This window comes from Vitis riparia, chromosome 7 (genome assembly GCF_004353265.1).
Source record: "Vitis riparia cultivar Riparia Gloire de Montpellier isolate 1030 chromosome 7, EGFV_Vit.rip_1.0, whole genome shotgun sequence".
Taxonomy (NCBI): Eukaryota; Viridiplantae; Streptophyta; class Magnoliopsida; order Vitales; family Vitaceae; genus Vitis; species Vitis riparia.
Window position 1 is genome coordinate 22,621,635 of NC_048437.1, and position 144,179 is coordinate 22,765,813.

Genomic DNA, 144,179 nt, shown 5'->3' on the forward strand with positions numbered 1-144,179 from the left:
GAATACAAACCCGAAGGTAAACTTGTGATAGTCTCAATCAGACTGAAAGTCTGAATTCGTCTACCTAAGAGGTAACAACGCATCACACTAATACACTAATATATAATCTCTTGTTCTCCAAAGATACCTGAGTATATATTTTATTGTCATTCAATGCTTTATACCCAAGTTGGACTGATATTTACACACCATCTATACAATAAAGCAAATATCTAATCTAGTACATAAAATTGCATACATATGACTATTCACTACTGATGCATAAAGTACTACCTTCATACAACATTTCTCCTCAGTTGTCTTAGGACAATGATCCTAAGAAAGAAGTACTCTATGCTTGAAAAGTTACATACCTTTCGTGGAGTCTTGTATCACATACTTATATTGCATTCCAATATTTTCTATTTAAAAAAAATATGAAATTTCTTTTATGTTTAACAATATTCATGATTAAAATATTTAAACTTCATAAATAATTTTTTTTATATTATATTATTCTACATATAAAAATAATTTTTATATATAACAATATATTTATTAATATTATTTTACAATATATTTTGTAAATAATTTTTTTAACAACACATTTAATTTTATAATAAAAAAGTTTTATTTTGCAAAATAAGTAATATTAAAAAATAAAAATCGATAAAAATAAATAAATTTATGATACATGTGATATGTATATATTACATCTTAACTTAGGATTAACATATCATATATAGACATAATATAAAAATAAGAGTGGACAATATATCCTATCATTTATCATATTTCATATTTGGTAGTACATATGATATGATAAGTGATTATATATATATATATATATATATATATATATATATATATATATATATATATATAATATTTTCAAGGAGATATGATGTCCTTGAATATCATATCCAATGCAATAAAATATGTTATATCATAGTTGTATTCGGTTTGTAACATGAATAAAAAGATAAAATGAAATACATATTATTTTTCAATTTTAGATATATATTTAAAATAAAAAGTATTTTGCATTTAAATATTTGAAATAAAAAAAAATATGAAATTTCTCTTACATTTAATGTTATTTAGAAATTGTTCAATAATTTAAAATTTAATAAATATTTTTTTAGATTTGCTAATAATATAATATTTAAAAATTATGAATAAAAAATTTATATCATGTTATTCAATATATAAAAATAATTTATATATTGCTATTATTTTACATTATATTTTATTAAAAAAATTAGAAATTTAATTTTTTAATTGATTTTTTTTATTTTGAAAAATAAGTAATACAAAAAATAATAATAAAGAACTGATAAAAATAAATAAATTTATATGGGATATCCTATAATTTAACTTATGATTAATCGTATTTTATGTTGAATGGATATGAAAAATAAGGTGAATTATATATTTCATAACTTATCTTATCTCATATTTTGTTGAACATAAAATATAATATGATAAGTGATCATTACAAGCCACATATAGGATATGATACGGTATCCCTTCTCGTATCATATCTCATACTCTATCTAATCAACTAAACAAGACTTAAGACTATATTTCATTATAAGGATAAGATATGAATATCATAACGTATTTCATTATATAAGAATGTACATGTTAAGATATAATTTTCAAGAGGATATGATATTTTAAGATAGTATTTTTTAATGTAATATGTTAGGTTATACTTATATTTAGTTTTTAAAATAAATAAAAAATAAAATAAAATGGAATATATAATATTATTCAATGTTTAAAATGAAAATTATATTGCAGTTCAATATTTTCTATTTTAAAAAAATGAAATTTCTTTTTTATTTAATAATATTCATGAATAAAATATTTAAACTTTGTAAACAATTTTATTATTATTATGTTATCCAATATATATATTAATATTATTTTATAAATATTTTTTGGTTGCTTTTTTTACTACAAATTTAATTTTATTTAATTTTATTTTTCAAAATAAGTAATATAAAAAAAATTCCATGGATAATATATCACATAATTTATTTTATCTTATGTTTGATTAAATCCATCACCAACCTATGTTTTCTCTTCTTTTTTTTTATCCTATCCTATAACGTATCCAACTGATCAAATATAGGTTAAGGGTATAAAAAATAATAAATTTTTTTCGAGAAAGAAACCAACACTGAGTCTAATAAATCAAAGCAAATAATAATTAGAAAACATAATAATTTAATGTTTGCTTTCATGTGAAACATTTTCAAGTACAAAAAGGTTATTATTGGGATTCTAGCATGACTTCAAAGATGGCAAGGAGGTGTCTTTGAGATGGTTTCCGAGCTACTCTTATAGTTTATTCAAAATAATTCTCATCCTCGTTTTATCATAAAAATTAAATTAGAAGGATATGAGAAATTTCTATACCCGTCTTAGCCCGTTTAACATTAAAATAAATATATTTTATAAATAATTAAATTATTATATTTTTATAACTTATTTTATTGAAAAATATTTTATTATTTTTATTATTATCTATATATTACAAATAAGAAAATAAAAATTAAATTAAATTAAATTAATTTTTTATATAATCAGAGTTGGACAAAACAATACTAAAATATATCCTGAATTTAAAAATTAAAAAAAAAAATCTCAAACACATTCTAAACCTATTTATTTAAATTTCAAATTTACTACGAATATCAAAAAAACGTTCAATTGTCATCCTTAATGACTATGAAATATATATATATATATATATATATATATATATATATATATATATATATATATATATATTATATCTAACTAAAAACTACAATAATGTTAAAAAAGATAATATCAATTAGATAATGTTATATATGTAATTCCTATCATATTATATTATACTCAAGTTTGATTCATTTATACGACTTAATTCATCTTATTATACTTCGATGTCATTAATAATCTCATTTGTTTGTAGTTGGTGCTATGTATTCATATTTTTATTGAATGACTTATATTTTATTTGTATATTTTGAATGGGTCGTATTGAAAGTTGCATTTGTACCAATTCAATGTATAGTATTTTTTCTTTTATTTTAACTTTTGCGTGGAGGCTTGGTGGGGAAGGTAAGGTTGAAAACAATAATGAAAACACTTCTCGAAAAAGGTGGCAAAAAGCATGTGGATGTGGGAAGTGGGAAGGATGTCCGCATTAACTGCCTACTTCAATGCTTTGCTCCACGGCCCTCCTTTGACTTTGCGCCAATCTCACCTTTGCCTCTCCTATAACCCAACCCTAATCTTACTCCATAATCTTTTCTTTTGTCAACTTAATAAAAAATTATGTTGGAGTGCCTATTTTTATTGAAGTGTTTTTAATAAAAGTGTTTTTTTTAAATAATATTTTTTTAGGAAAATCGATTAGTGTTTATGATTTTTTAATATTAAAAGCGATTTTTTAAATTTTTATAAATGTTTTCTAAGTTTTATTAAATATCTAATTTTATTTTCAAAAAATATTTTTTTGGGTTAAAAATGCTTCTTAAAATCATGCCAAATAAAATTTTAATAAAATTATCCAATTGCGCTAAAAAATTAATAAGTTATAATAATAAAAATGCTATTGATTAAGCATAAATTAACAAAAAAAATTAACGGGAGAGTAGGTTGCTAAGATCATCAATTATTTGGAAAAGAGTTACTCAGCCTCTATACTATAACTTTTTTTTTTTTTTTTCTAAAATAGTTTTTGATAATGACTTTTGATAATCATAATTTAATATTTTTTATAACAAAAGTCTATTTGGCAAGTTGAAATGTTTTTAACCCATTTTAAATACTTTTAAATATATTTTAAAAATAATTTTTATATTTAATACTTTATTTTTAATCATTTTATATATTTATATAATTATTTTATAAAATAATCCTAAGAAAATAAGTGAAAATAATAAAAAATAACTAAAAGATGTTATTTAAAAATAATTTATTTTATGTTTTTAATAATAAAAAATAGAAAACGAAGATGTTTTTTGTTTTTTTGTTTTTGTGTTATGAAAAACAAAAATATGCTCTCGAAAATAGTTACCAAATAAATACTTAATTAAAATGATAATTAAAAACTCAAATTTAAAAATCTTACCCTTCATTAATTTTAATCTCCATAAAAAAACAATTTTCTTCATTATATACAAATAATTAAAATGGTGAGGGATATTTATCAATTTTTGTCATAAATGGAGTTAAATTTATATATTTGAGAATTACTTATTATTTTTAAGCCATTAACTATTCGGAACACCACTATAAAGTAATTCAACGATCGAGATCGAGGAGACATACACATCAGACGCGTGGGACATTCCTGGCAGTGGACCCCACAGATTTAATGGTTGATAAGTGGCTATGTGGATTACGCTGCAAGCGTTGCATTGAATTTCAAAGTCAAAGCACTTTCTCGTTAATGGAAGTTATTTGTACTATATATTTTTATTTGGTTGCATTGAATATCATGAATACCCTCGACATTTTGCTTAATATCATTGACCCCCCTACTTTTTTATTTATTATTCTATCCTTCCAATTAAGGCTTTAATATTGTTTGGAAGTAATTCTATGGAATTATTTTTATTAGTAATTTTTTTATTAAAAACACTTTTAAAGAAAATCATTAGATGTTTGTTTATAAATCAAAAAAAGGGTTTTCGTAACGCTACAATTATATATTATATATTTTTCAAAGAATCACTTATCAAGTGTATTAGAGTTTAGTGACTCGAATTCTATTTGATCTAACCCGATAAGAATTCACGATATAACATATGTGGTAAAACTATAATTATGAAAAATGATGGTAGTGGAGAGATTAGGCCGATATGGGGTAGAATTTCGCCTCTATATATATGATGTATAATTTTAGATTTATGATGATTATACTTTTACAATAATCGTTTGCAACACTTTTATCTTGTACCAATATTTGATATAATAGATTTCCTTATCTTTTACCCATAATTTTTCCTGGTTTTTCATGTATATATATATATATATTTTTCTATTGTCTAGTTATTGTGTAACAAAGTGATTATCTATAAGTTATTTGAAATAATTGTTCAAATTTAAAAAAATTTCCAAATATCCAATTATTAAAAAAAAAACTTTTAAGTATTAGGAATTACCTTTAGTTATTTTCAAAATCAATACCAAATGAACTTAATTTTTTAAGAAAAATGAAAATTATTTTCTAGAAAATTAAAAATTAAAAATAGAATAAAATCCAACAAATTTTTTTTTTTTACAAGAATACTAAGATTATAGATATTTATATAAATAAAACATTATCTTTTAAATGGAAAGGTGCTTTGAAGGTATATATTGGTAATAGTGTATTAAAAATGAAAATGTTTTTCTGTTTTAGAAAATAGAAAAAATGTAAATATTTTATAACACCAAAAATTTCATATTTTAGAAATAAAAAATGAAAAATTACAGTATGGTGAGATGAACAAATAGGGCTCATAGTGAGAATTTTAAGATATGTATAGTAATTATTTTTGAAAATAGTTATAAAAAATTATAAAGATAGGTTTTAAAAATTGTTTAAAACAAAAATCTATTTTTAAATGTGTTTTTGAAATAGTTTTTATATTTAGTATTTTTTTTAATTATAGCACGTATTTGTACCATTATTTCTTAAACATTCATCTAAAAATAAGTGAAAAAAAATTAAAAGAAACACTCTATTTAAAAAAAAAAAAATTTAATTACCAAATATGTTTTCTATATTTTTTTTAGCGGTTAAATTACAATCTTAAAAAAAAAAAAAATTTAATTACCAAATATGTTTTTTATATATTTTTTTAGCGGTTAACTTACAATCTTATGTATTTGAGGTGAGGAGTAAATAGATATTTGAGAAACTACAGTTGGGTACAGTGACATTTACCATAATTGCCAGGGGGTTTTCTGATATTGAGCATTACTTCCATTGCCTTTTTTCCGTTTTTGTTTCAAGAAGGCATACTGTAGATTCATGTGCAACCTCTCCTCTCATCCCATCACCACCCTTCTATTTTTAGGACATTTCTCTGAAACCCTAGAATCCCAAACCAGGTACCTCTATTTCTCTTCTTCTCACATTCTTCTCATTTTGCTTTTGTTATCTTCATTTTTGTCCTTATAGTTTGCGTCTTCACATCCTTGTGATCATATTGATATGCCATTCACGATGTTTGTGCAATGCTTGGGTCTTAAATTTGATTTTTTTATTGGTTTATTGGGATTAATGGGGCGGTTACATTCAGTTTTGTTCCCGGGAAAAGAATGACGGGAAGGGAAAGAAAGGAAAATGTTGAATCTGTTCTTGTAAGCATTACTGTTGATGATCTTCTCCTCGTCCTCGTCGTTGTTGTTGCATTGTTTGAGGTTATATTGGAAAATTTAGCGTTTCTGAATATATATATATTTTTTGTTTTGTTTGCATTCAAGCAGGATGCATCTGAATTATGGATAGTTTTTAAGATGACTTGAATGCGGTTGAATTTCTTTAGGAAATGGGTACCTGCGCATTTTGAATGTCTTTGTGATTTGGGTATGGGTGGGATTGAGAATTGGCAATCATAATAAAGAAATTTAATTCGAGGTTTGTTTATGTGGGTAATTTAAATTTGGTTGATGTTTGGAGAATGAGCTGAAATTGGTTACATAGTGCAGATGTTAATCTGGTGTGGAATAGGAGTTCATGTTGTAAAATTTTGTGGAAGGTGTGATTAAATTGTGAATAAGCATGGAAGATGAGCTAAGGGTTGATAAAATGGAAAGAACAGAAGATGCTGGTGAGCTAAGTGGTGTTAAAATGGAAAGAAAAGACGATGCCAATGAACTACAGGGTGTTAAAATGAAAATAAAAGAAGATGCTGAAGCACCGGATGACCATTCATCATCAACATATCGGGTCTTGCAGCATATTTCAGAGGAAGCAGTTAGAGTGGCTGGTGGAGCAATATATAGTGTTTACCCAGGCAGTTCAAACATGCCGCCGCCAGCTTTGGGTCCGGGGCACAAACGAAGTCAAAGTGAAGTTGTGACTGGTAAGCACAGGCGAAGTAATAGTTTCCATAGATGGAAGTCTCATATGCAGAGGGCTTTGCGATGGGGTAGCAATCCACAAGATCAAGGTTCCCAGTCAACATTCAATCCTGAAATATTGGCTAACCAGAAGCGTCAGTGGTATCAGCTTCATTCTAAAACTCCGGTATGCTGTCTAACTTTTAATTGATTGCATTATTTATTTATGCTGGGTTTGTGAAAACTGTCAATTTATAGGGTGTTAGGTTAGAGAAACAATGATAAAATTTGCTGCATAATTTTGTCCTGTTGATGATATTTCTAGAACTGCTATTTTCATAAGCAAATACCAATATATGAAATATTCTTTACCAAAAGAAATGTCGGCCAAGTAGGAATTTTAGTGACTTTCCAACCATCTTCACCTTCACTCAAATTGCATTAAGTTAGTCTTTCATCTTATTGTGACAGACACCTCCACTATACACTTCTTCTCTGCACATACCTTTAGTTGTGTACACGATTTCTCTAATATGCCAATATCAAGGTAGTCAGTTCCATATTCATCAGAAATTTAGGTTTTAAGTTAAGGAATACAGAATGAGCATCCATTGTCTCTAATCCTATGTTCACGACACTTGATCTTTCAAATCCTTAATTCATGCCACTAGTTTCTTGTGCCTTACGGGCCCCCCTGGTGTGTCATCATTGCCTCATGTACCAAGGGCCCTCGTGCACCATGATCTCTCATGTGCCACAAATATTCCTTGTTTGCTTTCTAGTAGATCTCCATTGATTCAAACTTTCCATCTACTTTTACTGCTTCCACCTCACAGAATTCAGTAAATGTATGGGGGGATCACGCTTCTTCTAGATCCATTGGATACATTTCATGTATTAGATGCTTATTAGAGAACGAATGAATCAAGATGCAACTAATTTTTTTTTTCCAATCTTCTTGTGTATTTCAAATCTTCTATACTATCTCTATCTTCAACCTAAATATTTTCACTAGCTCTTCCAATAATCTTCACCTTATAATTAGTATTATTTAGAATTGAATTAGGATTAGTATTTATTAGAGCCAAATTAGGATTAACTAATTAGGTTATAAGACAATTATATTTAAAGTCATAATATGTTATTGGAATCCTAGTAGACTTTAGATTTCTTAGAGAAGTCTATAAATAAGGTCAATCAATGTAAATTAAAGCAATTGATTAATGATTAATAATATTATGTTATTTTGCATATTTTGCAAATTTCAATGGTGAGACTTCATTGATTTTCTTTTAAGTGAGACTCTTAGAAGGCTACAGTGAGAGTCTAAGGTTTTTATCTTTTCTTCTTCTTATCTTCTTTCTCTCTATTTTATTTTATTTTATTTTGCTACCATAAATTTTATCCTATGTTCCTCTCCTTAAACCTTGGAAAAAAAAAATCCTAGCCCACCTAATTGATTGTAGGCAACCATTCTGGGGTTGTCCTACATTAGTTTTGATATTAAAGTAAAATTTCTTAGCTTAAAGGCATATGTAATCGAAGAGCGGAGCAACTTATGCAAGCATGAGTTCTAACAATATTGCAAACAATCAAGATGCCGCTACAATACTCTTAGTGGAAATTTTAATCACACAACAATCCCATCAAGATGCTATAATACAACTAAGTAGCAAACTTGATGAGATCATGAAGTTATTAGAAAAGAGTCAAGAAAAACACCAATTGAAGATGAGATTGCAAACCATCAATTTAGACAATTGTCAAGTAGATCACGTGAAGACCAAGACAATTTTATGATGAGGAATAAAAAGGGGCAAACTCTTTGAATAAGATGATGATGTGAGAAAAAAGGTATGCCTTGAAGTTGCTGAATTTTATGGAAAATTAATCCAACAAATTTTCTTGATTGGATTATGTCAATGGAAAATAACATTGATTGGTATGCAATGCTTGAAAATAGAAAAGTTCATTTTGTGAAGACAAAGTTGAAAGGGGTAGCATGTCTATGGTGGCATGATATTGGGAATCAACTTTATAGAACTGACAACACCTGTAGAGACATGGGATGAGGTGGAGTTGAAGATGAAGGAGCACTTTCTCCCAAATGATTATGAAAAACTCATTTACACAAAATTGTTTTTCTTTGAACAAGTTACTAAGTCCGTTGAAGAATATATTAAAGAATTCCTTGAGTTGAGCATTTAGAGTCAAGTTCGGGAAAGTGATACTCAACTTGTAGTCCATTATAAAGCTGGAATTTGCATGAAGATTCAGCTTGAGATGATAGCTTCACACACTTATATAGTAGATAATGTCTATCAACTAGCCCTTAAAATAGAAGAAGGCCTCAAGTTTCGGGTTTCCGGACATCCAGGTTCCCAAATTGGGAGCACTTTCTCCAATTGGACAATAAGTAAACCTTTAAGCACAACAAGCTTTAGAATTTCTAATCATGCGAATGGTGGGGGCAACAATCAACATACTTTGAATGTGGCAAGTAGACATGGTAATAAAGGTAAAACTTTAATGAGTATTAGAGATAGAAAAGTAGATGTGACTCCTTTATGCTTTAAGTGTGGTGGGCATAGTCATTATACTATTGTGTGCCCAAGCAAAGGTTGAAGAAATTTGAGAGAGAAAAAAATGCTTCTCTTATTTTTCACTCAACTTCAAACTGATTCTTGCATCAATATTTATGCATGACTGACTAAGTTCATTTGCCTTAGGAAAAAAAAATCTAATCCTTGACTTTAGGAGAGTCTCTCATAAAATCAAGAAATAAAATTAGAATAGGAAACAATAGTATGCAATACAGTTGTGCGGTATAGCCGGTGGTACAATTGTGTGGTACAACCTTTTAGATTTCCACACTCCCCCTCAAGCTAGGTTATAGATGTTGATCATTCCTAGCTTGGATCTCAAGTCTTCAAGTTGGCTCTAGAAAGTGCCTTGGTAAGAATGTTTACTATCTAGAGAGTTGTTGGAGTGTAAACTAATGTAATTGTTCCTTCTTCTATCTTCTCCTTAATAAAATGACGGTCTGTTTTCACATCATTTATTCGATCATGATGAATCGGGTTCTTAGCGATACTTATGGAAGCTTGATTGTCACATAACATCTTCATATAATCTTTTACTAAAATTTTCAGCTCATTTACGAGTCTCTTTAGGCACACTCCTTCATAAATTCCATATGTCATAGCTTTAAATTCTGTTTTTGCATTGCTCTGAGCTACAATAGATTGTTTCTTGCTTCGCCAAGTAACCAGATTCCCCTATACATAGGTGCAATATCCTGAGGTTGATCTTCGGTTAATTATGAAGCCAACTTAGTCTGCATTTGAAAAAATTTCAATGGTTTATCTTCTATGTTCTTTTGAAGTAGAGTCCCTTTCCTGGAGTCATTTTAAGATACCTTAAAATATGATACACAACTTTCATAAGTTTCTCGGTTGGATTGTTCATGAATTGGCTAACCATGCTAACTGAAAAAACAATGTTTGGTCTTGTGTGAGAAAGATAGATGAGTTTCTCCACAAGTCTTTGACATCTCCCTTTATCCACTAGAGCACTTACTTTGACTATTCCTAGTTTAGTAGTGTAGTCCATATGTGTGTTTGCAGGTTTACGAACAAGTATCCCGGTCTTCTTTAGCAAGTCTAGGACGTACTTACGTTGGGAGACCGCAAGACGCTTTTTTCATCTAGCAATTTCCATCCCAAGAAAATATTTAAGATTCCTTGGATCTTTAATTTCGAACTCATGGGTAAGAAAACTCTTGAGCTTGCCTATTTCTTCATCATGATCTCTAATCAAGATTATGTCATTCACATAAACAATGATAATGACAATTCTTCCCTCAGCAGTGTGTTTTACAAATAGAGTGTGGTTAGACTGACACTTGAAGTAACCAAACCTCTTTACAACCTTGGTAAAATGATCAAACCAAGCTTGAGGAGATTGCTTGAGAGCATATAGGGATTTTTTTAGTCTGCAGAGTTTGTTGATGTTTGTCTCAATCTCAAGACTTGAAGGAATTTCTATGTAAACTTCTTCTTTGAAGTCATCATTGAGGAAGACGTTCTTGATGTCCAGTTGATGAAAAGGCCAATCTCGGTTAACAACTAACGACAACAGAACATGAATTATGTTTAATTTGGCAACTGGAACAAAGGTTCTCAGTAGTCAATTCCGTAGGACTACGTAAATCCTTTAGTAACTAGCTGAGCTTTGTATACGTCAACACTCCCATTTGCTTTGTATTTGACTGTGAAGATCCACTTACTTCCAACCGAATTCTTTTCTTTTGGAAGTTCAACAAGTTCCCATGTCCCATTCTTTTCAAGAGTTTGAATCCCTTTCTTAATGGTTGCCTTCCATTCAGGTATTTGTAGGGCTTCTTAGATATTGTTAGAAATCCAAATAACTGTAAGGCTGGTAACAAAAGCCTAATAACCTAGTGACAAACTCTTATAGGAGATAAAGTGATGTAGGACAACCCTATGATGGTTGCCCACACTCAAAAGTAGGTGGGCAATGGTTTTTATTTTTGGGGTGTAAGGAGAAGAATAAAAAATAAAGTTTATGGTAGAGAAAAAGTAAAATAAAATAAATAGAGAGAAAGAAGAAACGATGAAGAAAAGATGGAAACCTTAGGGTTTCACTAAGGCCTTTTAGGAGTCTTACTTAGAAGAAAATCGATGGAGTCTCACCATTGAGTACTGCAACATTTACAATAAAAAACATAATGTTATTAATATCAATCGATTCATCCTATTGATTTACATCAATTAACTTTATATATAGGCTTCTCTAAGAAATCCAAAGTCTACTAGGACTCTAATAACTTATTATGACTCTAATTCTAATTATTACATCCAAAGTCTATTAGGATTCTAATAACCTACTATGACTCAAATTCTAATTATATTAAACTGAACTAGCTAATCCTAATTTGACTCCAACAAATACTAATTCTAATTAATATTTATCCTACTTAAAGTTTATTTATGTCTTCCCTTTCCTCTTTGAATAGACTTTAAAGGAATTTCCCCCATCAATTCCCCCGGCTTGAAAGAACTCAGCTCCAACGAGTTAGATGCTTCATATAATTCATAGAGATTGGGACCTATCAAAAAAAAAAAAATAATAATTCATAGAGATTGGGGTTGAGCTTCTGAAAATTCTTTGGTGTAATTCATGTATTTTCAAAGTGTGGTTTGCCTTGGCATTTCACAAAAAAATTTTGGTATCCACCTTATTGAGTAGACACACGTTGATCATCAAGAACATGCTTGATCTCAAGATGTGGGCTAAGATTAGGTGGTAATTGAAGATTCAAATCTTCCACATTAAATATTGGATTAAAATGCAATTTTGAAGGAAGCTATAATAAATATGCATTTTCACCCAACTGCTTTAGTACCCAAAGTAGACCAATTTTCTTAGCTTGAAGCTTTTGATATGTGCTCGGATGAAATCTTTCTGGACGTAGATGAACCATTACTAGATCACCTTCCTGAAACTGGATATATCATTGATATGCATCTGTGGCCTTTTTTATAGTTCTCATTGTTGATTTTGATTTTTTCTCATACCCTTTCATGTATATCTCGTATGTGACATGCAAATACATCACCATCTTAGCTGGTGTGGATAGAAGTAGGTAATGGTATAAGTTCTACAAGTTGCTTAGGTTTCAACCCATATGCCACTTCAAAAGGTGAATACCCAGTAATGCGATTGGTGGAACTGTTGAAAGCAAACTTAACTCGTGGCAAGACATTGTCTTAATTTCTCAACTAATTTCTCACAATGCATCTCAAAAGATTACCAAGGTTACGATTGACAACTTCCGCTTATCCATCAGTTTGATGATGAAAAGGACTTGAAAATTTTAATTTAGTACCTAACTTGGCCCACAAGGTTTTCTAAAAATAGCTCATAAATTTGACATCATAATAAAAAACAATGGATTGTGGTAATCCATGCAACTGAACTACTTCTTTAAAAAACAAGGCAACAATATAAGGAGCATTCGAAACCTTCTTACGTGGGATAAAATGTGCCATTTTGAAAAATCTGTCAACCACAACAAATATAGAATCAAAGCCTCGTTGTGTCCTTGATAATCCAAGTACAAAATCCATGCTTAGGTTTTCTCAAGGTTTGGATGGAATTGGTAATGGTGTATATAACCCTATATTTTGCTTTGAACCTTTTCCTACTTGACATGCTTGACATTGCTTGATAACCTTCCAAACATCCTTCTTCAAACTAGGCTAAAGAAGGGATCTTTCACCAAAGAAATGGTCTTATCTCATCCAAAATGTCCACCCAATGCCTCCATGAAGTTCCCATATGACATGATCATGTAAGGACGTCCTTGGCAAGCATAAATGATTTTTATAGAATAGGTACCCTACTAAAATTTGGAAATCAACATGTGTTGCTTTTGAACCACTCAAAAGCGAGAAGTAAACATCTCCAAAATCAGCATCATTGCCATAGTAATGCTTTAATTCTTCAAATCCAATGGTAGTGGCTGACATGTTTACTAAGAGAAGGGCCTTCTTACTAAGGGCATCGACTACTTATCAAAATCCTCTAGAAGCTTTTACCCAACCTTTGGCTTTACCATTTACTAGAATTGCAAAAGAGATGGAGGATAAACAACCTCTCGTCCAAGTCCTCCATATAGGACTAAAACCCTTCCTTTCAAGTACATGGTCTAGAAAGCCTCAATCCATGTGATCATAAGCCTTTTAAAATCAATCTTGAAAACTACCCGTTTTGCTCAAGACCGTCTTTTCTCATCCACTATCTCATTGGCTATCAAAATAATGTCTAAAATTTTCCTTTCTTGAACAAAAGCTCCTTGTGTGATATGGATAGTTTCATCGAGAACACTTGTGTAACCGCCCTGATAAGACTGTGGCTATGACCTTATACAAACAAGTGACTAGGTTGATAGGTCTAAAATTAGACATCCTTTTGGTTTGACTCTTTTTAGGCACTAAGGCAATGAAGGTGGCATTCGTGCTCTGATTAACTACCCCACTTCTATGAAATTCTGAGAACACCCTCATTCAATCCTCCTTAATCTCATCCTAACACGGTTGAAAATAGCAACAACAAAGCCATCAAGGCTAGGAGCTTTAACCTTATCTAACTGAAATATGACTTGATGAATCTTTTCTTCAATAAAAGCATATTCCAACCTAGTTGCACTCTTTGTCGAAATGGGTGACCAATCTAACCCTTATAACTTCCAAGATTTTCTAGGGGACTCACATATAGCTTCTTAAAAAATTGCAAAATCTCCACTAAAATGCTATTAATGTTATCTAGAATTGCTCTTTCTTCATTTTCCAAGGTCTTTATATACTTCTTGTTACGCTTATCATTAGCCACCTATGGAAAAATTTAGAACTACAATACCCTTCTTTTACCTACATCACCCTAGATTTTTGCCTCCAATGTACCTCCTCCCTTAATAGTAGCTTCCCCAACTCCCCTTTTCAAATGGCTCTTCGCTCGGAAAGCTTTGACGAAAGATTCCCTTCTTGCTTTAAAGCATCAATATTAGCAATATTAGTAAGGATGTTTTTCTTCCTTTCTTTTAACTCTCCAAAAGTCACCTCATTCCATTCTGTCAATTTGGATTTAACAAATTGTAACTTTCTCATAAACTTATGCCCTTCCCACCCATCGCACTAGAATTCTCTCTGTACTAGTAAAATAACCTTTGAATTCTTGACGGAGCAAACACATGTTTTCAAATCTAAAAGGAGTTGGTCCCCACTTGAATGGGTTGGTGTCTAAGACAATTGGGCAATGGTCCGACGTTAATCTAGGAAAAGCTTTTTGTAAACTCTGCGGAGAATTTTACTCCTACTCATTTGAGAAAAGGAATCTATCCAATTTCTTACACATCGAGACTTCTTGCATATTTGACCAAGTAAAAGAAACATTCCTTAAAGGGGAATCACTTAACTCACATTCTCTTATGAAGTCATCAAAATGTCTCATACTAGGTGTTAACCTAGAGTCACCCAATTTCTTTGAACTTCTCCTTATGACATTAAAATTCCGCCACAAATACCAATTCGAGTAAGTCAAACAAAAAAGATCCAATAGCTCTTGCCAAAAGTCTCTCCTAAGAGTGGTGTTGTTTGGTCCATAAATAGAAGTAAGCGAAAAAGACCTTGCTTCATCTCTCAAGAACCTAATTGTAATTGAAAATAAGCCTAATACTACCTCTTCACCATTAAACTTTCTTGAATCCCAAACTATCAAAACCCCACTTGAAGCCCCACAAGCTGCAAGGAAGGCCTAAACCTTATTCCTAACTGACCAAACACTCCCCACAAACCTCCTATCACAAACCCCCTTTTTTGTTTTCTGAAGCATCACAATTTCCGGATTCTCTTTCCTAAAAAGAATCTATAATCACCCTTCTCTTATTTCTGGGACCCAAACCTCAAATATTCTAATTGATAATCCTCATAACAAGACTTCTTTATCCCCAACCTCCTAGTTACCAAGGAAGGCCTGTACTTTCACTTAACATACACCTTATCTGTCACTGTTGTTCTATTATTCCCTGAAGGTGTAATGTTTTGATGGCACTAAACTAACTTGACATTCATAGAGGACAGAATTGAGAGAGCCTTTGCCATTTTAATAAGGGAAAGGCCCTCTAAGAAAAAACCTTCTCTAGCTGGGCAGTCTGATTCTGGGATACGAGACTTATCAGGGACGTTAGTTGCAGTCTTAAAGAAGGCAGTACCCTCAGGCACTTGGTTTCATCAAGCTAAGTGGGACTCCACAACTTTAGGATTGGGATTGCCAACAACACACCCGTGTGACACTCCATCCCCATTTTTTCTTTAAATTCACAACAGGTGAGAGTGGGAGAACAAATAGAGGCTGAGAATGTTGCATTGAATTGGGTAGAGACTTGAGGATATAAGACAAATAAAGAGGATGTAAGAAAAGGGGGAAGGGACCAAAAACAAAGGAATGAGGGAAATGAGCCAAACCACAAACCCCGTTCGAAGTTAGCCCCTCTGCTTTGGAAAGTGACCTAGAAGAAGAGGCCAAGACAAAGGAACCATTTTGATAAGATCCTCCACTTCCCTCCACCTCACCTCTGTCTAAAGTGTTAGAATCAAGGCCAACATCCACCTTCCCTCCTTGTTTGATAACTTCCTTTGCTAAGGTCTTTCGCCGATTAGGACTTTAGCTCATACCCACGCATGGTTTGTTGACATTGCACCACCTTCTAAAAGAATCTGTGAAGCCCTGTGGTCAATTTCTTGGTGTGGAAAAGAGCCTTTAATCGTTTTAGGCAAGCTTCTACTTCTAAGCCCTTGTCGTCATCCATGCTTAGAAGGGTAAGTGCTCAATCCTTGATGTAGCACCTTCTTCAACTTGGAAAAAGGATCGTGGTCTTCAAGTAGAGATGGAGAAGTTCTTTCAAGGCTCAGAAAATGTATTGAGCCCAATTTGTCTTCAGGTAAGCTTTCAACCCGTTTAAGGTCCACATCAAGGGAAAAACCCCCTTTGGTTCCACCACTAATTTTAGCTTGGTCCAAACATGTGTCCACCACAACCTTGGAGTCAAGAACTAAGTTGGCCTGATCCTCCCTCCCAATCGTTCTAGCCCATGACCTTTCCTTAGAGCAGAATTGGGCCTTATCCCCTAATAGGCCTCTTGCATATGAACCCTCATGGACATGAGCCCAGTCTGTAACATCATTTGAATTCAAATTCAAAAGGGGAGAGTGTGGATAGCAATTGTTCTCCACACAACTCCTTTTGCCATGTGTCTCCTTCACTGCTTCCGTTTGCAGCATTTGTTCCCCTAGAAAACTGCCACGTGAGTCACTCTGAAGCGACTTGCTGCTAATAAGAAGCAACCTGCAGCTTGTACTTGAGGAAGACTTGTTCCTCTTCTGAGTCAACTCATCCCATCCAACCCGCTTTTCTGTGTCATCTTCAACTACTGCAACTAAAACAATAAACATCCACCCCCCATCCTCCACCTCAATCAATCCTGGCAAAACAATATGCACCTTCATTTCTACTCTAACCCTTGCCTTTAAGAGATCAAACAACTTCAATGTTCGCTAGTCTATCTCTACCACCGTTCCCCAAGACTCCAAAATTTTCTTCAAGTGCTCCTCGGACCACAAATGGAAAGGCAAACCCCATAACTTAACCCACCCTCTTCTGAATTTATCCAAAACCACTGAGTTTTCCCTCAGGAACCGTCTTCTAAGAGAAATTGAAGGTCCACCTTTTATCCTTAGTGCATCTAAATCATGTAAGAATGGAGCCTACTCAACTTTTTCAACAAAAAATAATCATTTCCTATTCGTGAAAGGAGATATGGACACCATACCTTTCTGGCCCAACAATCTAGCTATAGAATGCCTCACCTCAGCCCAATCAACAATAGAACAAGGGCATTCGCATATCACTTCTCTCGCCCATCTCCTAACTGGAACAACACCTTTTCTCCTTGGCCCTTCATTTTTTACTACGCTCACAAAGGATTGGTTCAAAGGGCCCACCTTGCTAAAAAAGGTAGAACAAAGTTACCTTTCTTTAATGCTTTAACTTCTTTGGTGGTACCTCCATTAAGGATAAGATCACCTATTTTAACTTATCCCAATCTTTGCCTCTTTCACCCTTAGGGATTATCAAGAAAGTCATCTTTCTGTGAGAAGCAAACTCCGAAATTATGAGAAATCTACCACAATTATTGAAACTCACTTCCAAAATATGAACCCTGGTCTTTCCTCTATATTTCTTATTGAAGCCCATGCAACATTCCAACTCAATATCTTTTCCTAGATGCTTGAGTAACCATCTAACCTCTTTGTTCTCAAAGCTTAAGGAAAAAATAGCACCTCTGCATAATTCTGACATCGAGATCCAAGTTCTTCCAAGCTCACATTCCAAATTTACCTAGAAGGATTTCCTTTCCACCCTACACAACCCTATTTTTATGGAGAATCTAGGTTTGCTTAGCTAATTTTTGTTCCGCCATCAATTTGTATTTAGTAATCAAAGCTATTACCATGGAATTCATCATTATAGAGATTATAAAGGCTAGAAAGCCTTTCTTGTGGCATATCATGCATGGTTGTAGCATTCCACCATGAAAATTCTAGGAAACCAATGAACCCATTTATCCACTCCCTTAAATTCTAATTAATTCATATTATTAACTTATCACACATTTAGTATACTTTTCAGGCAAGGGAATAGAAGGAATTAGAATCAGAATTAGGAATTCCATTGAAGTGTTTAGAAAACTATTATAAAACAGAATGAATATGATTCCCTTTGAACTGTTTACTACCCATGAAAGAAGCAAAAGAAACTATATAATTGCACCATACCGCTCTTGTATATATATATATATATATTTTTTTTTTTTTTTAGATTTATAATTGTAGAGAAAGAATATATTAAGTGGATGTGTAAAAGTATCAAACCCCTTTTGAACTTACTGTATTTTTCTTTTATAATTTTCTTTAATTAAATAGATTTTGGGTAAAAAGACTTCTCTACTTAATTTAAAATATGTAACTATTTGTGAAACTAAAGAAATTTAATTTATTTTCCCTTAATTATTAATAAAATATATTAAAAACCAAATATAAAAGTATATCCATTTTTATTAATAAAGAATAGAATTTTATTTAGGACACAAATCAACATAGGTTTAATTTTATTTTTTCTAGTGAGATCTTTTCTTTCCATTCTTTATTTTTTTTATTGGAAACGATGATTCATTGAAAGTGAATTAAAAGAAGAAACTAGGATGGGCAATATGTCATAGGAAAGTACTAAACAGAAAACACTAGGGAAAGAAAACGTTAAACTAACAAAAGCTATGGGGGCTTTGTTTTATATCTTTATTTAAACTCCATTTTGCACCCAAACGGAAATTGAATATTGTTTATATCAAGCATTCAACAACATGCCTGAATCACTAGATAGGGAACCAACCTGAATCTATTATGCGCTTGATGAAGAGGTATGGATCTTCTTAGGCTGTAGAGGGGTATCCACCTTTCTTAGTCTCTCTGACGATGGGAACGAGAGAGAACGGATTCTGTTCTTATTCAAAAGATGTGATCTCAAGAACAGACACTTAGCCTTATATTTATACCCTCTATGCCTTAGGGACCATACCCTTTGGACTATTGGGCCTTGCGAGTCTTAGTCCCATCATCTAAGACCCGTTATGGCTTTGGGCTCTACACATGAGGTGGCCCATACTCTAGATCAAATAGAAATCATATATATATATGGATAGCTAAATCCTAAACAATGGTTAATATGATGTGGTCCACATTTATTCTAACAGGCCTTACAAGGATCCTTAGAACATTTAAACTCAAAGAGGCATGAAATCCCCTAAGAAACTTCTACAAACAAGACACATTGGTTAGCCTACTAATTTGCTATTTGGTTAACCAATGGGGAATTCCATGTACTGATTTGAGTCTTGGTATTGAATTTTCTTATTATTGCAACTAGAATGGAAGAATAGATTGCTGGCTTTTTTCCCTATGCATGTGATCATATTCCTTGTAATGCTCTAATAGAGTTCCAAGTTATGTTTTATTCATGAATAAATTGCTTTAAAGCTTTTTTTATTATTAATGATTCAAAAAATTGATCATATATTCTTACCTTGTATGCTTCAATTCTCATTTAAAGTATACATATGAGTTGCTACTCATAAAAAAAAAACATAAATATGAGTTGCTATTTTTAAGTTTTAAAATTGATATTGCTTGTTCTTATCATGCTTTCTTCTAGTTATATTTTTTGGGCTTATTTTTTAGCTTTAAAATTGATATTTCTTGTTCTCATTATTCTTTTTTCTAATTATATTTTTTGGGCTTATTATTTGACTCAAATTATAAGAAAGATACCAAGCGATATATTTAATTTTGCTTATTCAAATAACTCATGTGAGAATCCTATTGTAGGATAATACAAACTATCAGGAGCCTACGTCACTTTTTGAGCACTTTATTATTGTGGGTCTTCATTCAGATGCTAACCTCAACATTGTGGAGGATGCATTTGCCAAAAGGAAGAAGTGGGAGTCAGATATGGCACAATCTGAAGTAGATTTGAAAGAGCAATGGGGGCCTTCAATTCCAACACTAGAGCCTCAGGTTGATTGCTTGATTAAGTGAATTCTTTTCTTGTATAGGTTGATGCTTTGATTCTTTCAAAGTCATCCTCATCTACTTTGATGCAAATATACATTAAGTTGGTTTTTTACTTTTTTAGAGTTTTCCTTATGGGTCTCCCTCATCTATTTGTTTGTTATTTCTCTTTAGAGTTTTCTTAATTAATATTTCAACAGATTTTAGTTTGCTTCCAAATCTCTTTTTAACTATAAAATTTATGGATGATTCACTTTTGATTGAAAATAAAGGCTCTACTATATTGTAGTATGGAAGGTTTTTCTTTCATATTTTTTTGTTCCAAATTTTAGTGATATTTTGACTTAGAGCATTGGTAGAGTGCTTGTGTGTTTGCTTCACTAGACTTGTGGATTATGCATCAATAGATTTACTTAAAGTTCCCTTGTTTTCTTGGTCGAGATTGATAATGTTATGAATATTTTTCTTCTTTTGTGGTCCTCTTTTATGTGGCTCCTACATTATTGTTATTGATTTTTTATTTATTTTTTGTTTCCTTTCTTTTTTCCCATCTACAGATACTTTTTAAATATCCTCCTGGGAAGAAGTTAGCTCTCCGTATGAAGGATTTAGCTGCCTTCTGTTTTCCTGGAGGCATCAAGGTTTAATGCTTCCACTTCCTTGTGATACTATGATCATTTACAATTCTAGATTACATTTATTGTGGTTTCTGTCGTATTCCTGTTACACAAATTAAAAATAAAATGGGAGCTTCTACTTCTTATGCACAATGTTTGAAAATTTTTGTTTTTTTCCTGAAATTTAAGTCAAAATTAGGATTTTGGCCACCTTGAAAAGGAGATTGTGGGAATTATTTTATTGTCAAATAATTGTTAAAATATTGGATAATATCGTCTAAACATCAACATTATATCAATGTCAAATTATAAACATGTGATTTCATCATTTTGTTGTGATATATTGCAGATATTTACGTAATTTTCCCTTGATTTTAATGATTTTTGTGTAATTTTCTCCTTAAAAATTGTTAGTTTTTGGGCTGAAAAATGGTGCGCATAAGTAGAGTCGAATCCATGCCTTTTACAAAATAAGAAGAGACTATGATACCATGCCAAATTTGAACTAATATATAATTTTTCCCTAAAATATATGATGAAAAACAATTTCCTGTATTCTTTACATTCTGTTTTACAATATATATATATACACAAAGAATGACTTACAAGATGCCTTAAATTAGGCTACCTATAAAAAGAGAATCCTTAAAATCAAGCAATCTGATTGCAAGAGTCCTATATGGAATTTACCCAAGGTTCCTATATGGAATTTACTTAGATTCTTGGTACAAGAATCATGGGTTAGATTTTACAATAAAGGAAAAATATGTAGGAGAAATTAGATATATATGGAAGAAAATTAATTATTAATTTCTTGGCCTATTCTTCTCACTCCCCCTCAAGATGATGAGAAAAAGTTTTGCATTCTCAACTTATCTAAGATTGTATAAAAAGTTGAACTTGGTAGGTCCTTAGTTAATATATTTGCCAACTGTTTAGAAGAGGGAGGGGACATATAGAATGCAAATCAATTCGTTGTTAAGTTTTTCTTTGATTAAATGCGGATCTATCTCCACATGCTTGGTTTGATCATGATGAACAAAGTTATGGGATATATTTATAGGAGTTTGGTTATCACAATATAACTTTATGGGTCCTTTCAAAGTGATGCCAAGGTTAGTGAGAATGATCTTTATTTGGAGTAGTTCACAAATCCCTTGAGCTATGGCCTTAAACTTAGCTTCTGCACTAGATCTAGCCTCCATTGGTTGCTTTTTGCTTCTCCAGGTAACTAGATTTTCTCTTAAGAAGGTTCAATATCTAGTAGTTAACCTTCCATCGACAATTGATTCAGTCTAATCAGCATCACTATAAGTTTCCAATTCCATATTTCCTATCTTCTAAAATAAGATTCACTTGCCTAGTGTAAACTTTAGGTAACATAGGATTCTATATATTGCCTCCATGTGAGATTCATGTAGTGAATGCATGAATGGGCTTACCATAGCTACAACATATGCAATGTTTGGTCAAGTGTGAGATAAATAAATTAATTTTCTTGCCAATATTTGATAGAGGTTGCGGTCTACCATGTTATCCTCTATTTTTCCTTTTAATTTATGATTTTGCTCAATCAGAGTCTCTACTAGTTTGCATCCAAACATTCGTGTTTCCCTTAGCAAATCAAGGATATATTTTTGTTGGGAAATAAATATTCCCCCTTTTGAACGAGCCACTTCAATCCTGAGGAAATATTGTAAACTCCTTAAACCCTTCATTTCAAATTCATTAGATAGATAAGTTTTTAGGCTTTGAATTTCCCCCTCATCATTTCCAATAATAATAATGTTATTCGCATAAACTATCAAAGGAATCAATTTACAAGAGGAGTTTTGTTTGATAAACAATGTGTGGTCCCCTTGGTTTTGATGGTAGTTTATTTTTATCATTGATTCTGTAAATCTCGCAAATCATGCTCTTGGAGATTGTTTAAGTCTATAAAGAGACTTCTTAAGTTTGTAGACTTTGTTCTTCTAAGCCTTGTCACCAAACCCTAGTGGAGTGTCCATGTATACCTCTTGTTCTAATTCACCATATAAGAAAGCATTCTTCACATCAAATTGCTGCAAGGGCCAATTAAGATTAGCGGCTAAAGATAATAGAATACAAATAGTGTTCATTTTTGCTTCTGGTGCAAAGGTCTCTTGGTAGTCAATACCCTAAGTTTGGATGAATCCCTTATCTACCAATCTAGACTTATACCTTCCTATTATCTCATCAGCCTTGTATTTAATTGTGAAAATCCACTTATAACCTACTATTTTCTTCCCTTTGTGATCTCAACCATATTCCAAGTCTCATTTTTTTTTCAAGGCTTGCATCTCCTCATTAATTGCTTTCCTCCAATTCTCATCTCTAAATGCCTCTTGGATTGTGTTTGGAATTTCAATGAAAGACATTTGGGTAGTAAAGGCTCGGTATGTAGATGATAAATGATGTAATAAGGTAAAATTTGAAATAGGATGCTGAGTGCATTTTCTAGTGCTTTTCCTCAATGCGGTGTGCCAATACAAATCATTATAAACACTAGAATGAGTATTTTCATTACCTAATTCAAGATTAGATGATGGGATATGAGAGGATACTATAGATTTTCCTTCCTTGCATACACTTTTAGTTTGGAGGTATTTGTTGGCAGCATGTGTTCCCTTTCTTTGAGCTGATTCTCAGGTTCATTGGCTGGAATTTCAGTGAGCAAATTTTCTACAATTAACTCTTCATTGGAAATCTATTGGAATTTCTTATGTTCACTAGCTGATTCATTAGAGGAATCCAAGGCTGGAACATTTGAAACAATAGGGAGTGTTGGTGCAAAATCTAAAAATTCTGGGGCTGAAACATCTTGGACAGTAGGGGAACTTGATGTGTTTGAGGTAGAGACATTTAACACATTAATCGGTTGTGGAAGGACACCCCTACCATTCTCATCATTCCTAGGAAAAATTCTTGACAGCTTATTTTCCATTCCTCCAATCTCTCCTTGAAGATAAGTGTGTGTGAAATATGGTTAACTCTCAAAGAAGGTAACATCCATGGTGATATATGACCTTTTTATGGGTGGCTGGTAGCATTTATATCCCTTTTGATTGGAAGAATATCCAGGGAAGACACGCCTAAGAGCTCTTGGGTCAAGTTTGTCTCTAGATTGCTTGGGAATGTGAATGAAAGATACAAGCCCAAATATTTTGGAAGGAGGTGTTCTAATACCCTTAAAGTTAGGAAAAGACTTTGAAAGTACATCAACAGGGTATTTAAAGTCTAAGACTTGAGAAGACATTCAATTTGTTAAAAATGTAGCATTCAAAACGGCTTCCCCCCAACATGTTTTTGAGACATTCATTTGAAAAAGTAAAGACCTAGTAACTTCCAAGAGATGTCCGTTTTTCCTCTTTGCTACCCCCTTTTTTTGTGGGGTGTCTACACATGAAGATTGATGTACAATACCTTAATTTTGGAGATAGGTGACAAGATTATGGTTAAGTATTCCCTCCCATTATCTGATCTTAAGGTATGAATTTTGGTTCCAAATTGAAAAATGGAATTAACTTCCGATTTGGATTTTAAAAGATAAACCCAAGTAGTATGAGTGCAGTCATCGACGAAGGTAACAAACCATCTAAAACCCAAAATGTTTGGAATTGTAGAGGGTCCCCAAACATCAGTATGCATTAAACTAAAAGGAGAGGTTGCCTTTTTATTTCTTATTGGAAATGGCACACGATGATGTTTTGTAAGCTCACAAACCTCATAATGAGGATCATGGGATTTAGTTTTACCAAAAAAATGTGGGAAACATTTTTTCCAAGATGAAGAAAGGTGGGTGTCCCAACTGTTAGCCATATTTGATAAACCTTTTAGGGATTGTAGGTGGTAATAAGAGCTTGTGGGATAGAATCACCAATCTTTCAATGTGTATTGAGGTAGTAGAGTCCACCTTTCTTCTCACCATGCCTAATCATCCTCCCCGTTATCTGGTCATGAAAAACACAATGGAAAGGGGTAAATGTTACAAAATAATTCAATCTTTAGTGATTTTACTGACAGAAAAAAGATTACACGACAAGTTTGGAACATGTAACACATTTTGCAAAGTCAAAGAAGTAGTGATAGAGGCTATCCCTTGACCAATTATGGAAGAAAAAGTGCCATCAACAACCTTTACTTTTGGCCTACTTGAAATATTGTATAATTGGGAAAAAAAAAATGGAGTGATTGGTCATATGGTTAGTAGCATCAGAATCATTGATCCAAATGCTTGATAAACAATCCTTGAAGGCACTTAAAGCTTTGATATTACCTGTTTGGACGAAAAAGCATGAGGCAGTTTTTGCAGTGGGAATTTCAACATGTGTGTTAAGTTGGTCAAGAAGTGTTTTCAGCTTTTCATGATGCTCCTTGCTGAGTAAAATAGGTTCTTGTTCAGTGGCAGGGATATTTTCAAGAGGGAGATCAATGGTGGCAACTTGATGCACCTGTCCAGATCTTGTGACAGGTTTTCCTCAACTGCTCCCCCCTTTACCTCCTAACTGAGGCTTGCCATGGAGTTTCCAGCAAGATTCACGTGTATGTTTTGGTTGTGACAATAATTACACCAAAGTGAATCTTTATCATCCGGTTTTCTTCCTTCTACTTCGGATCCCATCGACTTGAAATTTCCAGCAGTAGTTAGTGTTGAATTTCCTGGAGTATAGCCTCCTAGCATCATAACACGATGACTTTATTCTCCAATCACAAAGGCACAAACCTCCCAGAGGGGTGGAAGAGGTTCTTTCCCCAATGTTTGTACTCTTACTTGCTCTAATTCAAGATTAAGACCAACCAAGAATTGAAATACTCTCTCTTGCTCCATTATCTTCTTCAATCTAGTAGTGTCTTCAGCAATTACCATTTCTATGTGCTGGTAATGATCTAATTCCAGTCGTAGGCTTCACAATTTATTGTAATAGTTAGTCACAGACCAAGTGGGTATTTAGTAAACCAACTTAATAACTTAAAGTGATTTAACAACTTAATTTAAGTCATTAAGTAAATTAAATATGTTTGATAAAATAACTTAATGATACAACTTAAAGTAAAAAAACAACTTAAAGTAAAAAATAAAAACAATTAACTTATTTTTAAGTTCACATCTTCATTTTACCTTTTTACCTCCATTTGCCCTAGTTACTTCCATGATCTTCTTTGCTACTCCATAATCTTCGTTGTTACTTGTCCTCCTTTACCCTAGTTATAATTTATGAGGATAAATATGTCAATTTGATGATTTAGAAGAAGTTTTAAGTTAATTTTATCAAACAACCTTAATACTTAAAGTAAGAATTAAGTAATAAGTTTTAAGTCAACAACTTAAGTATAATTTAACTTAAAGTTAATTTAAGTCATTAAGTAATAAGTATTAAGTTTTACCAAACACCTTTCAACTCATATACTTGTGCTATTATTCCAATCTTGGAATAAGTTTGATTGATAGCATCCTAAATCTCTTTGGCGGTGGAGAGAAACAAGTATATTTGGCTAATCTTCGGCTGCATGGAGTGTAGTAGCGAAGACATCACCATGAAATTTTCCTCATCTCGTAACTTATATCATGGATCATTGGGATTAGGTTCTAATTTGACACCTATAATATAACCCATCCTCTCTTTACTTTCAATGAAAAGTTTGGCTGATTGGGACCATTGTAGGAATTTTTGACCATTGAGTTTTTGAGTGGTGATTTGGAGTGTAAGGCTGTCATTATGAGGGGTAGATAAATGTGGTAAGGTTTGGAGTGTAGAGGAGGGGTTAGAGGGTAAGGTTGTTTGAGAGGATGGTGTCTTTTCACTAGTTTCAGACATTTTAGGGAAAAGACAACAAGGTTTCTATTTTATTTTATTTTTTTTGTTGCAAACAAGAGATGAACTTAAGGGAATTATAATGGGAACTAAGGGACCAAAAATAAAGGCTAGTTAAAAAGAGGGAACAAACTACAATAATGAAAGTTGTATGTAATTGAGCAATGAAACATAGAGTGTAAAGAATACGAGAGATTTGTATGTAATTGAGCAATGAAAGCTCTATGGATCTTAGCAAAGTCAAACTTCCTGCTCTGATACCACGATGAAAAATAATCTCTCGTATTCTTTACATTCTATTTTACAATATAATATATGTATGTATGTATGTATGTATACATACACACAAAGAATGACTGATAAGATCCCTTAAATTAGGCTATCTATTAAAAAGAATCCCTAAAATTAAACAATCTGATTGCAAGAGTCCTATATGGAATTTATCCAAGGTTCTTGTATGGAATTTGCCTAAATTTTAGTATAAGAATCATGGGTAAGCTTTTACAAGAAAGGAAATATATATAGGAGAAATCAGATATATATGGAGGAAAATTAGTTATTGATTTCTTGACCTATTCTTCTAACAATTTATGTCAGATCATGAGAGCCTTTTTGATTTTACTAATGATTTCGGCAATGCATAAAAAATTAATTAAAAAAAATTTATACCATAAAAATAATAAATAAATAAATCTTAATCATCATGAATCTCCTCACTATAGCAATTAAGTTCAAGTGAAGTATAAAATTGTAAACAAAATCAAACATTTTTTAAAAATTTATTATGTTATAAAGGAAAAGAAAATAATACGTATATTATCATTTTTCTTATTTCCTAAATGATATTCAAATTACATAGACCATTAAACATAACATAATGTATTTTTAAATATTGAAATTCGACAATCTCCATATTTGTATTTGGTATTTATTTTCAAAATCATATTTGTTATTAGTACCTCATTCTTTTGTTGAAAAATATCACTGATTTCATCATACATATATATTCTCTTGAAAAAACTAGTTTGGTATATGCATTATTGCTTGTTTTGATCATTTCTCAAAGTTTCATCCAAATTTTTCTAATTTTTTTCAATTTCCATAATTTTTCTAATTTTTATGGAAATTTCCATCGATATTCCCGTAAATCTAGCCATTGATATTGATATTTTCAACATTGCCTATACATATATTCTTTTAGATTTAAAATTTTAGAAATTCCTAGTTTTTAAAGCTTGCTTATAACTACTAATTTTTCCTTGTTTTTAATATTCAAAACAAGTATTTTTGTGTTTTACATTTGCTTCTTTATTTATGCAACACTTTCCTTGTAAGTCTTTTCTTAACTATGCTAATGTTTTTCTCGTAAATTTTTTCCTTTCGTTTTTTTATTTTATTTTTATTTTATTTTTTATTTTTATGAGAAACGATAATATAATATATTAAATAAGCATTAAAAGGTACTAAGGAAGGACAAAAAATCCTCCCAAAACAAAGAACTAAACGGTTGGGCCTCCAAAATATTAATTAAAGCTATACACCGTAAGGAAAGTACATACAACAACCTCTCCTTGTAAGCCCACACCTTTGGACCTACACACCGACAAACAATCAAGTTTTCTTTACTATGCTTTGCAGGATAGCTCATTTGTTTTGTACCTTTTATTTCTTTTTATAATTCAGTTTAATGTTTGTTTCTTATAGAAAAAAGACAAATAAGCCCCCTTTAATTTAGATGGCACAAATAAATACATCAAATTCTAAGAATTGTAAAGAGAAGGTTTTTCCTTTTAGGTAGAGAAGTGGATGTAAAGTAGAAAGAAATATTTGAAATGTTTATTGCCCTTGCGATCTGGCTCAAGTGGTAAAGGGATGGGGTGGGTTTGTGGGAGGTTCTAGGTTCAAGTCCTAATGGGGACAAAAATTTACCTATAAAAAAAAAAAAAGTACTTTTAAGACCACAATGCAATAATTTTTTTTGAAAAAAATAAAAATTTCTTAAAAATGCACAACATAATCTTGGAGTGTAGATATCAATATTGTGTAAATATTATATATCTTAAATTGCATATGTGTTATATAATCAGATCTAAGAAATATAGGCAACATATATTGTTTTGTGTATACATTGCTACCATGATTATATCGTTGAGAGCTTGTGCTGTCCAATAATTCTTGGCAAGATGGGGTTAGGGCAAAAATGGATAAGTTGGATAAAATAGTGTATCTCTTTTTAGCCATTTTCTCTATTTTAAATAATGGCTTTTCTATAGGATTTTTTCAAAGCTAGAGGAGATTGAGACAAAGGGATCCTATCTCCCTCTTCTTATTTGTGATTGCTATGGAGGTTCTTAGTAGATTGCTCTTGGAAGCTCGGGATAATGGTTTTATTTTGAGGTTCAAGGTTGGGGGAAGAGGGGGTGGGGGTGAGGAGATCTCTCATCTCCTTTTTGTTGATGACACCAGTGTTTGTGAGGCCTCTAAGGAGCAAGTCACTTTCTTGTATTGGCTACTCATGTGGTTTGAAACCATGTTGGCATTGAAGATTAACTTGGAGAAGAGAGAGATGATTCTAGTTGGAGAGGTGGACAGTTTGGAAGAGTTGGCTTGTGAAATTGGGTGTAAGGTGGGAAAGTTGTCTTCTTCTTGCCTAGGGCTTCCCTTAGGGGTCTCATACAAGTCTATGGTAGTTTGGGATGGGGTAAAAGAACGGTTTCGTAAGAGGCTCTCTTTATGGAAGAGACAACACCTCTCAAATGGGAGAAGACTCACTTTACATCGTAGTACTCTAGCTAGTTTATAAATTTATTTTATGTCTTTGTTCACCATCCCAAAACTTGTAAGATTGACATTAAAGAAGATTCAAAGGGATTTTTTGCGGGGAGGAGGGGCCTTAGAGAATAAAATACACTTAGCCAAGTGGTCTTCCGTTTGTAAAGCAAAGTTGAAAAGGGGACTAGGTGTTCGTTCTCTTTCTTTGCTTAATAAGGCCCTTTTTTGCAAATTGTGTTATGGCTTCTCTAGTGAAAGAGATCTGTTGTGGAAGAAAATCACAAAGGGAAAGTTTGGAGAGAAAGAAGGGGGTTGGAGGTCAAAAGTGATGAGAGATTCTTGTAGGTCAGGATTTGGAAAGAGATTGGGAAGCAATGAGATTTTTTTAATAAAAATATTTTCTTTGCGGTGAGTAATAGGAGTAGAGTGAAGTTTTGAAAAGACAAGTGATGCAATGAGGAGCCCTTATATGAGACTTTCTCCTCCTTGTTTGCCCTTTCTGATTTGAAGGAGGCATGAGTAACTAATTTTTGGAAGCAACGTGGGGAAGGAGGAAATTGAAACTTTCATTTTGTTTAGGAATCTGAATGATTGGGAGTTGGGTGTCATGGAGCGGTTCTTTTCTAAGCTCCAAGGACAGACAATGAAGGAAGACAAAATAGTATGGAAGGAAGATAACAAAGGGGTATTCTTTGTAAGAGGGTTTTACTTTTTGTTAGAGATAGATTACACCACCCTTTTCGCTTTAAAGATAATATGGAACTCATAGATTCCTTTGAAGGTGGGTTTTTTCACTTAGGAGGCTTGCTGGGAAATGGTACCGACTTTGGATTAGCTTCAAAGGAGAGAGTGGATGTTGACTAATAGGTATGCATTGTGTAAAAGGGAGTTGGAGGCCATTGATCATATCCTCTTTCATTGTGACAGGGCAAGAATTTTATGGTAGTTGGTGTTCTCCATTTTTGGTATTTTGTGGGTTTTATTTGAGTCGATTAAGGAGACTCTCTTAGGGTGGCATGACTCTTTTGTATATAGAAGGTGTATTGCAGCTTGGAGAGTCGCTCCTCTTTATATTTTTTGGATGATCTAGTAAGAAAGAAATAGGAGATTCTTTGAATGTGAGGAATTGTTAGATTGAAGGCTAAAAAATATTCTCTTTAACAATTTCTCTATGTGGGTTAGGGTGTATATAGGTAGTGGATATACGCATACGGCTGATTTCTTAGATTAATTAGGGTTTTGATGAGGGAGGGAGTATTTTTTTGTGTATTTCCTCTTTCTTATTTTTTTTGTCTAGTGTCCCTTATATACGTCTTGTGTACTTTTGTGTGCTTTATGCATTTATTAATACATTCTCTTACTTGTTAAGAGAAAAAAAAATCTTATTGCAATTGTAGAATCCTACTGATAGTTTGTAGGATCACAGGCTGATTCGTTCCCAATTGGTGTCTCAGCTGATTCATGTCCAGCTGGTGTTCCTTGATTGTGGTCCTCAGAAGGGAGTAATCAACAAAATTGATAACCTATATCACCATGCATTAGGATAGCTTTAGCTAATATAGCATAATGGCTCTAGGATCGTTCACTAGGAAGGGTTTTCAACTTACAACTGATACCAATTCAAAGTTAAATTGGTGTTTTTTCATTTCAAGGTTAGCTTAAAAAGAAAACATAAAATTTGGTTGAAAAAGGTTTTGTTTTAAGCTAACTAAAAAGAAAGTAATGGAAATTACTTATGAAGAAAAACATTCCTTGGAGTTTTAGGTTCACAGGGGAGGCTCCTCATGCAAAAACAGAGCTCCGGTCACCTGGTTCTTTTCCTCGCATTAGAGAATTAACATATAGTTAATTCTCTAACCGGTGTTGTACAGATGCTTCCCTTTAATGGATTTCAGTACTAATTTTCTCTCACTGATGCAACTTGCAATGGCTCGTGCCTCTCACCTAGCATTTGCCATTCAAGGTGATCATTAACCTTGGACTTCCCTTCTCAAGCTCATAAGAGATAACTAATGGATGTCTCCTTCGAGTCCAAAAGCTTGCCAAGTGTTGGCAATTCTAGAAAATCCTACCTTCAAGTCACCTCCCAAAAGCTCGCAAGAGATAAACTAGTGCATCTCCATGGACGGAGATCACTTGCCTTACCAAGTGTTGGCACAGGTGAATTGAAGGTGTTTTAAGTTAACTAAAAACATAGAAATCATTAATGGGTCACACTTTCTCTTCATTAATGGCTGAAACAACAAAACTACCAATTCTTGCATTTGGGGCCTTACCCGGCAACCTTAGCTCCAAGGAACTAAAAGCCTAGCCACTCATTCTCTGAGGAAACATCCTCAGAGCTTGTTTGGATCGTAAGAAAAATTAAATAAATATATACAATCAAAACGAGAAGGTAAGGCAGAGTAAAGGCTCTGTAGTTTACTTCCTTGCAAAACTATACAAAGGATGTCTGAGAACAAGCTCCCCACCTCCCGTGTAATGGAAAATTACAAACAATATATATCAGAGGCTATTTACCCTTTGTTCTTGCTTAAAGACTAAGGAATTCTATGATAGGTGAATTACAAGGAGAGTTTGGGGATTTAGACATCAAATATCTAAAGCAAAAAATCTCAAAATGTCGGTCGCAAATATCGGGAAGCTTCAAGAGAATTTCACAGCCGTGCAAGATGGCTGCGAAATTTCGCAGCATGAAGGACACCATTTCGCAGCCAAAGGCTGATTTTGCAGCCCGCGAAATTGGCCTTCAGCTTTGTGTGATCGGCTTCCAATGGCTGTAACTCCTTCATTTCAACTCCGAATCGCGCACCGTTTGAAGCGTTGGATTGCTAACTTCCCGAGCTTCGAAACGACATACAGTATGCATAAATTGAGCTCCAGGAAGTGCTCCAAAAGTGGCTGACATTGACTGTCCTTTTGAATGCTTCATGGTGGATTTCTCTCTTTGCTTTCCCTCCTTGCATTCCGGATTTGCTTATGGCAAAGGACTATAAAGCTTCAAAGCTTTGGTTCTTCATGTTTCTGAGCTTCCCATTGCTTTGCCATGGATTCCAAAGAACTCTCCTCAATCTTGGATTGCTTTGGTGATCAAATTACTAACAAAAACACCAAAACTTACACAATTTGATTAGAAATGATTGCAAAGGTCCTTAATATGTTAATTGGGTTAAAAGGTAATAACTACTACTCAAAAGTGTTTAAAAGAGTTAATTACAAGGTACCAAATAACACTTTTTGAGTAGTAATCACAGCTTCAAGGCACATTAAGCAAGGGGTTTCAGATATTGCTTTTCTTTGTGAAAAATTGGCTATAGTAAATTTCTTGCAACCTAAGCTGGATATTTGGTTTCAGGTTTAAGTGTGATTTTTCACCATGAAGATATCTTTGAGATGGTTTTTTTAATGTTGGGACCCATTTTGACCGTGGGTGATCATTCCCAGCCTAATGGCGTTTTTATGATTTTTACAAGTTTGGACAATTTGGTTAGAAATTGGGGTTCACTTCAAATAGTGGAGAGAATTAAAATTGGGCTTATATGTAGTGTAACAAGGTTTTAGTATGATATTAACGTAAATAGCCATCTAAACATTGCATATTTTGTTTGAGCCTGCATATTTTTATTTATAGTAAACTCCTTATTTTTTATGATAGTGTTCTTACTCGATTTCCTATTGTTTGATAATATTTATTTTTTTGACCTACTTCTTTTACCTCCTCTATTTTGGGTGTGGAGATCTTATCTGTTAAACATTTATTTTTAATTATGGATTGTCTTAACTATAGCTTGTCTTTACTTGTAGGCACGTGTATTGGAGAGAACTCCCTCACTAAGTGATCTAAATGAACTTGTTTATGGACAGGTTTGCTAAACCAACTTTAACCTTGGTCCTAATGTTTTAATTCTCCCCTTTGTGATTTAGATAAGTTGTTTGTTGGAAGTATTTGTTTGTAGCTATTACTTTTTATAATTAGCAACGCTTACTGTTAGTGCAAGTAAATAGTGAAGGAAGACGAATTATTGATACTCATTTGATAGCATATCTTTTAATTGGTTACATAATAAATTCCATGTTTTGGCAACCTAAACCTAGTACTGTAGGCACCATAACCATCATAAAGGATTTTTTCGGTTAAAGGACATTTGTTCCTGGAAGGATTTGGAGCCTTTTGTTGCTAGTAGGGTTTAATGATTTAGAATATTTATATGAAAAGTAGGTTAAGCTTCAATTCATTGTAAAATAGCAAATAATTGTTCACACTTCCATTGCTGTGAACTTGTGAGGATGTATTGGTCATTTTTGGGGTTTCTTTCAGTTAGGTTTAAATTAGAGGTTAAGATTAGTTCGGATTGAGTGGCCCTTGAGGCCTGGCTCAAGTGGTAAAGGGATGGGGTTAAAGGTGATATATGGTTATTTTTTAATGGATGAAAATATTTAATTTTTTTTAAAAATATTTAATTTAAAAAATTTATTATAAAAAATTCTTTTTTTACTAGTTTTATTTAATATTTAATAGGTGTTTGGTAAACCAACTTAACAACTTAGAATGATTTAATAACTTAATTTGAGTAATTAAGTATGTTTGGTAAAATAACTTAATGATATGACTTAAAGTAAAAAATAACTTTAAGTAATAAATAAAAACAATTAACTTATTCTTAAATCCATATCTTCATTTTACCTTTTTATCTCTATTTAGCCCAATTATCTCTACGATCTTCTTTGCTACTCCACGAGCTTTTCTGTTGCTCGACCTTCTTTGTTTAGTTATAATTTATGAGGATAAATATGTGAATTTGAAGATTTAGAATAAGTTTTAAGTTAATCTTATTAAACAACCTTGATACTTAAAGTAAAAATTAAGTAATAAGTTTTAAGTCAACGACTTAACTATAATTTAACTTAAAGTCAACTTAAGTCATTAAGTAATAAGTATTAAGTTTTATCAAACACCCCTTTAGTGAGTGTTTGGTAAATCAACTTAATAATTTAAAGTGACTTAATAGCTTAATTTAAGTCATTAAGTAAATTAAGTATGTTTGGTAAAATAACGTAATAGTATGACTTAAAGTAAAAAACAACTTTAAGTAATAAGTAAAAACAATTAACTTATTCTTAAGTCCACATCTTCATTTTACCTGTTTACTCTTATTTGCCCTAGTTTTCTCCATGATCTCCTTTACTTCTCCACAATCTCCTTTGCTACTCCACGACCTCTATTATTACTTGACTTCCTTTGCCCTAATTATAATTTATGAGGATGAATATATCAATTTGATAATTTAGAATAAGTTTTAAGTTAATTTTTTCAAACAACCTTAATACTTAAAACAAGAATTAAGTAATAAGTTTTAAATCAACAACTGTAAGTATAATTTAACTTAAATTCAAATTAAGTTATTAAGTAATAAGAATTAAGTTTTACTAAATACTCCCTTAGTATGGGGTGATTAATAAAAAAGTTTTAAATCCATGCTTTTATCATTGTATGGATAATGTCCTTTATATATTTATTAGTTTTTTTAATCTTTGTGATTATATTTATTTTTATAATAATTTTAATAATTCTCTTAAAAATTTTGGAGTTCTTAAATGAACATATTTGCGTATCGATTGATACTGATCTAAGATATAGAGACTAATTTGCCTCGAGACCTTCTAAGTCAATGACCTCTGTGACTTTGAACCATGATTTTTACTCATTTTTTTGTTGCTGAATACCCTACAAAAACATATTTGAGAGTAGGTGGATTGAGTTTAAGGCAGTATTGAGCATGGATATGAACAAAGGACACACAACCAAACACTTTAGGAGGTAGTTTGCAAAATCCATGAAAGTTGGGAAAAAAACTTAGAGAAACCTGTCATTGGACTTTTGTGGTCTACGACCTTAGAGGGAAGTTGGTTTATTAAGTAGGCAGTAGGCAAAACTACCTCTCCCCAATATGACTTTGGAATATTTTTCTAAAACAACCGAGTGACTTCTAACTGGTGTCATTTTTTCTGTTTAGCAAAGTCATTTTGTTGTAGGATATCTGTGCAAGAGGACTAGTGAACAATGCCCTCATCTTAAAGGAATGGGATGGTATTTGATTGAAGTATTTCCTTCAATTATCAAACCTAATAGTTTAATTTGGACCCTAAATTGGTTGCTAATCATTTTGTGAAAAATGGGAAACACATTGCTCACATCATTTTTTATTTTCAGAAGAAAAAGCCAAGTCACTCTAGAACAATCATCAATAAAGGACACAAACCACTGTGCCCCTGAAATATTTGGAATTCGACAAGGCCCCCAAATATGAGTATGAATTAATGCAAAAGGGTAGAAGACTGTCTATTACATATAAGAAAGGACACATGATGGTGTTTGGCCAATTCACAAGTCTCACAATGAAAACTGTTAACATCCAAATGTGTAAATAATGAAGGAAACATTTTCTTTAATAAAGAACAAGGTAGATGCCCTAAAAATGGAAATGGTGAAGCCAAATTTGGTCTTTATTAGGTGAAGATGTCGCTAAAAGATGAGAAAGAGGTGATCGATCACCATTTCCACTTCTAGTTTCAAGGAAGTAGAGCCCCTCCCATTCCTTAGCATTTTTGATCATCCTCCCTGTAATTCGGTATTGAAAACACAATAGGAGGAAAAAATTTTACACTACAATTCAAGTCTGGTGTTATTTGATGAATAGACAATAGGCTTATTGAAAGTTTAGGAACATGTAATATAGATTTGAGTGTAAGAGAGGGTGTGAGATTAATGGTTCCTTGTCCAGCAGTGGCTGCAAGCGTGCTATCAGCAACCTTGATTTTTTGTTGTCTAGAACATGGGTTATATGTTGTGAAATGGGGTGGTGGAGTGGGTCATGTGGTCTATGGCACCTAAATCGATGATCCAAAGCTTAGAAAAACAATCTTTTGAGACATTAAGAGAATGAGAAATGAGATACTTACTTGACTGTCAATTTGTCTGAATGACCTTCACGTCTTTAGACCTTTTGTATATATATAAACTATACAACCAAATTTCACAGCGTTTCCGCTAATTACAATAGAGATTTTCTCCCAATCCCCTAGCTGTACATGCTATTCCTATATGGAAAACCCAACTGTACAAAATAAAGATAATAGAGATTTTCTCCCAATCCCCTAGCTGTACATGCTACTCCTATATGGAAAACTCAACTGTACAAAATAAAGATAATAAAAGACCTTTTTCAAAGAAAATCACATTTTAGGATACATGAAGTTTGTTAGCAGCAACATCATAACAAACAAAACCTTTTTGAGCATTACTATAGCCCATCAAAGCACATCGTGTGGATTGAGCAGTAAATTTGTGACGTTCAGTGGGTGGGAGCATGAAGGGACTGATACTTAGGATGATTACCAAACAAGCAGAGATAAGGAGAGTCATACAGCAAGGTCTGCATAGGCAAGTGATTAATCAAGTAGACAACATTAGACAAGGCTTCAACCCAAAATTTAGATGGACCAGAGGATTCAATTAACAAAGTGCGAACAACATCCAAGAGATGCCAATTCTTGCGCTCAGCCACCCTATGTTGCTGTAGGGTGTAGGGGCAAGAGCATTGGGAAAGGATCCCCTTCTGCTGTAAGTAGTTCTGAAAATTGTGAGACATACTCTCCCCCTGAATCAAAACGCAAGACCTTAATACAAGCTGAAAATTGTGTTTCAATTAGAGCAACAAAGGTTTGAGACACAGAGAACACATTTGCCTTAGATCGAAGAAAGTAGACCCAGGTGAAACGACTATAATCGTTGATGAAAGTTACAAAATACTTGTACTGAGCATGTGAAATAACCAGACTAACACCCCAAACATTAGAATGAATGATCTCAAAGCATTTTGTAGTTAGCGATCTCCAATTCCAATTGGAACCTTCTTGCATTGTTGTCTTGATTGTAGATACACCTTAGATACTCCCACATCTCTTTAGCAGTGGTGAAGCAATGAAGGTTATTCACCATGTGAAGCTCAATAGACACCAACAACCAAGAAACATTTCTTACGTCCTTGTTGTCCCATTGAGCAAGATCTGTTATGCCGGCAGGAACTTTGCTCTTGCCATCTATATGGCTCCATAACTCTTTCCCTTTCATAAACATCTTATATTGGAACTCCCATGCCAAGTAATTTTTTCCATTAAAACACACAATAGTGTTTTCTCCTGACATCATGCAAAAGTATTGACTTCTAATGGACAGAAACTCCAAAAACGAATTCAGGCAATCCGCAACACACTAAATTACCCTTTGCAGATCAAAAAGAAACCCAGAAAACTCCCAAGAACCTCCAGAAATCCTCCAAGAGAACACACCACCGAGACCCACAAGAATGATTAAAAAACCAAAGAGCCCGAAGGGCTAAACCAAGAGATTATGAGAGATTGAGACAACAAAGAGTTCTAGTTCAGAAAGTAGCTCTGATACCATGTCAATTTGTCTGAATGACCTTCACGTCTTTAGACCTTTCATATATGTAGGAACTATACAACAAGATTTCACAGCGTTTCCGCTACTTACAATAGAGATTTTCTCCCAATCCCTTAGTTGTACATGCTACTCTTATATGGAAACCCAACTGTACAAAATAAAGATAATAGAGATTTTCTCCCAATCCCCTAGTTGTACATGCTACTCCTATATGAAAAACTCAACTATACTAAATAAAGAAAATAAAGGCCTGCCGCATATAGAGAAAAATAGGTTGCCGCACATCCTATTAACATTTACTGTGTCAAAGAGTAGGAGGCACTCGACTTGCCTAGTGAAGAGAGAAGGGTTCAAAGTCTTTCAATCTGGTCCTTGTTGAAACAACCATTGTTAGAAGCAATTGAAGCTACATCATCATCACAATGAGCCATATTAGGTTGTCCTCCCTGTTAGCCACTTCGATTTCCAATGCCTCTGCCAAAGGATTGAGGTTTTTCATGAAGTTTCCAACAAGTTTCTTTAGTGTGACATGGCTTCTTGCAATAATTGCACCATAAGCTATCTTTCTTGCTGGATGGTCGAGGCCCCTCATTTTTACTAGAATCTACATTGCTGTTGTTGCCATTATTTTAAATTGGTAGCACACTAGAGGGAGCTGTTATAGCAAGGGTTGAACTTTTAGAAGTGGGATTATCAAGCATCACTGTTCACCGTCCTTCTTCAGCCATGTATGAGTGAGAAGACTTCATTCAAGGGTGGTAAAGATTCCTTGCTAAGAACACGTATACATGATCAAATTCCACAATAAGGCCAGCAAGGAAGTAAAAAATTCTCTCAAGTTCAACATATAATTGCAATAGGGCAGCATCTTTGCTACACTTCATCCTAAAATTCTGGTAGTTGTTTAATTCAACCAGTCCTTTCATGATATTATAATATTCAATCACAGATAAAGTACCTTATTCGGTGGTTGTAATCTTTGTTTTGATCTCATAAATTTGAGCTGCATCTCACACTTTGGAATATGTTTGTCAAACAACCTCCCATATCTCTCATGCAGTGATGAGCAACATATAAGGCCCTAGTGATCTCCGGTTGTATAGAGTTCCAAAGCCATGACATGATCATGAAATTTGCCTCATCACGTGCACCAAATCTAGGATCATCTTTGCTCATCTCTAGATAGATCAAGTGACTTAATTCCCTTTTCCTTTCAAGAATGTTTTCAATAGCTGTGACCAGGTTAAATAATTTCAACCATTCAATCAAAATGATGTTTAAAGATTTTGGTATTCTCGTGATGATGGAGATTGGGTGTTAACGTTTGAAACAAGGACTGTGGAGATTACTTATGATGTTTCAAACATGATTAGTGCTAGGAATGAGAAGAAAAGAAAAACATATGGAAACAAACAAAAGAAGGAACAACTGCTGATGGATAAACAAAAAACAAACTGGAATTTCATGGCAAAGAATGTCATGCAATCTCAGAAAAATGTTTAGTAGCAATGAAGGCCAAAAGTTTTCTTATAGCTCTGATAACATAATTACGAAGAAGAATAATTCATCTTATTTCAAAATGAACTAGTTCATGATATATATATATACATACACACACACATACACATATGTATGTATGTATGTATATGACTCCTCTACTCTTAACAAGGAAAAAATTACGATTCCCTAGTTGTACAACTCCTAAAATTCAGGGATAAGATTGCTTAGATTTACAATTAAGGAAAAGAGGATCACTATATCATAATCTAGCCTAAATTGAATGCAAAATATATATCTCATTCATAATTTGTATTATGTTGACTTTCCAACAAATGATGTTTACAAAATAGTCATTACATTTTGTAAAATAAAAAATGACAAATACTTTTTACATTTTTAACTATAACATGGTTAGAAAATAATGGTTATACTTCTGCAGAATAAAAAATGATGATATTTTTTTATAACTTTAATCATAATATGTGAAATTGTATATTAAACAAAGATTTTAACCACTACTTAAGCAATGTATTTTTATCTCCATGACTTCAATTTTCAAAGAATTTTATATTAGAAGTATAAAATTCACTTTGTAAAAATGGATTATTTTTGGACTTCAACTGTTTTCATTAGCAAACGATCAAATGAAATTCAATACTTTTACCTACGATAATACCAAACACTATATGTTTCTACCAATTCAGCATTTTTTGTGCTCTTTTTGGAGGGCTTCCTTTAAGTGCTCCTTGTATGCGTATTGTGTACGCTAGTGTACTTTGCTTCTCTTTCTAATTTATATATACATTCCTTTACCTATCAAAAAATCAATACTAATCCCCCCTTCCTTGAAATTTTAATTTTGAAAGTAAAGATTATTGACCATATATGGGTCATCTGCCTACAAATTAAAAAGAAAAAGAGAAAAAAAAAAGGGAAACTAACCATATATTGGCCATTGCAGATGATCTTTGCAAATTATGTTTGTTGGATTTCTTTTAAGTGATATTGTGCTTCATTGTTTTATCCTTTGTTAATGACTAACCAAAATTTTGTTTTGTTAAAGTTGTTTCCTCCTCTGTCAAAGAAATGACATTTTCATTATTTTGTTTTCATCAACAGGAGTATTTAGGCAGGGATGATTTATCATTTGTTTTTTCTCTCAAGGTGAGTCCTACTTCAGTTTCTATGGTATTATATCTACAAATTCTTATTACTATATTAGAATTCTATTTAAATAGATTTAAGTTGCATCCAAATGGGGTTTTGTCATTTACAGTTTTATGCTATGTGGAATTTATCATTTGAGGGACATCAATATTGATAAATTCTTTAATTTGATGCATAATATTCTTTATCATCCTTATGATAGTTTTTCTCTACCCATTCATTTCTCTCTACTTTGTTGTATCGTCAATGTTGTAGTTTAGTAAGTCCATAGTGGTTTCTTTCATGACTTGTAGTTACCTCTTCACCATGAAAGTTTCATGCAATTTATTTACTGTCTTGGAACAATATCCTATTTGCTTTTTGTTTAAATATAAAGAAACATTATTTGTTTCTTTGCTTCACTAAGGTGAAACTGCTGTTATTTGCATTTCTGGGCATGCATTTCTTGCTTCTAAAAGGATTGGGAAATCATAGTTACAGTGTTGGAGAATTGGTGCAATAATTTTTATTTTTCCTGTACAGTTCAGTTTTATTTATTTCCTATAGTTAGAGACTGATTTAGTAGCTGATTTATTTGCTATAATTAGTGATTGATCTATTGGAGTAATTCTAGGCATGAAATAGAGTAATTTACTTTTCTTTTTCCTATTATAAACATTACAAATAGACTGTAAACATATTCTGCAACTACATAAGTGTTATTTATAAATCATTCTATGTTTTCATGGTATTAGAGCCTTGTGCTTAGTAGGCCTTTTTTCTTCTGTTTATCAGCTTTAATTGCTGATGGTAATCTAATTTTTTCCGACCTTATTGCTAGAATTGTTTGTGTATTCTTTTGGCCTTCAATGCCAGTGTTGATTCAAGGGACTGTTTCAAAACCAATGTTTTTGTGTCTATTGTTTCCTGGTGTTTGCCTCCCAATTACAATAATCTCATCCTATCTTCAATCAACCCATGATGACAAAAAAATCTGATGCCTCTTCTATGTTCCTCTCTACATCAGAGGAAAGTTAGGAGGCTATTTGTTAGACTTATTCATTCAAAGTTTAGAGATGTCATTTAGATTTATGAACTAAAGATTAGAATTCATAATATCAAATAAGGTAATCTTTCGATCCTTGAATATTATAATGTTATACAAGAGTTGTGGCTCAAATTAGATCAATATTAGTATTTAAAAAATGGAGCGTGGCAAAGATGCGATGATGTGTCACAAATTTATTAAATGAGAGTTTTTTATTTCTTGGTTGGATTTCATAATGATTTTGATTAGATTAGAGTCCAAATTCTTGGTATAGAGACTCTTTTTAAAGAAAGCTTTTGCAACTGTTAGAGGTGAAGAAAGATGAAGAGGGGTTATGCTAGATCAGAACCCTATGAATGGCTCAATATTAGTCATTGTTTAACCATAAAACACTATTATCACCATTTGTGGCTAGATCACCAGCATTATTGTTTCCTTAGCCACACCCCTAGGAAGGAATGAAGTTAGAAGGTCAAGTTACAAGGATTCTCAATAGTGTACTTACTGTCGGAAGCCGAGATGTACCAAAGAGTCATATTGGCAACTCCATGGAAAACCTCCAAATGTTTTTTGGAAGGGGAAATGGAGGTTGAGGAGGAAATGAAGGTATTAATCTTAAGCTAATCTTGCTAACATGGTGAAAAACCCTTGAAAATAATGCTAGCTAAGAGAGAGAATTGCTTTAGCCCATACAATGCTTCCTTAACTTGCACACTTTATTCTTGTTAAAGCCGGTGGAGCTTCCATGTATACCTCTTCTTCTAAGTCATTGTGCAAAAATGCATTTTTAACATCAAATTACTACAGATACGAATCAAGGTTAACTGCTAAAGACAACAAAACATGCATGATATTCATTTTTGCCACAACGGCAAAGGTTTCTTGTAATCCACCCTGTAGATTTGAGTATAGCCCTTAACTACCAACCTAGCTTTTTTATCTCTCTAAGGACCCATCAGCTATATATTGAACTGTGAAATCATTTACACTCCATTTAGTCTTTTTCCTATTGGAAGATCAACAACTTCCCTTGTTTGGTTTTTATTTGGTACCTCCATCTTCTCACTCTTGCCTTTTTTCTGGTTCTTATCTCTAAGTGCCTCATGTAGTGTTTAGGGAATGTTAAGGGAGTTCAACCAAGTGAGACTTTGTGCGATGGTGACAATATGTCAAAGGAGACCAAGTTGGAAATAGGGTGTTGGGTGCATGTTTCGGTGCCATTTCTAATGGCAATAAGCAAATTTAGATCGTTAAGGACAAATTCATCCAGATGCTCTTCAACTAGTTGGCCAATGTGTGATGAATAAGGTGAATTAGTAGAGGGAAAGAGTTCAATACCTATTACGAGATCCAATGATTGGACCTATTGGTGGTCAAGTTGAGATAACCTCCTTCTTGAATTGAAAGAAGGTCATGAGTAAGTCAAGATCTGGTAGATCCAACACAATGAGAGATGTATCTTCTAACAAAGGCTTCCCCAAAAGATAAGTTTTTGGGTAGAAGGGTTGGTTTTCCATCAAAGTAATATCCATGGATGTGAAGAATATTTTGAAAGATAGGCGATAACATTTGTACCTTACTTTGTTAAAGAGAGTAGCCAGTAAAGATGTGCGTAAGGGCTTTAGGATCTAGCTTCTTGTGGATATACGAACATGTTAGATACACTTAAATCATGAGAGAACAATCATTGGAGATCAATGATCTAGGCCTTAGAAGGCTTTTTGTTTATCAAAGTCATTGCTATTAGAGCAACTTCCTCTTAGTCGGTCTAGGCACATTATTTTGGAATAGTAGGGCTCTTGTGACCCTTAACCAATACCTATTTTTCCTTTTTACAATCCCATTTTGTTATGAGGTTTTAATGCAAGAGGACTGGTGGATAATACTTTTTCCTTGAAATAAAGGTGATAGATTAAATTATTCTTTCCCATTATTTAGATTGATAACTTTTATTCTCACTCAAAACTGATTTTCAATCGTTAGTGAAATTTAGGGAATGCATTGCTCACATCAAACTAATATTTTAGCATATAAAACTATGTGATCCTAGTTGAAAACCATCAAGAACAAAAAATACTGGGAATTCTTGAAGGGGCCATACATCAATATAAATCAAAATAAATGGATGAAAAGCTTTTTTATTCTTCAATGGAAACAAGGTTTGATGGTGTTTAGCCAACTCATAGACTTCACAATGGAATGCACTAATATCTAAGTTTAGGACACATTTTTTTTTTTCAACAAAAGAAAGGGTGGATGCCCTGATCTTCGGGGACACTGTCAAATCTAGTCCTTATTGGATGAAAGTTTTTTAGAAAAGTAGGAGAATGGTACCTCTCATTGTTTCCACGACAAGCTTCAAGGGGTAGAATTCATCTTGTTGTTTAGCTTGCCCAACCATCTTCTTGGTCCTGAAATACACAATCAGTTGGGAAGAATGTTACATGGCATTTTAAATCTTTGGTGATTGAAAATAAAAGGTTAATAGATAATCTTGGGGCATGTAACACTGATTTTAATGATAGAGTGAGTAACAAATTTAGAATAACTTGAGTAATTTCCCAAAGAATGTATAGCTTTGATACCATGTGGGGAATAATGATAATTGTTATGTCAAAGAGAATAATTGGTACAACCTTTATATACAAAATAAATGGGCTAACTTAGGAAACTTTGACTATCCTATCAATCTCCATAAATTAGGAATTATTCTTTTTTGAACAGAAAACTACTCTATTTTAAATTTACAATTGTACATGTGAAAAGAGAGAAAAGGGAGAATCCCTAATTTTTGTTATTAAAAAACTATTAATAATACACATTGGACTTGGGTATATATATACATGCTAGTGGGACCCACAATACAATAAGGAAAAAAAAGAAAAAGTAAATAACTGAAATAATTGTACACTATCTAACACTCCTCCTCAAGCTGGAGCATATATGTTATATGCACCAAGCTTGTTACAAACATATTTAATTCTAGGACCTTTGAGAGATTTAGTAAAAATATCTGCTAGTTGATTATTTGAATTGACAAAACTAGTCGCCACACATCCTGATGCGATCTTCTCTTTAATGAAGTGACAGTCAACTTCAATGTGTTTGGTCCTTTTATGGAAGACTGGATTGGATGCAATATGCAAAGCGGCTTGGTTGTCACAAATGAGCTTCATATATTCATCCTCTCCAAATCTCAACTCCCAAAGAAGATGTTTCAGCCATATGAGTTCACATGTTGCTAGAACCATAGCTCGATACTCGGCTTCAACATTAGATTTGGCCACTACATCTTGTTTCTTACTCTTTCAGGATATTAGGTTACCTCCAATAAAAACACAATACCCTAAAGTGGAACGTCTATCTGTGGGTGAGCCAACCCAATCTACATCTGTGTCACCAACAACCTGGGTATGACCTCTGTTCTCGTACAACACACCTCGACCTGGTGTGCTTTTGATATATCGAAGAATGCGGATTATAGCATCCCAATGGCTATCACATGGTGATTGTAGGAATTGACTAACAACACTTACAAGAAAAGAAATGTTTTGACGAGTAATGGTGAGGTAGTTCAGTTTACCTACAAGTCGCCGATATCTCCCAGGATCTCCTAAAGGCTCCCCCTGTCTTGGTATAAGTTTGACATTTGGATCCATAGGAGTGTCTACTGGTTTACATCTAACATACCGGTTTCTTTCAAGATGTTTAAAGCATACTTCCTTTGGGAAAGAACCACACCGGAACTGGATTGAGCTATCTTAATCCCTAAGAAATACTTGAGTTTCCCCAAGTCTTTAGTCTGAAAGTGGGTGAAAATGTGTTACTTTAGTTTCTGAATACCATTCTGATCACTGCCTGTAATGACGATATCGCCCACATAAACTACCAGATAAATACACAGCCCTGAAGAGTTATGATGATAGAAAACAGAATGGTCTATTGTACTGCGAAACATGCCAAACTCCTGAACAACAGAACTAAAACAGCTAAACCATGCTCGAGGAGATTGTTTCAAACCATATAGAGAACGGCGTAACCTGCACACTAAACCAGCCTTCCCCTGAGCAACAAAACCAGGTGGTTGCTCCATATAAACTTCCTCAGCAAGATCCCTAGAAGGAAAGCATTTTTAATATCTAACTGATAAAGAGGCCAAGAACGCATAGCAGCCATGGAGAGCAATAGACAAACAGAAGTTATCTTGGCAACATGAGAGAAAGTGTCACCATAATTAGAACCATAAACCTGAGTATAGCCTTTAGCGACTAAGCGGGCCTTAAGGCGATCAACCTGACCATCAGGGCCAACCTTAACTGTGTAGATCCAACGACAACCAACTGTAGATTTACTAGAGGGTAAAACAACATGATCCCAAGTGCCATTGGAGTGTAAAACAACCATTTCATCTACCATTGCCTGTCGCCAGCCTGGATGGGAAGAGCCTCAGGGGTGCTTTTGGGAAGAGAAACAGAAGATATAACAGAAACAAATGCAGAATACGGTGAAGATAATCGATGGTAACTAAAAAAATTGTAAATGGAATGAGGATTACGAGTAGATCGATTACCTTTCCGAAGAGCAATGGGTAAGTCAGCAGAAGGAGGTAGAGCCGGGGTAGGAGAAGCTGAAGGGATAGGAAATGAGTCAGCAGGTACCTCGGCCAAAGAAGGAGGAACAACGACACGATGATGGCGATGATAAACCTGAAGTGGGCGAGTAAGGCACTGCATCAGGTGGGGAGATAATGGGAAGGGGTAAGACTTCAGAAACAGAAAGAGACTCAAAAGTGGAGAAGAATGGTGAGTCCTCAAAGAAGGTGACATCAGCGGAGAGAAAGTAGCGATGAGTCTCAGAGGAATAACAACGATAACCCTTTTGAAGTCTAGAGTATCCCAAAAAGATGCATTTTGTGGCTTTGGCAGAAAGTTTGTCCTGTCCAGGAGTGAGAATATGAACAAAGCAAGTACAACCACAAACACGAGGAGGAAGGAAATAAAGTGGTTGGTCAAGGAAAAGAAGGGAATGAGGAATCTGATTGTGTACGGTCTCAAGATCTGGACAGAGGCCAATAAGCGAAAGAACCATGAAGAACTTGTCAATCTGTGTTCGTTGATCCCCAACATTAGTAGTGAGAGGCATCACGATCAAGAATTCCTCCTTAAGAGAGGCAATTTGGCCAATATAAGTAGATAAATCCATGTCTTGTTGTCTGACATTGACAATAGAAGAAGCCACCTTATAAAGACGTTGGATATCATTTGTGTATAGCCCTTTCGCCTGATTCCAAAATTTAAAGCATGTTTTGTAGGCCCGAAGATGAAACAGAATCTTAGGATCAACTGATTGCCATAACACACTACATAACTGTGTATCTATATTCCTCTATTGTACGCTGTCAACCTCATGGATATCCGCCTCCTACGTAACAAGGTGATCCCCATAACCTTAACCCATAAACCAAAGCTCCACAGAGGCAGACCAGGACAAATAATTTTCACTGCCAACCAATTTCTTCGAAGTAATCATAGGAGATCCAGATATAACAGAGGAAAAAATGGAACTTTTAGTAGTCATATCTACTTATTTGGAGAACGAAATATGTTTGGATCGAAGAGAGCCCTAATATGGCTTCAAATTGCGGCTGAAAGAAGAAAAACCGAGGATCCGCTACTGTGAGAGACCAAATAGTAAAGAAAAACAAATGTGGCACTATTGGAAGGGTAGAAGAACACTTCCTAAGACACGTGCAAGGCTCGGGGTGACACAAGCACAGATGGAGAGTGGCTAGACGGCGTCAAGCGAGGCTGGAGGTGGAAGCGCGTTGCCGGAAAGTGCTCCACGTGCCCTCATGCGCCGGCGCATGAGGTTCAGGCCGCCGGAAAGAAACGCGCGTGGCCGGTGCGTGACTGAGATTCTTCCTCCCGTGCTTTGACAAAACTTGAAGATCTCCTCCTTGGGCACCTGATGGTATGGTCGGTGTCGGAAAAGGACTTCGCCGGAAAGAGTCGCTGGTGGTGAGGGTTTTCTGACGGCAATGAGAGTTTTCTGACGGCGATACGGTTGATCGAAAAACTTTAGGAGATGGGGAAGGTGACTGGAATGAAACACGATCACTGAAAGGTTTCCCAGAATTGATTCACGGATAAACCGGAAATAATTATGTTTTTTTTCTACCTAGGCTCTAATACTATGTGAAAAGAAAGAAAATGGAGAATCTCTAATTTTTGTTATTAAAAAACTATTAATAATACACATTGGACTTGGGTATATATATACATGCTAGTGGGACCCACAATACAATAAGGAAAAAAAAGAAAAAGTAAATAACTGAAATAACTGTACACTATCTAATAGTACACAAATTTCCTAAGATTCAGAAAATCGTAGATTTTCCAACAAAGAGAATCAAAATGAGAAATAATAGGCTGTAAGAAAGATATCAGCAACACTATGAGGAATGGATGCTATGTCCAGTCTCGAAATGGGAACCTCATCCCCAATAACATCCTTTGCCTTCTTTATAGGAGATACAACAATGCACTCATCCAGACCTTCCTCCTGCCAAATAGAGCCAACTCACTCAATTGAAGCCCCATTACCCACATCCTTGACCCTTCCCCATTGGGCTTTCAAACTCAGCTTCACTTGATCTAGTTAGGAGACCATGTTACTAACCTTCCAATGGAACAACAAACTAACATTGTGGCAAACCTGAAGGATGATTCAACATAAAATCAGTGATAAGTGTGAAAGAATGAAATAAGGAAAGTTGCGATTTTAAAGAGAGAATTAGGCAATCCCGTGATTAGAGGGATTTTGTTGTAATTGAGTTAGGAAAGTCTCTAATTTGGGTCTTAGGATTTTTGCATATATATATATATATATATATATATGTACGAGTCTCTGTACAGAAAAAAAAAAATAAAATAAAATAAAATTCAGAAGAAGAATTTTCTACCTTTTATTCTTCAATTTCTCTTCTACATGGTATTAGAGCCTTAGGCATGTAAATCTGGGAAGAAAAATTTTCTTTTCTAGCCTTCATTGCCGAGTTGAAGACCAAAATTGACCTTCATTGTTAACCTAAAGTTTCTTCTTGTCAAGCCATTGTAGCAAACAAAATTGTGATCGGAGTAGTTGTTGCATCACGCCCTCTCTAGATCGCGAACTCACCATGAAATAGAAGATCGTGCCCTTGTCTTCATCTTCAGCAAGCTCTTCATGAAAACTATAGAGGATCGTGTCCTTTGCCCTTCATCATTCATTGTTGAGGACTTCATATTGTTGGCCACTGCTGCAAATAAAGACCACACCACTGCTGCGAAAAAGGATTGCCTCTCATCGTCACTCTCTCTTAACCACGCCATAGACGGCTCCTCGTGTCCTTTTCTCACATAGTTGTCATGCCATTATTGGAAATGTTGCATCGCCATCTTCATTGAGATCTCCTTAGCTGAAGCCAGAGACCGTCGTCGCATTGCTACCCTCACACTATCACAACAAACACGTCGTCATAGCAAACAACCTCACAGTGTGACCATCACCGTTGGATCTCGCCGTTACCGTCATCTTTGCCTCTCGTCAACCCTTTTGATGGCCAACGATGGCTCTTATTATTATTATTTTTTTAAGTCAAGTTTTTAAGTTTGGCTATTTAAGTCTTTAAAAAACAAAAACAAAATCAAAAACAAAAAAATAAACTAAAATGTTCAAGGTATCACAAACTACTACCTTCACCAATCCTTCTGAAGGAGTGATTACCACTCATAACACAGAAGAATTGCAGAATATTCAAGCGGCATATAGACTTAATGAGAAGAATTATCTAAAATGGTCACAACTTGTTTGTTTACTTTCTAAAGAGAAAAGTAAAATTAAGTCACCTCCTAGTAACTAGACCAAGAAGAAACGACCCTCAGTTTAGTGCCTGGGATGAACAATACTCAATGATTATGGCATGGTTGTGGAACTCCATGATGCTTGAAATTAGTGACATTTGTATGTTCTTGACAATTGCTAAAGACTTCTGGGATACAATTCATCAGACATACTCAAAGACACTAGGTGTAGTCTAAGTGTATGAAATAAAAGCGAAGACCAGAGCCGCTAAACAGGGAAACAATAAGATAGTTGTTGAGTTGTAAATAGAATAGGAGAATTATTTTCCTATTTTTGTAAATAGATAGTTTTATCAGTTTCTGACACGAAATATGGGATGAAAAATAATAAGTTTTTTTTGTTTTTAGATTGACTATATACACAGTTTATATAGGAGATTACAAGAGAAGAAATAGGAAACTAACTTATTCCTAAACTAACTTATTCCTAAATTATAAAACTATTTATTTATAGAAATAGGAAACTAATATAATAGGAAAATAATTCTCCTATTCTATTTACAGCTCAACACTCCCCCTTAAGCTGAGTGCTTAATGAAGAGAGTGTGGTCACCTTGGCTTTGTTTGTACCTAGACTCTTTCATGACTTTTGCAAATCTCCCAAACCAAGCCCTAGGAGATTGTTTTAGCCCATAAAGGGCCTTTTTCAGCTTGCACACCTTGTTACATGTGTTTCCCTCAAATCCCGGTGGGATGTTCATGTAAACCTCTTCATCTAAATCACCATGAAGAAATGCATTCTTAACATTATATTGTAGGAGTTGCCAATTGTAGTGGGTAGCCAATGACAACAGAATTCTTACAGTATTCATTTTTGCAACTAGAGCAAAAGTCTCCTGATAATCAACTCCATAAGTTTGAGTATATCTTCTGGCTACCAATCTTGCTTTATGTCTCTCAAGAGATCCATCAACCTTATATTTCAGTGTGAAAATCCACTTGCACTCAACAATATTTTTCCCTTTCGGTCTTTCAACAATCTCCCATGTTTTATGAGCTAAAACATGTAATAAGGTGTGCAAGCTGAAAAAGACCCTTTATGGGCTAAAACAATCTCCTAGGGCTTGGTTTGGGAGATTTGCAAAAGTCATGAAAGAGTCTAGGTACAAACAAAGCCAAGGTGACCACACTCTCTTCATTAAGCACTTGGTTGTAGGGGGAGTAACTGCTCTTCTAGTCTAGTTGACGACATCATAGTGACTGGAAATGATGAGAGAGAAAAGCATGAAGTGAAGCAGAAATTAGCAACAGAGTTTGAGATAAAGGAACTAGGGAAACTGAAGTACTTCCTCGATATTGAGGTGACATATTCCACACGAGGGATCTTCATCTCTCAACAAAAGTATGTGACTGATTTATTAGCAGAAACAAGGAAGATTGGGTGTAAACCAGTCTCTACTCCAATGGATCCAAACCACAAGTTGGGAGAAATTGAAGAAGAACCAGTGGTGGATAAAAGAATATACCAGAGGCTGGTTGGTAGACTCATATACCTTGCTCACACTCGGCCAGACGTCGCCTACTCGGTGAACATGATCAATCAATTCATGCATGATTCAAGAGAACCTCATCTTCAAACTACTTACAGGGTGCTGCATTACTTGAAAGGCAACCCCGGGAAAGGAATTTTATTCAAGAAGACCAATACTTTTGCTCTAGAAGCATACACCGACGCTGACTATGGAGGTTCCCTAGTGGATCGAAGATCAACTACAGGGTATTGTACTTTTCTTGGAGGTAATCTTGTAACATGGAGAAGTAAAAAGCAAAATGTGGTAGCAAGGTCGTTTGCAGAATCAGAGTTTAGGGTCATTGCTCAAGGGTTATGTGAACTACTTTGGCTGAAGATTATTCTAGATGATTTGAGAATCAAGTGGGATGGTCCTATGAAGCTCTATTGTGACAACAAGTCAGTTATCAATATTGCTCGTAACCCTATACAACACGATAGGACAAAACATATTGAGATTGATAGGCATTTCATCAAAGAAAAATTGGAGGAAGGAGTAGTGTGTATGTCCTATGTTCCATTAAAACATCAATTAACTGATATCCAAACAAAAGGGCTGAACAATTCAATGTTTCACGATCTTGTATTCAAGTTGGGAATGGAATACATCTATTTCTCAGCTTGAGGGGGAGTATTGAGCTGTAAATAGAATAGGAGAATTGTGTGTATAGTCAATCTAATAGACAAAACTTATTATTTTTCATCCCATATTTCATGTCAATAGTCACAAAGTATGCTAATATGTTGAAAAACCTATGGTAAGAACTTGATCACTATTGTTGTATTGAGACAGAATGCCCTAAGGATCCAGCAATCTTGAAGAACTACATTGAAAAAGATTGAGTCTATGATTTCTTAGTTGGTCTCAATGCTAAGTTTGACCAAGTTCGAGTTTAAATTCTTAGTAAAGAGCTTTTAACTTTGAATGAGACTCTCCATAATTCGAGCAGAAGAAAACAGGAGAAGTGTCATGCTTAAACCTCAGAATATCGAAGGCTCAGCTATGGTTGCTAACAAAGGCAATGATCGGAAGGCTAGCACTATTGATAACAAAATGATTGATCGGTTCAATGCTTTAAACCGTGATAACAGGGATAACTTATGATGCACTCACTATTAGAAACCTAGACATACATGGGAAAAATGCTAGTAAGCCAACTACATCTAGCAAAGAGTGAGGTTATAATGAAGGACAATAGAGGAATAATGGGTAAGCAAACTTGTCCTCTACTCAGCCAATTGAAGAACAATCCTTGGAATAGGGCAGATTCAATCAGGAGGAGATTGAAAAAATAAGAGCTTTATTGGGAACTCTTGAGAAACCTTCAGGTACTTGCTCACTGGCGCTTTCAGGTAAGTTTCCCATTTCCATTGGATTAAAAGTCTCGGATGAAACATTTGTCAAATCATGGGTTATAGACTCGAATGCCACAAATCACATTACCCATTCGTCACTCCAATTTAAAAACTATAACCCTTGTCTAAGCAGTGGGAAAATTGTTATAGCAGATGGTTCCTTAACCACTGTCGTGGGTGTAAGAGGTGTCCAAATTAGTCCTACACTCACACTCAGAAATGTGCTCCATGTTCCAAAGTTGTCCACTAATCTTGTTTCTATACAAAAGCTTACACAAGATTTAAGTTGCATTGTGACCTTTTTCCTTACTTATTGTGTATTTCAGGACTAGGACTTAGGAAAGATAATTGGACTTGCTAAGGAATGGAACAAGCTATACTACCTTGAGACACTAAGTGAGTCATCCGTATCTCTTCTTTTAGAGCACCATATTTGAAATAAAGAAAAAATTTGGCTTCATCATCGTAGGCTTGCGCATCCATCATTTCAAACTTTTTAAGTTTTTGTTCCCTTCTCTATTTAGTAAATTAGATGTTGAGAGCTTCCACTGTGATGTGTGTGAACTTGCTAAATACAAGTGTTCTCCATTTCCCATCAATAATAAAAGAAGTTCAAAACCTTTTCATTTAATTCATAGTGATATTTGGGGCCCTTTCCCCGTCCCTAATATATCCGGGGCGCATTGGTCCGTGTCTTTTATCGATGATTGTACTAGGATCTCTTGGATTTTTTTTACTTAAACACAAATCTGATGTGAGTTTTGTTCTTCCAAATTTTCATAACATGGTAAAAAACTAGTTTGATGTCATTATCAAGAGGTTTCAGTCTGATAATGCTAGAGACTATTTCAATCAAATCTTAACTCCATACTTTCAATATGAGGGAATAATTCATGAATCATCATTTGTCAACATTCCTCAACAAAATCGAGTTGCTGAGAGAAAAAATGGCCACCTACTTGATACAACTCAAGCTTTTTTGTTCCAAAATCATGTGCTTAAATCTTATTAGGAGGAAACCGTCACACATCTCATAAACCGATTACCTTATAGAGTCCTCAGTTTCAAAAGTCCCATGGAAGTTCTCTCATCCTTCTATCCTAATATGAGAACTACAAACCATCTCATTCCTAAGATATTTAGGTGTGTATCTTTTGTGCATTTTCACAGTCCAAGCAGGGGAAAATTGGATCTAAGAGCAGTCAAATGTATTTTTGTGGGATACAACTCAAAAGGGATATAAGTGTTACCATCCACCATCTAATTTTATTTTTATTTTTATTTTTTTATTTGTATTTTTTTATTTTTTATCTCAATGGATGTTACTTTGAAGGAAAGTGAGTCTTATTTTCTCACTCTTTATCTTCAAGGGGAGAATTCCTTCAAGGAAGACAAGGATTATGGTTTCTATTTCGTTGATCCCTTTCTCATTGACCCTCTTAAAGTCATTGTTCTAGTGCCTGTACACTTTGCCTTTGAGTCTACCTCTGAACCCGTCTTTGAACTTGTCCTTGAACCTAAGTCGTCACCCACTGAGCCTGCTGGGAATTGAATGACTGACAAAGTATACTCAAGGAAGAAAGTTGCAGTCTCTAGACTTAAACAAGTCTAAGAATCTGAACCGCCTTCTAGAAATGAGGTAACAGTTTCTCCTCCTCCCTTACAAACCGAGTCTAAACTTATGATTGTCATTAGGAAGGGAATGAGGGAATATACTAAACATCCTTTGTATCCATTTTCCCATGTTGTGTCATTCAAAAAGTTGTCTTAGTCCTATAGGAGTTTTCTTACAAGTTTGAACAATATCCATATTCTTACCACTCTATCCGAGAGTTTATCTTATGAAAATTGGAAACAAGCCATGATTGCAAAAATGGAGGCCTTGGAGAAAAATAAAACTTGGGAGTTGGTAGATTTGCTTGTAGGAAAAAGACCAGTGGGATGCAAATGGGTTTATACTATTAAGTATAAAACAGATGGATCATTAGAGAGATATAAGGTGAGATTGGTGGCCAAGGGATACACTCAGACATATGGTGTGGATTATTTAGAGACCTTTGCCCCGATTGCAAAGATGAACATTGTAAGAGTTTTGTTATCATTGGCAGCTAACTACAACTGGGATCTACAATAGTTCGATGTCAAAAATGCATTTTTGCATGGAGACTTGGAAGAAGAAATTTTCATGAAAATTCTTCCTGGATTTGGTAGTAACCTAGCCGTTAAAAAGGTATGTAAACTAAAGAAAACTCTATACGAGCTAAAACAATCTCTAAGGGCGTGGTTTGAAAGATTTGAAAAAGTAATGAAAAACATGGGATACAAACAAAGTCACGGAAATCGTACATTGTTCATCAAACATTCAGATGTAGGGGGAGTTACAACTCTTTTGGTATATGTAGACGATATTATCATGATGAGAAATGATGAACTAAAGAAGCAGACTTTGAGACAATGCTTGACCAAGGAATTTGAAATCAAAGAGTTAGGAAAGTTGAAATACTTCTTAGGAATTAAGGTTGCACATAAGTAAGAGATTTTTATTTCTTAGCAGAAATATGTAACAGACCTTCTCAGAGAAACAAGGAAGTTGGCGTGTAAACTAGTAAACACACCAATAGATACTAATCATAAACTTAGAGAGGTTGAGGAAGACACTAAGGTAGATGGAGAGATATATCAATGTCTAGAAGGAAGATTCATTTCTCTCTCTCACACAAGACCGAATATAGCATATGTTGTGAGTGTGATTAGCCACTTCATGCATAGTCCAAAAGAGGTCCATTTGCAAGCTGCTAACCGAGTACTACAGTACCTTAAGAGGATTCTAGGAAAGGGCATCCTATTTAAATGAAGTTTGGGACTAGTACAAGCATACACAGATGCAAATTATATTGGATCAATGGTTGCTAGAAGATCAACTACGGGGTATTGCACCTTTCTTGGTGGGAATTTGGTGACATGGGGAAGCAAGAAACAAAGTTTGGTAGTAAGGTCCAGTGTAGAAGCAAAATTTTGAGCAATGACCCAAGGATTTTGTGAACTACTATGGTTGAAGATTACTTTGGAAGATTTGAAGATCAAATGGTATAGGCCAATGAGACTTTACTGTGATAATAAATCTGGAATCGGTATTGTACATAATCCAGTGCAACACAATTGAACGAAACACATAGAAATTGACAAACATTTTATCAAAGAGAAACTAGATAGTGAATTGATCTATACCCTTTATGTATCTATTGACTGCCAACTTGTAGATACACTCACAAAATATTTAAGCAGTACAAAGTTTCAAACAAGCATATCCATGCTAGGAATGGAAAATATCTATTCACCAACTTAAGGGAGAGTATAAAAGAATGAAATAAGGAGAGTTGTGATTTTGAAGAGAGAATTAGGCAATCCCGTGATTAAAGGGATTTTGTTGTAATTAAGTTAGGAAAGTCCCTAATTTGGGTCCTAGGATTTTTTGTATATATATATATATATATATATATATATATATACGTACAAGTCTGTATAGAAAAAATAAAATAAAATAAAATAAAATAAAAAAATTAAGAAGAAGAATTTTCCACCTTTTATTCTTCAATTTCTTTTCTACAATAAGCACAACAAGATTGTTCTTGGGTTGTTATCCTCCTTAGCAAGACCCCAAAAAACTTGATCAGCCTTACTACCGGTTGGAGCAAGCATCTCCAACTTAGGAAACCTAAGGTGCAACCTCTTCCATAACAGAATTGCAAAGCTTATATCCTACTCTGGTCGGCATCTCTGCAGGCACCTCTCTGCTATTCAATTTGACCTAAATCCTTGTCCATCTCAAGTGGCTCTTTGAGGCGAATGTTTTCTCTTAACTTCTATTAAGCTTCAACACATATCTCCCAACATATTAAATAGATCCATACACCACAGCTGGACTGACAAGCCAATTGGCCTAACCCCACCATTCTTTCATCTGAACCAAAACAGCCAGCTGTCAGATCCTAAATATTGAGAAACAACAGCTTTACATTGAAGATTCTGAGCCCATCTTTTCTTTCTTGAGGATCATCTACCCCTTGAGATTTTTGGGTTGTGGTTTGTTTAGGAGCTTTGCGTGGAGTGGTCTAGATCATCTTTTTGATGTCACACTTCTTTTATTTATTTTTGTCTCTTCTTGTATAGTTACTTTTTTGCAGGATCTCTAATCCTTCTCTCTCTATTATTCTTTTGTTTCTTATAAATAAATAAATAAAATTTCAAAACTCTGTTAGGCTAAGCATCTTGCTCTTAGGAATGAAATCCTCAGCCTTTCCCACCTTCCCACCAAGCTATTTTTCAGCTGCCGCATCCTTTTCATATATAGGAGACTTCCAAGAAAATCTGCTCTCTAAACCATTCTGCCTATCATATGCAGGAGACTCCTTCCTCCCCTCTTCACCACATCAACAAATCTAAGAGAGGAGTGAACCTGGGTTCCAGCACCAGCGTCATCTTTTTATCCATGTACCTTGATCTCAAGATCTACAATTGCAAATCTTAAAATACATTGCTAGAATTTTTGTAGTCATGGTTCTCTTTAATCAAACAATTAAATATCAAATAAGGAGGATTTTTCATTCCATTCATCTCAGATTCCTCTCAGCAATCCAAATTATTTATCCAAATAAACAGTTAAAGCTGCAATTCTTTATTAAGTTTTCACTAACTTCAAAAGAGATTATCACAACTCTTGTATAAACTTATATGCTCTAACAACAAACAATCACAACCCTAGAATCAAACTGTACTTAGTGATCACTCAAAATTTAAGTGAAATTGTTTAGAAATTGCTAACAATTGGCATGGGATATTGGGGAGCAGAATAGGGTTTTTTGTTTTAAGTTTAGGATTGTCTTTTTCTTGTGTAGAAAACACACCATTATATTTCTGTTGATTTTAAATGTCTGGAAATACTAGATGTCCTTCCTTAATGTAAAATCTAAGCAATATAAGAGAGAAGGCTCCAAAATGGGAAGCAATACAAGCTGCATAGCTTTAGAAAGATTACAAAATATTCCAAAAGTGAACCAAAGCAATCAGTGATTACGATATCTGTTTTAGTTTCTTTTGACACACAGCTGGGTTCTCTCCAAGGTGGAAGAAAGATAAACAATGGGAAGAAGGAAAAAGTTAATATAGCCTCTATCAAATTTGACAATGCTAAAGGAAGTACCATATTGTTAGGCACCTCACCAGAGGTGGTATCATCATCATTCATGATCTCTTTCTTCTTCTGAACAACATTTTTTTTCTTTCTTTTTATTTTATTTAGAATCCTCCAACCACATTCCTTTTGGATCAACTTGGCTACTGCCAGCCTCAAGGATGTTGACCAATAAATCCTTTCATGCCAACATTAAAAGAGCATATAAACATGATTTGTGGGTCTCATTGGGTAGATCGAGTGTACCAAAGATCAACTTATTTAATTACATTTAACATTTTTTTAATGCCCATATAGGTCTATCTGAAAGTTGGGAGTGCTTGCTGACTTAACCTAGCAAGATACAGGAAATTCCAAATTCTGGCTGGTGCATGGTTTGTTTGGTCTTTGGCTTGGGTTGTGCGTTGTTGTAATATACAGATGATTAGAACAAAGAAAAACTGGATGCTTCTCTTTTTTTAAAGATGATTTGCATTCTTCTCATCATTTTCTTTTGGAAAATGCTACTTCTTCCCCCTTTTATGTTATGTGTCAGTTGTCTTGTAGTGTGATGATTTATATAAGAGACAGGAGTAGGTGATTGGTAAAGAGGTTTTATGTGCTTTTGATCAGGTGGCAGACAATGCAACACTTTATGGTGTTTGCTTACTTGTGCCAGAAATTGTTCAGAAGGCACCTGCTATCCTAGGTGCCTCATCACCCCTTTCACACCGACCTGGAGGAAGCTGCCATTTTTTGGTTTCTGCACCTCGCTGTTATTGTCTGTTAACAAGGATCCCTTTCTTTGAGTTACATTACGAGATGTTGAACAGGTTTGTATTGATTATTGATTGCTGTAAGTTTGTCAGAACTACTTGTCACTGACAATTAGATATTGAACTAGATGTATTCTTCATAGTTCCAAACTAGTTCACTATGTTTCACTTGAATGCAGTATAATTGCACAAGAGCGCCTGAATCGGATAACACATTTTGTCAATCTGATTTCTCTCCCTGATCACATCTCATCAACATCCAAGCAACATGATCAAATGGATGAGAAAAGTGATTCCCCTGACAGGGAGTGCTCTACTGATTGGATGGCTTATGCAATACCTCTTAACAGTGCACTAGCTGTTACAGCTGCTGCTGCAGGCATTATATCAGATGATGAGCTCCCATCCTCTTCATTGAGAATGTCAGAACCTCCATCTACTGAAAGTGTTACTGCTAATGAGGCTTCAGATTTTAGTGAAGTAAAGGAAGTAGATAAGGAGGCTGGACAGAATTTGCAATATCTTGATGGTTATGCTTCTGAAACCTTGGAACCTCAATTTGATGGTCCAGAAAGAATGAATGGAAGCTATGAACATGGCCAAACTGATTCTGATATCAGGACATTTTCCTGTCCTAAGAAGCACACGTTGGAGCACCTTGATAGTTCTGAATCCTTGTTCAGGTAGTAGCATTTTGTTCTTTTTCTATCCCTGTTCAGGTAGTAGCATTTTGTTCTTTTTCTTTCTTTCCTTTTTTTTTTCCCGTCAAGAAATTGATCACATATGATTAAAAGAAAATTAATGAAGGGACAATCCTCCTACAAAATGCAATATCTGATCAAAATGAAAAGGTTAAATATAAACTGCCCCAATGAATAAGCAAAACAAGCTATCCAGCTGAAGAAAGTGACAAAAATATACAATACCGAAAAGACACAACACAGCTGGAGTAAAAATCGTGTTATTTAAATCTTCTGATTATCTACTTTGTCATGCAGTTGGCTGAGTTGGGCTGATAGAATATGTTTCTAATGTGAAAATTGCTAGTAATTTTTTTTAGCATTTGACCAATATTTTGTTTAATATCTTTGGTTTTGTTCTTTTGATTTGTCATTCTGGTGAATTACTAGTTGGTAATTGTTTTCTTCTCTACCATCTAGTGTACTTTCTGTGGTACATTTTCTCTAAGATAATTTATATATGCATCCACCAAAACTCTCTTCACATCCTCCCTCTTTACATATCCACCTAAAACCTAAAAACTTCTAAATACATCCACCCTACAATTTTAAAATACCTAAAACACCCTTCCCATTATTCTCTCCCTAAGCCCATCTTCTTCTTCCTTTATCCCTCAACCCATTTCTTCCCAGCCACAAAACCTAACTACAAATGAAGTACCAATTATAAAACCTATAAATAATAGGAAAGTACTGATTACAAAACCCTTGCGTGTTTGTGAAAGAGAAAACCCTTTGTATTTTGTTTGAATCCATATAAGATAGAACATGAAAATCTTTTAGGGCTTATTCATGTATAATTTTTGATAAAAAAAAAACTTGTAAAAATGGTTGAAAAACAATTAGGAAGAATGTAGTTGTGATTTAGAAGTGAGAAATCGTGAAAAGTTGTAATGTAAATGAAGGAAAAAAAAAAAAAATGGAACTTGTGGTGTTTGGTCATGGAAGGCTGGACATCTCAGCTATGTCTGGTCCTTCAATGCTAGAAATCTGAGCTATATCTGGCCTTCCAAGACCGGACATCACGGATTTCAATTTTTTTTTTTTTTTTTGTGCTGAAGGGTGTTTTGAGAGTTCAACAAGAGACATTTGTGTCTTACAAAATTCATTAAAGGGTGGATGCAAGGAGAGTTTTGGTGGATACATTTATAATTTCTCTTTCTCTAAATATATGCTTGTCTTTTGGCAGTTGTGGGAAAGGCATGGGATCAGAGGATGAAGATGATGTTTTTCTAGGCCTTGAAAAAGATGCTGGGGATGATGTAATAATGGATTGGGCAAAGGTTAGTTGGTTTTTTCTTTCCAAGTTTACCAATTTTTCATTGTTGGTAATATTCTTGAGTGCATTTTGTCATTTCCCTATTTTGATCTCTGTGATAGGAGCATCAAAACGATTTGCTACAGATAGTTTGCAGTTATCATGCTCTGCCACTTGCCCCTCGAGGAAGTAAGATAGTTTTTCAGCCCCTCGAACTTCTGCAGGCCATTGAGTATAATCGACCTCCAATTTCTGCGCATTTCATAAGATTGCATCCTTCACTGAAACCTGCTGAGGTATGATGTCAGCTTACTGCATTTGTGTGTCTTTATGAATTTCATCTTATGTTACCTAAAAAATAAAATTTTACAAGGCCAATGTCAAGTTAGCTGCTGCTGAGGAAGCTCTTGCACTATCAATATGGACAACAGCAACAGTTTGTCGAGTTCTCTCCCTTGAAAGTGTAATGTTTTTCACTCTAGCATCATAGGCTTGTCTTCAATTCAGTAGTATCTGTTTCTTTCATCTGCTCTAAGTAGTTCTCTATTAATGAAGTTCTTATCATCATAAGTAATATCACTTGTTTTATTGTGATCAATTTGGTTAATCATATATTTTTAGGATTAACTAAATCTTGTTCAAAGGGAAACTTCTTAAGAAATAAAACATGGCAACTTATACATAATTGTTAGAAAAAAAAAAAGTAAGTACAAACTATAACTATAATTAAATTCTCATCATGCTTTCTAATTTCATCAAAGATCTATATATATGTGTGTGTGTGTGTGTGTGTGTATTTGATAGAAAATACAAGGGAGTGTATTAATAAAGCCTTGGAAAGAGTGCAAAAAAGTACACACAATGAATACAATAAGTGCCAAAAGGAAAAAAAAAAAAGTAAAGAGAAAACAAAAAACAACCTCCCTCTCCTTACATCAAGCACAACCAATCAACAAAGTCTATAATGTACAAAAATTGATCCTATATATACAAATTAATCCATTCCAAAAAAAATAGTCATAATAAAATGTTTAATCTTTTAACTTGGAATGTTCAACATTCTCAAACAACCTTCTGTTTCTTTCCATGCAAAGAGTCTAAAACAAACATAAAAGGGTGATCTCCCCAAATTTATTTTGTTTCTCCCTGACAAAAGAACCAAGTCAACTTAGAAGATTCTCTGTAATTGTGGAATGCATCACCCATATTACACTAAATAGAAAGAAGATCAATTATCACAACATGCTTGCTTTGATATATATATATATATATATATATATATATATATATAGAGAGAGAGAGAGAGAGAGAGAGAGAGAGAGAGAGGAGGGAGGAAAAGATAAATACCGAAAAGTATGAGGCATAATACTTAACCTTTCTTCATGAATATGATAAGTTAATATGACTTTAATAAGAAATAAGAAACAATTATGAATCATGAAATAAAATAATGGATATTACCTAAATTGTTAAAGCCTAATTTTTTTAAGAAGGCTTGAATGCCATGTTGATGGTATTAGTTCCAAAGAAAAGGGGAGCAAAGGAATTGAAAAACTTTAGACCCATTAGCTTGTGAGATGGGTTGTGAAGTTCATAGCAAAAATCTTGATTAATAGGCTCAAAAAAGTGGTGGGAAAAGTGGTCTTAGTTTATCAGCATGCCTTTCTAGAGGCTAAATAAACATGAGAGGTACTTCTTAGAGCAAATGAGGCCATAGGTTTGAGGATGAAGAGTGCTACTAGTGGGGTTATTTGTAAACTGAATATTAAAGTGTGTGATCAAGTCAATTGGGGTTTCTTGCTTTTTTGTTAGGATAAATGGATTTTGGTTAGAAGTGGTTAAATAGATTAAATGGTGATATCCTTAGTTAGATTCCCTTTCTAGTCAATGGATCCCAATTAGCTTTGTTCAAAGTTCTAGGGTTTTGAAGTAAGGATCCTCTCTTTCCTTACTTATTTATTATCACAATGGAGGCACTCACTTGTATTGTGAAGTGGGCTAGGGAGTGGTGCTTATTTTTAAGGTTCTAAGGTAGGAGAAAAAGGTGACCAAGGGATGGAGGTGTCCTATCACTTGTTTGCTAGTGATACCCTTAGACTATGTTTGGTTAGTTGGATATGATAAGATAAGAAATATACATTCTAAGATGTTATTTCCAATAGAATCTAATATCTTTGAATATTATATCCAACAGAAATGGTAACCTTAGGCTATGTTGTAAGATAAGAAAAAATGAGAGTTGTGGGTTGAGTAGTTGGTAGCACTCAAGTGTATAACTCAATTTCTATGCCAATAATATTTTGAGGCACTAAAAGAACTAGTAATGGAATATTTACTTGATCTGACCAAGGAGCATGATATGCTAGGTTTATTTAGTGAGGTGAAGAAACTCCGAAGGCTTTCAATTTCTTCCTTTTTGAGTCCCTCAAACTCCAAGTTGTTTGAATTCTCATGGTTTGGTTTCTACTCCAAAAGTGTCATATTGGCTTGGCCTCCTTGTTGTCATAATTGCTACTGGTTCTAGTTTCCACTGTTCTTGCTGAGGAACCATGGTTTCCAATGTAACTATAATTCAACAAATGTATTTGGAGAAATTACTGTATGTTTATTATAGGAATAATACACATATATATACAATTGAGAGTCCTAAATTAGGAAGGTATTATCCCTAAGAATCAGCCTACAAGAAAGGAAACGACTTAATTATGGTAAGTACAAATATATACAACTAATTATGGTAAGTATAGATATATACAGCTAACACTCCTCCTCAAGCTGGAGCATAGATGTTGATCATGCCCAGCTTGTTACAAAAGTACTCAACTCGAGTTCCATTTAGAGCTTTTGTAAAAATATCCCCAAGTTGCTCTCCAGTCTTCACATAGCCAATAGAGACTAGATTTTCCTCAATCTTTTCACGAATGAAGTGACAATCGATCTCAATGTGTTTGGTTCTTTCATGATAGACTGGGTTCGCAGCAATATGAAAAACTGCTTGATTGTCACACCAAAGCTTCGCTGGCATTGTGCACTTCATTCCCACTTCACATAAGAGTTGATGTATCCATATGATTTCACAAGTAGCCTGTGCCATGGCCCTATACTCAGATTCTGCACTCGAATGGGATACAACACTTTGCTTCTTACTTTTCCAAGCCACTAGATTCCCACCAAAGAACACACAATAACTTGTAGTGGATCTTCTATCAAACTTAGAACCTACCTAATCCGCATAAGAAAAACACTTAATGCGAGTGTGTTCCTGAGTACTGTATAGTATGCCTAGACTAGGAGCCTTCTTCAGATAGCACAAAATCTGCTCTAAAGCTGCCCAATGCTTTACTGTAGGCGCAGATGTGAACTGATTAACAACACTTACTGCATATGCAATATTTGGTCGCGTCACGGTGAGATAATTCAGCTTCCCAACCACCCTCCGATACCTCTCAAGGTTGTAGAAGGGATCTCCATCATCTGGCATAAGTTGTACATTAGGAACCATCGAGGTAGTACATGGCTTTGCTTCTATCTTACCAGTCTCTTCAAGTAGATCAAGCACATACTTCCTCTGTGATAAGAACATCCTTTTCTTGCTCCTTGATACTTCTATTCCCAGGAAATACTTCAGTTCACCCAAGTCCTTTGTATGAAACTTGGAATGCATGAATGCCTTAAGATCAGAGATTCCTGCATGATCATTTCCTGTAATAATTATATCATCGACATAAACCACAAGAAGTATGATACCAGCAGTTGATTTCTTATAGAAAACGGAATGATCTTTCTTGCTCTTGTTCATGCCAAATGCTTGAATCTCCTTACTGAATTTTCCAAACCAAGCATAGGGATTCTGCTTCAATCCATAGAGAGCTTTTTCCAGACAACAAACCTTCCTATACTCCCCCTGAGCAACAAACCCAGGAGGTTGCTACATATAGACTTCTTCTTTTAGATCACCATGAACAAAAGCATTCTTGATGTCTAACTGATGTATCATCCACTGTTGGGAAGCGGCAATAGAAATAAATAGTCGAACTGAATTCAGTTTGGCAACTGGAGAGAAAGTATCAGAATAGTCTACTCCATATGTCTGAGCATATCCTCTAGCTACAAGCCTGACTTTCAGTCTTGCCACAGAGCCATCAGGATTAACTTTTACTGCAAAGACCCACTTCCAGCCAACAACTTTCTTTCCTTGAGGCAAATCAACAAGTTTCCATGTATGATTGTCCTCAAATGCACGGATTTATTAAAGCATTGCATTCTTCCAACCAGGATGATTCAGGGCCTTTGTAACAGTTTTAGGTGCTGAAATAGAATCTATAGAGGCTACAAAAACACTCGAGGAAGATGACAGGTGATCATAAGACACAAAGTTAGCAATGGAATAGGTAGATTTGCATTGTCGTTTACCTTTTTGAAGGCTAATGGGAAGGTCGAGATCACTGGAAGGATCAAATGACGAAGGAGCTGGTGCAGGACATGTATCTGTTGTTACTGGGCGCCGAGAGTACACCTGTACAATTGGTGGTTTGACTGGAGTAGGAGGAACATCAACAACAGTACCCAAATGAGCAAGAGACGCATTAGAACCAACCATACTTGATTGTCCAACAGTTGGTCTTGAATTAACCACTTGATACACAAGCCATTCTTCATCCTCCTCCTCACTTGCAGAACTTGTGGGTGAAGAGAAAAAGGATGTGTCTTTTGAAAACACAACATCCGTTGATACTAGATACTTATTGAGATCAGTCGAGAAACATCTATAGCCCTTTTGCAGTCTTGAGTACCCCAAGAAAATGCACTTTAACGCTTTAAGATCAAGTTTAGTAACAGAAGGCTTTGTATCTCTAACATAGCATGTACATCCAAAAATTTTGGTTGAATTGGAAAAAGTGATTTCTGTGGATGTATTACTTTGTACGAAATATCACCTTTAAGCACTACAGTGGGCATACGATTGATCAGAAAACAAGCTGTAGAAACTGCATCAGCCCAAAATTGTTTCGGTACCTTTATCTGAAACATGAGTGCACAACCGTCTCAAGTAAATGCCTATTTTTTCTTTCAGCAACCCCATTTTGAGAAGGAGTATCAACACAAGATGTTTGATGAAGAATCCCATTGTTACTCATGTAGTTCTGAAATGAGTTAGACACATATTCTTTTCCATTATCACTTCTTAATATTTTCACAGACACATCATATTGGGTTTTAATCTCAGTAGAGAATGCACAAAAATGTGAAAATACTTTTGAACGATTCTTCATAAAATAAATCCAAGTCATTCGAGAAAAATCATCCACAAAGGTAACAAAATATCAAAACACAGTTTTAGAAATAACAGGACAAGGACCCCAAACATCAGAATGTACTAACTCAAACAAAGACTCGGCCTGTTTATTAATCCTTGGGCCTAAAGAACTACGATGATGCTTCACAAAATGACACGGCTCACAATCTAATGAAAGTAAATTATCAAACGAGGACATAATTTCTTCAACACCGGTAGAGAAGGATGTCCTAACTGACAATGAGCTTCAACAGGAGAGGCAGTACTAACACACGCAACTGGTCAAGGTACCCACTCATCAAGAATATAGAGCCCATCAAATACATGTCCTTTACCAAATGTCCGTTTCGTCATAAGATCCTGAAACATAGAATGATCAGGGAAAAATGAGACACTACAATTCAGATTTTTGGTAAGTTTACTGACAGAGATTAAGTTAAAGGTCAAATTTGGTAAGTTTAACACAGAAGATAAAGTAATAGAAAATGTTGGTTTCACAGTCCCAGACCCTTTAATCTCATAGGTAGAACCATCAACAATAGTAATAGGAAGAGCATAATGTGTTCTGAAGGTAGAGAAAGTTTTATGATTACCTGTCATATGATCTGTGGCACCTGAATCAATTATCCATTTGTTTGAGGAAGAGACAAGACATGTTTTACCTGACTTTGCCAGAGCACTAATAGGAGTAAATGCTTTCAGTGCTTCTTGATACTGTGAATATTTAGCAAACTCTTCTGCTGTCATTGTGATGATCTTGTCTGAAGATGTAGCAGTATCAGATGTAGCAACATTGGTAGTTTGATTTCTCCGATTCTGATTTTGCAATTTCTTGCAATTCTTCTTGGCATGGCCAACCTTATGGCAGTAAAAACACACAATGGTACTTGAATCATTGCCACTATTTTCAAAATGCCCTGTTTCCGCCCCTGTTATTCACCCTCCTTGCATTCTCTGCATTTCCTCCTTTTGCAGCAAGAACATGGGTGTGTTGAGAAGACAGGACATTCTCAGTTCGTAGAACTCTACTGAACTCTTCCTGAAGGGAACCAATGTCAGAACCAGAAAGAATCTGAGATTTTACAGTCTCAAACTCAGATGGGAGACTGGATAAGAAACTCATAACAGCCATCTGTTCCATTTGAGCCTGTTGTACTCTAACATCCGGACTGAAAGACTTAAGTGCATTCAATTCCTCATATACCTTCTTGAAGTCCATAAAGTATGCAGTGAAGGATTTAGCTCCCTTCTCAGGACAATGGAAGGCATTCCATACATCATACATCTGAGATACATTTCCTTTTCCAAAGTAAAGAAAATCTAGATAATCCATTAACTCTTTAACAAATTCACAATGACTCAGCAGACCAACAATATCACTATTAATAGAGTTTTTAATCTACAGAAATAACCGTGCATCATCTTGCATCCAAAGTTTTCTAGTGTTATCATTAGGAGGTTCCTCAGTCAAGTGGTCATCTTTAGCAACACTTCTCAGATAAAATTTGATTGTCTTGCTCCATTCAATATAATTAGACCCATTTAATTTGTGTTCAGTTATTTTTGACACAACAGGCACTTTATCAGCAACAGAATTCTTATTCTCTTCCATGGCAATAAAATTCAATCTCCAAAGTAATTTTACACCCAGATAAGAGCAGCCCAGACCAGAAATCGCAATTCACCACAGCAAGAAGAAAGAAAGAGACAAGTACCTCTTGTAGACCAAACAGAAATAGTAATAGAAACACCTGAAATCCCAAGAACAGAATCTCACAATCCAAGAATGAGATCACCGCACCACACACTGGCCGGAAAACGAGATTGTGACGCTAATGGAACTAGTTGGAGGTCAAAAGAAGCTGCCACGCTGCTCCACACGTCGGCGTGTGAGTTGACTCGTCCTGTTTCTCAGGGCGTGTGAGCTTCACGGGTTTAGCTTCCGGTCGCTGACCTTTGGGTACCGGCCGATCCTAACATCACGCTTCCTCCTCCGAAGGCAGTGACACTACCAGGTCACTTTTGTTCCGTGACCCAAGAAGAACAGAAAATGGTAGAATGTCACTGGAAATTAGTGACTCAAAAATAACAAACCCAAAATTTGAGCCAAAAGCTATGATACCATGTAATTCAACAAAGGTATTTGGAGAAATTACTGTGTGTTTATTAGAGGAATAATACACATATATATACAATTGAGAGTCCTAAATTAGGAAGGTATTATCCCTAAGAATCAGCCTACAAGAAAGGAAACAACTTAATTATGGTAAGTACAAATATATACAACTTAATTATGGTAAGTACAGATATATACAGCTAACAGTAACTTTTAGCACATCTCTTTTGTATGTCTTGATTTCTTGCATTGAGTACACCAAGGGTTATCTTTATTGCTTGGCTGCTTGGATACCCCTCCTCTACTAGAATTTGTGCTAGGGAGTAGACCACTTTGAGAGCCTAAAACAGCAAGGGTAGACCTTTCATTTGCTAGAATGTCCAATGTTATGCTCTTTTTCCTTTCTTCAACCTTTCTGATTTAGAATACATCATTAAGGATGCTAGTGGTTCTGTCCTAAGTATTTAAATACGTACTTGATCATATTCCATAGTAAGTCAAGTCAAGAATTTGAATATTTGCTCTCTTTCAATAAGCTTAAGAAGTGTAGCAGCATCCTCACTATCCTTCATTATAAGATTTTGATAATAGTCCAGTTCAAGCATAATCCCCTTCATAACATTATTATACTCAATTACAAAGAAAGTACCTTGCTTTGTAGATCAAATCTTAGCCTTTATCATATAAATTTGAGCTACATCTTGGTCTTTGGAATACATGCTCCACTAATTTTAAGTTAAAATGTGTTTCATAACCAAGACATGATCATTAAGGCTACGTTTGGTTGGTGGGATAAGATAAGATATGATATGTATATCCTAAGATATTATATCCCATTGGATAGGAAATACATATCCTAGGATATAATTTTCAATGAGATATGATATCCTTAGATATACATATCCTATGAAAATGATATTTTAAGGTAATATATCTAATAGAATATATTATATTTATATTTAATTTGCGAAATGAATAAAAATATAATATGGAATATATATTATTTTCAATGTTTAAAATAAAAAATTATATCACATTCCAATATTTTCTATTTTAAAAAATAAAATTTCTCTTATATTTAACAATATTCATGATTAAAATATTTAAACTTTATAAATAAATTTTGTTATATTATGTTATTCAATATATAAAAATAATTCATATATCATATATTAATATTATTTTATAAATATTTTTTTAGTTTTTCTTTTTTAGCCATAAATTTAATTTATAATATTTCTTATATTTTATTTGTAAAATGATATGAAAAAATAAATTAATGATACATGGGATATGCATATCCCATGTAAAAGGGATAAAAAAACATGGTGGATAATATATCCCACTGCTTATCCAATCCCATGTTTGGTTGAACATAGGATAGGATAAGTGATGAGATGACTTATCGTATCCCATTATCAACCAAACATGGGATGGTATATAGCATCTCCTCTTTTATCCTATCTCATGCTATGTCTAACCAACCAAACATGACCTAAATCCTTATCCCAAGCAACAAACTTCGGATTATCTTCCCTCAATACTAGTCTAATTAAGTGATTAAGCTTCCTTTTTCCCTTTAAGAATGTGCGCACTTATTTAAACCATATCAGATAGTTTTGGCCATTAAGTTTGAATGAGAGTTGAAGGTTTTGATAGTCACTGGTAGGTGGTTGGTTTTTGAATGTAGTGTTGGAGGTCGGATTTTTTGAGATTTTGATGCAGTAAATAGTAAAATACATATAGGTTAATGGAAAATAAAGTTGTTAAGAAGGAAAAGAAAATGGTAATGACAATAAAGGCCACTTGAGGTAGAGGATAGCGACAATAAAGGCCATTGGAAATCAGTAATAAAGAAGATTGCTGAGAAAAAATTAGAAGAGAACTTAGAGACCTTGAACCTAGCTATGATACCATGTGAAAAAAGAATGATTTTATTCATTTCATTTCCAATGAAATGATACAATATTTATAGTGTACAATCCTACAAAATTAGGAAACTAAATTACATAAAGAAAGTCAATGAAAACACTACCCAAAAAGTTAAGAAAAATAAGATAAGAAATATACAGATATGCAATCTTGGAATTCAAGGAATTTTACAACCATACAATCCAAGAAATCAAGGAATTAATTCGTTGATATTTTCAATCAAATCATGAAAATTAAAGAGTTAATTCCTTGGTATCGTCAATAAAATAACAAATTCCTACTTACATTTCAAACATTTCCAAATAATAGAATGAGAATAAATGATTTTGGATATTAGTTCTTGGAATTTATACCTTAAGGTGGTCCTATTCACATTATGTGAATTAAATGGGCCTCATGGGTGGTGCTTTTGGAGGTTTCTTACATAAAATAATTTGTTCTGACATACTACCAATTAGGAGAATTTATGGATTGCTGTCTACTCTAATGGGTAGGATGCCTCAATTGTTATTCTTAGAGATTTGCTTGGCAATGTCCATTTCATTATTAGTGATGGATTGAGAAACTCATTTCTAGGAAGGTTTATGGCGAGGGGACCTTCCTCTTTCTTTCATCACCCTTATCTCTTATCTTTCTTTATCTTGTACAAGAGGTTCCCCATATCCCTTGTTTTCACATCTGCACAATAAATCCCCAAAATGGAAACTAAATTTTGGGTTAAAATGGTTGACTGACATGGCAAAACATTATAAGGACATGTTTAGATATATGCATATATTTTTTATTCATATAAAATGCAAAATCAAGTATGCATATAGGTGCTTGTATATATGATTGTTTGTGTGTGTGGACACATGCATGTTTGCATGTTTGTGTACACATACATTTCTATGTATGCTTGTGCATATGAATTTATGTATTTATGTATGCTAAATATATATTTTTTTGTGTACAATATAAAGCTATATTTCTATTTAGTATGAAATCCCCTTCCTCTCATATTATACACTTTCTTATTCATAGTTAGATTCCTTCTCCATATTAAAACAAAACAATAGGGGCCTGATTAAACAACCAGGTCTTAACCCCCAGCTTTATGCCTGCAAATAGCAGTAAAAAGTTTTTCATCTGGAAACATCCTGGCATTCTAAGCATGTACATTAATGCATATTAAGGAGTGTTGTATGCCACAAGAATGGTTCTTATTTGTAAATATCTCTGTTAATTGCCTTCAATCACAACCAAGAACTTGGATGTCAAGAAAGAAAAAAGTTCTTTTATGATGGTGGAGCTCCTTTTTTTTTTTTTTTTTAATGATAAACTATGTTAATAAGTAAAAGAATGTGGATGGTGCTTAATCTCTGGCCAATATGACTAGCAAAACTTGTTGTGGAGAGATACAAGTAAATTTCTTATTTAGAAAAAAAAATAAAAAAAAATCAATGAACAATTCTATTGCTTGTCAATTATGTGGTGTAGTAGACATTTATGGGTAATGCATGAACTTCTATTTTTACCATTTGCTTAAGTTTTTGTTACTTGTCTGAAAAATGGTTTCTATACAAGTACTTTGAGCATTTCTAGTTTATTAGCTACAAACTAATGCTATGGATTGTAATAGTGAACATGAATATGGCGATTTGCTTTTCTAGGTTTTGGCATTGCTTGAAGGAGTATTGCTGGAAAAGCAAGTGGTAGTAACATGCTCAAATCTGGTAAATCAATCTTCTTGATGGAAATTTCCATACTGATTTAGAGACATGTTTTTAACCTTCTTTTAATTATAAATGTTTATTTTCAGTTTTTGAACATTATGAATAAATAAAGAAGATTTGTTTGGAATTGATTCTTAGTTTTGAAATAAAAATATATATATATCAACCAATGCAGGGTGTTCTATCGGCCACAGTGTTATCTCTTATTCCCATGATTCGTCCATTTGAATGGCAGAGCTTATTGCTTCCTGTAAGTTTGACAGCATTCTGAAATCACTGGTTTTTTTTTAGTTTGAAATTTTTTTGATAATATGTATGAAATTTTAGTGCCATACATATAACATTGTAGAACAATTCAACATTTTGTAGCTTTAACCGGAATTTAGTCATGCTGTGATGTGGTAATATTGCTCCTTGATAGTGCCCTTTAGGACAAGCTTAGGTGGCAATGGTTTAGGGTGGGGATAGAATGATTTCGGGTTTGATTATGGGGTTAAGAAAAGGTCACCTATAAAAAAATATATTGCTTCTTGATTATGGTTTTTCCACAATTATACGGAGATACTTATATACATATAGAGGCATTGACGAATAATTATGGGTCCATGACTTAATATAATTGTCTTATATTGTGTTGTATTTTATCTTTTTTAGGTTTTACCGAGGAAGATGTTCGATTTTCTTGATGCCCCTGTTCCTTTCATTGTGAGTGGATCATTTTCTTTGTTTTATTTGTGTTTAATTAATTGCATGTAATGGTATAATTGTGAACTTGTTCTTTTCATATACACAATGCACCATTCTTGGATTTATTGTGTATTTCCACCAGTTAGCAAAAGTTATATAGGCCTACTGTCAGCCCCTTAGCCACTTGACCCGAATAGGGAGGAAAAGGCTCATGGGTAGGCCTTGCACCCATGAGAACCTAGACAGTGAAGCAAGGAGGGTCTGGAGGTTTGGTGGTTCAAACCCCAGAAGATAAGTGAGAAGGCAGAAGTCAAGTTTGACAAGCACCGCGCGCGCACCACGGGCGAGCCAGACACGCACCGCGCGCGTACCACGGGCGAGCCAGACACGCACCGCGCGCGCACCACGGGCGAGCCAGACGCGCACCGCGGGCGAACCAGACGTGCACCGCGCGCGCGCCGCGGGCGAGCCAGACGCGCACCGCGAGCGAGCCAGGCGCGCACCAGACACTTGTGGGCTACGAAGTGGGTGCAGATGGGGGTCGAGGGTTAATATTGGAAATTATTTTATTTATTAAATAATTCCATTATGTCTCCTCAGACATTCTGATGTCTCCTGGAGAAACTTTGGAATCGGCCCGTATTGCTCTTTAAGGGGGGGGGGGGGGGGTAGGTGACTCAAGGGGGCGCCGAGGGGATCTTGAGCGCACCAAGGGGGCACCATGGCACGGCCTTGGGCGTGCCTAGGACACACGGAAGGCACTCGAGCGCACACCCACATGGGTTCAACGACATGTGAGGGTGCACCCCGTGGCCGCAACAGTACGGGGCCAGGTGCAGCCTACCTCCTCCCGGCGCAGGCACGAGGGCGCCTAATCCTTGTGTGGTGAGCCAGCTGAGCAAGCCATGGGCGCAACGCCATGGTCTAGTGGGGCAGCAGCTGACTCGCATCATGACATGCCTACTCACAGCACAGGGGCGCAATGCCCTGTGCACCAAGAAGGGATCAACCATGGGCGCAATGCCATGGCTCGTTGCTATGGAGCTAGTCGGACAGTGGGCTCAGCCATCAGTGTGGGGAAGGCACATTGAAGCACCAGACCTGGTCAAGCTGGTTCGCGCATGCTGCCTAGTTCAAAGAGCCTTGATCAAGACACGTTGGTGAAGCACTCGGTCACAAGCGGCACCTTTGGGGGAAGGCAGCAGCTTGTTAGGAGGACTCACCAGCAGCTGAGGAGATGGGCTCAAGACAAGGTAGCTGGTCAGCTAGTCAGTGGCAGCTAGCTGGAGCAGCAGAGGACCAGGTCAACAAGCAGCAGTTGGCTGAGGTGCTGAAGGCTTGATGCATGGAGGTAGTCCACGAGCAGGCCACGACCTGGAGGGTGGGTGGTTATGCAAGGCAGTTGAGGGCGGTTCCAGCCAGTTGCATAACCACCCAAATTGGCTCCAAGTTTGAATTTTTGAAATTCAAATTGTAACTGCAGCAGTGTCTCTTTTAAAAGGGCACCTGCATCCTTGAGACGGGCAGAAGGGGAGAGCAATTGAGAGAATTGTGAGTTAGGGTTCTCTGAAAGCTTAGGGGTGTAAGCTTGCTCTCTGACTCAGGGAGAACAATTTTGTAATCTTGTAGTTGAGAGTTAATACAAGTTGGGAAGGTTCCCGTATCTCTGTTGTCCCTGTTTTGGTTTCTTTGCTGTTGCCTAGTTCCTTATTTGTTTGCTTGGTGTTGCTTTGGTTTTCAAAGTGTGCTGGGAAGGAAGGTTGGCTAAGGAACGGTCCTTAGCACCACACATCCAAGGTGAAAAAAATTTTGGCCAAAATCGAGGGTGTGACACCTACCTTGGTGAGGCAAAAACTTGATTGTAGTCAATCTTGCTTTGCATGGTAGTTTAACAAGCTTATTCTGTAATGGGCAACTTATTTCTTGAATTTCTTTCTAAAACCTCAAAAACATCAATATATCACCAATGATGACAACATCTTCCTTGATTTTAGTTATGCAAATTTGAGGAAGTCATCTCATTTATTTTTGTAATAAATTCATCTCATTTTATTGAATGAATTATAAACTCCTTATCAAGAATGATAAGCACCAAAATTGAACTCTAAAACTAACAAAGGATCATAGGTTTTTATTTTTTATTTTTTTTTGAGACACAAACAAAAACACCTTCAATCAATAAATGATGAATACAAGAAAGATGAGTAATCCTTCAGAGATGTACAAAAGTTAAATAAAAGCATATTAGGTTCATCTAACCCACTATAATAATTTTAAGATAATTAAATGAGGCATTTTCCAAATTAAATAAAGAGTTTGAATTTGAGGGATCTTTCTTTGATTGGAGATCTGTTTACGTGGAGCAGAGGCCCAAATTCTTAGTTGTGCTCAAGCTAGACCATTTCTTGGTTTCAGAAGAGTGGGAGGTCCTAAGTTTTTGATCATTGTCCTATCCTCGTTAAGGGAGGAGGGGTAAAAAAGGGCAAAACGCCATTCAAATTTAATAATATGTGGCTTCAAGTTCATGGGTTCAAAGACCTCATTAGAAGTTGGTAGACGGGATATGAAGTTAGCGAATCTAGTATAGTCATTGCCTTATAGTGAAGTTTAAGGCTCTTAAAAAGAATCTTAAGGTGCTGAACAAAGAAGACCTTAAGAATGTTATGTTTAGGAAGGAGGATGCTCTTTCTCAAATTGATTATTCGGAGTCTTAAGGAGAGAGTGTTTCCTCTCTCGGTTGATGAGGTGGAGTCTAGAAGGGTGGCTTTAGAGGAGTATAGAAAGTGGGGCTTCAATGGAAGAAACTTTAATGGAAGCAAAAGTCTAGGGAAATTTAGTTAATGGAAGGAGATAGGAATACAAGTTTCTTCACAAAATGGCTAATGTGTGCAGCAGAAGAAACTTACTAAGCAAAGTAAGTTACTGGTGCTAGTTTCTCTAAGGAGAATGAGATTAAGGATGGGTGCACAAAGCTTTTCACTTTCTTATTTTTGAGTTGGGAGATTGGAGATCGAGCATAAGGGGTTTGAGTTTTTAGGTTTTGAGGGATAGTTTCAAGAGTGTAGAAATCTGGAAGGTACAATTGTCCTGCTAGTTGTACCACATACAATTGTTTCCTATCCTAATTTTATTTTATGATTTTATGAGAGATTTTATCCTAAAATCAAGGATTTTTTTTTTTTTCTAAGGCAGATGACCTTAGTCATTCATGTATAAGTATCGATGTAAGAAACACTTTGGAAGTAGAGTGAAAAATAAGAGAAGTATTTTTTTTCCCCCTTAAATTTCCTCATGGTATCAGAGCTAATTTTGAACCATTCAATTTGTCTATGATTAAATACGGAATGATCACCAAGAAGGACTCTTCAACCTTAGAAACCACCTCCACTCAAGAAACGTTTACCTAATATCCGTGAAGTTACCTCAGAAGTGTGTCAAGAAGAAAGTAGAAAGAAAGTTATGTTAGGGTCACAAACCAACCAACCTATCATCAAGGGTTCAGCCTGAGCCGCTCAGGATCCTCCCAATCCTTCTAACAACAATCGACCAAGAAAAGGGATTCTTAGCTGAAAAGGGTAATTTTCTTGCTGCCCAAAAAGAAAAAAAATAAAAAATAAATAAAAAATGAGTCCTTGGATTGTTGACTCAGGAACTTCTGATCACATGACTGACGATGCTACAATTTTTCAAAGCTATACACCTTGTTCACGGGATTATATGGTTCATTTAGCTAATGGTTCTCTCTCAAAGGTGGCTAGTACAGGTTTTGTTGTCATCTCTAAGGACCTAACTCTTGACTTTGTTCTTTTGGTTCCAAACTTAGATTGCAATTTTTTGTCCATTAGTAAACTTACTCAAGAAAAAAACTATGTTACTAAATTTTTCCCAAACCATTGTATCTTTCAGGATTTGAATTTTGGGAAGACAATTGACAATGCAAAGGTTTGTTGAGGACTCTATATTTTCAAAGTGACTGATTATATTAAAAGACAACCTCAACTGACAGTTGGAGAAAAGCGATCTCTTTTTGTCTTTAGTTCTAATAAACATAGTGATGTTATGTTATGACACTATCGTCTAGGACATCCTAGTTTCTTGTATCTTAGAAAACTTTTTTCATCATTATTCACTAAAAGTTCATATGGTTTTCAGTGTGAAATTTGTCGATTATCCAAACATCTTTGCAAACCCTATCCAATTCAATCATACAAACCATCTCATCTTTTTTCCATGACATATACTAATGTTTGGGGGTCATCTAAGATAAAGAACATAACATGGATTAGATGGTTTGTGTCCTATGTAGATGATCATACTAGAATATCTTGGATATTTCTGATGAAGAAAAATCAAAAGTGGGTCAAATTTTCAAAAAATTTTATAACTTGATCTAGACTCAGTTTCATGCCAAAATACAAGTGTTGAAAACTAACAATGCAAGAGATTATTGCAATTCTATTATGGGGGAATTCTTATTAAAAGAATGTATAGTTCATCAAAGTTCTTGCATTGATACTCCTTAACAATATGGGATAGTCGAGAGAAAGAATAGACACTTGTTAGAAGTTGTAAGGGCCCTTATGCTTTTTTCCCATGTCCCAAAGAATTTTTGGGGATAAACTGTACTTATTGCAACCTATCTCATAAATAGAATTTCTTCCCATGTCTTGAGTTTTCAAACTCTATGCAAAGTCTTTCTCAAATCATATCCAAGGATTCAACTCATTTCTTCCATTCCACTGAAGTTGTTTGGTTGCTCAGCCTTTTTTCACATTCCCCAACAACATTGGAGTAGGCTTCATCCTAGGGCCACTAAGTGTATTTTCCTAAGATACGCTCCAAACCAAAAAGACTATAAGTGTTACTCTCCCATCACAAAAATGTTCTACACCTCCATGTATGTAACATTCTTTGAAAATCAATCCTATTACTCCAAAACCGATATTTAGGGTGAGAATAGAATTCAGAATATTGGTTTTGGGAAACAGGAACCATGACCAAACCTTAAACACTTGAGTCTGTTATTGTTCACAACTTCAATCCTATCTCTCCTGCTCCATGTCTCCCACTCCAAACTATTGAATTCATAGGCACTGAGACAAGTACTCCCCTTCGCCCAAACCAATCTCAGATTGTCAATAACGATTAGTTTATTGTCTACCCAAGGAAAAAGAAGAAGTCTCAAGAAGATATAGAGCAACACATGCCAAGCTAATACATGAAATTGAATCGAATTTAGTCCCCAAAAAGACACACTCAAGTAATATTGATTCTAATCCTAATGACTCAGAAGATGATGAGCTCTTGCCAATTGCCAAAAGGAAAGGAGTAAGATCTTGCACAAATCATCCATTTATAATTTTATATCTTATAAGAATTTTTCACCTGGTTATCAGGCTTTTGTTACTAGTTTTACGAATATTTGGATTCCTAATAACATCCAAGAAGCCCTAAAAATATTTGAATGGAAGATAGCCATTGAAAAAAAAAATCCAAGCTCTTGAAAAGAATGGGACATGGGTGTCAAAATATTGTGTGAATGGCTGAATACCTTGGCCTTGAGTTTTGTATATTATATATAGACTTTACAAGGATGCTATACATGGAAAGCAAATAAAAGCAAATAAATTCCCTCATGATTCTAGTCCTATACATGTAAACTATAATCTGTCAAATAATATATGCTAACTGTACAGAATAATAAATGGAGAAATAAGGAAACAATTGTAGGCTAAAATAAGGAAAGAAGTATGGGTTAAAATAAGGAAAGAAGTGTGGACAGCAAAGTTGTCCTTTGACAGCCCCCCTCAAATTGATGCAGGTTGATCAACAAGCATCAATTTGCTACTTAGCAAGCAATGTCGATGACGAGGGAGAGCCTTGGTGTAGATATCAGCAATTTGTAAGTCAGTGGAAATATGTGGAAGAGTGATAACATGAGCTTCAAAGGCTTCACGGATAGAGTGACAATCCACTTCAATATGCTTTGTGCGCTCATGATAGACAGGATTGGCCGTGATTTGAATAGCACTTGTATTATCGGCATGTAGAGGTGTAGGATCGGTCTCAGAAAAATCTAACTCCGCAAGCAAACTTTGAAGCCAAATGATTTCAGAACAAGCAAGAGACATCTCCCGGTACTCAGATTCCGTAGATGACTTAGAGACTCTGTCTTGCTTCTTACTTTTCACAAAGATCTTAAACTAAAGCTGGGCTAGAGTCCGAGAGCCCCTAAGGCTAAATCCGAGAGCCCTTAGGGCTAAATCCGAGAGCCCCTAGGGCTAAATCAGAGAGCCCTTAGGGCTAAATCCGAGAGCCCCTAGGGCTAAATCTGAGAGCCCCTAGGGCTAAATCCGAGAGCCCTTATGGCTAAATCCGAGAAAACCCAAAGAAAAAACCTAGAAAGCGTGTAAACTCTAGGTTCAAAACACAAGCTCTGATACCATGTCAAAATATTGTGTGAATGGCTGAATACCTTGGCCTTGAGTTTTGTATATTATATATAGACTTTACAAGGATGCTATACATGGAAAGCAAATAAAAGCAAATAAATTCCCTCATGATTCTAGTCTTATACATGTAAACTATAATCTGTCAAATAATATATGCTAACTGTACAAAATAATAAATGGAGAAATAAGGAAACAATTGTAGGCTAAAATAAGGAAAGAAGTGTGGACAACAAAGCTGTCCATTGACAATGGGAACTTGCTAAACTTTCAAAAGGAAATAATCTGGTTGGGAGTAAGTGGATCTTCACAGTCAAGTACAAAGCAAATGGGAGTGTTGATAGATATAAAGTTCGGCTAGTTGCTAAGGGATTTATGCAATCCTATGGAATTGACTTTTTAAAAACCTTTGCTCCAATTGCCAAATTGAATACAATTTGTGTTCTATTGTCATTAGTTGTTAACCGAGATTGGCCTTTTCATCGTATGAACATCAAGAATGCTTTCTTCAATGGTGACTTATACATGGAAATTCCTTTAGGTCTTGAGACTAAGACAAACATTAACAAAGTCTATAGACTAAAAAAATCATTATATGGTCTTAAGCAATCTTCTCAAGCTTGGTTTGATTGTTTCACCAAAGGTTGTAAAGAGGTTTGGTTACTCCCAGTGTCAGTTTGACCACACTTTATTTGTAAAACATACCGCTGAGGGAAAAACTACCATTATCATTGTTTACGAGGATGATATAATCTTGACTAGAGATCATGATGAAGAAATAGGCAAGCTTAAGAGCCTTCTTACCCATGAGTTCAAAATTAAAGACCTGAGGAATCTTAAATATTTTCTTGGGATGGAAATTGTTAGATAAAAAATGGGTATTGCAGTATCCCAATGTAAGTATGTAGACTTGCTGAGGAGATTGGGATGCTTGATTGTAAACCTGCAAACACACCTCTGAACTACACTACTAAACTAGGAACAGTTAAAGGAACTGCTGCAATGAATAAAGGGAGATATCAAAGACTTGTGGTGAAACTCATTTATCTCTCACACAAGACCAAACATTGTCTTTTTAGTCAGTGTGGTTAGCCAATTCATGAACAATCCAATTGAGGAACATATGAAAGTTGTGTATCGTATTTTGAGATATCTCAAAATGACTCCAGGAAAGGGAACACAGAAGAGAACCATTGAAATTTTTTCAAATGCAGACTAGATTGGCTGCATAATTGATCGAAGATCAACCTCAGGATATTCCACCTACATATGAGGGAATCTGGTTATTTGACGAAGCAAGAAACAATTTGTTGTAGCTCAGAGCAGTGCAAAAGTAGAATTTAGAGCTATGACACATGGAATTTGTGAAAGAATGTGGTTAAAGAGACTCCTAAATGAGCTGAAATTTTCAGTAGAAGATTCTATGAAGATGTTCTGTGACAATCAAGTTGCCATAAGTATCGCTAAGAAGCTGGTTCATCATGATTGAACAAAACATGTGAAAATAGATTGCCATTTTATTAAGGAGAAAATAGAAGAAGGGATGGTTTCATTGGTTTACACTTCAACAACTTTCCAGACAATAGATATTCTTACCAAGGTGTTTTCTAGAGCCAACTTAAAGACTTGAGATCCAAGTTAGGAATGATCAACATTTACAACCCAGCTTGAGGGGAAGTATGGAAATCCAGAAGGTACAACTGAATCGCCAACTATACCGCATAAAATTGTTTCCTATTCTAATTTTATTTCCTGATTTTATGAGAGACTTTCTCCTAAAATCAAGGATTAGATTTTTTTTTTTCTAAGGCAGATGACCTTAGTAATTCATGTATAAATATTGATGCAAGAATCACTTTGGAAGTAGAGCGAAAAATAAACGAAGTATTCTTTTTCCCTCAAATTTCTTCAAAGAGCTTAGAGGAGCCTTTTTTAGAGGATGTTTTTTTAATGCTCTCTCCAATCTTAGTGGGGATCAAGCTCTAAGGCCAAATGATTTTACTATTTCTTTTTGGCATTCGTGTTGGGAAATCGTTAAGTCTAAGGTCATTAGTTTTTTTAGGGAGTTCTTCACTCAAGGCACTTTAGAAACTTAAACATCACTTTATTGGTATTAATCCCAAAAAATGTGGTATAGAAGATTTAAAAGGTTTCAAACTCATTAAGTCTTATAAGAGGATTGTACAAGATGTTAACTAAAGTGTTAGTGAACAAACTTAAGAAAGTGATTGGAAACATGGTTTCAGGTTATTGACATGCTTTTGTAGAAGGCATATACATTCTAGATGTAGTTCTTATCCGTTATTGCTAGTGAAGCCATTAACTTAAGATCAAAGAGCAACAATTCCAAAATTGCTAGTGAAACTAGGATCCTCATTTCTATAGAATATCTTTACCAACTCAAAAGGAGGGGTCGACTTTGCTAAGAGGAATTACTTGTGAAAGATGAGGAGGAAATGATGAATTACTTGCTCTTGTATTGTTCCAAAGAAAGTATGTTGTGGTAGCTGATATTTTCTTTCTTTGGAGTGATTTGGTTGATGCACTCTTCAGTTACAAGGAACCTTTTAGGTTGACATGACTCTTTTGTGGAGAAAAAATGGAAAAAAGCCTTGATTGTCGCATCCTTATGCTTGTTTTGGACTCTTTAGAAAGAAAGGAACAAGACGTCTTATAAAGAGGTTGAGTAGTCGGACCAGGCAATCAAAGCCATTTTATATGTACTTTTATGAATTAGGTTAGGGTGTACATAGAGGATCACATGATGATTATTGATAGATTTTATAGATTGATTGAGCTTCAAGTAGGGATTAGGGTTTTTTGTTTATATCCTTCTCGCTTACATTAAGTGTCTACCATGTACATTGTGTGTATTGTGTTGCACCTCCTTTTAGGCACTTTTAATATATTTTTTCATTTGCCAATCAAAATTAAAAATAAAATAAAATAAACTTTGTCCTCTTTGCTTTATGTCCTACGTCAATGTGGGTGGAGGATTAGTTAAGAGGGAAGCTAGACCTCTCGAGTGTTTACTAGTGATTTCATTTTTGGGTTTGTCTTTCACTTTGTATTTGTACTCCCTTTAAGAGAATGTCTCTAAGAATAGGAATTAATAAGAAAGGAAGGACATAAAAAGACATTTTATCTCATGACTTCAAAGTTTATGATGTTTGGAGGCTAAGACATGGAAAAGTGCATCCACATATATGCACATACAACTGAAACCCCATGGAGAATTCTTACTGCCATAGTAGATGGTAGTAAAATAGAATCATGACATTGAGCATTAAGAGCAGATAAAAAGACAACTTTATCATATATTAGATAGTTAGAATTGAAACTCTCCAATACCTCTTGAAAAATATACATTTACATTAAAATACAATTAACTTAAAGAAAATGGAATTATGGATCAAACAACATCTGCAGATGACAAATTGTCCTTTAATATATCAGATTCATTTAGTGGATTCCTCTTAACTTTTTGAGGGAGCTTGAGTGTTTGTCGTGTTCTATTCTTTTCAAATCTGACTGATAGTTGTCATTATTTAATTACTCAAATACTTTCCTATAAAATTTTCTGCTAATCACTGTTTTTAGATTTTAAATCTTTTACTTACATAATTTACTACTCTGATTGAATATTTAATTTAGAACTTGCATGGCTACTATTATAGCTTTAGCCAAAGTAAGTTTGATGTACATAGTTGGCCTGTTATATAACAGTTTAAGTTTTTGGATCATTTCCATGGTACTGAAGTCTCAAGTTTTTCTGGACTCATGCTTTGGAATCTTGCTGCTTCCAACCCGTCCCACCCATTTGTTGAGCCCATGTGCAAGCAATAGAAGGCTGAACATGAGGCGAAGTGTTAAGACTTTTGCCTAGGTAGGCTTGATATGCAAAATATAGACAGTTGGATCATTACCTAAGGTCCTAACCTTTTGGGTCAAATTGGTAATGTTAGTTAGAGTTACAAATTTGGCTATGTTGCATTTCAAACAGCAGAAACAGGTAAAAAAATTGTTTTTTTCAACTTTTGAATCGCATTCATTGGAGGTTTGGATGGTGAAGCATTTTTAGCTAAACTTCAAAGTACGTTAAGATTTTGAAGGTTGATTCTAAAAAATAATGCTAAAAAAATTATTTGGCCTATATCTTGAAATTAAAAATAATGTGATGGTAATGTGTGGCAAAGTGACACTTCTGTAGAAAATTGAAATATGAGGAGAGGTTTTTTAGAAATATGAAACTGAGACTTATTTTACTTTCATGTACTGTTAGAAGACTTTGAGTGCCATGTCCTGACACAACCATTTGTTTGTGTTATGTTGCAGGTAGGCATACAAAATAAAATATCCGATTTGAAGATGAAGACTTCTAATCTTGTTCATGTTGATGTGTTTAAGGATCAGGTTTGCTGGGGTTTTTCATCCTCTTTGTCATATCATTTTCTTAACAATAGTATTTATAGAGAAGTAAATGGTCCTAAGGAGCAAAACAGTGGAGACTTTGCTTGATTGCCTTGGAACATTCACAAGGGACTTGAATCTAGTCCCTATAGCTGATCCCTCAATGCTGTTTTGGAAATTTTTATGTATAATTTTGAGTGATTTACTTGAACTCTAGAATATTTAGTATTTGATTTTTTTTTTTTTTTTCCTTTTCATGTTAGTTCTTTTTTTATTATGAAAAGCTGCAAGTTAATTTGTTCACTTCTTTTTCAACTTTAACAGTACTGTAGTCTGTATCATTCATGTTTTTGTATGATTGTCTCATCATTCTCAACATCATAAACATAATTAAGTTGAGTAACATATCGACTCTTAAATTTGGTTGAAATAAGATTTTAAGAATCGTGACTTTAAAAAGTTCCTCATCTATGCTTTTTGCTTTTATGTTACTAAAACTTACATAAAATTTCACAAAGATCCAATCTATGCTTATTTTTATTTTATATCAGTGATAATACCTACTTTTATCAGTTTTTAATTGTTTTCTATAATTTTTAGTGTTTATTTGAAAAACAATGAATCAAAAGTACAAGAAGGATAAGTTATCTTTCAAGGGTAAAATCAGAGTCAGTAAAGAAAAGGCAAGAAAGCTAGTAAAAACAACCAAAAGCACAACAAAGAACCACAATCTTACCAATCAAGGGGGCATGGATTCCTTATAAAAACCTCTAGCTGTTAGGAACTTCACTTTTCCAACATATCTGTTGTTTTGTTAATCTATTGAAGGATCCCAATGTAAAAGCACCCTCAATGTGTATAGGCAGATCAATGGTCTTATGTAGGTAAGAATTCACTTCCTCAAAGTCCCTTTTCTTCCTGTGAAACCCAAGATATAGATTTGGCCAAGTCAACCTCCACAATGAAGTCATTGAAACCCAAAATAATTTGCTTAAATCAACCTTTCCAGTAAGATTAGAATCTCTTCCTTTAGAGCCAAGTCCACCAGCAGTCTTGGAGAAGACCGACCACTCTGCCTTGTGATCTATGGGAACTTCACCTATCCCACATCCCTGGGTTCTCAGCAAGCAAAAATAAAAGTTAAACCTAGGAGTAGGGTTTCCACTCAACAAGCACCTTCTCATTCCTCCTGATCACACAAGAGACATATCACCAATTGAACATATGATTGCACTCCCCAGAGTGCCGAAGAATGCAAATAATCAACAAGGAAAAGATGGGTATCATATTCTGCAAGGATTCTATCGAAAAAGTCATTCCATTCCTTCCTAGCCGTATTACCTAAAATATAAGTGTAGCCACCTGACAGGGAACCCTGCTCCTCGAATTTCCTCCAAAAGCCATAAAAGTGACCACTATCAGATCTACAACATGTCTAGGAGGAATCCAAGCAGTCACAGGAAGCCCAAAAAATGTGTGCCACAAACCCATAGCAACTGAACCATGATGGAAGGTTGATTGACTGTCTCACTACTACCCAAGCACATAGCACAAAGCTTGGGGATGACACTTATGAAAGGTCTCTTTAGCTGCAATAATGTTTTGGTATTGCCTCTTTTATTAGCTACAAATCATGCAACTGCAGTAACTTTAGGTGGAACTTGAAATTTTCATTGTTTTCTATTACAAAAGCAGCATAATGGTACTATTGTTACTAAAAATTCTCGCTATGTAAATGCAAGAAACAAGACACAAACCCTAATCTCTCTCTCTCTCAAGAAACACTGACTGACAATCAGAGAGCATCAGTTTACACACCCACTGATCTTTAGTGTCTGTACAATGTTACCTCCTTCTGAACACCCTGGGTTCATTGCTTTGGGTCTCACCATAAACTTGAATGCACTTTAGGGTCTGTCTGGTTTGTTCTTTAGGGTTTTCCAGTTTGGAAAAATGGGGAGTTATCTTTTTGTGTCTTCATACTTGGGTTACAATAGTATCTTTGAGAGCCAGAAGCATGAACCTAATAATTAGTTATCACAAGCTAATCTTGGGATCTTCAAACTTGAATGTGTCCAAATAACTGCTTTAGAAATGCTAATCCTCTTATAGCATAAGGATTTTGGTTGAAATTGCTAATGTTAATGATCCTGAACTTTTCAAATAATGCAAGGAAGTGTTAAACTTATATTCTGATTGCTTCCTTTCATTTATGTAGGTGAAGACGTGTTGCTTGCCTGCCCTTCCTCGACATAAAGAGCTTGTTTCTGAACTAGGTCCACTACATGCTAAGTTGGCATGTCAGAATTCAATTGCTAAAAGGCATCCTGTATATAAGTGCAATGAAGTGCAGGTGTTTACAGATTATCGCATTCTAAGAGAACTGCATCTTGTTTGGTGTATGTTGCACTGTATCAATGCTCAGATTTTTTTTTTTTTTTCATGAAAGCATTGATGTTATTGGGAAGGAAGAAAAACTAGTATGCACCGTAATTAAATCTTCATTACTCCAAAGAATAACATACAACCCTAATTTATACTAGGACTCTTCAATAGAATCCTCAAAATCTAGGAAACCAGAATTTAAACTAAAAAAAAAAAAGGATAACTACCAAATAGATAGCTATTTTTATTTTCAAACTTAGATAAGACTTCTAATCTGATAAGCATAAAATTTAAACAACAAAGATTAATTCAAATAACTTATCTAAAACTAAAGGAATTCAAATGATATTTGACTCTAACTTCCAACAATTGATTATTATTATTTCAATTTCTCATTTAAAAAATAAAAATGAAAGAAGTTCTATCATAGAGAAAAGTAAAGTTTTATACAAGGAAGGATGACAGGTCCCTTCCAAGTAGACAGGATTAGAGAAAAATAAGAGTCCAACAATCCCAATACAGAAATCCCAAAAATGTCAATAGGGGATATAATCTATTGCAAAGTACAAGAGGAACAATGCTTCTCTTGGTGAGGACATATGCCTCTCTAGACCTCTAAGAGAACTTTAAAGAGACAAGACGTTATTTTATTATGCATGTAGAGCAAATGGATTTTTATAATATCTCTTTAATAGTTCAGTTTATTGGAAAGATATGGAAATAATTTCTTAAAGATGATTTATTTCATTTAGGGGAACTGGAATTTTCAAGCTTATGCAACATCTCATTGCTAGTTATTAGTTTTATCCCACCTCTCATTTCAATAGCCAAAAAGGCATCCTGGATATATGTACAATGAAGTGCAAGTGATTATAGACTCTCACATTCTTAACAAATGCTGCTTGTTGTTTGTCTGTTCCATTTGTTTTAGAAGTTGCAGATTTTATCTCTGTAAAAGCATTAATAGATGTCATTTCAGGAATAAATAAATAATTAAAGATACATGATACTACCATTTTTATGTGCACAGAATGAATGAATTTTTTTATTATATGTTTAATGGTCCAATTAATTGGAAAGAAATGTCAGTATTTCTTAAGGTTGATTTGTTTTTTTTTTTAATATCTGTTTAATAGTATTATTACAAGGTGCTATGTTTGCTGTTCTATGGTTTATTTGGATGGAAGGAATGGATGAAATATTTTATGATCCATGGCTTGAGTAGAAAGTCTTGAGATTATTCATGTTTCTATCTAAACTTGGCTGATAAAGATATCCAAAGCTCCTTTAGTTCTTATTATAAGATATTGAAGTCTGTTTGTTCTTTCAGGTCTTTGTATGTCATTAGCTTCCCCTTGGATTGCCCTTTTTCTCATGGTTTTCTTTTTGAAATCTTGGGAAAGTAATTTGATCTGTGCTCTTATTGATAATCCCATTTGCATGGAACTCCTTGCAGACTTTAACAACGTCATCTTTTAATAGTCTCCCAACAGTCTTGAAAAAAGGCCAGAGTTAAAACCATCAGGACCAGGGCTTCATCCCTCCATTTGAAAATGGCCCCTTTAATTTCCTCTACTCTGTTGTGCATAATCCAAAACTCCAATAGTAGATGCCCACATTGGATCCTTATTGCAATTCCAAACCTTGCCTGTACTGCTTCATCTTAGTTAGTGCTAATTACTATAATTGCTTTTTATTTCTTAGTCCTGATAGGTAACTTCCTTTTTTGCCCCCTCTTTGAGGGGTATGCGAGGAACCTCCCACATCCCCACCCAACCTTTTTCAGTCAAGCCTCAAGGGCTAGTAGAATCAGTTTTTCATTTTTTTTGGTTTTCATGGTATAGGTTTTTTTTGTTTTCCCTTTGTGTTGATATTTACTATTTTGTGGCTTGACTGTTACTTATTAGTGATTTGGTTATGATACTTCATGCTTTAGACCATAACATCTGTTAGTGTTGATTTGCAGGCTGAAGCTGCTGCCCAATTTTTGCATGTGATGAGGCGCTACCTGGAGTCATTTTGTTCAGATTTGAGATCTCATACAATCACTAGTGTACAATCAAACAATGACAGGGTTAGAGAAGCTGAATCATGATTTACCATCTTAAATATTTTTTTTTTAATCTTTAATTATTTTGGTATCAAAACACTGCAAGTACCAAGGATTTGGCTTCAGAATAGCTTATTTCATTTCTTTGACATCTGAATATTCACTTATTTTTTAGGTTTCATTACTTCTCAAGGATAGCTTTATTGATTCCTTTCCCAATAGGGACAAACCATTTATCAAGGTATTTTGCATTCCTTAGTTTGCCTTTGTCACCATTTCCTCAATTTTAAATTACTTTTACATGCCAAATGTGCTTTTAATTTACCTCTCATTTTTAGTATCATTTTCGTATTCTTATTTATCGTATCATTATTATTCTCTAATGCAATCAAGCAAACCTGCAAGTTCACAAATCCTTATGGGCTATTTGATTTAGGAACCACTAGTGTATAAGATGGCACTCAGGTATGCTTGAGTGATGGAAGTGGGGACCTTCTGATTTTGATTTCCTATTTTGAGAAGGTTTAGTTATGCAATCCTAAAGTTTCCTTTATGAAAGAAATTTATGTCTAGTCTTGATATAATGGAACTACATCAAAGGTGGGTGAATAGGTAGTCTTTGAATTAAACCCCAAATCAATATTTTATTACCTATTTTAGGTTTGTACCTTTATATTGAATCTTTAGAAGTCAATCACACAAATGAGCACAGGATATAATGTAGAAAAACCACCTAGCAACCTATTAGGTATAAAAAACTATGGGTAGTCTCTTGACCTCTAAATAATCCATTAAATATGATAAAATGGTACATAGTTTTATCTAATCGGATATAGTTACTCCCTAGGGTCTTATAGATCAGCACCTATACTCCTTTTTCACGTCCTCAATGCAACACTCCCTTGTGCTCCTTAGTGGATCCCTTGAAGCCCTTATCGAAGTTTCATAATAAAATCTTTGACCTTTGTTGTAGTTGAAAGTTCTTTCAAGAAAGATCTTGAAAGTTTGAGAGTTGCAAGACCAAACTTTTAAGAATAACTATACTCTCTTGGGATTCATGAAAGTCCACACCCACATTTTAAATAAAATATTTATATTTATAAAACTTTTTTTAGAATTATGGAGAGTTTCTTAAATCTAAAATATTCCAAAGATTCTTTTTAGAATCAAATACCAATTTAGAGATAAACACAATTTTAAAACTTACTAAAAAATATTCCAAAAATTATTTTTAGAATTAAACAAAAATTTAGATATAAATATAATTTTGGGGATTAAAAATGTAGTAGAAATCAAATTAGGAAATAGGAAGTATTTTCTTACTAATTTCTTATATTAGTCATTTCAAAAGGCACAACAAAGTACACACGGAGTATACAATTAGAGTCGATCAGCAAGCAGGAGAAAAGAGAAGAAAAAAGAAATCCCCTATTGCAACCCCAAAAAAGAGACTCCTACTGGGCACTAAAGCTTCCTGAGTCCAAGTCCAACCCCTTCCCTAAATTCTAGCACCCCTCCCCTTTTCCCTTATGGATGGAGAGCAATTGTAGTTGATTGAACTCTCTAGCTTTCAGAGTTCCCTCTCAGAAAGGGAAGAAGGCAAAGAATTCTTCTTTCTCCCTGACCCCTTTACCCCCCTCCCTCTTCTCGAATCTAGTTTCTTAAGAAGAAGACTGACCTTAAATTTCACAACTCCAAATAACCCGAATCTGAATTTGATAAAGTTCAAAGTTGTCTTGAAACAAATAAGACCCAAGGAAGTAAGTTGCATCTAATTAGTAAGAAAGGAACAAAATTGCCAGTGAAATAAAATACCCCAACAATCTCCCTCTTTGGCAATTTTGTGGCAAAATACAAAGAAACAATGAGGTCCCCCATAACTCTCATAAAACCTCACTAAACCCAATTCTCATCTTAGTCTAAACAATTTCCTGCGTAGTGATGTCAATTTACTGTAGTTTGCACACACTAAAACAATGAACTTGTGAAAAGAATAGTGTGGCAAAAATAGAAAAATAATATAATCAATAAACTTGATGAACATTTTTATGGTATCTCTAACACTTTAGTTGGTCACTTACTTTTTAGATTACTTGGCCCTCAAGCAATCTTACAAAAGTTTCAAAATTTTCAAAAAGAATTCAAGTTTTTTTAGTTTATAGTTACTATTTTTCGTAGGATTAACTTAGAATCTTTGCACGTAGATTTAGGGCTTAACAATACCAAAGATATGCTACTTGTCATTGAAGGGCAAAGGAGAAAATATGAAAGAATTTAAAATTTAATGGAAAAAAAAAACATTTGCTTTCTCTCTCTCTCTCTTATATGTGAGAGAGGTGTGGAGGATTGCCATGCAACAATAACTTTTTATCATCCCATTTTATAAGGACACGGTGAGAGAAGTAGATGGTTTTCCAGCAAAGAGATATGGCCCCCAAGGTACCTACAAAGGTGGCATTTTTTAGGTAGACAGCAATGTGGAATAAAAGCTTCAAGCATCAACCAGTTTGATAGAAGAGGCATAATCTTCGAAAACTGGTTTTGCATAATTTGTTTGGCTGAAAAGAAATGGAAAAAGGGGGAGAAGAAAAGATAAAAGAAATGGAAGATAATTAGTGAACTGCTCCATACAACCTAAACCTTTAATCATATATGTATCCTATGTGGAAAAGATAAAAAGGTATGTCATTCCACTTATTAACTAGTTAAAAGTTTAGAGACTCCCCCTCAAGTTGATACATGCGTATCTTACAGTCCTAAGTTTCCTTACACCTGGTGAAATACATGACTTGTCACTCATTTAGAGAAATCTGCAAGTTGATGATTGGTTTTCATAAATGGTATGCAAATTTAAACTACTTTTTTCCCCAATGAAGTATTGATCATTTTTTTATCCTTAATAAAGAGTTGATCCACCTTAATAATTCTTCCTGTCATGATGAGTTGGATTGTGAGCTATGCTGATTATGGCTTCGTTATCACAATGTAAATCAGAATACATTCCTTCCTTTCTCCACTGGGGTCAGCTATATACATGGCTTTCCCCCACTTATCACCTTTCCTAATCATATTATTGTTTATAAGTAACAAATACAGGTAGCAGCCACTTTCATTTGATGTTATCTTCATATCCAGAATGCATATTCTCTTATTACTAAATTTAGCTAACCATAAGCCATGTCCTTGCTTTGGGCATCACTTCCTGCGTCTTGATTTTGACATCACCTCAGGCCATGACATCACTTCACTTTGGCTTAAGAGTGTCTATAGGGGATTGTTCCTTGTTTATGTTGGACTTTGTGGATTGGTTAGGCCCTAGGCAGGGTGTGGTTGCTATTTTTTGTGTCTTTGCACTGGTTTTTGGTCTTTTGACTTCTTTGTATACATCGTGTGTACTTACCCGCATTTTCTTTTGTTGATAAACCATTAAAAAAAAAGGGGCATTACCTCAGTCTTCTTAATTTTAAGTTTTTTTTTGCCTTTTAGATGTTCATCATGAGCTTGGTCCTTAGCCACACAATAATTATGGTGGTGATAGTTGACAAAATCAGCTAAAATTATTCATATTTTATAATTCATCATGGCTATCTCCAAGTTTCTTGTAGGTGCTCATTTCTCTAGTATATCATTTCTCGTTCCTGTTATCTTAGCATCATTACTTTTAGTGCTCACACCTTACAAGCATGTTTCTTGGTTGCCTGACATTCTACTTGACCAAATCCATAGTAGCTTTATTGTCCTATAAAATTTCTTCTTTGTTTGTTCTGTATGCACCAACTAGTGCATGACCCTTATCCCTCTTTGAAATTTCTGAGCAACATTCTCATCAATCAAGATAACCAAACAGTTGCGCTTGAAAATCTCCAAGCTTGCCCATATAGTCACTCCTTCCTCCATTTTGGGTTGATCAACCAACATTAATTGCATGTATCAAAGGCCCAAAAACCCTAGCTCACTTCTCCCCAGAGTTTGAATGCCTTCTTCACCAGCATGCCTGTCAGTCCATCTCCGGGAAAGAAATGTTCACAAATTTATCCATGCTTGGTGGAAATATGTAATAAGTGTAGACCCATTTTTAATAGAAAACCAATGATTTTATTAATTTTTACACTAGTGTTGTACCTAAGTAAATGTTCCCTATGATGTTGGCATATCCATCCAATTGACCAGGTCATGATCAATGACAAGTGAGATGAGAAAAATGGTGTATCTTTGTCTTCCCGCCTGGAAGTTAGGATGGTAAATTAGCAGTTTGATACTGTGAGTAATAATTCTTTCTTAGTCCATAGGTTAGTCAATTTTTTAGGCATTGATTGGAACTTGGAGAAGTATCAACACCAATCGGACTTTTGATATCTTTGAATTTAGAGCTTTTAACATGTGCATTTCTCAATAAATATTTCACTTGCTAAATAATTTTTGAACATCTAGTATGTAGCACGGACATGGAGTGAAATGTCATGGATTTATTGACTGAAAGTCTTACGTAGTTGTAAACAAGGACAAACTAATGTACGTGACATACAAGTTTGATTTTTTTTTTTTTCATTTTGACAATAATTACATAATTTGGAGTATCAAAGTTCACCAAAATAATACCCACATGCACACACACAAACATATCTGACAGGCAATTAAGGATTATATCGAAAGAAGTTGAATAAAGAAATGGGATGCAGCCTGGGGGTGGAAGAGAAATACAAATAGTTGAGCAGACAAAAGAAAAAAGAGAACCAAAGGGACAAAAACCCAGACATTAACATACTAATGTTTTTTATGATTTTCAGTGAATTTAATTTAACCTCTCTAATAAAGGGTGTGGAATTTTATATTTGCTAGTAAGTCATTGAAGTACATATTTTAATGAATTCACTGGTTCAATCTTCAACTTGCAGGTAAAGTAGATTTAGGTTAGCAACAAAATGCTAGTGAAGTAGGGACAATTAACTCATACAGAGAAGTTGGATTCTTGAACCCCTTACAGTTTGGTACTGAATTTTAGCTTCAATCTTTGTTTAGATCTAACTTACAAAATGTGTTTTAAGCCTCTGGAAGGAATGAATGCTGAACAAACTAGGAAAGAGATTTTGAAACCCTTTAAAAATGGTTTCAGGCTGTACTGTACACTGTTGGACCTTACCTGTCCATTATGGACTGGAAACATAAAACTGGTAATATTTGGAGCTTAGTAATACCAATATTATCAGGATTGGATAATACATTGACTATGCAATGTCTTAATATTGTGGTATTGAGTAACACTTCCAGTTCAACATTGATTGAATTGCTGCCTTCAACATAATTTGATTTTGTTACTTCCTGCAAGTTCTGTTTATAGAGGGTGCATTATGGGTAAATACCATGAGGAGCATTTTTCCATCTTGAGGCTGCTGTTGAGAGTTGAAGTTTCTTTCAACTTTTAACAGATCTTCTTGAAACACATGAGGACTGTCTAGTTGATTGTGTCCCTTTTTGCCTTTTCTAGGGTTCTTTGGAAGCTGCCATTCATGCTTCTTGTTAGTCTGACATACATCAGTAGCCCTTAACCTAATAGCTTAAGCTTACAAGTCAAGTCACGGTATTGGGGTTCTAGTCTATTTGTTACCTCATTTATTTTCCTATGGTCCATGATCTGAGATTTGCCTTTTCACATGTGGGCATGGCATTGCACATGAGAGAAGGTGTTAGATACTGTTGGCCCTATGAAATTTTATATCATTCTTATTCACCAAAATCAAGGGATACACCAAAAAATATGTATCTAGCCTCCCCTATTCTAGGAAAGGATTACTCTTGATGTACACGGTAATTCAAATTACTTGAAATCTCCTTATAACTAATTTATAGTTGTATAAGAAGAGTCTTAAAAGAAGAAAAGTCCTAACTAATTTACAACAAGACAAGAAAAGTCATAAAAGGAGAAAAATCCTAAATTATAGGACCCAAACTTTCAACACTCCCCTTCAAGCTGGTGAATAGAGATTCTTCATTCCCAGCTTGTCTATAAATAATTCCTTGAAATGTAATATTAGCTAGTCTTTTAGTTAGAACATTTGCAAGTTGGCTACCTGTCCCAATATATGGAGTGCAAATAAGACCATTACCAAGCTTCTCTTTTATGAAATGTCGATCTACCTCCACATGCTTTGCTCAGTCATGCTGTACCTAATTATGAGTGATGTTGTTTGCAAACTTATTATCACAATAGAGTCTCATAGCATGTGCCCACTTGATCTTAAGATCATCTAAAATAATCTTAAGTCATAACAATTCGCAAATTCCATTATCCATTGCCTGAAACTCCACCTCGACCCTTGATCTTATGACTACTGGTTGCTTTTTACTTTGCAAGTGATTTGATTTCCTCCAAGCAAAGTCTAGTACCCCGAGGTTGATCTTCTATCTAAAACTGATCAAGCATAATTTGCATCTATGTAGGCTTCCAAGCATAACTCCATACCTTGTTTGAACAACCCTTTACAGGAAGTTCCTTTAACATAGTGTATGATATGATAGACAAATTGAAACGAGAGTCTTTGAGATTGTACATAAACTGATTGACAATAATTACAACATATGTAATGTTTGGTCTACTATGTGCTAAGTAAATGAGTCTACCCACTAGTCATTGGTACATGCCACGATCTATAGCCCCATGCTCTAAGGCCTCTCCTAACTTGTAATTTGGTTCTATGAGGGTGTCCATTAGCTTACATCCAAGTTTCTCGGTTTCTTTGAGAAGATCAATCACTTATTTTTGTTGTGAAACAAAGATAACCTCCTTGGAATGAGCCACTTCAACTCTTAGGAAATACTTCAATCTACCAAACTCTTTAATCTCAAATTCTCTAGCTAAACACTGCCGAAGAGCCTATTTTCTCAAGGATCATTATCGATAACAATGATATCATCCACATATACCAACAATGCTATCACTCCTCCTGAAGTTGAATGCTTAATGAACAAAGTGTGATTACCTTCACTTTGTTTGTATTTTATTGCTAACATCACTTTGGAAAATCTCCCAAACTATGCTCTTGGAGATTGTTTTCAGTCATATAAGGCTTTCTTTAATTTGCATACCTTGGTTCTACCATGACTTTTTTCAAAACCTAGAGAAATTTCTGTATAGATCTCTTTTTCTAAATCCTCATGCAAAAGTGCATTTTTTTTACATCAAATTGTGTAAGCTCTAACCAAATTAGTCGCCAACGACAATAACACTCGCACAATAGTCATCTTAGGTATGAGAGCAAAGGTTTTTGGTAATCAAATTCATAGGTTTGTGTGTCGCCTTTAGCTACCAAACTAACCTTATATCTTTCTAGGGATCATCAACTTGGTACTTGATTATATATACTCATTTACACCCAACTGGTTTCTTCCTCTTAGGCAACTCTACTATTTCCCACTTTCTATTTTTTTTCCAAGGCCTCCATCTCAACCCCCATGACTTGTCTCTAATTCTCATTGCTAAGTGCCTCAGCAAGGTTTTATGGAGTGGTTATGGCGTACAAATGAGTGAGAAAACTTTTGTGGGACTAGGAGGAGTTGTAAAATGACAAAGAATGTTGAGTGCATTGTCTTGTACCTTTCCTAATGACAATGGGTAAATTAAGGTCATTGTCAACATTTAAAGTACTAGGAAAGATAGAACTATTACTTGGCCTCGATTCAAAGTCTTTAGTATGCATGGGTTCAATGGTGGTTGTTTTTCTTTTCAAGTAAACTTGCGATGGTTTTGTATCAATAGGCTCTAGATTAGTGTTAATAGAGGGTCTAGTTTATTAATTTTTTAAAGTTGGGTTTGAATTGCACTCACTTGGAATAATATGGACAGAATTGTCATTGACAACAAGGGTCAAATCAAGTTTTGAAGGGAAAGAATTCAAGGGTAATATAGAAAGGTCAAGCCATGGGGGCGAGGAACCTTTGTCTTCTAAAGGTAATGTCTCCCCCTAAAGATAAGAACCAGAGAAATAATTTTCTTTTTCTGCAAAGGTTACATCTAAAGATGAAAATATTGATTCTGATGAATATATCGGTAATTTGATTTTGCGAATATATCAGAATATGTCGAAAAATATTGGTGGATATTTTAATACAAAATATTGGTGATAGAAATTGATAAAGAAAAAAAAAAACCTCATAGAAATGTTGGGAAAAACTCTAAAAATGATAGAAAAATAATAATATATATATATTAAACTTTTTTTAACAAGGAAATTAATATATATTATAGGTATAAAGAAATAACAATATATAAATATTTTTTATTTAAAAATGTTAATAATTTTATTTATAAATTTACATTTATTTTATATTAAATTATTATATAAAATACATAATAAAATAATTAAAATTTGTCTATTTATAATAATTTTATTTTAACTAATTTATAATATATAATATATGAAAGATTAGTACATGTATACATATATTATTTTGTGTGCACATGTAATTGCAAAGCACATTTGTCCTGATGGTAGAGGTTATTCACTTCAAGCTCAAGGTCACTAGTTGAAACCTTTCACTTACATATTTAAGTGGTTTTTGTATTTAGCTTTAAAAATGGAATCCGCATCAAAACTAGGAGAGAAGAATGTTGTATTTAATATGTTAGTGCCCTATTAGCCTCCACATGTGTTAATGGGCTGAGGCATTAATGTTTTGGTATTGGGTCCAACAGTTTTTTCTTCATAGTGAGATGTGTTGTTGTAACCGAAATTACCACCAATATATCCAAAATATCAGTGTAATATCGGAATTTTGCCTATAAAACGACGATAAATGGGGATAAATAACAAAAAATATCTTGATCAAAGTTTCCATGGTGGTTATCATGTTGAGGTGGGTCGATACATGAAATATCGGCAATATTTCTCCGATTTATCATGGCCTTTGCATCCTTGGTTACATCCATAGGTACATAAAATTTTCTAGAAGAAGAGTGATAACATTTGTAGCCCTTTTGTGTAGGTGAATACCCCACGAAGATACACCTCAATGCCCTTGGATCTAATTTCTCACGGTAATGCGTATGAATGTTGAACAAATGACACGCCCAAAAACCTTTGGACTCACTTTATAGGAGGTATGGCAATTAGGAAAGAATTTTGCAAATACTTCCTTGGCACTTTTGAATCCTAATACTCTAGATGAGACCTAGGTTATCAAATAGGCAGTAGTTAAAACAGCTTCCCAATATGATTTTGGTACTTGTTTTTGAAACACTAATGTCCGAGTAACACCAAGATGATGAACATTTTTCCTTTCAGCAACCCTGTTTTATTGGAGTATATCAACACATGATGACTCATGAATTATCCCCTCTTTTGGAAAGTATGGGAACAAGACTTGATTGAAGTAGTCCCTTGCATTACTAGAAGCCCATTTGAAATAACTCAAGGACAAAAATCAGATTGTTGAACTCAAACACAAGCTCGATGTTCATAACACCAACCAAATGTATTTTCAATGAAAGCTTGACATGCCATACAATATGTAACATATGCATGTAAAGGCTGTAACCATGTTGACTATCCATTATTTCCATTGGGGAGTAAATCATATCATGAAGCTTGATATATCTGGTTTTTATGTAAAAAATGAAAAATGCTTCCAATTATCCATTGGCCTGTGCAAGCTAAAACTGAAGCTCACAAGTTGATAGGGGATTGACCTCCTCACTTTCAACTTGGTTGCTCTTTGTTCTGATAGGGGTGGACTTTCAAGCTGGAAGAAGTCCACAAGGTTCACTAGGTTATCTTGTATCTATGTCCACCTGGGCATCTATTCTGGTTTGCATAACATGAGAGCAGATGTTTAATTGTGTGATACCAAATTCATCACTAAATTGGAGACCGTATGTTAATGTGCTGAAAGTATGGAAAGAAATAGGTCGAGTCTCTCTGTCAAAGTTGTAGCCACCGTCCTAATCAAGTTGTTGGCTTGAGATTATAGTATGAAAGTGACTGTTTCTGCAAAGGCAGAAAAGCTTTTCGTCCTTTGACCCAGGCTTTCTGGCCATTGAGTATCGTGCAATCAAATGAGTAATAGAGCTGGTTTGGTTTATTGGACTTTTGAACTTATTGGAGTTACTAAATTACGTGAATTGATTTGAACATTTTAACCTCTTACTGATTATCCTTTTGAACTCTTCATTCTACTTACAAATGCAATCTCTATTTTGGATTGGTTAGGATCTTAGCACTTGACTGGATTCTTCCTTGTAAACTTCATCCATGACCCACATGAAGTTGAAGTTCTTAATATAATTTAAATCCTTGTGGTTGGTTGAAGTAATCTAGGCATCATGCAGTTCCTTCTTGGATTTTGCAGCTATTTGTAGATACACAACTATTCGCTGTTCTATCAGATTATCGTCTGTTATGCTTTGAGAATGAGCATGCCTAAACTGTACCAAATACATCATTTCACAACTTAAAGATGCTAGCCCAGAAATTCAATGGAGAAAGCAGGTAAGGAAGTGTGAAGGAAACAACTTCTGTTGCTACTAATAGTGACCATCCGACTCTTTCATCAGTCTTAAACATTCTCGACGCCATTCATGGTGGTTTGACATGCAGCCAAAAAGGCTGCAAAATTGATTTTTGTGATGTAATGTTATACTAATAATTGCAGATGCCTTGTACTGATGAACAGCCTGTTGTACTAACACAACTGGTCATTATCCCAATCTTTTATGAGGGAGATGATGTTGGGCTTATCAAAGATCAGCCTCTCTTCAAATTCTTGTAAATGTTGATACCCCAATAAAACATTTTATGAAGAAATTGTTGTTCCTATTCCCTCATCTGATTTGTTCTAACCTTGAGACTGTTTTGATCATTTATGGCTTTAATTGGCAACATTTTGAAGTATTTGTACTTTTATTTAAGGCCAAGTCATCTTTTTATGCAATCAAACTTGTTTCTGAATGAATTGTTAATATCTTTCATGCTGCAGTTATATTATTCTATTGAATTTTTTGAGATTGATATTTTCTTGAATTCATCCTGTTAATATCCATTTCAGCAGTGGAAAACAGAGTGGGGAATGGGCCCAATGGGGATGCAGAGATGGAGTTTGTACACTTGACAATGAAGCCCATAATTACAAAGAGTTAGGAGAATTGACCTTTGGTTATGTAAGAAAATTTTAGGAAAAAGGAATTGCAGGCTAATACCCTATGGAGGTACAAATGGTATCCCAACTCCCCTTATACCAAGATGACCACTACAATCCTACAACATACTGCTATCACCACTCATTTACTCTGCTACTTTTCTGCATCCCAAAAATAGAGGCCTTAAAACATTAAAACCTCAGGACCTAGGAAAGATACACTTTAAGGCGAGGGTTTGGGTGGGTTTTCAAATCCAGTTCCCAAAAAATATTTTTTGAAAACAGTTGTTAATATATATATATATATTTTATAACTGAGGAAACTTTTAGCGTCAAGCCCTTAGAACTTTCCACGGGGACTCAAGCCTCGAGGTGTTGATCGCCTTGCAACAATCAGCACCAAGTAAATTCAAGATATCATTAGTGATATGATTTGAATCTAAGACCATGTATCATTTATTAGGACCATACTTCCCAATGTTTGCCCTAACCAACTAGGCTACGGATTAGTTTTTTAAAATAATTCTTAATTTCTTTTAGAAACAAAATTGTATTTGATTTTTTGACTTATTCTATCCTCTCAATATCATACACAATTTTTACAAAAAAAAACCAAATATGATGTAAAATTTTCCCAAATATTTTTCATATTTTTAGTTGTTGCTTAACATATTTTACAAAAAACAACCAAAAATTTTTAAATTTATTAAAAAAAAAATAACTTGTTTTTAAAATAAATCTCAAAAGACTTTTTTTATTTTATTAAAAATCGGTTTTTTTTTTAAGTTAGAAAACTGTTTTTACAGTTTCCAAACAGAGCATTAGCCTTTAGAATATTATCTAACCTAATATCAACTAATCTTCTCAGTGGAATAATTGGTATTAATTCAATGTCAGCTTGATACGACACAAAGGTGTTAGTATGACCTTAAAAATTCATCATCTCCCCATCTTAGGGACAATTATCAGGGAAAGGATCCATTGATATTTTGATTTTAAGAAACCCTATGGGCAGTATAGCCTCTAACCCTTGGCACATTAATATGTATTTATACATAAAACAAAGAAAATTATATACTGGATGTGTATAACCCAATGAAACCAGCTGATCAGTATACTATTAAGATGTCTAAACAACCCAACCCAAAGTGACTTATTATATTCGCTTTGGATACTCTGGTAACAAGATTTACTATGTCAAACTTTTCATAACAAGGGTTAATTTCATTAATCTCCTATGAGGTTTTGACTAAATATACTTAACTCGCATCGATTTGAAATTTCATCAAATATCTTCTCAATCCTTTTCATTTATTATTTTCACTCATCCCCATCCCTCCTCTCACTCAAAATTCATCTCCCCTTGAAAAGAAGTGAATGAAATTAACCTTGACAATAACTCAAAGTTTCTGTCTTTAAGGATATGTTTCATGGAGAAAAGAAAGAAAACAAAGGATTCCCTCAGCAGATGAGTACAAAGAGCTTGACTGTCAAGGCTAAAACACTCCAGTTATCTGATAAAAATTAGTAGCAAAAGAAGAATGCAATACATACATACTATCCCTCTTCATCTTCAGCATATACATATTATTTCTCTTCATCTTCAGAATCTGACTTTGCAAAAACTGGTTCGGGTTGAGTTTGCGCATATGCTGGAGCAATGAATTTTGGGTCATTTGCTGCAACATCCGCATACTTGAGTATAGCTTCTCTTGGATCCTCCTCCATCCAGGTTTCCTTAATCAAACCCCCTTGCTGTAATACGAGTAAGCAATATTGTAAGTCCCTTTCACCATGTTCATTTCTTTTCTTTTGCTAAAAATATAAGAAATGAAAAGAGAAGGAAAAATAAGCGGTTAAAGAATCCCAAAAGAACATTACCTTAAGGAGGTACTGGGTCAACAAGCTTCCCTTAGTAGAACCAACTCTTCCACCAAAGCCTGGTCCTGTCATGGGAAGTTCAGGCTTATGGGATTTGATTGGGTCCTTCAGGATTTTCTCTCGCTGACGTTTACGGCTTGGTTGTTCTCTAAATAAGGGCAGTGCATGAGGATTGTGAATTACAGGCTTTGCCTCAAAATCATCAACCGACTTTTTCCTTGGTGCACGTGCAACACAGACGAGAGCGCCTCTCTCACTAAGAGTTGGATCATATAGTACATGGGTTCCTCCTTGGCTTTTATCCCCAGCTGTGACAAATATCTTCAGGGAAAAAAGGGTTAGATTACAAGTTAGTATTCTCTCGCTTCACCTACCTCTGAACACTTGCATATGTTGATATAAGGACCATTGAGAGGGAGAGAGAAAGACAAAGCAAGGACAAAGCAAGGAATGGCCTCACATGTACAAAATTTTTTGAACTTGTTAGAAATGGAAGAGCTTGATATAGACACAGACACACACATGCATTCATACCTTTGATCTAGACTCTAACTTTTTCTATTTCATTTTTTTCTCTATTTTTCCACCCTTCATTGATCGCTTTTATCACATTAATAATTCATACAAGATGAGACTTACCAAAAAAAAAAAATTCATACAAGACGAGACTATCATTCAGTTCAGTCTAAACATGCATGTTGTCTGGTCTTACCTGATTCAGTTTTGGGTGCCAAGTACACTGCACCACACTACAAGTTGGGGATATTCCAACTCTTGACACAAGTTCAAGTTTTGCTCGGTCGTAGAAGCACAACAGGCCTCCATTTGTGCTCTCTCTTTCGACAGACGTTCCAGTTAAAATGAGTTGCTCATCAGGACTAAATGCAATATTTGTTTGAGCATAGTGATTTGGGAGATCTTCAAACACCTGAAGAGGCTTCTTCATTTGACGCAAATCCCAAACCTAATGCACATCAAGTAAGCAATAAATATCCAAATGGAGACATATATCAAGGAAAGTTGAAGGTAACGTGATCTTAATAGTATATGTCATTACCTTCAGTGAGCCATCAAAGCTTCTTGACAATAGAATACGCCCATCACTAGAGAACTTAAGCCCAGTGATTTCATCTGAATGACCACTTTCAACATGTATATCTGGCCTGCTTCCCCATCCAGGCTTAAGGTTCCATAACTGTAAGATTAATTAAGCAACGGATATAAGAAGCTCGTACAAGGCATATGAAGTCACAAAACAGTATAAAAATATGGCAGCCAACAAAAGGTCCATTCATATTCTACCCCAGCTTATAATCAATCAATGCAATAGAAAAATTAGAACAGAAAACAAGTACCTGTATAGAACCATCTCCTATACCACCCACGATGCATTTTCCTTCATGATCCCAAGCACAGGTAGTAACTGGAACTCTTCCAGGCCTTGCAAGTTTTGGCTTGATGACCTATCCATGGAATGATTGTTGCATTTAATTTAAAGTCATCTATTCAGCAAGTTGAATGATAAATAATATTGCAAAATTCATGTTATCATACAAATTCTCATAACACAAGCATCACATTTCACTGTTAGATGTCAGAATGGGAAGACCTAAAAAAAAAAATTCCCTGCCATCCACTGTAAGAGTCCATTTCAAACCTATCAAGACTATCAGAAGCTCTCCATATAAATATTTCTTGCAATTCAAAAACCAACATTACAAAAGAGGTCCCAACCTTTTTATGTTGGGATACATTGACATAAAAAATTCTTGAAAATTTTCATGGACCTGTGATGCATACACACCTAGAAGATACTCAAAAAAAGAAAGAATTTATTCTTCCTGCAAGATAAAAACACAAAAGAACCATCCATTTCAAGTGCAAACTACAACATGGACCTAAACTAGGAAATTTGCAGGCCAATAAAAGATGAACCAACAAAAAATTTGTGAATCTTCATCTTAAATTTTAACCAACCTTATCCCATTCTTGAATAAAAAAATGGTTTCAATTTTAACCTCCATGCAGAAAATAAAAAACAAGAATATTATGACAAGATTTATTTATTTATTTATTTATTTTTATAGGCATCATAACAAGAATTTTTCTTTATATTTTTGGCTGTTTACAATCTTTTCAGATTTAGTCTTCTTTTAGCATTGGCATCAGTATCAAGCGCCCATCCATCTTTAAAGTTGAGTCATGCACTGTCCTAATTTGCAAACCTCTTGTATGCTATACCCTTAAGTAATTTCTCCTTCAGTACTTTGAAGTGAAAACAACAGGAAATACCATAAAACAAAGAAATATAAGTGTATAGAAAGATGCATAGCTTATAACACCTTGTATATGTTGCATTCATGTCAGTGATAAGTGGACGAAAAAAACAGACCTGCTTTTGACTTTTGAAATCGTTTACATCCCATATACGCAGTGATCCATCTTCTGATGATGTTAAAATTGTCTCCTTTGTCTTGGGGTGCCACTCCCCACAAGTTAATCCAGATATGTGCCCCTTGGTATTCTTTAGATCACGAATATACATGTCCCCCTTTACGAACTCACCTAGAGTGAGTCCATCACGGTCATATATCTAAAATAAAGAAATTGACCATCAAATGAAGAAATTGACAATCATTATTATCATATGATACACTAAAGGCTCTAAGAAAATGACCACATAGAAAAAAACCATACATAGAAGTACCTTAGCTTGAGCTGATCCTGTCACACACAAAAAACGATCTGAAGTTGGACTCCAACTTAAATTACGAACTTGGTGACCTTCAGATGGTTCCAGCTGTCTAAATGATGCCAAACGAGAATTCATCCCTTGAAAGTCATACATCCGGACTGTATAATCATAACTACCGGAAAGAACTCTGGATCCCGAGTGATCAACAGCAAGAGCCGAAACAACCTGTCAAAAGCATTCCCATTCAAATGAGCCTTTAAGAGCTAAACTCTTAAGACACACGGTTCGCAGCATTTGCCAAAATCCTGCACACTGGTGTTGCCTTCCATTTATTTTTTATTATTATTATTTTTCCATAATAAGTATGTCAACATTTAAATTTCAATGTGAGCACAAGATAACACAACAAGAGTGTTTTGAACTTCTCAAAAAGTCCCAGAAAATGGAAACGAAGTGAAAAAATTTCAGAATCATCATTTTCCATTCTTTTACTTTCTTAAACAATAATCGGAAACAAAAAACCAGCCTTTCATGATTTCTTTAGAAAAAGCCCAGTTCAGAGTGTGCCTTTTTTTCCCTCTTAGTTTTTCAGAAGTGAACTTAAAGGCATGCTTCCCACATTATTTTCTTTGTTTCTGCAGTTCAAGCAAAGAAACATGGGCTATTGTAAACCAAACCAATTTCGCCCTAAGCTTTTGGAGTTGCAATTTTATCTGCATTTTGACATGGTATTGCTTCTAAGCAATTCTCATTTCATCCTATTGTAGGTAGGCAGTTTCCCTCTGTACAATTTCAGTTCGTTTCAATATAATCAAGATGTAAACACAGCTCGAATACTTAAGATTCAAAGAGAAAAGCTATATAACTTATACTCAATAGGTGGGAGAAGCGAAAATGGTTACCTTGGAATGCCCCTTGAGCACAATCTCATTACTCAACGGAATCCGATGCCGATTCTCTTCTTCTTCTTCTTCTTCTTCTTCTTCTTCTTCGGCCAAATCATCATCGGAATCCGAATCCGTTGGCGGCGGACGCGGCGGTCCAATCATCACGCTACCATCATCATCATCCATCTCCGCCGGTGGTGGTCGCGGTGGTCCAATCATGGCACCATCACCATCCTCATCCTCATCATCATCTGAATTCGAAGCCACCGGAGGTGGCCGAGACGGTCCGATCATCACACCGCCATCATCCTCATCAGCCGGAGGTGGCCGAGGGGGTCCAACGGCAACATCATCATCGGCGCTGGAAGAGCTAGGGTTTGTAAGGCTAGCATCCTCGCGATGACGCGAAGTGGAGGTGGATTTAGGGTTTCGAAGAGAGGTCAACCAGGCTTTGGATGAGGAGGACAGAGAAGGGAGGCCTTGGTTGTTGTCGTCCTGTCGGTCGGTGGTGGTGGCCGCGGCGGTCGATGGACGGCGAGCAGTGGCGTTATGGATGGCTTCAAGAGGGGTAAGGGACTTGGATTGCTTGCCGAACGCGAGGGGAAAGTGTGACCGAAAACCGTCGTAGATCTCCTCTTCGTCCTCCGCCATGGAACCGCCGTTGATAGTGGAAGTAGACGCCGGAGAGGCGCGTCGGCTCTGTATATCGCCACGCCGACAAGTTGTTGTTGGTCCAGGCCCAATACCGGCCCACGATGACCCATGAACCTTTGGAGAATTTTTTTTGGATGAAGTCAGCCCAATAGAACCTAAAACAAAAATTCAAATAAATAAATAAATAAATAAAATTCCCCCAATATTATATATGAAATTTTAATTTAAATAATAAATAATATTGGTTACTTTTATTAAATTAAATTATAATTATTATCATTCTAAATATGTTCCTATTTGTTCTATATATTACATCATCAAGTATGATTTTACCTTTTAATGAAATTTTGGATAAGGCATCCATGCTTATAATTTTGATTGTGAATTCATGATTACATCCTATTATTCAATTACATTAATTATAATATGTTGAAAAATCATATTATTAAAAGGGTTATTTCTAGTGCCTTCAATCAAGAATGGTACCAAACCAAACTTACCCATTAATCCTTATAAATTTTGTAGCACCTTAGGGTTTTTCATAGTGTCGTGAGTGTGGGCACTTAGGCAGTAAGGTAGCCAAGTAGGCAACCCATCCTAAGTAGTGTCAGCATGAATGGTCACATCTGATTAAAGTTATTTGCATAATTAGCCACCATAAGTGGATGTCAAGTGGATGTATGTTACACACCAATCGACCATTATGTGTCATCAATGGGTCAACACTACGAGATTAAATGTACACATAAAGAGAGGTCATAGTGGCCAAAAAAAGGTTACAAAATCAAGCCTATATAATAACAAAGGAACAAGAATTAAAGGTATGTAACTTCTCCTCCCAAAAATGCATTCCATAAAAGTCCTCTAATCTTACTTAACCATTGGAGAGATTTGCCTAGAACACATTCAGATACATCGTTTTTGTAGAAGATAGGAGAGCGCGCTGGGGTAGCTGCCCAAAGGATAAGTGTTGAGCAGGAACAGATAGTGAGCATTCTTTTTCACTCACATTTAAAAGTTTTTGTGAGAGCCACCATTATGATTGCATCACCTTCTCTCATTCATCTTAAGTCCTTCAAAGAATAAAGTTAAAAAAGTTGTCATCCTAGCTCAATTGAGGAGTGAACCTATATAAGAAAAATTGGCCATTGAATCTTAGAAGGAAAATGACCATCACCTGTTACAGTGATAAATGATCTTAGATGAGCTTGAAACTACTTTAAGGATAATGATTTGTCATACATCAACTTAAATTTAATAAGAGTTCTGTTTACTACTTCTATAATTTTTTTTTGTTTACTTGCTTTGGTTCTTGGTGCTCTCTCCACGTATTGTTGTTCTAACAGTCTTAGATCTAGGAGTTAGGCCTTTACATGTGTGGATATGTCTTAGGGTAGATAACAATAACAAAACCTCAGATAACTAGGGATGGAGAATTACCAAGAATCCCTAGTATCAAGGAATGAGATATTGTACCTCTAATTCAAACTAACATTAGAGGATATTTCTATCTTCATCTATTATGCCTCAACCCTTCATTCATTCAATTTTTAGTTCGATTTTACCCATTGTTTTCCCTTAGCTCTAACCCTAGGTTTTCATGTTTCATACCTCAAGATGGCTTTTTAGTCTCTCATGATGGTGATTTCATTCACACAATCCATAAAAGAATAATAAAGAATCATTATCGAATAAAATAAATTAGAAACAATTGATTAAAATAAAGAAAACAAACCGAGAATCTTCAATGTCGTCTTCTTTTCCCAAGAAAATCCAAGAACATTTAATAATTCCCCAACTTTTAAAAATAGAACTCTAATGCCCTATTTATAGACTAAAAGTTAAGTTGACACATGGAAAGATCCTAGAAAGCATGTAAAATCTTCTTTCCAAATCAAGGTCTCTCAATAAAAGTTGTAAAAATTTGAGTCATAGGAGCCTTTAATGAATATATGTTGATTTCGCATGAGGATGATCCATTTTGCATGGTCATGCGAAATATAAATGAATTGGCAAAATTCTAACATCATTCTGGCACATTTGGCATGGCCATGCAAAACGTCACATGTTCATGTGAAACTAATTTCCAAGCTATTGTAAAAACAATCTCTCTAGTCGATTTCACTCGATCATCCAAAAATTTCACATGTTAATGCCAAAATTCGCTTGTTCATGCGAAATTGACACTCCTTTGATTTCCCTTTGTGTAGTTATTTTTAATCATCCATATCTTCCTTGTTTCAGCTCTGATTTGCATAATGTTTAAAATGTTGGATTCTTGACTTCTTGAGCTTCGAAACGATATGTAGCATGCCCAAAAATAACCTTGCAAAGCACTCCAAATATCACCTCAAAGTCATAGTATATGTTGTTGCTAGAATTTGAGTTCCAATTGGAATGTATGAACTTCAAGCCATATCTTTCAACCTTCTTTCTTATGTTTGTTTACTCTCCAACTCTTTCCACAACCTTCATTTCTTTCTCTCATGCTATGAATTTCTCCACTTTCATTTATCAAAATTTTCATCATGCTTCACACTTTTAAAGCCCATTCTAAGCATGTCTAGTTTTTTTTCTACCATGACTAAAAATGATTTCTCCAACTTGCATCCTTTTTATCCTTTAAAGCTAAGATATATGTTAGATCCATGGCTAGGGTCTTAGCAACAATTCAAGTTAAAGTCAGGTGAATTGAGACATTACATTTGCATAATTCCTTTCTATATGTGTCACTAGAGCACAATTCGTGGCTCTAATCATATTCCCCAATCAAGTATGCTAAAAAAATGTAAAAGAAGATAAATAAGAAATATATCTTAGAAGATTTTTAAGTTTCAAAAATCTGACATGGGAAATTTTAGAAATTCCTAAATAACCCAAGATATAGATGTATTATGTGAAAATTCATGACTACAATATGCTTATCAAAGACCTAATGAAAACATACAACTTCCTAAATTTTTTGTACTTTATGGAAGCCCTTTTGAACTCCTAGAAAGGTTATAAGAATAATATGAAGCATAAAAAGAAGCACATGTCCTTTGAAGATATCATCATCCATATCTGAGTTAAGGAACAAAATCTAACATAAAGGACAAGGTCGAGAAAACCAAGAAGCTATCTTCCAAAGTAAACTTGATAAAGCATAAGCCTAAGTCAAATTAGAATAACAGGTTTAGAAAGCAAATCTCTATGTGTGTGTATCCCTAAATTACTCTAATCCTAGCCTTAGATTGCTTAGGCTGCATGCAAACTACTCCTGTGGCTCTCTAAATCTAACTAGTAGATGCATACATGCATAAAAACCTTAGATTTAGAGGTTTAGAGTGTTTTACCTCATATATGGATGTTCTGTAATCAACATGTTGCTAGTTTCAACTCAGTCGAATAAGAATCATTGATTATCTCTGTTGTCTGTTTCTTATTCATTTAGGACACTTTGTCGATGCTCCATTCTTAAACCATAAGTACTCTAAATATTAGAAAATATAAGGGAAGACCACCTAAGCGAACCAATCGAAGGGATTTAGCTTATTTGAATTGAACAATAGCAGTTTAAAGTTAAGCTTATGACAAGTAGTGTTGTTGCTTGATCGTGGAGAAAGTGCATCTCAAAGTACAAAGCAACAGATCAAACACTTTGGCTTTATCCTATAGGATCTACCATAGGTTGGGTTTGAGAATCGTGTGATAGGTGACTATCTAGCATAGTTTGAAGAGTACTTTTAGTCTACGCTAGTGAATAAAGGCCCCCTTATTAAGTAAGAAATAAACGACTTTTCCAAGTCACCATTATGTCACAGGATGCTTTAAATGACCCTCCCCATGGGCTTATATAGGACGAGTGAAGCTTTTGGAGACTCCTAGAGCCATCTACACTAAGCTATTGGTGGGAAGAGTGTGGAAGGTTCTAGAAATGCCTAGAGATGTCCACACATCTCTACACTATGGTGGAAGGCATGAGAGGAGTCCAAGGCTTTCTAGAGACTTCTAGGAATCTCTTGTATATTCTTGTACATAGAATAGGGTAGGATGTTCTAGAATATTCTTGATTTGTAAGGAACCTTCTAAGGTTCCAGATAATTCCATTGGTGCCTATAAATAGGTGATGGCCTCATTTGGCCAAGGCACCATCCAAATCACTTCCTAACCAAGCAAGTGAGCATCCAAGCACTTGTAAAGGTTTCTTTGAGTTAGTGAAAGCTTCCATTCTTTCAAGAGTTGCCTACCAAGCTTCTTAAGCTTTTGAGTCGCGAGTGTCTTAGCCGAGCAAGCTAAGCATTGGGGAGCAAGGCTGACTTAGCAAGATCAAGTGTCTTGGCTTGTCTAAGTGCCGCACGAGCTTAGTGAACGACTAAGTCCGTGACAAGTGCTATCAGAGCGCAGTTACGAAATGGGCATAGCAAGGAAGCATGTCGGGCTCTAATGTAGAGGAGATTAGCGAGCAAACCCGTGGGAGGGAGACCGAGCCTACTACACGGGGCAAGGACAAGAAGGATAAATCTCGTGATGTCATTGCCAACATGGAGGCAAGGTTAGCCAAGGTGGAGCTAGCCATGGCGGACACTCGGGAGGGGTTGGACTTAATCGAGCAAGGCATGGAAAAGGGCTTAGAGGATCTAAGGGAGCAGATCCAAGACCTTCGTGAGAGGGTGCTAGTCTCACAGGTTCAGCCAGTGTCGCACAAGGAGTTTGTGTCCTTCCAAGGAAAGGTCTTGAGCATGCTTGCTAGCATGGAGTCAAGGATAGAGGCCTTGGCTACTAGAATGGAGTCCCAAGACCAGGAGGTTAGGCAAGAGTTGGCCATCTACAAGGCTGCTGTGTCGGCATGGGTCATGGCCACACAGGAGGCATCTAGGGTGGAGGTGCCGAAGCCACATGGGTTTAGTGACAAGCGGGATGCTAAGGAGTTGGATAACTTCTTATGGCATATGGAGTGATACTTCGAAGCTATCGCATTGACGGATGAAGCGGCTAAGGTGAGAACTGCGACCCTCTACCTTACTAACACAGCTACTCTATGGTGGCGTCGAAGGTTTGCCGATATGGAGAAAGACATTTGCACCATAGAGACATGGGAGGACTTCAAGAGGGAGATCAAGAGGCAGTTCTACCCCGAGGACGTGGCATACCTGGCTAGGAAAAACATGAGGCGTCTCAAGCACACAGGCTTGATATGCGACTATGTCAAGGAATTCTCTTCGCTCATGCTTGAGATTCCTAACATGACTGAGGAGGAGTTATTATTCAACTTCATGGATAACCTGCAAGGGTGGGCCGAGCAGGAATTAAGACGCCGAGGTGTTCAAGACTTAGCCACTGCTATGGCAGTAGCAGAGTCTTTAACGGATTATAAGAGGGGAAAATCCTCCAATAATGAGTCTTTGGAGGATAACCACGCCATGGGTGGGGGAGACGAGGTTCTAAGGGACCACAATGCTCCTAAAAATTGATCAGACAAGACGTCTAACGTCCGAGAAGGAAGGGGTAAGGCGGAAAAGAAAGAATTCACGCCTAAAATCAAATGCTTCCTATGTGACGGTCCACATTGGGCACGAGATTGTCCAAAGAGGAAGGCGCTTAGTGCCATGATCGAGGAGAGGGAACAAGAGGACGAAGCACATATGGGCTCAATGCAACTACTAGGTGCCCTCCAATTCAACCCGAAGCCTAGTACGCCTAAGACCTCCTTACTAGCAGGGGTGTAAGTAAAGGAGGAAAAATGGGAGCAAGCTGAGGTAGCCCGCACACACATGGAAGAGGTCACCAAGGGAAAGGTGAACTCAATGGGTAAGAGGAAGCAGCACTCTAAGCATCGAAAGCGCACGGGTCTGCATCCATCTGGAGCCTCACGGGAGAAGGAGGTGAAGAACATCCTGGCTAAACGGGTCACCAGGAGACAAGGGGTTCCTCCTGTGATAGAGTATCTAGTCCGATGGAAAGGACTACCTAAGAGGTAGGTAAACTGGGAACATGCGGATGCCTTGAGAAAGTTCTGGAAACACATCGAGAGGTTTCAGAATGAGGCAACGACGAGGACGTCGACGACATCGGTGGGGGAGAGTGTCATAGGATGCTTTAAATGAACCTCCCCATGGGCTTATATAGGAGGAGAGAAGCTTCTGGAGACTCATAGAGACATCTACACTAAGCTATTGGTGGGAAGAATGTGGAAGGTTCTAGAAATGCCTAGAGATGTCCACACATCTCTACACTATGGTGGAAGGCATGAGAGGAGTCCAAGGCTTTCTAGAGACTTCTAGGAATCTCTTGTATATTCTTGTACATAGAATAGGGTAGGATGTTCTAGAATATTCTTGATTTGTAAGGAACCCTCCAAGGTTCCAGATAATTCCATTGGTGCCTATAAATAGGTGAGGGCCTCATTTGGCCAAGACACCACCCAAATCACTTCCTAACCAAGCAAGTGAGCATCCAAGCACTTGTAAAGGTTTCTTTGAGTTAGTGAAAGCTTCCATTCTTTCAAGAGTTGCCTACCAAGCTTCTTAAGCTTTTGAGTCGCGAGTGTCTTAGCCGAGCAAGCTAAGCATTGGGGAGTAAGACTAACTTAGCAAGATCAAGTGTCTTGGCTTGTCTAAGTGCGCCACGAGCTTAGTGAACGACTAAGTCCGTGACAATTAGCTCTATTTATTATTATGGTGAATCAGTGAATCAAGATGTCAAACTAAGATCTTATATATCCACATATGAGACTCACTTTTGGCTTTTATCTCAATAGGTGTATTATTCTACATTTTCCCAAAAGAACAGTCATTTGTTTCATTCTTCTTCTATACCATCGCTTGAATAATGACTCCTAGTCGACTCGACTTTCCTAAATGCCCACCACTAGCTTTTCTCATTTCTAGGTTTAGATTTCTTATGTCATTTCAGTTGTTAATTTCTATTGTACATGTCATAGATTTCACAAACTCAAAAGTCTTCCACCGCAATGACTTTTTATCCTTGAATCCAAGCACTAGAGTGGATGAAGGTCTCTTAGAGGGGTGGTAGTTAGGGTATTCTCTCTCTAGAATGAATAGGAAGACAAGAATGAAGCTCTAACCCTTAAGAAGAGGTTTATATAGGTTTCCTTGTGTGCTTAAGTGACTTAAGTTTATCTTGGCTTGGGTTTCTTAATTTAGTTCACTTAGTGTTGGGATTGAGTCCTTAAAAGCAAGATATGATGTAACAAAGTTAGACCTTATTATCTTATTGCTAAATATTTTATGCATTGACATTGATTTAAGCATTCAACCAATATCACTTGCATTGTATATGACTTAGGTACATTGAGAGTTGCATAAAGGATACAACTTTTGGGTTCCTTGCAAGATGATGAATTATTCATAATCGATTAATGGATTTAGGCAATCTAATAGAGACTATAGTGTACCACCTTCTAATTGGAGGGATGACTTATTTTGGTCATCGGGATGACTTTCCCATGGTGAGTGCACTAGTGTGTATGGTTAAATATTGGACAAAATTTATAATGAATTATGACGTAAGTATATTATATGGTCACGATTCATCAAACTACTATGTTGCATGGATTTTCAACCTTGAGAGGATATTGAGTTTGTGTTAAAATCAACAAGAGGCTTTAAACTATGGGTGTGGTCATATCTTCCCTACAGATTAGGTTACTGTTGATGGAGGTTGGTGACAACATGTATTCTCAATAAAAAAAACACTATGATATCTCATGAGATTGAGCTAATGTGTCCCTTTAGGTGATTCAAAGGACATGTGATCATGAAATTTGTGGTTGTCGTAATTCCTTTAGTGGAATTTGACATATGCTCCTTAGAACTAAAGTATGTTAGTTGGTCACATAATAAAATGATATGTAACTCAAGGATTTGAGAGGTAATCTTAATGGTTAATAACATTTTTTTGTTATATTACGAACACTAGTTCATGAGGAGTCTGCATGCAATAAATAGTAGGTCACAGACTTGAATTTGTCTCGATGTAATATATAAGATACTAGAGTGTAGTTAACTCTCTTTAGTGGAGTATTGAATCAACTTTAGAATTAGATTATGAGAAAGTCAGTATTTTCCTATGAGTCCTAGTGGTTCTTGCTCAAGTTCCTAATTCATATTGGAACACACTATGAGGTTATTTTGGTATGTAATTTATAAGTGTGTATAAGAGCATTTTGGTAAAAGCGCAAGGTTGCACTAAATCTTATGAAATGACTTTCTAAAATGGGTTAATTAATAAAGTCTATTAAAGTTAATTAATTGATTAGGACCCAAGTGGGTTAGATTAAGTGACTCAAACCCAATTTGGGCTTAACTTACTTAAGCCCATAGGAAATCCTATATAAACCCCCTTAGGGATTAAATATTTAGTATTATAGTTCAATTTTATGAAATTTTAGAGAGAAGAACTCTAACCATCATTTGAAGAGAGAAAAATTCAATATTCTCTTATGACAAGACCCATGAAGGGAAAGATTGGGTAGAAGATTGTTGGGTAGACGAGTTCTACGACAACCATACGATTTCAAAGTCTTCATAAAATGGAAATCGGTTTGGGAACATCTAGATCGCAGGTATAAAACTTTCGCCTTTAGATCTAGTATTTTTTATAGTTTTTATAGTCATAGGTTTCCATTGGTTTAGATCTAGGAAAGCCAATGATAGATGCATGCACCCTATGTGATCTAAGGCCAAGGAATAAAGTAATCCGAAATTCCTTACACTTAGGTCCTAATTGATTAATTAGCCCTATTGAGTTTCAATTAATCAATCAGCCTAATCCAGAAAGATGATTCACAAGCTCTTGTACAATCTTGTGTATTTACCAAAACACCTTTTATGTACTCTTGTAAATAAAAAACCTAAATACCCCTTAATAAACTTGTCATCAAGGAATACAAGTTTGAGTGTGAACCACTAAAACCCATAGGAAAATATTAACTCTCTTATAATTTAATTCTAAAGTTGACTCTATTTCTCACTACAAAAAGTCAACTGCACTATAATATTTTATGATATTACAACAAGATACAAGAACTCAGGTCCATGACCTATTATCCACTATATGCAAACTCCCTATGAATTAACGTTCATAATTTGACAAGGTGAAATTTATCAACCTTTCAATATTAACTCTACAATCTTTGAGTCTCATATCCTTTTATTATGTGATCAACTAACACACTATAATTCACTAAGAATAGATGTCAAATTCCACTAAAGAAGTTAATACAACCACAAATTTTGTGATTACATGTTCCTAGGATCACTAATGCACTCAAGTCATGTATAATGAAAGATATGTTAGATCAAAATGCTCATAAGGTATAATGCATGAAAGGATGATAGATAAAAGTGAAACTGGAATTTTATTAAATGAATAATAAATTTTGAATTTGTTACATTATGTCACATTTTAAAGGATTTATCTTTAAAATGAGGATCATGTTCGAGTCAGACAAGATCATTCTCACCAAGAATGATGTATTTGTTGGGAAAGGATACTATAATCATGACATCTTTATGTTAAATATTTATGAGATTATTATTAATGATAATGCATTTAGTTTTGCATACTTGATTGATTCTTTTGATATATAACATGGTAAACTAGCTTAATTCCTAAGATGTCCCTAGGAAACCAATGGAAAATGTGAATTATGTGTGAAATTAAAAGCCGCTAAGAAAACATGTAACAGTATAGAAAGAGAACATAACTACTAAGTTTAATTCATAGTTGACAATTTGGTTTTCTTCATTTATAAAACTACCTAAAAATGGGTGAATAAGTACTTCGATTATTTAAACCTATAATTTATTTATTTCTTTATGATTCTTGATCATTTTTGTGATTCAGTTTGTCTAAATACAATAATTTGATGAACAAACAATCATACCAAGAAATAAGCAATATATATCGAAAACCACCTACAAGGCCACACAAAAGCCTTATATGTAAAAACCATGGATTTAGTTGACTACCTAGCAAATCTACTAATTATGAAAACAAGTACACATATTTACTTAAACCCAAATTCTACCCAAGGGACTTACTTGGGACAATTCCTACCATTTGCTTTCATGTCCTTGATATAGCACTTTGGACTCAGTGGATACCTTCACTCTTTGTTAAAGGATGCAATTAACCACCATCTTTACATAAAAATATCTTGGTAGGATAATGATAATGTAATACAATGGGTGAATCACATATTTTTACATAAATATGCATATTTATATGGAACAAACTCTAATAGGCTAGATTAGACCGATATACACTCAAAATGCAAATTTTGTAATTTTTAAGTAATAAAAAAATCCATATAGAACCTTTAAGTGTTCTTAATGTTGGGATTGAGCCTTATAAAGCATGACATGATGCAATAGATTGAGGTTTATTTAGAAATTTATTTATTTATATTCTTGGTTTCCAATTTATTATCTCATATGCATTCATTGGTTATTTAAGCATATATGTCCATGTCACTTGCATTGTACATGACTTGGGTGCATTAAGAGTTGCATAAATGATCCAAGTCATAAGTTCCTTGTAGTATGATGAGTAATCCACGGTTGATTCATGGATCTGGGCAATCCATCTAAGACTATAACGCACTACCTCTAAATTGAAAGGATGACTTGTCTTAGTCATCGGGATAGTTTCCCCATACTGGTGCACTTGTGTATGTGATGCACACTAAACAAGACCTATAATGAATCATGACATAAGACTATTGATTGTCATGATTCACCAATTTATTATGTTGCATGAATTCTTAATCTTGATAAGATATTATGTCTGTGTCAAAATCAACAAGAGGTTTTGACCTATGGGTGAGACCTTAAAGTAATCATATATCCTTATGAATTGAGTCAATGTTGACGAAGGCTGGTGGGAAACAAATATTCTCAATAGAGGCACTATGATATCTCATGAGATTGAAATAGTGTGTCCTTTTAGGTGATCCAAAAGACATGTGATCTAAAAAAATGTGGTTATGGTATTTCTTTTAGTGGAAATTTAACATATGCTCCTTAGAGTTAGAATATGTCAATTAATCATATAATAAGTGGGATCTATAACTCAATGATTGGAGATATAATCTTGATAGGTGATGACATTACATTGTTAGATTACGGATACCAATTCATGGGAACTCTGCATGTAGTAGATAGTAGGTTATAAACCTAAGCTTTGTCTCGTTGTTATTTACATAGGTACTAAAGTGCAATTAATTCTTTGTAATGAGATGTTGAATCAACTTCAAAATTGGAGTATGAGTGAGCTAGTACTCCTATGGGTCCCAATGGTCCACGTTTTAAGCTCAATACCATGATGACATAATTATAAGGGTTGAATTGACTCTAGGTTCACTGGTGTGCATAAAGGTGTTTTAGTAATTACACAAGGTTTTACAAGAAAAGGTGAACAAGATTTTTGGATTTGGCTAATTGATTAATTAGATGGTCTTGTGAGATTAATTAATCAATTATGATTAAATTTGGGCTAGATTAAGTAACCCAAACCAAATGGGCTCAAGTCACTTAAGCTCAGTCGAGGAACCCAATAAATACTCCTTTAGAGATTAGGGTTTCTAAGACCTTTTTGTGATTGTCGTCTTCCACTTCCAGAGAAAAAGAGAGTCAAAGCATCATTCCTTCCAAAATTCACCTTTTATAGTGTCAAGATTGTGGTTAGAGTTATCGAACTGAAAATCTTGGATATAAGAGACCTCTAAAGTTTTCAAGCATCTTTTTTACCACACCAAATTGATTTAGGAACATCTAAATTTAAGTAAAGTTTTCTATTACCTTTAATCTAGATCCTTAAATGTAAAAAATGTTTTTTTTTTTTTTTACTTCTATTTCATAAGATCTACAAGCTAAAGGTAGATTGCATGTACCTATACAATCTAGGGCATGAGAATAGAGAAATCCAGGGTTCCCATCACTTAGGGAGCACTTGATTGTTCCATATATTTTTTTATTACTTACTCAATGTCTTTTTTTCCTACAATTGAAATTTATATGCCTTTTTGAACCTTTTGCATTGCCACTATACATACCAACAAATTTTACTACATACTTGACTAGTTAGTTTACCATCTAATGTTACTAAACTTCTAAAGTTGAGAAGTCCCATGGAAATAAGTAGATCCAAACTAGTGATATTTGGAACAAAATTACGAACCTATATATCACTAATCTAGCTTATAAATAATTTCCCTTTGTTGAAACATTGAGATAAAATAATGATCATGTAAAGCCTCATAATTCTCAAACAGAGTTTACAAATCACTCAAAAATTCAGTCCTTACCATATTATGGATGATCCAAAGGGCTGTGTGGTCTTTTTAAAGGATTTAAAGGTATGTAAGCTAGTTAAATCCATATATGGAGTAAAACAAGAACTTAAATAATGGTATAACAAGTTTAACCATATGTTAGTATCTAATGGATTTTCCATTAATAATGTTGATTAATATATTACAATAGACTTAGAGAAAAACACGTGTTATTATCTACTTATACGATATGTCAATTCTAAAAACTAGTTTAGAGGTTGTCTACAAGACCAAGAGATTCTTAAAGCTTAACTTTGACTTGAAAGACTTAGGATATATAGAGGCAATATTAGGGATCAAGATAACTAGAATACCCATTAGGCCTAAAATTTCTTGACAACCCTATGTTGAGAAAATTATGAGTCTGTGTCAATCATAAGTCTATGTCAATTCCTTATGATGCTAATTCACAGCTAAAGAATGATAGAGAATGTATTGTTGTTTAACTTGAGTATGCTCAAATCATGGTAGCTTAATGTAGTTGACTAATTATATTAGTCCTAGCAATGCTTGTGTAGTAGGTAAATTGCGTCAATACACCCAAGGTCCTAATCAAGACCATTGGAATACTACGTATGGAGTAATTAAGTACTTAAGAGACATCATTAGCAATATTTTGTAGTATAGTGAATTGTGAAATGTACTTGAAGGGTACAATGATGCTTATTAAATCTTTGATGCAGATTTAAGTAGGCATGTCTTGATTTTAAAGAAAGTATAGTCTTTTGGAAGTCTTCCAAAAAACCTTGCATTACTCCGTCTATCATAGAGGTTGAATTTATTGCCTTAGAGAATGCAAGTTTTGAGATTAGTAACTAAGAAACCTTTTAGGAAATATCTCTTTATGGATAAGACCAAAATTATTTGTTTTTATGTATTATGATAACCAGGCAACAACAATTAAGGCTAAAAGTAAGATATTTAATGAAAAAATAAATATATTTGCTTAAGGCACAACATTACGCGATAACTACTTGACATGATGATCATATCCCTAGATTTTGTGAGTTTAGAGTTGAATTTAGTTGATTTTATGATAAAACAACTAAATAAGAAACTAAGAGAAAAAACATTGAAGGAAGTAAAGGCTTATGTGTAGTATAAAAGTTAAGAGTGATGGTAATCTAAACACGAATAAAGATCTCAAAAAGTAGGTTCATATACATTATTAACTATTTATAACCATGATGTAGATGATATATATTTTGCAATGATTGAATATAAGTAGTTTTAATAATACTATATCTCTCATAAAATGTGTGTTAAATTGTAGGGTATATTTGATGAATACACTTATATAAGATTGAAAATGGAATCACTACCTATGAGAACTTCAAAAGGTTTTGTAGAGGTTTCATGAATATCCAAATAAAGCATTTAGCCAACTCGCATTAATCCTTTATGTATAGCTTTAAGTTGAAAAACCAATTACCCATAGGTTCTTTGTTTTACATAAAATATCTTGATTCATAGAAAATTCATTTTTCACTTGTTTTCAATGATTTACAACTTATCCTAAGGTTGGTTCATAGGCTAAGGATACTAAGTTGATGTATTGAATTCTAATGTTCTTCAAGTTTTTTTTATTCCTTCATTTAATCATGCATTCTATAGGAGATATCATAATACTACATAATGAAAGTATTATTTCTAGATAGTTAGATAATTTCAATCAGGATCCTTATTTGTTGCTTTTTATATAAGATTTTTAGCCTTAACACATTCATGAAATTTAAATTTCATATTTAATTCTTTTCCAACTAATCAATCAAGCCCTTGATTAGAGAAATTGTGCAACCAATTGAATATCCAAATGATAATCAATCGATTGTTGATTGATTACTCTTTTATCAATAATCACAGCTTCAATCACTAAATATACCAAACCAAATCTAGTGTTCTTCTTTCATACATAAGAGAGTTTATATCTTCTTCTCAGTCTCTTAGTGTTGTGAGTATTCTTTTCTTACTCATATCTTAGAGCCTTTTGAGTGTTGTTAGTTTAAGTACATCTTCCTCTCCCATGCATCCTAGGTCCTTGGAGGGATAAAGTTGAAAAAGTCGTTATCATTTCATATTTGAGGATTATACCTTTATAAGTAAAATTGACTAGCGAATCATTGAGGTAGAATGCCCATCATCCTATTACACTAGGACATTCTCTTTAAAGAAAACATAATCTTTATAAGTAAAATTGGTTATTGAATCATTGAGGTAGAATGTCCATCATCCTATTGCACTAGGACATTATCTTAAAAGAAAACACAACTAACGTAAAGATAGTGATTTGTTATGACTTAGCCTAACTCGGATAAGTATTTTGTTTGCTACTTTCTAAAGTTTTTGGTGGAATTAAGTTTGGGTTTGAAAAAATTGTGGGCATCGTTATGGACACTTGAGTTGTAACTAACCACTAAAATTTATAAGCACTAGCTTTCTAATCATTAAAAATAAATAAAAATAGAAATAAAATAAAAACAATGAAAATATCTCTTTTATTAGTAGTTGATAATTGGAGTTTCCATCATGTCAATTCCTAAAACAAAAGCTTCAAATTTGGACACGTTAGTGTTTTGTACATCTAACCACATTTCAATTGAATTTTTTTGCATGTTTTTCAAACATTGGCCCCAACCATATAATTAATGAAAATGAAATGATAGTGTCTCTTCCTTACAATTCACTTGTTAACTATGAAATACATTATTAACTATTTATAGTTATGATGTAGATGACACATATTTTGGAATGATTGAGATGAGTATATACTTTTAATAAATACCATATCCCTTATAAATGGTGTGTTCAATTATAGGATATACTTGATGGATTCGCTTATATAAGAGTGGAAATTGAGTCATTTCCTATGAGAACTTGGTTAGGTTTTCTAAAGGTCTCGTGAATATCCAAGTAAAGTGCATAGCCTACTTGTGTTAATCCTTTATGTGTAACTAGAAGTTGAAAAACTAATTTGGGTAGTAGGTTCCCTAATTCACATAAAGAAATATTGATTCATAGAAATTTATTTTCCTGAATTTTTTATGATTTACAATTTACTTATCCTAAGGTTGGTTCGTAGCCTAAGAACATATTCTATGGGTGATATTAGAAGATTGCACAATGAAAAGGTTATTTATGGAAAGTAAAAAGATTCTGGTTTGGGTCATTTTTTTGTACTTGGATTTTAAGCCTTAACATATTCATGAAATTTGAATTTCGAGTTTAATTCCTTTTAAGCTAATTAATCAAGTCCATGATTAGAGAATCTTTTGCCACTTATAACAAATTCAATCACTAATGATACCAAATCAAACCTAGGGTTTTTCTTTCATATAAGATAATTTATATCTCCTCCTCCTCTTAGTGTTATGGGCATTCTTTTTGTTGTTCATATCTTAGAGCCTTTGCGAGTATTGTCATCATAAGCCCATCGTCTTCTCCCACTCATCCCAAATCCTTAGAGGAATTTAAAATAGTCATCAACCTTGCATAGTCAAGGACCTTTATAAGTAAAATTGACTATTGAATCGTTGAGGCAAAATGTCCATTGTCTTATTACACACTAAGACATGATTTAAGAAAAATACATTATTTCAAGGATAGTGATTTCTCATATTTTAACCTCAACGCGATAAGTATTTGATTTTGTTCTTAATTTTTTATTTTTTATTTGCTAAAATCAAGTTTAATGACTAAAAAAAATGTGGGCATTGTTATGGACACTCGGGTTATTACTTATTCCTAACTTTTAGGAGTGCTAGCTTTCTAAATAAAATAAAAATAAAAGAAAAAAGTGAAAATATCTCTCTAATTAATAATTGATGATAAGAGTTTCCATCATATGTCAATTCATTAAATAAAAGCTTCAAATTTGGACACGATAGTGTATTGTACTTCTAACTACTTTCAATTGAACTTCCTCAACAGTTTTTCAAACTTTTGCCCCAACCCCCATAATAAATGAAAAGGAAATGATAGTCACTCTTAATTTCTCAATCTAATATATACATATATATATATATATAGATGATTTTAAAGTCATTCAAAATTAAAAATAATGTAAAAAAATTTAATCAAGAAAGCAATAAAATCTCAAATTTTTTGATAATTTATCATTTTATTTATTTTTACAAATCAAATTAATCATCGGTATTATAAAATTCTATAAATTATTTACTAAAATTTAGCTAAAAATCACAACATCTAAAACAAAAACGTAAGTTTACATAAAAAATTCTTTCATATTTAATAAAATTTTTATAATATTAATATTATTTTAAAAAGGTTATAAGTTTCACTTTAATGGTTCAAGCAAAAATAAGAATTTGTTATTTGTTTAATCTATGTCCCTACTTTTCCGTTGCAAATCTCAAAAAAGAAAAGAAAAAAAAGGAATTAAAAACATTATTTAGTATTAAAAAGTAATTAAAACATTAACTATTAAAAAAATAAAATTTTAATTATTTATGAATTTTTTATTTATTTATTTTTACAAATCAGATTAATTATTGAATTTTTTTTTTTACTAAAATCTATGAAAAAATCACAACATCCAGGGGAAAAACCGTTGAAGCATAAATATTTGTGAGGCCCACAAGAATTCAATTATAGATATTTATTTTGTGGGCAGATTCTTGTCTGCTTCAGAGAATAATATTTGCCAATTCAGACTGGAGCATCTTCTTATAAATTGAAGAGGGAGAGACCCTCTTGTTCTTTTGTATCTGTTCTCAAGTTCTCTGGTGGTGGCATTTCCAAGATTACCAACCAAAATGTAACCAAATATCTTTCTGTATGTGGGTTCAGTCTCATGGTTTGTAAATGATATATATATATATATTTTTTTTTTCTCAATTTGTAGGGAGAGTGGACTGAGGCCCATGGATGCTGAACAGCTGAGAGAGAATGGTCATAAGATGGTGGATTTCATTGCAGATTACTACAAAAGTATTGAGAATTTTCCAGTTCTCAGCCAAGTTGAGGTTATAGTTCTTTCTTCAAATATTCTTATCTTAATTCATGGATGGATTACTGTGTAGTGCAGAATACTTGTATATGTGTTCATTGATTTTCACATAGAGGATTAATTGTTAAAGGGTTTTCTTGAAGTAATGATGATAAGCTGTTTGATGTAATTCTCCAATAGACATAGTGCCATTGGAGCAATACACATTTGGAAAAATCAAGGGCATTGATGCACTGTGTCTTCAAGAAATCTGGTCAGAAAATGAGCTAGCATTACTCATTAGGAAAATTGGATTTCTGAGTTTCTTGCGTTTGGGTTTTGTGTATATGAACCCAATTTTTTATTTGAGATTTTAGCTCATTCATGTGGTTTTTTTAAGTCTCAGATTTATGCCAGTAATACATTTTTAATCATTAGTTATTTCTTTATGGTTTTTCTATGCAGCCTGGTTATCTTCGTGAACTTCTGCCAGATTCCGCACCTAATCAACCCGAATCATTGCAACAAGTCTTTGATGGTGAATTTTATCAATGGCTCTTGTTTGTTTTTCATGATGCGGTTCTTCAACCTTTTGGAATTTTACTTTGTCTCAACTGTTTTTCTTTGAAAGAAAACATGTTCTGAATAGAAAACATTTTTTGTTATATTGCAGACCTTCAAGCAAAGATATTACCTGGGGTAACGCACTGGCAAAGCCCAAACTTCTTTGCATATTATCCTTCTAATAGCAGTACAGCTGGATTCCTAGGAGAAATGCTTAGTGCCGGTCTCAACATTGTGGGTTTTAGCTGGATTACTTCTCCTGCGGCGACGGAACTTGAAATGATTGTGCTGGATTGGCTTGCAAAAATGCTTAATCTACCAGATGATTTCCTTTCTGCAGGTAAGGGTTGGAACAGCATATTTGCAAGAATTTAACAATGAAATGTGGCAAAAGCTCTTCCTTTCTTTCAAATACAAAAATCTATATATTTTTCAATTCCAAAAGAGAGCCAGCATCCTTGATGAAGTTCTTCTTTAATTCTTAAAAAGAACAATAACTAAATGAGGTTCTGCTTTTTATTTTTTTAGTTTTATTTTTTAATGTTATGAACAAAACTTAGCTTACATGTTACTCTAGACAGGCAGCATGAAACCTTTACTTTTCCCATATTAATTAATTCTGAATATTAAATGTGGTTGCATATGGGTGGTGTCATGTTGAAAGGGTATAAGGATGTGCTTGAATATCATTTAGTTAAGTGGGTAAATTTACCTTTGCCTGAGGTTGACAGAGACCCCAACAGAGGTCCCTTTGCAAATGAAAAATAATCCTTGGGTATATATTGGTCAAGATAGTATCTTAGGTAGAGAGATCAGCAACATGGATGTTGTGGTATCATGAGTTGCAGAGGGAGCAGAATGACTTGAGGGGAAAGACATGGGTGGAGCCATGACTCATCACTTTGAATCCTGGGGTTTAGGCACACTTAGTTGTGGATTCCAACCCAAGAATCATGGATATCTGCTTGACGCAGAAACCTTATAGGTATCATGGAGAATGCATGCCAGCAGTATCACAGCCCAGAGCCAATAGAGTCCTGATTTTTTTCAGGATGTGCAAGTTCATATGCCCATGGCTACAAAAACCCGTTGACAGTTATATCAATGGATCAATTGCTAGGGTGCAGATGGAACATGTGTCCTGCTGATACTGACACCCACCTTGAATATAAATCTGGTTCAGACTTTTAAACTAATGCAAGCAAGTTTTTTGATGTCTAAGATCATAGCATCAACCATAGACATGCAAGGGTTTATTTCAACTTAGAAAAGAATTTTATCAAAACTTGTTTGCTTTGGTGTATAAAAATTGATTTGTTTTGGAGTGGAAGTAATTCACTGAAGTATATGGATATACTTAAATGTGTGTGTGCACAGCACAAGCATTTTTTGTTTTCTAGAGAAGCTTGGTACATACTTTTAATAGCAGTTATCAATCAAGTAATGTGGTTTTCCTGTTGAAAATCCTGATGCAGGAAATGGTGGTGGAGTGATACAGGGCACTGCAAGTGAAGCCGTTCTGGTTGTATTACTGGCTGCTCGTGATAGGGTTTTAAGGACTGTTGGAAAAACTGCCCTTGAGAAGCTTGTGGTTTATGGATCTGATCAAACACATTCTGCTTTACAGAAAGCCTGCCAGGTCTCTTCAGATTTGTTCACCCATACTTTATTTGTCCTTTATTTTTATGGTCTGTAGTTTGTTTGTCCTTAAGTAATGCTTTAACACATTTAAATGATAATGAATTTGTTTGATAAAATCCAAATCATTGAATAAATTGCTTAGGATGGTTGGTACAACTAAATTTTAGTCACTTGTCATCCACATATAGGTACATGAGGTTTTAATGTAATTTAACAGTCATGCTTATATCTAGATATGAAAGATAATCATTCCACTATACTATAGGCAACATGAAGAGGATAAAAAAAAAAAAAAACAGATATAACTGTTTTTTTTTTAATAGGCAAACAGGAACAAGGAATAAACTGACAGAGCCTACTAAAGGGGGCACAATCCAAGTACAGAAGGTGTATACGACATGGAAAGCCTAAAATGACAAAAAAAAACAAAAAAAAAAACTCTTGGGCTCTAAAATATCTCATGTTTCACAACTCCTGCTTGTATCTATACCTTGAAGTGTGGGCCCTCACAATTGGGTGTCTCCCCCTCTTCTTGACGTATTTACCTACTTGGAATTTGTTTGGTGAAATCCAGCTCATTGAATAAATTGCTCAAGATGGTTGATACAATTAAATTGTTGTGTTATTGAAAGCTTTGATACCACTAGTTATGCCAATGGAAGCTTCAATACCACAAATTAATGCAAAACAAAAAATAAAAATAAATCATCCAGACAAAGGTAAATGAGGTTTGAATGTAATTTAACAATCATGCTTACATCTAGATATAAAAAAATAATCATTCCAATGGAAGCTTCAATACCACAAATTAATGCAAAACAAAAAATAAAAATAAATCATCCAGACAAAGGTACATGAGGTTTGAATGTAATTTAACAATCATGCTTACATCTAGATATAAAAAAATAATCATTCCACTACACTATAGAGAATATCACATAGAACAAAAAATTTTATAACTAATTTTTCTTAATAGGCAAACAAGAAAAAAGAATAGATTGGTAGAGCCTAGAAAATGGGCCACAATCAAAGTGCACACGGGGGAGTACACAACATGGAAAGGCCAAAAAGACCAAAAACAAAAATGACTATTGAGCCCTAAAATATCTCATGGTTCACTACTCTTACTTGTATTTGTACCTTAAAGTGTGAGCCCTCCCTATTGGGTGTCTCCCACACTTCCTGACATCCTTACCTACTTGGTACAAGCTTTCTATGCACATCTTCATTTCATGACTTTTTCCCTTCATGACTTAGAATATTTATAAAGATATTCCTAACTTTCCTTATTTTATAAGAAAACCTATTTCCACAAAGAATTAGCAATATATTAAATATCCTATATAAATATTCTTTTACTAAAAGAAATATCTACCAAATATGAATTTCAGACAATTTCTAACATAAATTAATATTATACAATATGTAATTAGTTAATATATTTTGTTTGTGTCAAAACAATGTTCCATCTGTTATTATCATTCTCATTATTTGAAGTCATTACTTTGATTTATTCTTTAGTTAATTGTCATCCTTTTTTCATTTTTCTGGAACTGACAGCCTAGAATTTATTAGCAAAAATGAAAAGGAGTACAAGGAAAATTATCAAAAGAAGAAAAAAAAGGATCTGTTATTCTAACTTATAACTTATCCTTCTGAAAGTGTTGATTTACTTTCAATTAAAAATACAAATAGAAATTCCATAATGCAAAGGTCATCATCTTGCAGGATCATCCATTCAACTGGGGAGATTTTAGTTGAGTGTATGGGTGTTGTTGTTCATCAACAAAGAGGACAATTATTTAATTAAAGGCTGGGGCTCTAATGCTTGAGAAATCTCGGGAGCACTCTTACCCTCCCTTACTCCAGTGATAGCTGGGTGTGATGGCCTTGAACTTCTGTTTTTTCGCACACATATTGTGCCTTATGAGAAACTATTAATAACCAAACAACAGAAAATCTATACTGACCTAAGGAAAATAATTTTCGATATGCAGGAAGGTTCCATTTTCATGGCCCATGTCAAGACAATCTTCCCTACTTATAAGCTATCCCACAGTATGGAGGGAATGCAGCAAAAAGTGGGGAAAAATTTAGGGGTGCCTTCTTTTCCTTTACCTCTCTCCCCCCTCTAAGTTACTAGATCCCTTGTTGTCTGTGGTTAGATTAAGCTTATCATTATGGGATTTAGGGCATAAATCCAGAGACCCACCTCAAGGTAATCATTACAAAAACTGGAGTTATAGTCATCCTACACTTGATGCCTCTATGTGCTTGTTCATTGCATTTCAATTATTTGGTGGTTTCTTTTTCAGGAACAGATGCCTGTATTTATGTCCTTATGTATTAGAGTTTACCATTATGTGATGTTTATTTTTTCATGGCAGATAGGAGGAATTCATCCAGAGAACTGTAGGCTGCTGAAAGCCGACTCTTCTACTGGATATGCTCTTTCTCCTGATTTACTTAGTGAAGCAGTTTCACATGACATCGCCAATGGTCTAATACCCTTTTTCTTATGTGCTAATGTAAGGAACAAAACTTCATATATTAGTTTGCTTTCCATCTGTGTTTTCTAATCCGCTTTCTTTCTTTCTTTCCTTTCATGGTCCATTTGACTAGATTTTATGGTATCAAATTGTAGGACTATGCTATGATCTTTCTTTTCATGGCACTTTATTTTTTTATTGGTTTTATTATTACAATGAAGTTTCAAGTGAGTTCTTTAATGGGTGGATGAGAAATGTTCTAGAAAGTATATTGGTATTGTGGAAGCCCAAAACAAACAAGAAGGGATACCAAACAAAGAATTGTTGAAGGAAGGTAAGGGCACAAATAGTATGTGTGAACCGTTTTACCTCCTTCAACCATGTAGTTATGATGTTGGTGAGAAGATAAATTGGACTACACTAACATACTCTTGATCCTTGACTTAGACAAGGTTTTCAAACATTCAAGAAAAATTGTGCTTACATGATGGCCTGAAGTTTGTATTGACATTGAAATTTAACCTCATAATAAGCAAGGTGGATTAAGTTTTTTAATTATTTTTTAATACTTTATTTTTATCTTTCCTTTGCTTAGGTTAACTAATTCATTCCTTTCTTTGGCGTATTATAAGTTTCAAGTACATTTGTGCATGCATACTCATGTGTTCTAATGTTTAGTTTATCATGTCCCTCAACTTCAATGCATACTTCAATCTGGCTATAATATTTAATTACAGAAACAATTCATTAAACCTCCATTAAATGATTACATGTTCGTTGTGTTAGTACATTTATCCTATTATGGACAGGTGTAGGATGCTATATTACTAAGTAAATAATGCAAGTGAATCCTTCTAAAGAAGCCTTGTGTATTTCATTCTAGGTTGGTACTACTTCATCAACAGCTGTGGATCCTTTGCTTGAACTGGGAAAGGTCACTAAGGTAACATATTTAAATGAATTTTTAAGGACATGCAACTAGAAAAGCTTCTTTAGCTAGTACAAGATTGCTGTATCAGTAATGTTTTGTAGTTGCTTCTGATGTTGTTCTATGCTTTATTTTTATAAGATACAATTTTTAAAAAAAAAAAAAGGAAAAAGAAAATTCAAAGGTGAGTTGCTGGCTTTAGAAACAGCAAAGCAACCCAACCAAGGGCCAAAATGAATAATCACTAGGTGTCAGTAATACCATCATTCTACTATAAACACCTTGAAGACTGGTGAAGAAGAGACCTAGTTAGTTAGAAACACAACACTTGGTATTCCCCATGCTTTCTACATCTCTAAAGATTCTCAAAGGCATATTCCGGCTCTTCCTCTCCAACAAAAGCTTCCATGAGGAAGCATAAGGGGACACATCTAACTGTAAAATGTCTGCCTAAAATAGTCATCTGGGAGACAAAAACTAAATTTTATGGGGATAAAGGGAAGAATAATCTCTTAACAAGAAAGGAACTGATATCATAATAAACAACTGGAAATAATTGCACCACTGATCAGTCCTTAGCCATTAGCAACTAGTATATGGTTGGACCCTTAAAATCTGAAGCCACTGCAATAATACCATATCAAGGACCCTGTCTTCATCGTGTAAGGAACTTCTTGCTATCTCAACCATAATCAGATTTGTAATTAGTTGGGATAGTACAATGCCCCAAGCTCTTGTGCTCCACAGAGATTTCTTCTCTCATTTCCCAAAAGGGCCTTGTTAAGGGGAATAACTGAAAGAGTTCAATTAATTCTAATCCTCTGTTCTTTTCCTTTATCACTTTTGCATTAAAGAAAAAAAAAGAAGGAAAGTGTTAGTCACACAGAGTATATGCAAAGAGGGATGAGAGATTCTTCTGACAAAAAGTACAACAAAACAATGAGTTATGGATAATAAATTGATCTTCCATCTAAATCAAGAATGCAAAAAGGTACTCCCAGCAGCACCTTGGTGACAAATATCTGAAAGTTTGGAGGTACGACAAACTCTCCCCAGCATCTTCCACCATTTTCCTTCTATCCTAAAATTTTTTTGCATTCCTTAAGCCAGATAACCCACAATTTTACCCCATGCATGAAACATTTTCCGTCTATTAGTCTTTGTGCTAGACCCAGTTTAGTGGTATGGAATTAGTAAAATCCCAAAGGTCAAAATAAAGTATAATTCCAAATGCATTCTCATGATAAATAAACATTCAGCAATTTTGTAGATGCAAGCAAGCTTATGCTCCAAGTATACCGCAAGAAAGCAAGTTCTTTGAAACTAGTTAATATTGGCTCTTCCCAAGATCTGATCAAGATATGATCTTTAAGCCATCACCTTAGTGATAGTTTGAAGTTTTAGTTCAATGTCATCAAAACTATGGTTCCTTATATCATGAATTCCTTACACTGTTCAAAAGATCATCTTTATGATATGTACCTTTGCTTTGCATATTGAAAAATTAGATTATCTAACAGATATTATTATGCATAACCTCTTGACAGAGTAATGGAATATGGTTTCATGTGGATGCTGCATATGCTGGAAGTGCTTGTGTGTGCCCTGAGTATCGCCATTACATTGATGGTGTTGAGGAAGCTGACTCATTTAACATGAATGCGCATAAATGGTTCCTAACAAACTTCGATTGTTCAGTGCTCTGGGTTAAGGTCTGTCATTACGTGCTTGATGCATGTTTACATGTTTTCTTTTACAATATTAAATGCAGGCTTTGTTGGTCTTACATTTTCATTATGCCATCTATATGTGTGATTGCTTTTGCTTATATACCAGTTCATTTTTTTTCTGTTTAACCGTATGTGCTTACATCCTGTGGAAATGAATCACTTTGTGATGTTTTGAATCGCATTTGAAATGACTCCTTGTCATTTACTCTTTGACTTTTTTTAGCAACTCTGTTTAGTTTATTTCTGATTTCTAAAATCTAAATTCGTGCCTCCAAATTCTATGCGAAGAGGAATTGTGCAAACTCATTTACAATTGACTCATGATGTCTAAAACCCCTGAATAACTTAAGCATTCTGATATTTCTTGTTTTTTTTGAGTTGAAGTAGTCCAAACGTTTCAAACATTTGATTCTATTGTAATTGGGATATTGGTTAGATCCTGTTTAATTCTTCCCTAATTAATGTAGTGCAGTATGGTTTGACTTTGTTGAAGGAACATGATATCTTGATTGAGAGTGTTTTCTTTGATATTGCCGGGGTGTCAGTGTTTCAATATATTTTAATAGCATGATCTTGTAAACAATCATTAATTTCAATCAGTGTCAGGCTAAATCTATGATTAGATAGCAGCCTAGTCTTCTGGGAGGATAGCTGGTGGGGAGATGTACCCCAACCTCTAGCTTTTTCGGAGAACTTGAACTTCTGTTTCTCTTGTTCTAGACCACTCTCAGTCATCCCCTTCTAGTGAATCTGACATCAGCCACAATTTGACAGACTAGAAAATCATTACTTTACCTCTCTCAAGCCTTCTTTGCATCATTTTATTTGTGTTCTCCTCACGGTCTTCTTTTGTCTCGTAAAAGAGATTCTCACTTTATTCTCCATCCTGCCAATTTTATTTGGAACTCTAGAGCTCCACATAAAGTCCGAGCTCTTGTTTGGCTGGTGACTCATAATGAGGAGACCTTCTAAAGCCCTTAACTCTGAGCTTTCATCCTTTGCTAACACAATGGCAAGAGAATTAATTATATTTTCCTTTACTATCTTCTTTCTATGGGACTATAGCATAGCTTATTTAATCTGGTTAGCATCTCTTGGTTCCCCTATAAATTTTCAGATATAAAGATTTGGTTGGAGAGAAAGGTCAGTATTGTTTATGATACATGAAGTTCTCTGTAGTCTTTATGGGATGCTGTCCTCTACCTTACTTCTTTTTGGGCATCATTTTCAAATCTATGACTATTCTTATGATAGACTGGAGATAGGTGTGTTGTTTTAACACAAGGATGATTGACATCAGGGAAGAGTTGAATTCCTTTCCCATTGGTGTCTCAAGTTTCATTCCAGTGTTTTTTGCTGAAAAACCTAGGGCAATAGTGGCTTTTTCAGTGATTTCCATGGCAGTGATCACAGTTTTCTTTAGACCATCTGGTTTTTTTGGCTTATCCATTAAGGCTGTGATCTTAACTGTATTGGAATGCTGTTAGGATTCTCACCACACACTCAACAGAATTCTATTAGCAATCAAGAAATTGCATTGATCAAAAGAAAAAATTACAAAAAATTGGGTAGCAGACATTCGAGAGGTCTGCAAACTCCCCCCACGAGTCCAACTCAGTGACTTTTTTTTCCTTTCCTTTCCTTCTTTATTTTTCTTATTTTTCTTTTTATTCTCATTCCTTACTAACTCAGCCCCACCGCACTCTAACCGAATCCAGCTCAGCACAACTAACAGGGCAACAAAATTACAATCAAAGAAAGATAAAGGTTGTTCACTGATTTTTTTATTTTTTATTTTGTTTTATATGTCGCCATCCCCTATTCCCTATTGGCTCCCCTAGCGTATGTGAAACGCACTGGAGGTCTATCAAATGCTTGACTAAGACAAGGTATTTGGGCATTGATAATTTCTCAGTTGAAGATTTGACCATTGTTCTCTCTAAGGCATCTCTAGGGAAGACAAGGCCTTGGAAATTGGATGGAAGTAATTCACAAAACTAAGGATCTTTCAAGGGATATAGATTTCTATTTCAATTTGATCTCTTATCAGCCACTTGGGTAGTAGATTAATCAAGGGCCTCATCATTAATGCATCTGTTAGGGATTTTATGCCTCTTGAGTTTTATTTTCTATCACAATCCATCGATAAGTTCTATGTGGCTTTGGGCTTAATTTTTGTGTGTTCTTCATTTTTCGGTGATATTTTTCCTTTGTGTTTGTGGGTGGAAGGTAGCTCATCCTTTTTTCATTTCTAATACATAATATATATTATTAATGATTTGTTTGCTGCTGAAGTTTTCATCCTTGCTCCAATTGGTTATTGGACTCATTGATGATTAGAGTTCTTTCCAACTCTTGCTTCCATCATTCTAAAGATGATTAGAATTATTCTTCCCAACAATTTAGTGTTTATGCTACGAGGAAGTTTGGAATTTACAAATGTGGACGGGAACTTGTTTCTTCACAATTGAAGAACCAACATGAGGAAATGGAGATCATCCATTGGGATTCCTGCTGCATTTAGCATAGGCATTTGCATGGCTCAGGTTGTGATGATTTATTATGAATGCCAGCTGCCTGAAACAGGCATTTCTTGGTAAGTGAAACCAACCTCACAAACACATTATGTAGGACTCAAATCTAGGAAGATGTTTAACATGACATTCACTCCATTTGATGTGGGTCTTAATTAGATGCAACAAATGAGTAAGATTTTTTCCCCTCTATCAATGTCCTTGTTTAGGTTTGTGATATTTGATCTCTCTTATTCGATTGTGTGGCAGGAACTCTTTGAAAATGTCAGTGAATGCTGTTTCTGATCGCTAAGATATTCTTTTGCTTTGTATGATCTGGTAGTGTTACTTTGACTATGTATGTCACTGGAAATGATAGTTTTAACAAATTCTGTAATATTCAGTTGGTTTTATCTCATTTATTTCTATAATTTTATTGTATAGCAATATATGTTTTCTGATTTCATGGAATGGGAATGTCAAGAAACTAGCTTGACTTTTCTGTTAACTTGAATAGAGTGAGAACCATGCAGCACATGTTGTTTTTCCTTCAAGTAAACTCATTTTATATATGACTAAGTTCAGTTCCTTAATGTAGAAACATTATATTCTTGTCTTCTTTTTGTGTCAACAGGATAGAAATGCTTTGGTTCAGGCCCTGTCAACTAATCCAGTGTTTCTGAAAAACAAAGTATGATTCTTTCCTCTTTTCTTGATATTTTCCTTTGCATTAACTTAGGTGAAAGCTCTAAAACAAGGACAAAAACGTGGTGTTGGTGTTTGACATGGATATTAGATGTCTTACTTTTTTGCTTCAAAACCTTGAATTTTCCATGCTTAACGTGTCAAGGTTTTCTACATAGCTAAGGACCTTGGTGAGCAGCTTTTAAGCAGTCCCCAACCTGCCTAGTTTCTAATGAATATTTTAGGTCTCTGATTTTGGCTGTGACGATCCATATTAAGTTTTTAACCTTAAACCATTAAAGAACTTCCCAATTGCATAGGTACCATGTTTGAAGTGACATGTTGATTATGATTTGAGTTACTATCATTACATAATTTATTTGTGTATCTAACTTTTTTGATGACATGATTGATATGTCAGGCCTCTGATGCAAACATGGTTGTGGATTACAAAGATTGGCAAGTCCCTCTTGGACGCCGATTCAGGTGATCCTTCTAAACATTGTGCCATAATGACATCTATGATTTGCCCAAGAAGGTTAAGCTTACCTTGGTAGTTTATAAGGTGTAAAGAATCAAAATAGGTAGAACAACTCTCTTTTTCAAGTATATTTGATAGTTGGAGAAAGGTTCTCTGAAAAGGGAAAAGAAAGAATGAAGTACAAAAGAGGTTGAGCAAGGGTAAAATAAGTCCATTTTGCATGAATCAAAGTCTTTGAAGGTTTCATGGCTGGCCTTGGGATGAGACTGTTTTAAATCATCCCGAGTCTTAAAACATTTTAGCAAAGGTGCCCAGAGGTGTATGTCTCCCCAAAGCCTACCCAAAATGCACCTTTGGCACATTTTAATGCCTCTTATGCTATGTACACTTGATGTGACAAACTTTTGTGTTTTTTCATGAAGAAATTTTTAGCAATTATGTTCTTTTGTTTGGTTGTGTATATATAATATTGTAAACCTGTTTTTCCCACTTTTCTTTGGTCCGGGACAGTTATATCTAACCATGCTTCTTGATCAAACCATGTTTCTCCATTGTTATTTACATCTTAATACAATTTAGTCACTGATGAAGCCCTTGTTCTGTTCACTGAGAAACAATACAAAGAAGAGGATTAGAAATTTTCCATTAGCCTAAAACATGCCCATGCCCCTCCCCAGTATAACAAAAAACAGACTCATAGTAAATTGGGTAAATTGCACTTTTCGTCATTCTTAGGAAGGTGTGTTTGAGGATTAACAAGATCCAAAGAGATTTTTGTGGGGAGGGGGAGCTTTAGAGAAAAAAACACCATCCTTGGTGAATGGTTGATTACATGCAAGGGCAAATGAAATGGAGGGCTTGGTATTAGAGATCTTTGTATACTCAACAAGGCTTTACTTGGCATGTGGAGTTGGAGATCTGCTTCAGAGAATGAGCCCCTTTGGATATAGATTATTGTTGGGAAGTTTGGAGAAAGAGGGGGTTTGGTGTTCTTAGAAGGGTAGCAGTAGTTATGGGTAGGGTTGTGAAAGGCATCAAGAGAGGCTAGGACGGCATCAACAATATAACTTCCTTTTCTTCGGGGAAATGGTAGGAGGGTGAAGTTTTACAAAGATAGATGGTATGGCAATTCTCCTTTGAGTGTTTCTTTTCCTCCATTCTACATCATAGCTTTGACAAAATGATGAATGGGTAGCAGATGTCCAAGAATAGCTAGGTGATGGAGGCAACTGAAACCCTTGCTTTTCAAGGCATCTGAATGATTAGAAAATGGAAAGATGGTGGAAAGGGACATGGAGGATAGGATGGAGTGGATGTACACGAGGAAGGATAAAGTTTTAGTTAGACCCTTCTATGATTTTTTATGATTCAGTATGGTCTGGAATTTGTGGGTCCCAACAAAAGTGGGGGTGGGGGTGGCTTGCTTGGGAAGCTCTTTGGGAAAGGTCTTGATTTTAGATCGGCTGCAAAGAAGAAGAAGATTTTTGGTGAACAGATTCTTTCTTTGCAAAGAAAATGAAAAACCAATTGATTACATACTCTTGCATTGTGCTAAAGCAAGGTTTTTTATGGCACTTGGTTTGTGTTCTCTATGTTTGGGATAGCATAAATGATGTCTTCATTGATAAGAGAAATCTCTTAGGTTGACATGGATCTTTTGAGGGCAAAAACAGAAGAAGGTTTGGAGGGTCATCTCTTTGTATATATTTTGAGCATTATAGGAGAGAAATCAAGGATCATCTGAAATCTTTGGGAAGTCAGTGAAAACATTAAAATCCTTGTTTCTTTGTAATCTTTGTTTTGGGTTTGGAGGTATAGAGATGGGAATTCCATGTCAATGGCGAGGTAAAGTAGGGCTTTTATTTTTTGTTGTCCTCTTCTTTCTTCTTGTTCATTTTTTTTAGCCTCTGTATCGTTTGTATATATCCCATATGCTTGGTGCACTATTTTGCTAGGTTTTGTTAATATATTTTCTGCTGGCCTATAAAAGAGTAAATGGGATAAAAGTGTGCCCTAAAACCCATTCCTCTTAGAATTCCTCTCTTGTTGAAAAAGTATTAACCATTTATGTTTCTTTAACTATTCTAGAGTGCTCATAAATGTTCATGTAGCTTTTCCTTTATTAGTTGTCGCCGCACAATAACTTGTAGGCATTAGATTCAACCCTAAATTTTTATTATTGCCTTGCCTAACCATAGATGTTTCTCAGGTCATTAAAACTGTGGATGGTATTACGCTTATACGGTGTGGAAAACCTTCAGCGTTACATAAGAAACCATATCGAGTTGGCTAAGCAATTTGAAGAACTTGTTGCTCAAGATCCAAGATTTGAGGTAATAATATTCTTTATGAACTTCCTTATTAACAATAATATGTCATAAGTGTTGTGTTGCTTGATAAACTATCGGCAGGTATCTTAACTCTACTGTAAGGACAAATGATCCTAGGAGTCCCCGCCTAATCGGGGACTCAAGATTAAGCTACTACCAAACAAGTAGTGCTGAGAGAAAGAATTGCCGCCTGTTCTTGGGGTTCTAGAAACTTCTCTTTTAAATTCCTTGGGCTAAGATACTGATCACAATGCACAGTATATGGGTGGAAAAGTGTCAAGTACCCGACCTCCACCCACCATAGCTGGCCTTTATAAGTGCCCAAATACTTGATTCAAGTTCAACCTGATTTAGAAACACATCACAGGATACCATAAACAAACATATTGTGTAATTGGTAGTCAGTGCTTAAATGTTTTATTATTTCTTTGGTTGACCCTTTTTGGATACTGGTACGTAACATCTTCTTATTCAGATACTGTCTCACTGATTGATGCACTATTAGATTGGACTAGATAAAAAACAGATCGATATTATGATCTCCCCTAATGGATCCAATCGAATCATCCTTTACAGTCTATATGGTTCCACTGTTTTTTCTTCGTGAAGTTCTCACTTAATGTGAAAAAGTAGGTGATGTTCTTTACTCATCATATTCATGGATTGCCCACTACACTTCATGTATGCAGATTGTTGCCCCTCGGAAATTTGCTTTAGTTTGCTTTCGCCTTCTGCCTCCCCATAGAAATGAAGATTTCAGCAACAAACTGAACCATGACCTATTAGATACTGTAAACTCTACTGGGAAAGTCTACATTTCTCACACTGTAAGCTCACTTTTCTTCCATAGGATGCTCATCATGTGCTCATATGCTGATGCTTCCCTATGTTTCTTTTTCTCTTTTTCTGGTTAAAAAGGTCTGATTTCCATCTTCTTTTCTGCAGGCCTTATCAGGTAAATACACATTAAGACTTGCAGTAGGTGCTCCCCTGACAGAAGAGAGGCATGTAAATGCAGCATGGAAGGTTATTCAAGAGAAGGCCTGTGTTCTTTTATCAGAGTTTGGGATGAATGGAGTGAGTTAAATCTTGCAGTGTCCCCCTTTGACTTATTTCATCTTTTAAGCATTTTCCATTTTGAAGTCATCACATTATAAAATTTCAGTGGTCCTTGTTGGAAAAAGAGTATCTGATTCCTAGTATGAGAGAGGTGTTTGGTAAAACTCAATAAATATTACTTAAGGACTTAAATTGACTTTAAGTTAAATTATACTTAAGTTGTTAACTTAAAATTTATTACTTAATTTTTACTTTAAGTATTAAAGTTGTTTGATAACATTAATTTAAAATTTATTCTAAATCATCAAATTGACATATCTATCCTCCTAAATTATAACTAACGCAAAAGAGGTCAAGTCATAATGAAGGTCGTGGAATGGTAATAGGGATCGTGGAGGTAATTAAGGTAATTAGGGATAAAAAGATAAAATAAAGATGTGAACTTAAGAATAAGTTCATTACTTTTACTTATTATTTAAAATTACTTTTGACTTTAAATCATATTATTAAGTTATTTTACCAAAAATATTTGATTTAATTAATAACTTAAATTAAGTTATTAAGTTGGTTTATCAAACACCCGCTTAATCTCATTTCTTGATATAAAATCTTATGTCAACTTTTACAAGAAAACAAGAAAAAAAAGGAAAAAAAAAACGTGTTTAACCCCATTTGTTTAGGTTGTTTTCTATTTTCATTTTCAAAGAAAATACAAATTCGGTCAAAAAATGTGTTTGGATGGTGTTTTTTCATTTTCATTTTATAGAAAATTAAGCTAAAAAAAATTTAACTTAAAAATGAGTGTGGGAAAATAAAACACTTTTCTATGTAAGTTGAGATATGTTTAAACAAACAACTAGAAAATATATAAAAGTAATATAAAGTATACAAAAATGATAGCAAAAAAAGATTAATATAAATATAAATTAAGGTTTTCAACGGGTTTATAATCTTTGAGTGATATGATATTTTATCTACTTTATTTTTTATTTTTAAAATTCATATATTGTATGTAATGTAAATTAGGAAGATATAGATATTCAATTGGTAAAAAGTATCAAATATTATAATAAAAAATATTATTATAACAAAAATATTAGTATATGATCTCTAAAAATATGATCATATTAACATTAAATATATGTAAAACAAGAATAAATTATCATTGTTTCAAATTGGGTTTGGATTGGTTGAGCCATAACCCAAGTTTAATCCAATCTTACCTCAAGTACATGGTTGAATCCAGGCCCAAACACCCAAAGAATTTTTTTTTTTTTTTGATAGGTCCCAAACACTCAAAAGAAATTATTGTATTCATACTTTTTTTTTTCCCACCCAAATAAATCCATCAAATGTTATACACATTTGCTTCACATGATAGGATAGGAGATATTAGAATATCATTTTTGATATGATATTATGACATTTTAAGATATTATATTTAATTAAAATGATATGATAGGATATTCTATAATAAAACACATTATTTGATACTCATGTTTACCAACTTTTCCACTATCACCCTTAAAAAACCAAACTCTCTCTTACCTAAAGTTGCCATAGTACAATTAACCTTTCTATTTGAATATTATATTTTAATATTTGCTATTATTTTTAAATAAAAAATACATTACACCCTATTGTTTTAAAAAATAAATATGAAATCTCCTTTTATGTTTAGAATTATTTTAAAACCATTTTATAACTTATAATTTAGTAAATTATTAGTTATTTATTTATTAATAATATTCATAATTCAAATTTATAAATAAAATAAAATTTTTAAACAATTTTTTTTTTTTGAAAAATTGGTGATATAAAAAAAATTGGAAAAAAATAAGTTGAAGGAGAGGAATAAATTTATAATCTATGTATATCTAATATTTAATTTATGATTATTATATACATCTATACAAAGTGAATATAAAATAAAAATTAGAAAATAATCTTATCACTTATCATAGTTGAACATGAGATAAGTAGAAATTAAGACATTGAAATTAAAGTTCAAGTATGTAAAGGTGTTTGATAAACACGGTAAATGACTGAAATCCTCCCTACCGGATGAGGAGATAACTCTTCATTATATACACGATAATTACCGTTGTAAACTCCTACATAATAGGAAAGAATCAAATACAAATATTGAGCATATCCCTACAGCTATATAAGCGGATATTATGCTAACAGAAAAGGAATGCAGCATGTATCATGGAGAATTTGATTCTCCCTTATCACCCCCCTGCAAGGTGAGCGTGGTAGAAGGGAGAACGCTGAGCTTGCTTCGAAAGAGATAGAATTGTGGCTTGGTAACTCCTTTGGTCAAAGAATCAGCAAGCTGTAGATGTGAAGGAACAAAATCAATTTGCAAAGTGCCTTTATCAACAAGTTCACGAACAAAATGGTAGTCGATTGCAATATGTTTGGATCGAGGACGAGTAACCGGATTGACTGCCATAAAAATTGCACTTTGATTGTCACAAAGAATTTTAGGTGGTACTGAGAGTGTAACATGAAGGTCCCGAAGCAACTGAATAATCCATGCAATATCAGCAGTAGCAACAGCTAAGGAGCGATATTCGGCTTCTGCACTTGAACGAGAGACAGTGCTTTGTTTCTTAGAAGACCAAGAGATTAAATTAGCTCCAAAAAAGATAGCATAGCCGGTAGTAGAACGACGTGTATCAGGACATCCAGCCCAGTCTGCATCAGAGTAGCCAAGAAGATCACGAGTGGACTATTTGTGAAGTTGAAGACCATGATGAGTAGTGCCTTTAACATAGCGCAAGATACGCTTGAGAGCACGAAAATGATCCTCGGTGGGAGCATGCATGAACTGGCAAATGGAGTTGACACTGAAGGACAAATCAGGCTTGGTGATCGTGAGGTATTGAAGAGCACCGGCAAGAGAACGAAACAGAGTAGGGTCGGAGAATAGAGTCCCTTCAACGGATAGATGCTGTCCAACAACAAAAGGTGTAGAAATAGGCTTGGCCTCAATCATTGAAGCACGTTGCAAGAGATCAAGAGCATACTTCGTTTGACTGAGAAGTAGACCCTTCTCATTAGTTTGGACTTCAACGCCAAGAAAATAATGAAGATCACCCAAATCCTTCATGGAAAACTCGTTGGAAAGCCGAGTAATAAAGGTGTGAACCAGAGAAGGAGTACTTCCAGTGATGATCATGTCATCAACATAAAGAAGTAAGTAAACAGTACCATGCGAGAAGTGATAGACAAACAACGAAGAATCAGCCTGACTAGAGTGAAAACCAAGTTTGAGCAAAAATGAGCTAAATCGATGAAACCAAGCTCGAGGAGCTTGTTTCAAGCCATAAAGAGCACGTTTTAGACGACAAACATGCTGAGGAAACTGTGGATCAATGTAGCCAGGCGATTGTTCCATGTACACCTTTTTGTGGAGAAAGCCATGAAGAAAGGCATTTTTAACATCTAGCTGATGTAAACGCCATCCAAAAGTAACAGCCAAGGATAGAATGATTCTGACTGTAGCAGGACGCACCACAGGGCTAAAGGTGTCACCAAAATCAAGACCATGAACTTGAGAAAATCCTTGAGCCACAAGACGTGCCTTATGACGCTCAATAGACCCATCAGAGTGAAGCTTTGTTTTGAAAATCCAGCGACAGCCAACCACATTATGATGCTGAGGACGAGGTACAAGAACCCACATATCATTTTTCTTCAGTGCGTGAATTTCATCATCCATAGCCGAGAGCCATTTAGGGTGCTTTGCAGCAGACTTGAAGCCTCGTGGCTCTTTGAGAGCAAGAAGAGCCTGAAACAACTGAGAAAAAGATGAGATATTCATAGCATGATACAACCGTGGTTTGAATATACCAGCTTTCCCTCTAGTAATCATCGGATGGCTGGAAGTGGTCACATGAGGAGAGGACGAAACTGGTGAAGGAGTGGTCGAATCTGTAGCAACAGAATCCAAGAGAGAGTCCTCATCAAGAGGAACTTGCGGACTAGGAGAAGAAGTCGAAGATAAGTGTGGAATATCATTGCAAGGCAGACATAGTGAATTCGAGAAAAATGGTGAAGACAAAGAATCTGAAGTACTAACATTAGAAGAACTAGAAACACATTCCTGAGACTCAGAAAAATGAATATAGTCAATGTTAGATGGCAGAGTTTGCACAGAATCACCATTATAGGGAAAGGTATGTTCATAAAACTGCACATGTCGAGAAACATAGACACGATGTGTCTTACGATCTAAGCACCGAAATCCTTTATGAAGGGTACTGTAACCTAAAAAGACACAAGGAGTAGATTTTGGAGACAATTTATTAGGTGAGTAATCTCTCAAATAAGGGAAGCAAAGACACCCAAAAGTACGAAGCATAGAATAATCGGGTTGCTTACCAAACAGGAGCTCATAAGGTGTTTTGCCAGCAAGAGATGGTGACGGGAGTCGGTTAATGAGAAAGACGGCAGTAGAGAAGGCCTCAACCCATAAGAAAAGCGGCACACGAGCATGAAACATAAGAGTAAGACCTGTTTCTGTGACATGACGATGCTTACGTTCGGCAATTCCATTTTGACTAGGAGTGTAAGGACATGCCAGACGAAGATCAATGCCACACGAATGCAAATGAGAGCGAAATTTATTATTAGTAAACTCAGTTCCGCCATCACACTGAAATGATTTGATTTTGGCGGAAAACTGTGTCTCAATAAAACGTTGTAAATTGATGAAATTATCAAAGAAATCAGATTTGTGTTTTAAAGGAAATATCCAACTAAATCTAGTACAATCATCAATGAAAACCGCATAGTATCTATATCCATTAAAAGAAGAAACTGGTGACGAACCCCATAGGTCACAGTGTAAACGATCAAAAGGCATAGCACAACGTTCATTATTTAGAGAAAAAGGTAAACGGTGGCTTTTGCCGAGTCTACAACCAACACAAATTTCAGAATCATTGTTCACCAATTTATTACTACAAGAAATAGATCCTAATTTAGAAAGAGAAGCAACAGTACGATAATGTGGATGACCAAGACGAGTATGCCATAAACGAACAGATGCTCGTGGTGAAGAAGTAGTGGACACTAAGGCATGATGACGACGATCCAACACGTAGAAACCATTTTCACATCTTCTGACTCCCAGTACCACTCTTGTGACCCGATCCTGTATGGTAAAACTAGAGGAAGAAAAGGTAACACAACAATTATTGTCTTTAGTAAGTTGACTAATAGAAATAAGATTTTTCTTAATTCCAGGAACAACTAAGACATTAGATAAAAGAAGAGGACTAGATGGAACAAGAGATGAAATGGAACCAGTGTGAGAGATTGCTAAGGACTGACCATTGCCAACCATGACACGTTCATTACCAGAATAGACAGTCGGTTGATCCACACCTTCGGTGTCACTAGTCATGTAGGACGTTGCACCAGAGTCAGGGAACCATTTAGAGTCATTAAAATCCTGAATCGAGCAGGCAGAAAAAGCCTCAACAAGGTTAGCTGATTGCTTCTTCTTGAGTTTCAGGAAATTCCAGCAACGTTTAGCTAAGTGGCCCTCTTTGTCGCACAACTGACAGTGGACGGAGGAGTTAGATGATGACTTTGAGTTGGCAAGCGGTGTAGGAGAAGCTAAAGACCGATGCTTCACTTGCTTATGACCAGCCACTTTGGAAGTTTGCTGCACAAAATAAGCAGAGTTGGAAGATGAATGGGAAACTGACCATTCAAAGATTTCATGGCTCAAAGCTTTCGGAACAATTTCAGCAAAGGATGGTAGAGGAAGTTGTGACATCATGGTGGTAGAAAAGATCTTGTAGTCGGGTCCCAATGCGCGTAGGTACCAATGGACTTTATCCGTGTCGTCAATGGGACGTCCAATAGCAGCCAGTTGATCGCAAAGGCCTTTGAAGGTGCAAGAAAACTCAGCAATGGACTGAGAGCCACGGTGCATCAGCTGGAGTTCATCCTTGAGTTGCAGTTCTCGAGTCTTTGATCGGTGCGAAAATGAGACTTCAAGCGCATGCCAGGCCTCGTGGGAGTGACGGAAACCCAGTACCTCACTCATAGATTCCTCTGTGAGAGAAGAATAGAGTAAACTGAGCAGTGTCTGACCGGTATGCAGCCAAGAGGTATATGCAGGATTGGATTTTGGGGTGCCATCAGAGGCAGTAATCATGGGAGAAGGAGCCGTGATGCTACCGTCCAAATAACCAAAAAGCTCTTGACTAGCTAACAGAGGAACGAACTGATTTCTCCACAATAGATAATTGGAGGAGGTCAGTTTAATGGTGAGCATATGCACCATTGTATTGAGCGGAAGAGTAGGAGGTGAAGAAGACGAAACAACCATGGTCAGAATCGAAAGAAACTAAGCTCTGATACCATAAAGGTGTTTGATAAACACGGTAAATGACTGAAATCCTCCCTACCGGATGAGGAGATAACTCTTCATTATATACATGATAATTACAGTTGTAAACTCCTACATAATAGGAAAGAATCAAATACAAATATTGAGCATATCCCTACAACTATACAAGCGGATATTATGCTAACAGAAAAGGAATGCAGCACGTATCATGGAGAATTTGATTCTCCCTTATCAGTATGTATGTTTTCAGCTTGAATTTAAAACTCTTAAAATCATGAAAATCTAAAGAATGTCATTATTTTGCTATAGTTCTTAAACTCTTAAATTCAAGGTTTTGTTTGTAGAATATTAAAAATATGTATGGTTGGAGCTACCAAGCTTCAATATGATTTTTAGGTAATCCATTAAGAATTATAAGAAAAAAACATTGAATTTAGGTTATCGTTTTTCGGCATAAATTTGAAAACTATCTATTCACCTCCCTTTAGATAGTCCTTTAGAAAAAAATACCCTTACATTGTTCACGGACAAGATGTGCGGCATTCATAGGTTAGAAGACATCGTTATTAAGTTAATACCTTAGTAGGTATTTGATAAAATTTAACACTTATTATTTGATAATTTGAGTTGGTTTTAAGTTAAATTATTTTAAAATTATTAATTTAAAACTTATTACTTATTTTTTATTTTAATTATTTAGGTTGTTTAATAAAATTAACTTAATATTAATGTTAAAATATTAAATTAACACATTTATTCTCGTTAATTTAAATAATATTATCTTATTAAATTTTAATTTATATTTATTTTTATTAATTTTAAGTAATAAATTTATTTATAAAACATTCATATTTAAAGTATGGTAGATACATGAGATCATCATAAAAAAATATTTATTATAAAAATTGAGTCATGTGGAATCATAATTCTAAAATATATTATTACTAATGTGTACAAATAAGATAAAAGGAATTTGAAATTAAGAAAAAATTAATTATTTTTACTTAATACTTGAAGTTAAAAGTAACTTTAAGTTGTAATATTAATTTATTTTCTTAAATATGTATAACTTATTTAATAACTTAAATTAAGTTAATAAGTAAATCTACGAAACACATTCTTAATTAACAAAAATAAATGAAAAGAAATGAATATTTATAGGGACACAGCTAGCTAGGGCTCTAAGGTTGCCCCCAGCTAGCTATAGGGCTGGCTCCGCCACTGAATTATTAGTTATAAGTTGGTGGTTATCCATAAATATTTCATCCCAATAGACAAAAAGTGAAAGGAAAAATGGAAATAGAATTAGATAATCCTTTGACCTCATTTCACTTTTTCGAAGCAATAATTTACTTATTTATTTTTGAACCTTTCATGACCAAGTACTTAGAATTTTTCAAACTCAAATCTCTCGAAAACAACCTTTTTAAAAATAATAAATAGTAAGTATTAAATTTATTTTTTCTCATGTTGATTATATTAT

General features: G+C 34.6%; 3 protein-coding genes across 8 annotated transcripts; 2 read left to right on the forward strand and 1 right to left on the reverse strand.

The window, feature by feature from the left end:
- The first annotated feature begins 5,975 nt into the window (after nt 1–5,975).
- On the forward strand, nt 5,976–98,258 carry LOC117919319. 6 transcript variants are annotated; one of them, XM_034836489.1, is made up of 19 exons: nt 5,976–6,081; nt 6,682–7,222; nt 20,058–20,249; nt 20,801–20,884; nt 33,271–33,330; nt 40,550–40,594; nt 58,195–58,394; nt 58,517–59,020; nt 60,267–60,360; nt 60,458–60,631; nt 60,709–60,798; nt 71,332–71,394; nt 71,570–71,644; nt 72,049–72,099; nt 82,866–82,943; nt 85,159–85,293; nt 87,292–87,399; nt 87,551–87,616; nt 97,717–98,258. In XM_034836489.1, the coding sequence occupies exons 2-19, from the start codon at nt 6,755–6,757 to the stop codon at nt 97,789–97,791; spliced, it is 2,562 nt and encodes an 853-aa protein (XP_034692380.1). In that variant the 5' UTR covers nt 5,976–6,081; nt 6,682–6,754; the 3' UTR covers nt 97,792–98,258. The 6 variants fall into 6 exon arrangements, with proteins under 6 accessions (XP_034692380.1, XP_034692376.1, XP_034692381.1 ...); XM_034836485.1 differs by having other exon boundaries at nt 5,986–6,081; nt 6,460–7,222; XM_034836490.1 differs by having other exon boundaries at nt 5,986–6,081; nt 6,460–7,222; nt 60,721–60,798.
- A 1,607-nt stretch (nt 98,259–99,865) lies between these two features.
- Nucleotides 99,866–104,656, reverse strand: LOC117918730 (WD repeat-containing protein 70). Its single transcript, XM_034835586.1, has 8 exons — nt 103,981–104,656; nt 103,091–103,303; nt 102,776–102,976; nt 101,739–101,846; nt 101,441–101,578; nt 101,096–101,347; nt 100,384–100,704; nt 99,866–100,257 (listed from the first exon to the last, which is right to left on the reverse strand). The coding sequence occupies exons 1-8, from the start codon at nt 104,614–104,616 to the stop codon at nt 100,090–100,092; spliced, it is 2,037 nt and encodes a 678-aa protein (XP_034691477.1). The 5' UTR covers nt 104,617–104,656; the 3' UTR covers nt 99,866–100,089.
- A 16,949-nt stretch (nt 104,657–121,605) lies between these two features.
- LOC117917492 (tyrosine decarboxylase 1) lies at nt 121,606–136,531 on the forward strand. Its single transcript, XM_034833792.1, has 13 exons — nt 121,606–121,730; nt 121,818–121,938; nt 122,367–122,439; nt 122,575–122,805; nt 123,941–124,104; nt 126,494–126,634; nt 127,479–127,538; nt 129,071–129,235; nt 132,401–132,457; nt 132,872–132,936; nt 135,141–135,264; nt 135,951–136,088; nt 136,207–136,531. Coding segments are annotated over exons 1-13 (1,482 nt in total). The 5' UTR covers nt 121,606–121,728; the 3' UTR covers nt 136,348–136,531.
- Nucleotides 136,532–144,179: the final 7,648 nt, after the last annotated feature.

Bases quoted from the DNA above. Each gene is read 5' to 3' on its own strand.
- LOC117917492 (XM_034833792.1), top strand. The intron at 126,635-127,478 runs GTAAGGAACAAA...ATTTCATTCTAG, and splicing joins CCTTTTTCTTATGTGCTAAT to GTTGGTACTACTTCATCAAC. The intron at 129,236-132,400 runs GTCTGTCATTAC...TTGTGTCAACAG, and splicing joins GTTCAGTGCTCTGGGTTAAG to GATAGAAATGCTTTGGTTCA.
- LOC117918730 (XM_034835586.1), bottom strand. From the start codon at position 104,616: ATGGCGGAGGACGAAGAGGAGATCTACGACGGTTTTCGGTCACACTTT. The intron at 103,304-103,980 runs GTAACCATTTTC...TGCTTTTGACAG, and splicing joins TGCTCAAGGGGCATTCCAAG to GTTGTTTCGGCTCTTGCTGT. The intron at 100,705-101,095 runs GTAAGACCAGAC...TTTTCCCTGAAG, and splicing joins GGCACCCAAAACTGAATCAG to ATATTTGTCACAGCTGGGGA.
- LOC117919319 (XM_034836489.1), top strand. From the start codon at position 6,755: ATGGAAGATGAGCTAAGGGTTGATAAAATGGAAAGAACAGAAGATGCT. The intron at 33,331-40,549 runs GTTTGCTAAACC...TTTCATCAACAG, and splicing joins ATGAACTTGTTTATGGACAG to GAGTATTTAGGCAGGGATGA. The intron at 60,361-60,457 runs GTTAGTTGGTTT...TCTCTGTGATAG, and splicing joins TAATAATGGATTGGGCAAAG to GAGCATCAAAACGATTTGCT.